Here is a 121,896-nt window from a genome sequence, read left to right as displayed (position 1 = left end):
ATACTACACTTCCTCTGGGTTCTAACTTGTTTTGGGCATAAGGTTTGTCAGGACTGACTCTCCCTTTTGCCTTCCATATTCTTCCACTTAAGGTAATTTATGCCCATCCCCATGCCTAGACCTAGATACGAAAATAATGTGATCCCAAGTATCAAACTTATATTCTTTAAATATTGGCTCAGTGTTCACTGAGAGCGAAGACTGAGTGCTCTGTGGGAAGGGCACAGAAGGAGCATGGAGAATCCCTGATGCCAGCCCTCCTTGTTCCCTCTTCCAGAGCACTGCAGCTCTGGTCCCAAACTTAACTACTCTGCTTCTTGCCGACAAGGCCAGGCAGCCTTCTGGCCTCTCTCCTTGGAAGACCGGCTGGTGACCACCTCAGTCACCCCAGGAGGCCGTTGGGTTTCACTCCTTGCAACCTACTCATGGGAGCTTCACTTAACAACCACACACATTACTTCTTCCTGGAAGGTCACATTTTCCCAGGAGTGTTTGGGGCGTGTCACATGCTGGTGCCTAGGCATCAGCTGACTAGCCTCCTCCCCCCCGTCTCGTTGAGGCGACACGTCCATATTTATTATTTATTAACAATACGACCACACTCCTTGCGTGTTCTAAGGGGCGGGTGTGGCAGGAGAGGAAAAAAAGGGGGAGTCCTTTTGTGCCTCAATCTCTGCTCCACAGGCAAAAGCCTGGAGGTTTCTTTTACCCATCCTTCCATCTTGAGAGTGACGAACCTCCACGGCCCGAATCCTTTTTCAGTTCTTCCAAACAATTTAAAACTATCCACGCTCTTGTTAAAATCTGTGCATATATTACAAGCTTCTATTCTTGGTACTTATGAACTTTAATAAATGAAGTTAAAGGAAAAAAATACACTGAACACACACACAGTTGTTACAGATTTTCTAAAACAAAAGAGGGACCCCCGTCCCCCAACCAAAACCCTGTATCAGCGAGTTCCCTGATAGTGACTTCAAAGAGGAAAGACTTGAACTGGGTTTGTCAGAGAAATCTCTCTAGGTAGAGTATTTTGTTATTTGTCAAACCAGACATCTCGTCTCTGCGAACACCTGGTCAAGCCCGAGGTAACTGTGTAATGTAATAAGAGTGTTTTTATACATTATGCAAATACGCAGCGCTTTCCTGCTGGCCAGAACAATCTGATTCCCGACTTTAATCCTGGCCCACGCTCCCAGCCCCCGCCTGGTGGCGTCTCCTGCCCGCAGCTCCGCGCAGCCCCAGGTGAGTCCTGCGCGTTCTCCGCTCTGGGGCCCGCGGGAGGGGCTGGAGCGCAGGCGGAGGGCGCGCCGGGGTAGGGGAGGACCGAGATCCGGGCCCCGACTGCAGCTTCCTCGCGGTGGAGCCGCATTTCTAGGCACCTCCGCCGCCCTTGCCCGCGCGCGGCGAGCGGTTTTTGGGCGTGCCGCCTGGAGGCGCGGAGACCGCCCGGCGCGCCCGCCCTGCAGATCCGGCCCCGGCGGAGGCGGCCGGACCGCGGAGATGCGGGGCGGGGGCAGGGCGCGGGGTAGGTGACTTTATCCCGCCTGTTTCCCTGCCCCGGGGAGCAATGACATCACGCGGCCTTCTCCAGGCGCCGACACAAAGAGCGGGGCGGAGAGGCCGCTGCGGGGGGAGCCGGCGGCCGCTGCCGCCGCCCAGGGCTCTGGGGCCCCGCCGGCCAGGCCCGCCGTCCGCGGACAGTGTCCTTCCTCCTCCTCCTCCTCCTCTGCCGCCGCCTCCTCAGTCGCCGCCGCCCGCGCCGCCCGCGCCCTCCGCGCGCCTCTGAGCCCGCGCCGGGCCGCGCCGGCCCCTTCCCATGCGGGCGGCGCGGGCCCTGGGAGGGGCGCCCGGAGCCAGCCGCGCAGCATGCACTGGGGGGTTGGCTTTGCTTCGTCCAGGCCGTGCGTGGTGGATCTGAGCTGGAACCAGAGCATCTCCTTCTTCGGCTGGTGGGCCGGGTCCGAGGAGCCCTTCTCCTTTTATGGGGACATCATCGCTTTCCCTTTGCAGGATTACGGTGGGATCATGGCAGGGCTGGGCTCCGATCCCTGGTGGAAGAAAACCCTTTACTTGACCGGGGGAGCTTTGCTGGCCGCAGCTGCGTATCTGCTCCACGAACTCCTGGTCATTAGGTGAGCCGGAGAGAGGGCCCCGCACAGGGGCGCAGAGAGGGGCACCTGGCTAGGGCAGGGCTGGCGCGAGAGGGGCCCGTGCCAGCCCCTCGGTCACGCTGCCCAGATGCCCAAGCGTCCTGCAATTACCTTTCCCTAAAGGCATTTGTGGTCACCTGGCCGTGAGGGGCAGTTTGGAGTTGAAAGGAGAATTAAACCGGTGCTGGGAGGGAAAAACATTTGTCTCCCAAAATGCTCTAGGTCACTTGTCGTTATCTATTAAGAAATGGCCTTAGGAGGATCTAAGTGCAGTGTGTTTGCAACAATAGAATTGGGCCCTGCAGAAATAGGTTACACTTTTATGAAATGCCTTGTTTATAAGTAATAATACTGGAATATTAACTGCTAACCTTATCTTTTACCTAAAGGTTAGTTCTTCACCATCCTTCCCTAAATGTCAACATCAAAAGACTGAAAAATTGCAAAAGCTCCAGAAACCTGCGGGTCCCTGTTAAAGATGCATGACCAAGTGTAGTGGTGGGCAGCTTTGATGCAGCCTTAACCTGGTTCTCTGCTTATCTGGTATTGAACGCCAAGCACCATCTTCAGGCTTAGATGTCATTGTTGTGTGAGCGGTAGGACAGGCTAGCACATGGGTGTGTTGGGCATAACACGGCGTCGCCCAGTGCCGTAAACAGTTGCATCCGCTGCCGCAGAATGTTTACAAGATTGAGTTGGAAATACCAGAAAATGGAGGCCCCTGCTGTTGGTACATCCAGCCGGCACGAGATTTTTGTTTGAGTAGAGTAATACCACAGGGCACTGAGACAGTTGTTTGGCTAATTGATACATCAATTAATGGTTAAAATTTCCATGCATTTGAGCCTTCCGTCACTGGAAGATTACCAGAAGCCCAGTTTTCAATAGCTCAGAATGTCTCTTTGCCAGTATTTTCTAAAGTGAGAGAAATGTGTCCACACTGCCTTATTCCAGTGGAGGAATCCTACACAATAGGTTATAAACAAAGACAGTGATAGGTGACCTTTACTAGCCTGCAGGGATCCCAGGAGATTATTGTGATAGCCTAATGTAGGTATTTGGCCTAACGTACATATTTTGAATAGTTCCCATGTCTGAGAGGGTGGGAAATCATTTAGGTTTGGAGAAATGTATTGGTTTTCATATTATTTAGCCATATTTGAAGAAGTTTATTTTAAGCTTGTTGCACATTTAACTCTCTCACTTAACACATTGCCTTGAATCTAGCTGAACCAAACAAAAAAATTTAAAGAGAATTATCTCTCTAGATTATTTGTTAATTGTGCTAGTTTTAGAACTGTATTTCAAGTTAGATTTCAAGCTACCTAAAGAACTAAAACATTTGGGCAGTAATTTAAATGGTAACCCAGTTGTTTCTCAGTTGTATTCTAGTCTAAAGCCTTTGAGGAGATCCCAAACCATGAGGCTTCTCAGCAGTGGAGGGAGTGAAGGCTTCACAGGACCAAGTTTAAAACAAAGCTTAAATGACCTTGCAGAGACAGTATGGAGCTCAGCTCCCACTCCGGAGTAGGCCATGCCCTGGCAGGTGTGGTCACTGGAGACTGGAGAGCTCTCTGCCCACAGATAGCTACTAACTCATTTAGGGGACTATAAACCTCAGCACTGGATGCTTATTTGGACTAAGGAGTTTAATCCTAGGTTGATTCACTTTTTCTTGTTTTTATTTTTTAATTTTTTTATTTTGAGACTGAGTCTCGCTTTGTCACGCATGCTGGAGTTCAGTGGCTCGATCTCAGCTCATTGCAACCTCCACCTCCCTGGTTCAAGTGATTCTCCTGGCTCAGCCTCCTGAGTAGCTGGGATTACAGGCGTGCACCACCGCGTCTGGATAATTTTTGTATTTTTAGTAGAGATAGGGTTTCACCGTGTTGGCCAGGCTGCTCTTGAACTCCTGGGCCCAAGCGATCCTCTGGCCTCAGTCTGCTGAGTTGCTGGGATTACAGGCATGAACCATTGCACTTGGCTAATTTTTTTTTTAACTTTTTTGTGGAGATGGGGTCTCACTATGTTGCCCAGGCTTGTCTCAAACTCCTGGCCTCAAGAAATCCTCCCTCCTTGGCCTCCTAAATTGTTGGGTTTATAGGTGTGAGCCACCATACTTGGCCAGTTTTGTTTCTGGACAAATGTTGGAGTTGAATTAGAAAGCTCTGAAGTAATGCAAACAATAAAAAAGGGCTATTTCTGAATACTGAGTAGGATGGGCTTTGCATGTGTGACTGCATTTATTCCTCACAACTGTTGTTTGTTCATTTCATAGATAAGGAAATTGCAGCTCAGGGAGGTTAAGCAGCTTGCCCAAGATCACACAGTAAGAATAGTAGGATCTAGATTCAAATCAGAGCCTGCATTTTTTAACCACTGCCTCTTAGAAAGTACCTACTTTGGCCGGGTGCAGCAGCTTACGCCTGTAATCCCAGCACTTTGGGAGGCCGACGTGGGTGGATCACGAGGTCAAGAGATAGAGACCATCCTGGCCAACATTGTGAAACCCCGTCTCTACTAAAAACAAAAAACAAAAAACAAAACCCAAAAATTAGCCTGGCGTGGTGGCACGCGCCTGTAGTCCTACAGCTACTCGGGGAGCTGAGGCAGGAGAATCGCTTGAACCCGGGAGGCGGAGGTTGCAGTGAGCCGAGATCGTGCCACTGCACTCCAGCCTGGCGACAGAGTGAGACTCCGTCTCAAAAAAAGTACCTACTTTGAAATCCGTTTTGTTGGAGGAAGAGGAAGGAAGAGAAATGTGGAGAACTGAAGCATTGCTCAGGGAAGACAGGCCTGTATCAGGTGCCTTTCTTGCAGCGTCTAGGGGAAGAGGAGTGGAGGGGCAAAGGGAAAAAAACAGGCAGGAAGGTCAAAGACCAAGGCTTTAGAGGTTACATGATAGCTACCTCCACTTAAGGTGAAATCTAGGTTTCAATAGGCTTTATAATTTAGGCAGAAAACATAAATTCTGAAATATGTAAGATGGAAAATACACCTTAAAATGACTGCCCTGAGTTTACTGGCTATTGCAAACTCTTCCCCAGCCTACTTGGATTTTCTGCTGCGTAGACATAACCTTAATCTATGACTATGTCTCTAGAGTGGAAGAGTAAAGTTGACAGGTGAGAATTACTTAGGAAGTTTAATTAATGAATATAACCAAAGTAGGTTTTTGGGGTTTTATCCAAAAACCCCATATTTTAAAATAAATATTTAGCACCATATTTTAAAATAAATATCGTTCCAACACACTACTTTGTTTTCCCTGAGTGGAGATAGCTTGGCAGCTATCTTAAATTCAATCAGGCTTTGGAAAGTTTTGTTTGTAAATTGAATGACTACTAACTTCATTACCAGTGCTTATTTGCACTTTTCACACACGGGCTCAGCCTCTTCTAGAACATTTAGTTGGCGAATCAACATCTGATCTCTGCAAACTAACAAATCATCAGCTGTGTACAGAGGCATGTTCATCTGTGGTGTCGTTAGCCCCGGGAATAGTAGTAAACTAGCTAGTTAATGCTCTGTGGCTGTCCTCTTATACAAACCTTATGGTAAGATCACTTTATAAAATATAGCTGTACAGGAAACAACCTACCCAAACCTCTGATCCTAAATTAGAGAGGAGTTTCTGACATGTTGGAGGGAGGGCTCTGGAGCCAGACTGTCTGGGTTCAAATTCAGACTCTGTCTGTAACCAACCACATAACCTTGGATATGACAGTAAGCTCTTGATGACTCAGTTTTCTCATCTGTAAAATGGTAATAATAGTAGTAGCTTTTCTCATAGAGTTGATTAAATGAGTTAACACATGTGACATGCTTAGAACAGAGTTTGTCAAGGTGAAAATTCAATAAAACTTGGCCATCATTAGCTGTGACTTTTATCAGAAAGCTCCAGGCTTCAGTGGTCTAAGTCAAACTGGCAGTTTTAATACGATTAACGGAGGAATTGCCCATTTTGGTGACCTTGAAGTGCTTAAGAGCATGGAAACGAGTTATTTCAGAGTCAATCTTACATTGATGTTCTTTAGGCAAGTTATTTAACATCTTTGAGCTTCAATTTTCTTATCTACTATAAAATAGTATAATATGATATCCCAAATTTAAACTATAACAATACCCATTCTAAAGTGTCATTGTCAGAATTAAATAAGTTAACATATATAATATATATAAAGTCATTAGCATATGCTTGGTAGATAATTAGCATTCATTCTTACTATGACATGGCCCAAATTAACAATTAGAATTAGATCGTTCTGGCTGATGGAGCAGGGATTTTTTGTTTGTCTCCTCTCCTGTCAGTTCGGAAATTTGTGCCTGTTAATTTACATGAAAATACCACTTTGTGATGGGAATTATTTGACTGGACAGAATCAGTTAATTGTCAGATCTATAGTTTGTGCTGTCTTGGAACATCGTCTAAATGAGTTCTTGATTTTAATATCTGACTTCCCAAACATTCCATCTAAATGAAAACATTTCTTTTATAGTGAATATTGCCAGAAAGCAGCAAATATTTTTATTTTTTTGACTTGACAGATATTTTCAAAATGAGTCATTCTGAACTGTGAAGTTGAGTGGGCCCTTGGGTGGTAAACTTTTCAAGAGAGTTTGTTTTACTAAATGGGGATCTGCAGGAAGTGGGCATCCATGTGATGAAGATACAAAGATCTTGTTCTTGCTTGGGTAGAAAGAAGGGGGTGTGGTGTTGTACTGGGAACAATGCGAGGGAACCAGAGGCTCAGGGAAGGCCAAGGAGAAGGAAGAGTGAAGTTTATCTGACTGGAAATCGGCTGGGTCAAATGAAGATGGAAATTGCAAAAGGGTCCTGAGGAGTGGGGTATGAGTGGGGCTGTGTGGAATGATGAGCTTGCAGGGATGAGACCATATCTCTTTGGATGGGGATAGATTTCACTATTACTTAATGCTTGATAGTTCACTAAATAGTTACGGTATTACCTTATGTAATCCTCATGATAAACCATACAGAATTGGTACTGTCCTCACTCTTCAGGTGAAGATGGTGGAGAGATCTAGGCTAATGTGGCCAGTAGGAAGCAGGGCTTGGATTTGACACCAGTTGTCCAGACTTGGAATCCAGCATTCATTCCATTATGTAGTGGTTATTGAAAAACTGTATGCAGGGAAGTCCTTCTCACCCAAAAGAGTAGCCAAAGGAAAAGATGGATGTGTGGCTGAGACAGAAGAAAGGGGAAAAGCAGGGGTACTGAAATACATGCTGTGTGGTAAAAGTGGGGATACTGGGAAGGCAGAAAATAAGGAAGACAGAGCGAGAGAGAGAGCATCCAGAAGGCAGGTTCCACGGCATTACAGGTGAAAGAAGGGTTAGGTGAGGGCATGGGCAGTTGGAAAGAGGGACCAGAATTTCAGTCTCAGATTCCCTACAGACTTGGGTCATAGCAGAGCAAATCTGCACTGTTGTTCCTGGGTCTTACGGATCAATAGACTGTTTCATGGTATAGTCTAATGGCCAAAAAGATGGGCTCTGACTTCTTGGTTCAGTGCCCATTCTGCCATAACTAGCAATGTGACTTTGGGCAAGTTAATCCTCTGTGCCTTAATTTCCTCATCTATAAAACGTGGATAACAGTAGTACCTACTTCATAAGGTTATTATGAAGATTAGAGGAGATAAGACCCGTGAGACCCTCAGAACAATGTGTGACACACAGTAAGCACAGAATATCATTTTTATCCATCCAGCTTGTCCCTGGCAGGTAAACACAGCCGGCTGGAGAATAGGTGGACCAGTACCAGAAAATGTTCTTGTTGCCCAGAGGCCATAGGTCACAGAAGGAGGCTGTTTTGTAGTTACTTTGCTGAGCCACTGGGGTCATGGTAATATCATGGGAGTTTGTAAGGTTCTCTTGTGTTTTGACTAAGCTTCCATGAATGCTGGGTGAGGTAAGCCCCTTCGACAAACTGGGTGCTGGGTGATGTAAGCCCCTGTGACAAACAGATCTGCTTGTTCACTGAGGAGCTACAACCCTGCAGGGTCCTCAAGAAGTAAGGGAACTGAATGTGGATAACATGTGGATTGTTCTTTATTTCTGTTTTGGTTTTGACAGGAAACAGCAAGAGATTGACTCTAAAGATGCTATTATTTTGCATCAGTTTGCAAGACCTAACAATGGTGTTCCCAGTTTATCTCCTTTCTGTTTAAAGATGGAAACTTATTTAAGGATGGCTGACTTACCGTATCAGGTACTTGTGTGCAAATATGTTTTCTTCTTATGACATCAGTATCAGGGAATGAGTATTTAACTAAAGGGGGGAATATTTCATCTCACACAGTGGATGCCAGAGGGGATGGGAGCTGAAACTAGCAGTGCCTAGTCCTTAGTAAGAGGGAAATAATATACTTGATTCCAGGGTTTGTTGATAATGATGGATCAAAAAGGTCTAAACTTTTGAGAGATTCAGCGCCATGATATTTTTCTTTAACAGAGTATTCTTTGGGCTGGGCACGGTGGCTCACGCCTGTAATCCCAGCACTTTGGGAGGCCAAGGCAGGCAGATCACTTGAGGTCAGGAGTCCGAGACCAGCCTGGCCAACATGGTGAAACCCTGTCTCTACTGAAAATACACAAATTAGCTGGGCTAGTGGCGGACGCCTGTAATCCCAGCTACCTGGGAGGCTGAGGCAGCACTTGAACCGGGGAAGCAGAGGTTACAGTGAGCCGAGATTGCACCACTGTACTCCAGTCTGGGTGACAGAGCAAGACTCCATCTCAAAAAAAAAAAAAAAAAAGTATGCTTTGGTTAATAGTTTGGACAGGCCTACTGGGCCTTGACAAAGATGGGTGTGCCACTGCCTGATGTGGTTTTTTACTTTAGGTTTTAGTTTATTGACAGCATCGTATTTTGTCCCTCATGAATCTTGGGAGCAGAAGGCCCAGTAGGCCACGAGGTAGATATTTGTATATGTAGTGAGAGCTTTTCCACAGCACTCAATGTTCTGTTTGTGTGACTTTCAGGGAAACACTTGTTCATTTTAGCAGTAAATAAGGAAGAGGAATGTACTTAAAGGTATATATTTCTCTCTGAGTAACGCTTGAGCTGTGTCTCACAAAGTCAACACGCTGTGTTTTCATAGTCATTCAATTCTATGTATTTTTTTTAAAAGTTCACTTATGTTTTTATTTTTAACCAAGTTCTAGCCATATGGAACTATTTTAAGCTTTGATTTTTGTTATCGTTTTTAATTTTACGGTCAGAGAAGATAGTCTCTGTGATATTGATTCCTTGGAATTTACTGAAGCTTTAGCCTGGTTTGTAGTTACTTTTTCAAAATGTTGAAAATAATTACATATTCTCTGTTTGGATATAGAGCTCTCTATATATCTACTTGCTTAAACATGTTTAGTGTATTATTTAGACCTTCTATATTTCTGCTTATTTTTTTGTCTGAAAGGAGCATGTTAAGATATTCAAGTGTATTTGTTGATTTGTCTCTTTCCTGTCATTATGTCAGTTCTTGCTTTATGTTAGAGTATTTATATATTTTAGGTTACATTGTTAGGTACATATAAAAGTTCACATCTTTTACTCTTGTTTATTTTTCTAGTGTGTGTCATCCATTGATGTCTCTTACTATTTTTTAAAAAACTTGAATTCTGTGTTATCAGATATTGAGATAGATTCTCCAGCCTTCTTTTGGTTCATATTTGCTTAGGATATCTTTCTTCATCCTCTCTCTCTCTTTCTTTCCCTCTCTCTTTTTGTATTTGTTTCTCTCTTATATCTAATCGGAGAGTCTTTTAATTGGCAACTTTAATCCATTTACACTTATTGAAATGATTATTTTATTAGAACTTATTTCTAATATCTTATTTAATATTTTTCTCCTTATTATACTTCATTTTAAATTTTTTCTCATTTCCTGCTTTCTAATAGCTATTTTTTCTCATTTAAAACAAATTATATTTTTGTTGTTATTGTAGTTACTCTTAAGACCCAAATTTGTGTTTATGCTTATTAATTTGTTAAATGTATTAAAGTCTGTATTTATTCTGTTATAATACAAACACATTAGCAGTTTACGTGTACCTTGGGTCTCTCCCTTTCTTCCCAGCCCTCATCCCAATTATGTTGCTGTTGTCTAAGATTTTAATTCTGGAATTTTTTGGCTGGGCACGGTGGCTCACGCTTGTAATCCTAGCACTTCGAGAGGCCGAGGAGGGTGGATCGCTTGAGGCCAGGAGTTCAAGACCAGCCTGGCCAACATGGCGAAACCCCATCTCTACTAAAAATACAAAAATTAGCCAGGTGTGGTGGTGTGCACCTGTAATCTCAGCTACTTGGGAGGCTGAGGCAGGAGAATTGCTTGGACCCGGGAGGCAGAGGTTGCAGTGAGCCAAGATCGCGCCATTGCATTCCAGCCTGGGTGACAGAACCAGACTCTGTTAAAAAAAAAAAAAAAAAAAAAAAAAAGGTTTTAGCAATTCTTTTCCTTTCTTTTTTATCCTTTTTAGGCAACAAACTTTACTATGTTATTTGACTAGCCTTATTTTCCATATATCTTACTATAAAGGATTTGTCTTTTTATTTGAGAACTTCCCTGATGAATATTTTTAGAGTGAGTCTTTACGTGGCAAACCTTCAGTGGCTTTGTATGCCTGAGGATATAGTTACTATACTCTCACATTTGATAAATTTATGTTCAAAGTTCTTTTCCTTCTATATTTTAAAAATGTTAGGCCAGGCTGGTGGCTCATGCCTGTAATCCCAGCACTTTGGGAGGCTGAGGCTGGTGGATCGTCTGAGGTCAGGAGTTCAAGACCAGCCTGGCCAACATGGTGAAACCCCATCTCTATTAAAAATACAAAAATTAGCTGGGTGGTAGTGGCATGTGCCTGTAATCCCAGCTACTCGGGAGGCTGAGGCAGGAGAATCGCTTGAAGTGGGGAGGTGGAGGTTGTTGTGGTGAGCCGAGATCACGCCACTGCACTCTAGTCTGGGAGACAGAGTGAGACCCTGTCTCAAAAAAAAAGAAAATTGATGTTAATCTCATTCTTCTTTCTCTTTCTCTCTAAATTTTCTTAGAATTTGTATTTAATCTTAATATTCTCAAGTTTCAGTATGGCATGTGTTGGTGTGGGTCTTTATATATCCTGTTTGGTCCTTTATGAACTCTTATTATCTGAGGTCTTTCATCTCTTTTGAATTCTGGAGAATTAATTATCAATTTTCTTAAAATATTTCCTTTTCTTTTATGTTTGTTTTTCTTCTCCCTCTTCTTCCTTGTTCCCTATTATCCGGATTTTGGAAACTCTGCTTCTATTTTCTATGTCTCTCTACTCTCTACTTGAATTCTTTTCTGCTTCTTTCTGGAAGCATTCCTCTCTCTGAGCTTCCTTTGCATTGCTCTATGTGTGCTTGTCGTTGTTTGTTTGTTTGTTTTTGTATCCATTATGCTATTTACCCCATCTATTGTGTTCTTTATTCCAACTTTTGTATTTTTCTTCTTAATGTTTTCTTTCAGTTTGTATTAGTAATCTCTTCCTTTATCCATTGGAGGATATTTATTATGTTACTTAAATTTTTTGGTCTGTCCCAATAATTCTGCTTCATGTCATATAATTCAGTGCACTGCCCTTCTCATAGTAGTGGTACTTATCTAGTTATTTTGGTTTGAGAGGTCCTTTTACCAGGGATGCCAACTTCTCTGCCTGGGAATTTGTACTGGACAAGGGCTAAAGCCCAGGCCACAGGTCCTGTACCTCTGAGGGAGTTTAAAAAAAGAAAGGAGGTGAGCCTCAGGTATCCCCAAACTACTCTGGTCCTTTTACTTTGCTGCCACTCCCCCAAATGGCTCCTGCAGCTCCAGGGTTCACCTTTAGACTCTTGTAAAGCACCAACACTGGGAGGAGGTATTCTCCTCAGGTTGTAACAGACCAACTGGAAGGTTGGAGGGGGTGGGCTCCCCACTCAGCCAAGCTTTTGCCTGCCCCAATAATGATATTACCCCTTCAGCTCCTGACTCCCCATAGCCTGTGCTTTTTGAGATAGCTTCTGTAGAGAAGAGGGGAAGGGGGTGGCAGTGATCCTTCTAAGGCAATGCTGGGACAGCATGGTTGACATGCTTCAGTTTCGTTAAGTGCTACAATGGAGGTCCTCTGGGGACATGGTGAAGTGGCACTGAGTCCAGACTTCAGATTGGGGCATCAGGGAGGACATGGGATGTTTGGGAACAGGAAGTGATTAGAAAGGGAATCTTTATAACTGGTAACTGGAATGCACGGGGTGAGTCCAGAGAGAGCAGCAGGGAGATGATTACTTAGGACTTGCTAAGACAGCAATGAAGGAAACAAGGCCTGCAGCATCTAAATGCATTGGCTTATATTTGAAAGATCGTTGTTCAGCTTGGTGTTGGCAGTCAGCACTTGAAGATGTGTGTCACCTGGAGACTCAAATTGAAGGAAGAGATTGCTACCCAACAGCTACCTGTCTCTATTCCATCATCACTCTTGACCAGATTGCCTAACTTAGCCATGACAGCTTTGGGGCAGTGGGAGTCCAAAACCTGAATTTTGTGCAGTGCTATCTCTGACTACTTTCAAGATCTTTTGTGCTCCCCCACCTTTGATAAAATAATCCTGTCGTTTGTGGTGGCTGCAGCAGCTGCCAGGCTTTTCTGCACTTTCCTTTCTGCCCTCCAAGTCATCAAGCCCTGACTGCTGCAGACCTGTCTTTACCTGCAGCATATCTGCCTTTGTTCACATTTTAGAGCAGCTGCCTGTAGTTAGTGTAACTGGAGCAGCAGGACTCATGCCTTGCTGTGAAGCCTGCAGCTATTACAGAGGTCTTCAGGAAGGGGCGTGCTTACCCCTTCCAAAATTATTATTTCTTATTAAATATATTTTTAAAAAAAGAATTGTATAGGGCTGTTTTTCTTCTGTGAGGCCTGTATGGAAAATAAATGGAGTGGGCGATGCTCGGGGGGTGACAGATTTTAGGTAAAAAAAAAATGGTGCTGTGGTTTAGAAAGGGATGCTCTGTTGCAGGGGTTGGGGGTACCTGGATTCCCATTCCCTTAGTGGGGATTTGTATTGATGCAGTGGGTGTCTGGGGAGTGCTGGGGAGTTCATTTCTTGGATTGATCAGTAGAGAAATATTTTGTCATGGACCCAGGGAGGTGTACCCTCTGCCACTTCTTTTGCCTGTGCCATTTTAAAAAGATTAAAATGCCAGTATTCCTCAGATCATGACTTTATATTAGAAGCTCTTGAATTTTTAACCTAAATGGAATGGGAATGAATATTTGATGACCATTAGTTAGGAAATTAAAAGGCTTATTTTTAAAAAAAGCTCAATGTATTGAACACAGTTATTATTATTTTTCTCTATCAAGATATGAATATTGGTAGTTCAATTTTAAAATCTTTTTATTTTGTAATAATGATAGACTTATAGGAAATTGCAAACAATGTACAGGGAGGTCCTGGGGATGTGGTTAATTTTTTAAAAAACACAAAAATAGCTTTACTGCATTTTCTGATTATGTGTAGATGATATATGGTCCTTAGAAAAATTCCAAACAGTACAAAACAGTGTATGTGGAAAGTGAAAATTACCTGATATCCTACGAGCTGGAGATTATTATCATAACTGATATTTTTGACTTTTATTCCTTACATTTCTTTAGACAGGTAAAGACACCTACATCATTTGATATAAGTAGTTGTATAAGAAGCATACATTTCACAAAAGAATTCTTTTTAAGTAAGAGAAAGAAAAAAGAAAATGTTTCCTTTGGAGCTGTCTGCCTCAGCTGTCAGCCCTAACTTTTGATGTTGTATTTATTTGCTGACCTTGTCTCCCCTCCTGCCTCTTTTTTTTTTCCTAAGCTGCAGACAAAAGAATAGTACAGTGCACACCCTCATGCCCTTTACCTAGATCGTGAATGGTTAATGTCTTCTCCTTTGCTTTCCCCCCTCTTTACATCTACATTTGTGAACAGTGTTTTTGGTAAACCATTTTAAAGTAAGTTGCAGAAATCCTGACACATCATCCTGCAATACTTCAACATGCAGCTCTGAAAAATAAAGACATTCTTCTTCAAAACTAAATAGATAGTGGGTGCGTGGATTTTTTCAGTGTGTCATAATCCACACAGACTGCTCAAATTATTTCAAATTTAGCCAGTGGAAGATGACTCAAGATAGCTCCCGGGCAGAGTGAATGTAATAGATAGATATTTACCTGAAACCTATGGGTACTCTGGCCAGTATATCAAATCAGAGTCCCAAGACTCTGGTATCTCTCTTAGAGTCTCAAGTTCTTCATCTCAAAATACTTCTGATGAAGGCACTGCACATCTTCTCATTTAATCCTAGCAACTGTTATTATCCCCACTCTACAGATGAGGAAACTGAGGTCCAGGGAGGGTTAAGGGAGACCCAGGGAGGTCCAGGGTCACTTAGTGAATAAATGATAGAATGAGATTTTGAAATCCAAAGCCTATGGCCTTCACTGCCATGCTAATAATGTAGTATATGTGTGGCTGCATCAGTCTTACCTGGGGCAGACTTGCAGAAGGAAACATCAGCTTGGAAAAAATATAGAGGATTTACCTCTTTATCTTCTCAAAATTACTTTCAGAAACTACCCTCAGTGGATTAGTCAGAGTCTAATTGCTTAAATAAAAATAGTCCAGGAGTTCTTCAATAGATTTAAAGAAGTTAAGAAAAAGTATTATTTTTGGCTGGATGTGGTGGCTCATGCCTGTAATCCCAGCACCTGGGGAGGCTGAGGAAGGAGGATCACAAGGAGTTCAAGATCAGCCTGGGCAACACAGCGAGACCCTGTCTCAATTTTGTAGAAATAAAAATATGTAGGAAAAATTAAAGGGAGAAAAAAAGAAAAAAAATCAACATTTTTAACATACTTTTTTTGGGCCAGGCATGGTGGTTCATGCCTGTAATCCCAGCACTTTGGGAGGCTGAGGCAGGCAGATTGCTTGAGCCCAGGAGTTTGAGACCAGCCTGGGCAACATAGTGAGACACCCATGTCTATAAAATTTTTTTTTATTTTAAAAATTATACGACCACATTTAGAAAAATTGAAATGTATGGGAATAAAAGATCACTGGCATCTCACCTATAGTCTTCCCAATTACTTGTGACATGTTTGTAAGTCTCTTTTTTTTTAATGTTTTTTCATTCATCTCTGTTTACTTAGATGTAATCAGAGTATCTCTAAAATGTTCTCTTGCTTTTTACCTAGCAATCAAAATATAATTGTTGATCATGAAAACATAGTAGAACTTCCGTTTCCATAAGAATTGATTATTAATTTTGTTAGAAATACCAAAATTGTTAGAAATAGATAATCGGTGCTGCGAAGAAAAGTCAGCATGGAGACAAAAGCTCTCTCAGCAAGGCCATCTTTACTTTCTGCAGAAAAGGTGCTCAATCACAGATGGAGCAATGGCGAGAGCACACCTGAACAAAGAAAAAGCAGACATATTTATCCCTTACACATTTGGGTTGTCCTTACTGCTGTGTCCTGCATCCATTGGCTGGAGCAGGGCCTCATAGTCTTAAACTGATACCTGGTTTGCCAATAGCCTAAAACTTTCCTAAATAGGTAAGTGAAAGGAAGAACAAAGAAGTTGCTTACGAAAGGTTCAAGGAAGCAATAACATTTCCAAATAAGGAAGGGGCATAGGCTGTGAGCTGGAACGTGCCTGTGAGCACTTCCAACAGTTACATAGTATAGGGCTTAACAAAGAGTTACTAGCACAAAGCAAGGAGGCTTGAAGAAAGTTAGTCTTTAATAAAAAGAAACTATTATTTCTAACACTTATGATTTATTCTTTAACAAGAAGGGGAACTTTGAAGAGGAAACTTTTTACTTTCTACAATTTTTATTACTACTATTTTAAAAAGTAGTCAAGATAAACACGTAACAAGTTATCAGGGGAAAGGGTGGTCTAGAGGGAAGGCCAGATGTGTAAATAGTTACTCCGTAAGGGTAGAGGACTACACACCGTACAGTGGAAGCACAGAGGAAGGGCAAATAATGGTTATATCCTGGGGAAATAGTTATGTAACAAGGTGAGATTTGAACTGATTTGTTTTAAAAAGCATGGATAGGACTTTACAGAGGGTGGAGAAAAGGATTCCTGTAAAAGGTAAAGAGTGCACAAAGTCAGGGAGGTGGGCAAACACCTTGACCTAGCTGGGTAGGGGTAGTTGGAATTAGGAGACCAGAGGGACTTAGATAGCCAATGAGACCGGGCAGGTGGGCAGTGGCTAGATGGTGGATGTGGGTCCAGATTGCTGTGTGAAAAGGGGTAGTTTGTAGACTAGAGCTATTAAAGCCATTGGATAATTTTGAGCAGCAGTGTTCTTGGGTCTCATTTGCATAGTAAACAGTTCCCTCTGGTGGCAGTGTGGAGGACAGATTGCATCTGAGAATGACAAGAGTCCAGAAAGGGATGTATTAAGAGGATATGGATGGCATCAAGAGAAATCTGAAATAGGGGCTATGGTATGTGGTAAGTTTACATCTGTAGTACACAGATTACAAGAATGTTAGATGTATTAGCAGCTTCTAGAAGTAGGTGACATTTCTCCTGGGGTAACATCAGGGATGATGTCTAGAGAGCCGTGTGTGGTTGTGCAAGTTGCTCACTGTACAACAGTGCCTGGCCAAAGGGTGGGGGTGAAATCTTGACCCAGTTCTATTTGCCAAGCCGCAAACCTTGGAATGGACCATTTCCACCCAGAGGAGGTTCTATATTCTAAATTGCACAAAGGCAATATGACTAACAGCAGCCCCTATAACATCCCCAATAGTTACTACCCTTTTTGAGGTTAGGCCTACTTTTATCCTTTAGAATAAGCAATGAGATAAAATATCAAGACACTAGGAGGCAGAAATCAGTCCAAATCCCTGTTATTCTGTCTACCAATGACAGCTTATCAGAAACACAGATTTCTGGGCACTATCCCAAGGATTCTGATCCAGAAGTCCAGGCTGGGGCACAGGAACCTGCATTTTTAAGAGGCACAGTAGTTGAATATGTTGTACATACTTTGCTACACCTAAGCATTATAATTTTTGGGGACCGTTCATTTACAGTGTAGTGGTATTATTCAGGTGTGACATACTGGTTTTCAAGTGAGGTTTTTGGTTAGTTGTCCAGTCAATACAGGCCTCCTTGTGGTTTATATTCACTTTTTGAGTTTTTGAATTGTTTGTACATTAAAACTAGACTGACTGTTACTAGGGTCATTTCAGCCCTTTCAATCTGCTACCCCTTACCCCCATCATCCCTTGCCCCTGGGGTATTTTTTTTTTCTTTTCCATCATAAGCCAAAGTCCATGATAGAATCTGTGGGAGAATAAAGTGATATCTTTATGTGAGGTTAAACAAATATTTTTCCTAGAGTAACCATGTATTGTCTTAAGGAGTTTATGCCCTGAGTTCATTCACTTGAATAGTACTGTCACTATCAAACATAAGGTTGGAATGTTTGTTTCTATTAATCATGCAGTGGAATTTAAATACAATATTGATTTTCTCTTTTTAAAAATGTACTCTGCTTAGAACTATTTTGGTGGAAAACTCTCTGCTCAAGGGAAAATGCCTTGGATTGAATATAATCATGAAAAAGTTTCTGGCACAGAATTCATAATTGACTTTCTGGAAGAGAAACTTGGAGTGAATTTAAACAAAAACCTTGGCCCTCATGAAAGAGCCATCTCCAGAGCGGTGACCAAGATGGTGGAGGAGCACTTCTACTGGTGAGTCCCGTCTGGGGTGTCCCCGTCCTTTTGAAGTAAGCCCCAAGTTCTGTTTCACTTTTCAGATCCTCTTTCCACCTTTTCAACAGTTTTCTACCTTAACAGTTTCGGATGAAGTGAGTGGCTCAGTCATCAAAGTTATTATGACTGTTAAGTTTCTGGTTACCTAGACCAGGGGTCAGCAAATCATTTCTGTACAGGACCAGCCAGTAAATATTTTAGGCTTTGCTGGCTGTACGTCTCTTTTGCAACTAGTCAACTCGGCTGTTTTATCACAGAAGCAGTGATAGAGAGTATGCCAGCAAATGAGCATGACCATGTTCTGCTAAAACTTCATTATGGGTACTGAAACTTGAATTTCATTTAATGTACCATATCCTTCTTTTGATTTTTTTCAACCATTTAACAATGTAAAAACTTCTTAGCCTATGGACTATAATTTGATGGTCTTTGATCTAGACTAGAACTCACTGAGTTGAGGAAGATAGTTGAATTGATTGGACTCAGGGCTTTTTACCAATACTGTATAAACTGTTGAATTAAAGTAATATTATGTCAGAGACTCAGAGGAGGGAATGGAAGACTAAGTCAAGATAGAATTCCTAGAGTCAATTGTCCATAGATAACAAGAGCTTCTGTATGTTCCAGAAGTAAAGCATACTACTCCTTTCTGGATTTTCTTTGGCTTGATTGCAAACTCCTAGTTTGTATTCCCCAAGTTTGAACCATCACACGAGTTAATGAGTTTTCTGTTCTGTTTTTTGTAGCCTTGAGCTGGCGGTGGTACCATGTGAGTTAAGCAGATATGGTTCTTGCTTTACAAACTCATTAGTCTATGGTTTTTAAAATTTTTCTTTCATCCATTTTCTGGAGTTTCTGCACCTTTCTCTACACCGCAGTAGATAGAGAAAGTTTCTCTTGATTTCTGCAAACTTTATCTTTTTCCAAAGATTGAATTAAGAATTGTTAAGCCCATCATTTTTGGCATTAATTGTTATCTGCAGGCAGATGCTGGCCCAGTAGTTTTTATTAAACCTCTCCCGCTGAGTGATATCTTCAATATTGGGTTGATTGGAGAAGGTTCTTTCTCCTCCTTCTCCCCTATTTCATTTATTCCACTCTCTTTCTAAATGGAGAACTTGCTGTTCCTATCTCTCGGATTTTAAGTGACCCTTTTCTTTTTCTCCTTTTACTTTTGATTCTTGCCCAGTTTATTCCAGGGCTGACCTAAGCTCCACTTCTACCCCCCGCTTGCTAAAGAGGTGATAGAGTGGGCAGCAAGGAGGGGGCTGGGGAGAGGCTGGAGACAGGGGTACAGATTAGTGTGGAAGTAATCAGACTCCATGTTCGTGGAATGAATCGGGTCTTTTCCTTACAATAGTGTTGGGGAACTGCTGGGGCTCCCCTCCCAAGGTGTGCAACAGTCACAGTGGGAACCAGAATGTATGACTGCGTCTGACATGCATAGCTTCCAGGAAAAACTTAGCTTCTGAGAAAAGCCTCGTGAAGAACCCATCACGCTTGCTTACTAGGCTCCAGTCAGTTCTGCTGCTGTGAAGGGAAAGGAAGGACCTGCACAAGGCCACGTGACCCATGTGCCTTCCCTTGACAGAGGCCCTCCAAGGCACTACCTCATTTGATTGATGGGCCCACTGATTGCCAGAGCTGTCGCTTTGTTAGCTGTCTGAAAAGCTGAAAGCCATACATCTTAGTTGTCACTTTGGCTACAACTCTGTGATTTCCATAATGGTTTAGAAAATATATATTCCTCTTAGAAAGTTTTTGACCCAGCAACATTACCACACATCACTATTTTTTGTTCTGTGTCTGCGTACATGTCATTTTATATAACTTTACTCCCTGCTAAAAGTTAATCCCTGCCCTGCCCTTTCCATCTCTTTCTTCACCAGCCCGAAGCTGATACTCCATGCGGGGTGGGGTGTGGGCGGGGTAAGGGATGGAGGTGAGAGTTGGGAAGTGGTACCCCATGGGAAAGGATCTTAATTTTGTGGACTGCAAATTCCCAAAGGCTTGGGGATCTGCTTGGGTCATATGTAGACTCTTCTAAGGACAATTTTATTTCTCTAATTCACTTTTTAATTTGAAAAATGTTGGAGGGGTTAGCTATTATTTCTTGCTTATGTCTTCTCAATGGTTAATTTGAGGAAAAAATAGTGAGGGTGGGAGGAAAGGTCTTGATTGAGATGCACATATCTAATAAACTTTCAAAGCAACACTGCTAATTCCCACAGTTCCATTTAGTCCCTAGTAGCGAAGGAAAAACAAATCTGTTTCTTAAGGTTCTCAAACCTTTAGCCAACTTCTTGCTTTGGGGAAACCCTGAAGAGACTTTTAGGAGAGCTCTAAATCCCAATGGAGAAAAGACCCTACTTTCCCCATGCCCCAGGCAGAGAATCTTCAGATACTCTTCCCTCAGGCACCTCCCCTCCTCCCCTCTTCTGGTTCCAAGGCCACACACAAAATGTCTACCTGTGGAAGCTATGGCCCAGCATATAGGGATCTGACCAAAATTTGTAGGAAAATATTGTAAGTATGAGCTTTCCATGATATCTTAAATTCTAACAGTCAGTGAGCTCCTAGGTTGTGTCTATACTCACATAGCCAGAAGAGGAAATTTAATAAACCTACCTTGTTTGACTCAATTGATTCAATTATTTGGAGTTTTCATATGTTTATTTTGGCCGGAAACCTTAAAAACACCCCAGACATGATTTTATGAAAAGCTAAGGCAATGGAAAGCTAGCATTGTTATGTTACATCACATAATTCTGAAACTGTTTTAGGTCTATTCAAATAAACACACTCAGCTCTAAAGTGGCTTTTCTTCCACTTGAAATCTATACACTGATGTCCCCCTTGCATTATAAAAACTGTTATTGAAGATCAAGAACACAGTTTTTAAAAATCCCCTTTGTTGTACTGAATGCGTAAGTACAGAGAAGCTGGTGTAAAGGGAAGTCAACTTGACACGGGGTCAAATGACTGGAATGAAACTGATTTTGGGTAACACACACTACAGCTTCTTCAGTGTGACATACTGCCCCCTTGTGGATGTCAGTGAGCATCTTCAGAGTCTTTCAACCCCATATGGGTATCATTTTCAGACTATCTAGTTATTATAATATTTTCACCCATAAAAATATAGGCATTAGGGCCAGTCGTGGTGGCTCATGCTTGTAATCTCAGCACTTTGTAAAGCTGAGGTGGGACGATTGCTTGAGCCCAGGAGTTCAAGACCACCCTGGGCAACATGGCAAAATCCTCTCTCTACAAAACAGTTAGGTGTGGTGGCGACTGAGGCGGGAGGATCTTTTGAGCCCAGGAGTTCGAGGCTGCATTGAGCCGTGATCGCGCTACTGCACTATATTCTGGGTGACAGAGTGAGACCGTGTCTCTAAAGAAAATAATAAAAATTGTTCTAATGTGTGTGTGCGTGCACGCATGTGCGTGCACGCACACACACACACAGGCATTAGAACAGTGAATTCAAACTTGCTTCTAGGTTGGCCGTAATTTTAAAATTTTGAGTGTAGTTCAGGAGATGGGGGAAGATGGGATAGTTTCATAAATTGACTTAACCAAGATCTTTTCTAAAAGCCAAGAGATTACTCTTTCTGATTATAACTTTGTTCATATGTTCTCCTTTTCTTTCTTTTCTCCCTACCCCAGTTTTAGATGTAGTGAGGGCCCGTGTTTGGAGGGGTTGATGTAATGCTTGTGAAACTTGGTGAAACTACAGAAACGTATCATATGTTCCTATATTCTTGAGTAGATGTTCAGAGTATAAGCAAAAGACAGCAAGGATGTAGCCCTATGCAGAGAAAGGCATTCTCATGATTTGGAAGTCCAGGTGTTGATACTCAGTCATCAAATTGTAGTTTGTTATGGGTTCCCACTTATAAATATTCATTTCTATCACGGGCCAGGTATTAAGTTATAATGTGTGATATCTTCATTAAAATATCAGGGGTCAGCTTCTCTTTGACTGTTTTCTTGTTCACCTTTAAACATTTTTGAGCAGGTTTTGTTCCTCTGTTCTAAGATAGTCTTTTAAAAAATCTCTTTGACCCCATTTTGCAGAAGAGATTAGATACATTCATTGTGATAAGGAAAATTAGTATTTCAACTTCTTGAAATAGATCCTCAAAATGATAAATTAATTGCTTAGCCTTGTCTGCTTTCCAAATTGACCCTCTCTGTCCTCTCCAGTTAATGATTCATGGTTCCTTTTGCAGTGGGTCTCCTCCCAGTGGAGAGTGAAGAGCCATGGATTCCAAGAGAAAAGTAGCAGCCCCTTCTTCATTTTCCATAGGCACATCTCTTTGTTCTCTTTTCCCATTTTTCTATTTAAGTATGTGTCATCCCTTAGAAACACTACTTAGCAGTAGCTGGCTCAAAAGCAAAACCTTTTTTCATTTAATCAATAATTCATTATTTCTGCAAACTTAATGAATGACTGTTAGTGGCCAGGATGGTATGTATACCTGTTATCAAGTGGCTCAAAGGCTGGAGGCAGACATCAAGCCTTTGTAATGGTTAGTGCTGGGGGAGGGTTTGAAGAACAAAGAAAAGGCAGCCAGCCATTACTAGAGAGAAGGGGGGAAGACTTTGCAGAGGAGGTGTTGTCAAAACGGAATCCAAGGACAGTTGGAGTGGCAGATGAAGGGGCTGGTGGTCGGGAAAGGTTAGGATGTCTAGGCAGAGGGAGCAACATCTGCAGAAGTTTAGAGGCAAGAAGGAGGCATTTGGGGAGTATATTAGGCTGTTTGGGCTGTCATAACAGAATACTTTCGACTGGGTGGCTCATAAAGAACAGAAGTTTATTTCTCATGGTTCCAGAGTCTGGCGAGTCCATGATCAAAGCATCAGTGGATTTGGTGTCTGGTGAGGGCCAGCTTCCTGGTTCGTAGATGGTCATCTTTCTCCCTGTAACCTCATATGGTGGAAGGGCCAAGGCAGCTCTCTGGGGTCTCTTTTATAAGGGCACTAATCCCATTTATGAGGGCTCTGCCCTTATGACCTAATCATAATCCCAAAAGCCCCACCTCCACATACCAACACACTGGGGGTTAGGTTTCAACACATGAATTTTAGAGGGACATGAACGTTCAGTCTATAGCAGGGAGGTGCATGTAATTCTGTATGGCTTGTGCATAGGGTGCATGGGAGTCAGTGCTGGGAGATGGGGCCCAAGAAGGGCCAGGTCATAGAGGGGTTAGACTGTGGGGAGAGGGGCTGGCATGCCATGCAAAGGAGCTGTGGGGTATTAATGAATGACTCTAAGAAGCATTACTGTTATGATTAGGTTTGTGTTTAGGAAGCTCTTTGTATACATTGGAGCAAATGCATTTCTGAAGGGCCTTAAGGGGATGTCAGGGGACCTGGTAGGAGGCCATGTTCCTTGTAGTTAAGAAATAACGAAGGGCTGAACTGCAGTGTTTATGGAGTTGGAGAAAGGGCAAATTCACAGGGTGACTGGCTGTCAGGAGTGAGGGAGAGGGGGCAGTGAAGAATAACTCCTGGGATTCTGGCTTGGGCGAGGAGAATCAGGTTTGAATGGAACAAAGATGATGAGTTCAGTTTTGGAAATGTTGGTTTGCAGTTCCTGAGGGTCATCCACATAAGATCCATGGATCTCAGGAGAGAGGGCTGCATATGGGAGACATAAGTGTGAAGTCATAGGTGTGAGTTAGATGGCTCCACGAGTGTGGAGTAGGAAGATAGGAGGAATGAAGATAGAGATCCTGGGAATATGTAAGGGGTGGAAGGAAAAGCAGTAGAGGTGTAAGTTAATGGGGAAGTTCCAAGAAAGAGGCCAATAGTGTCAGATACTTTAGAGAGTTCAAGAATATAGAAAGATGGTTTATTTAGATGTTGCACTGTTGACTTGAACAAGAGTGATTTTGGTGGAGTAGTTGGGGTAGAGGCTCCAACCATGTGAACAGAGTTTTCAAGAATCTTGATTGTGAAAGGAGGTGGATTCTTGTTTGCAATAACGTGGAAACATATACAATGTGATGTCTTCTATGTGTGGTGGTTGATTTAGGAATCTATGAAGCATCTATTTTCTTTGGTATTTAAAGTTTATACACATTTCACTGGCCTCAACCCTTAAAGACCTGCTTGACCCTCATTTACTTCTCTTCCCTGACACTGGTCGATAATATTGGGCACAGAGAGTGAAAGAGAGGAAGAAAAATCAAGAGCAAGGTAGAAGGAGAAGAGAGGAAGACCAAACAGTTTCTGAGATTACTTCTAGCTGTGAATTCTGAATCAAGCCAGTGTTTCTTCTTCTGTGTCCTGCATTCAGCCTGCTGCAGGTAGAGAATCCCACACCATTGCACTGGCGGAGACTCCTCCCTGCCAAGTTGTGTGGCCCAGAACAGCTGCCTCTCCCTTCGTGCCTGCTACTGCTAAAACTCTCTACACTGCTATGTTTTCACCTTGTGTGTGTGCCCCCATTTCCCATGCTATGGAGGAAGCTGAAGTCATCAGGCAGGAACTCTAAACTTCTCTGTAGCCCCTCACCCCTTACAACACTCTCTCTTTCTGAAGCACAGAGAAAGATGCCCCTACTTCTCTCCAAGCTGCCTCTTTCAACCTGGCCTTCACATCTTCTAACTTGCCCTTGAACTATGGTTTCCTCAACACTCTAGAAACTTCCTAAGGTGACCTCATCTCCTCTCACAGCTTTAAAACCACCAACATGCCCCTGCTCACCAGTTCTCTATCTGGAGTCTAAACCTATCTCCTGAGTTCTCAGCCTTCTAGACATCTTCACTTAGGCGTTCCATGGGACCTTCAAATGCTACAGGTTAACCAATCTTTCATCATCCGAATATATTCTACCTTGTACAATCTAGTATTGGTTAATGGTATTACCATCCACTCAAACTATCATTTTAGGAGAAAATACCTAGTTTCTCCTTACCCATAAATCTTCACATCCATTGTAGTCCGGTAGACTCTTCTTCTATCGCAATGTTTCTCCTATGGATTCCTTCTGCCTTTGCCTCACCCAGTGCATCATCTCTTGCCTGGTTTTGCTGTAGTCTGGTAACTGGCCTTCCTGCTAGCATTTTCTCCACCTTCCAGTTCTTCCTTTACATTGCCACCAATCTGACTATGTTTCTTGTCTGTTTAAAGCCTTCCAGCAGTTAACCTTTGCTTTTGGAATAAAGTTCAGCTCCGTGTCCTCAGGCCTGTCCTGATTGGGCCCTTGCCGGCGCCTCCAGCCTCGCCTCTTACAGGCTTCCTCAAATGCAGCCTGTACCCATGTGCCCCTTATAGAAGTTCTTGCAGTTCATCAGGCAGCTGATGCTCTTCATGCGTACACCTTCACCCTCTGCTCTGCCCGGTGAGCTCGATCAGTTACGCTTATGATCAAATCTGTATAATTTGTCTACAAAGGATTTTTTTCCCCTTCTAACCTGTCAGCTTAGAGCCACACATTCTGCATTTTTACACTTTAGATGCTTTTCGGATGCTATTATTACTTGCTCATGTTCAATTTAGAATAATTTAGTTTTATTCTAAGACCATTGAATTCCAGAATGGTAAAAGTTGTGTAACTTTTTGTTGTGAATTTAGACCTAATACAATTAGAGTCAAAGTGCTGAATTATTCTAAGGGAATGTGAAAATTGTCATCTTAATTACTGCAGGTGTGAAAAAAGGAGCAAGTGGGAAAGCATTTTGTTTCCATGTCTATATAGAATTTACTAGAAAAAATGTGAGATATTCTATATTGAAAGATCAATGGAATGCTCTGACTATACACATTAATTAGTCACTATTGTGATGTACTTCTTCCTGTTTTGCGGAAAAACTATTTCTTGATTCTTCAGTACTTTATTTTGAGAGACTTACCAAAAGAGTCACACAAAGCTTTCTAATCAGATTTATGGGCATTCGTTTAAAAAGATAGCCAAGAACAGCTATAGCTACAGCACAGGGAGTATGTTGAAATTGGCTGTAAGACTTTTTGGTGAAAATCAGGAATCCAGCAATTTTAGAGAAATCTATTTCTTATTTTTATTTGTTTTTAGAACAGAGAACCCTTAAAGAACAGAACTATATAAAATGATCAAAATGCCTTTTTTTCCCCCTTGAGGTGGAAAACAGCATTTCATTGTAGCTGTGATTTACTGTCATTCCTTGAGTTCTCTCTCAAAATATTTTTCACCCCTTTGATTAAAAAAAAAAAAAAAAACCTTAAAATAACGCAGCATTCTGGCTCTGACGCTTTCCAATTCCATGAATTTCTTTTTATTTCTAAGTTTTTATTTATTGATTGATACAGTGGTCCCACTATGTGTTGCCCAAGTTGGCCTCAAACTCCTGGGCCCAAGCGATCCTCCTGCCTTGCCCTCTCGAGTAGCTGGGACTACAGGCATATACCACCACACCTGGCTTCTGAATTTTTTGAAGTGGCCATTACTGCTATGTCAGCCAGCACTAAGAGTAGAGGTGATTGCCAGTACATCTTTTATTACTCATTAGGGAGGAAAAATGAAAATGTCTTATGCCTGTACTCCCACACAGCTACATTCTCTTCAGCCTTTAGTAGAAAACCCTTTGAATTTCTATCTACCAGCACTATTAGCCATAAAAAAAATTCTTGCCATTTGGAGAATAAAATCAGCAAAGACCTGGGTATGGTGGCCAGCAAAATGTTTGAACAGTGAATAGCTGCTGGCCTCGCCATATGGATTATACTGTTTTCAGGAGCACCTGAATGAGCAAGTTTACCACTAGTATCACCTAGACGGGAAAAAGGATTCAGCCAAGTTCCATTGGCAGTTGTGTTCCCTTTAGAGTTCTTGAGAACAAACTGAGGTAAAGAGTTGATTTTCTTGGAGAGCAAATCATTTACATAATATTTTAATTTATAATAAAGATGGACAGGTGCACTTACTCCCTAATGCGCTATCAAAAAAGCAAAAAGGCTGGGTGTGGTGGTGCGTGCCTGTAGTCGCAGCTACTCTGAGGGCTGACGTGGGGGAATCACCTGAGCCCAGGAGTTATAGAGTCCAGCTTGGGCAACATAGCAAGACCCTGTATCTTTTTTTAAAAGGGCAAAAAGGTTTCTTTCAGAAATTTCTTTCTTTCTTTCTTTTTTTTTTTTTTTAACTCTTTTATGTCATGAAATGTAAAGTGCATATGCAGAGTATACAAAACAAATGTGCAGCTTAATTAATGAACACCAAGCATAAACCTGTGGAACCATCATTTTGCTCAGGAAAGAGAATGATGCCAACACCCCAGTCACTACTGCCTCCTGCCCTGTGCCCCCATGGGCGCTCACTGTCCTGACTCAAAGACTTTTCCAGTGGGGTTCTACTTGTTTTCTGTGGGATTGCGTGAGAGAAGGCAGAAACGTGGCACTGGGAGGGGAGGGGAGAGGTCTGAGGGTGGGTACCAGGAAAGGTTTGATGGCATCTTTATCTGGATTTTTTTCCCATTTCTTCCACAATCCCTTAAGTCTAGGCATTGACTAGAGCCTGTTGTGATAGCTGCCATGCAGATTGCTCTTTATTAAAGCTGCTGTTATTCAGTTCCTCCAGAGTGTAGTAAATTCTGAACGACTCATTCTAAAGTGACCCTGTGGAGCTGATATGTACCTGATGCACAGTAGTAACTTGTTTCCACACAATTCCAGGACGTTAGCTTATTGCCAGTGGGTGGACAATCTCAATGAGACCCGGAAGATGCTCTCTCTTAGTGGTGGTGGTCCCTTCAGCAACCTGCTGAGGTGGGTCGTGTGCCACATAACGAAAGGAATTGTGAAACGCGAGATGCACGGCCACGGCATTGGCCGCTTCTCCGAGGAAGAGATTTACATGCTGATGGAGAAGGACATGCGGTCTTTAGCAGGGCTTTTGGGTAATGTACCACACCTTCTATTCTATATTTACTATTCTTTCCTTTTGCATGATTAGTAAAACACTGTTGGTTCACTAATTTATGTTTTAATTTTGGTTGATTTCTTTGCTTCCATGTGTAGATTGCAGTCCCCACATTTAACCAAATCCTCTAATTTTCAAAAGCATGTGTCTTTCTACTTAATCACTGGTACTTGACTGTTTTTAGCATGGTGAGCCCGTGTGAAGAGAGTATGGAACATGCTTCAGCCTCACCACCTGGCTGCAAGTGATGCTGGCATTTCTGAATGTGCTGTAAGAAAACAGGGATTTTGAGCAAGGAAGCCCTTTGGTTTATAAACAGGTCAGGGTCACAGGCTGCTTTAGGAACACGCTGCTCAGAGGTTCAACTGTGTGCCCATTGACGTCAAGAGTTTGAGAGACCTGCTGACAGCACTGATTCTGATCCATCCCCTGTATATGTGGAACATTTGTCATTTTCTCACCCCTCTTATTCCTGATCGTATTCTTAGTCCTCTTATTACTAGCACATTTTGTAGTGTGATTTTGTATTTGTCAGACACAGGATATAATTTTGTTTGGGAAACCACTAAAAGAGAAGCACAGAGAGCAGTGTGTACCCGCGGGCTGGTGAGGATGGCTGGGAATACAATGATGTACTCTTGCTCCCCTGGCCGGCTGAGGGGGCCTGGGCTGACGTGGTTCTTCACTGGGCAGAGCTTGATTCATAGCGTTGACAATTCATAAACAGATATTGAATTCAGGACCTTCTATGTGTGAAATAATGGCTTCTTCTGGGGGATAGCTAATGTACAGGGAACCAAGTCCTCCATGTGACTAGGTCATCTGACCAGGTCCTTTGAGGGCTACTAGTCTTTTCTGCAGAAGGTGGGTTTTCACTGGCTCTCCCTCATCTGCAGTAATTTCCAGATTCACCCTCATCCTCATTCTAGAGCACATTAAGTACCTCACCTCTGCTAGGAAGTAGAGTTTAGAATTTGTTTTGTTGAAGACCACCTCGTGCCTTAGGAACTGGAAGCCATGCTGGGTAGAGGCTATGCTGGATATAACCTGTCCCTTGCAGAGTGACCCACTCTGACTGCATCTTTCTGCTCTACATTTCAGACAGTTGCTAGACCTGAGGTCCTTCCTTGAACCCCAGCCTGCAGAGGGCAGATCCCAGTACCACATCCAGATCTTGGCTAGCTTCGTTACGGGAGTTATGTTCTGGGGGTGGGGGCTTGATACTGGCTGGACTCCTTCAAAAGCTCTGTCTGGCTTGCAGAATTGACATTGTCTAGGCCTTCTGTTGTTTTGCTCCACTGGGACCAGGTAGACCTGCTTGATGTAGATGTGAATGGAATTAACCTCAAGTTTGCCTCATTCCTTTGGAAACTTAATGCTGGACCCTTGGCCTCGGAAACCAGGCTCACAACTGGGCCATTTCCCCTTAACAATGGCTGTGTCTGTTCCCGGCTTCCTCCCCTTCCTCACCGGCTCATGCTGTTGTGAGCCTCCGTAAGCAAGGAATTGAGTCCCTGGAATTATGACAGAAATTATGCTATAAGCACCACACATCTTTAACAGTGTGGCTTTTTTAACCAGAGAGGGGCGACCTTCACCTTTCCGGACATTTCTGGTTGGGAAAATCAGGGAGCAGGGTGATAGCAATAATAATGGTAACTGACAATTGCTTCTCTCGTGTTTAGCAATTTAGACAATGCTTTCTCCCCAGTTTTCAGGAGATGGAAGAAAAAAGGAATCACTGATAGCTAGGCTGGATACATGATAAGTATTCAAAACAGCATTAAAAGTCTGGATTTTCTGGGATGAGAAGCTGAGCGGGCTAGTTGAAAAGTTGGAGTTAGCTGGCGTTATATTCTGTGAGGCCCAGGGAGCAGTGTAGTTGTGAACTCTGTGATAAGAGAAGCACTTTTTCTATATTTCGGGAGGGAGAGGCTCTTTGGCTGAATATCATAATTTGTCTTACTACATGAGGCAAAAAGCCTCATTTCATTTATTGAATAAGTGAAATTCAAACTACCTCCCTGCCATCCCCACGGACGTGGCTCATTTTTAATGCCCAGATGCCTAAGAGACTCAAAATCCAAAATTACTTTTTGTTGAAATAGCTCAAGATTTGGGGAAATAATTGTCCATGGATGTGTATCTGACTCAACAGGATACGTTAGTTATCAGTGTTCCTGGTCAATCAACTTCAGTGATTTGAACATTTCCCAAGTGCCAGGAGCTGAGGAATATGAAGATGGGTTAGAGATTTTCCCCTCTCTCAACTAGCTTATAGTCCAGGGGGTGATGAGGCTGTAAACCAGGAGAGGCAAAGTACTGCTGATCCCTGGTGGCCTGTTTTCATATGGCCTGTGAGCTAATAATGGTTTTTACTTTATTAAAGTGTAGGGAAAAAATGCAACAGAAGTGTGCCCATGAGGCCTGGAGAGCCTGAAATATTCACCATCTGACTCTTCACAGAAGTTTGCGGACCTCTGCTCCAAATGAGGAACTGCACAAGTCAGGCTGGGGCAAGTCCCACGACAGAGACGTGTACTTGGTGTCTGGGATGAAATAGCAGGGAGGACTGGGGAGGGCCGTAGATGAGGCGGCAGTGTGTTGGCCCAAGAAAGAAAAGAGTTGTCCCAGTGAAGAAAATAAGGAAGGACTTTTTGGGAAAATCATGAGAAAAAGAATACCAAGTGAGTGGCATTTGGGAATCATGGTTGAAATGAAGATTAAAAGATAGTTCGGGGCCATCTTATAAAGGACAGTAATTATCATGCTAAAAGATGTACACTTTATATTACAGAAACATGGTGACGTTGCAGATTGCTGAGAATAAGAGAGAAGGAGCTACATGTGTGATCTAGAAAAGCGGCTATGTTGGTGTTGTGGGGGATGAATTAGGCCTGGTGGGAGGTGGTAAAGAGAGACAGGAGACAGGCATAGTGAAAAGCTATGGATATAGTTTTAAAAATTGTAACTTAATTCAAACTAAAATAAATGAAATTCAAACTACATAAAACATTAGTTAAAATTAGCTAATTTTTATTTTCATATATGAAAAATACTCTACAGTCAAATCAGGTAGAGTTAGAATAGAAAGTATGGTTTTATGATATAAAATACATTAATAATATTTATCATGAATAGCTAGGAGGATAGTCCTAATTATCTCAGTACTGGGAAGACATTTGATGATGAAGTTCAGTATTCATTCCGATAAAAACTCTTAGTAAAATAGGACTCAAAGACTAGTTCCTGAACACGATGGAAGGGTATTATATTAAGCCAACAACTGGTATCATACTTAGTGTTGAGTCACTATGAGCATGCCCAGTTAAATAAAATACAAAACAAAGATGCCTGCTCTTGCTATTATTTAATATAGTTTTGGGAGGGTTCTGACAATGTAGTTGTACAACATGAAAAAAATATATCTTTATATTGGAAAGGAGGAGACAAAATTAGTATTTATAGAAATTAGGAGATTATGTAGCTGATATAATGGAGAATCAACTAAAAGTATTACAGTTAATGAGAGAATTCAGTAAGTTTATGAAGGATACAAAGCTAACATGTAAACAAGTTTTCTTGAGTATCTCAAATAACCAGTTGGAAAATATAATTTAAAAATATTAGAAGTATGATTTATACGAAATATTCAGGACCTACAGAAATAAAATGAAGCAATCCTAATAGGAGAAATATTTTTTTAGAAAATGGAGAGGTGTGCCTTCATTCTTCATTGAGTTGAGAATGATAACTCCAGAACTCAAACCCCAGCTCTAAGGCCTTGGGCAAGTCTCTTGACTTTCTGGGTCTGAATTTCCTTGTGTAAAGTAGGAACAGTAATGGTGAGAAGAAAAGTAATGCATGCAAAGTGCTCTGAAAAGTGGTCGGCATGTAGAAGTAATCAAACAGCAGGCAAATGTGGAGGGCAGGCGTGACCAGCGTCTGGAAGGAGAGGTTCGTGGTGCTGTGAGAGCTGACAGTTGGAGGGTTTGCTTTGTTTTGTTTTGTTTTGTTTTGTTTTTTTGAGACGGAGTCTCGCTCTGTCGCCCAGGCTGGAGTGTAGTGACGCAATCTCGGCTCACTGCAAGCTCCGCTTCGTGGGTTCACGCCATTCTCCTGTCTCAGCCTCACGAGTAGCTGGGACTACAGGCGCCCGCCACCATGTCTGGCTAATTTTTTTTGTATTTTTAGTAGAGACGGGGTTTCACCGTGTTAGCCAGGATGGTTTCAATCTCCTGCCCTCGTGATCCACCCGCCTCAGCCTCCCAAAAGTGCTGGGATTACAGGCGTGAGCCACCGCGCCTGGCCGGGTTTGCTTTTTAATTCTCACGTTCTTACGTCCCCCTTGGGGAAGGTGTGTGTGTTCACAGCAGATAACTATGTGTAATGGTTGCCTGACTGCCTCCACATGCCAGAAATACATACACTGTTTATTTCTGAACACTCCCAAAAAAGAATGAGAGTCAATAAAGAGCAAAGAAGACATGAAAATCAAAAACAGAAAGGTGAGGTTTTTGGGAACCAGCGTGGCTAGAGGCAGGAAGCCTAGTGGCTGGCATATGGGTGTGGGAATCCTGGAGTCGGATCCCCGGTTCACATCTGGGGCATCACCGCTTACCAGCTCTTTGATTTCACTCAAATAACTTGAGTTGTTTATTTGCAAAATGAGGGTCAGAACAATACCTACATCACAGTGGGTGGGGACTAAACGAAATGCTTTCTGTAAAGTACTTACTGCAGGGCCTGGCCCATAGGAAGTGCTAAATAAATAGTTATTCTCATAATCACTGTCACTGATTTTGTACGTAACACAACTTCATTGGAAACATTGTTTTCTGGGAAAAATGTCTTTATAACAAAAATCTTTTTTCTGATTTTAGAATTTATTGTAGAAATTTGGGAAGGCTCAGAAAAGCATAAGGAAGGAAAATAAGTCACTGCAATTTTTAAAAAATATATTTTCCCATCCCTCCCTCACTTGTTGTTGCTGTAATCTTCTAACCCATTGCTAACAACTGTTACCATTTTGGTGCGTATGTTTCCAATATTTTTATGCATAATTTTGAATCATCTATATATACATATTTGTACATATATATTTTCCATTTCTTCTATTTGTGTGTGTGTGTGTGTGTGTGTGTGTTTTTTTTTTCTTTTGAGACGGCATCTTGCTCTGTCACCCAGGCTGGAGTACAGTGGCGCCATCTCAGCTCACTGCAAGCTCCGCCTCCCGGGTTCACTCCATTCTCCTGCCTCAGCCTCCCGAGTAGCTGGGACTACAGGCGCCTACCACCATGCCCGGCTAATTTTTTTGTATTTTTAGTAGAGACGGACTTTCACCGTGTTAGCCAGGATGGTCTCGATCTCCTGACCTCGTGATCCGCCCGCCTCGGCCTCCCAAAGTGCTGGGATTACAGGCGTGAGCCACTGTGCCCGGCCCTATTTTTAAATATTCTATACCATGTGATTCTGTGTGCTGGGTATCACCCTTGGTGCCAGGAAAACTGATAGAAGATTTATCAGACAAAACCCTGCTTTGTCTTTTGCCTTTTTAGTATTTCTGTTATCAGGCCTACATAGATTACAGGTATGACCTTGAAGTGGATGCAAAATAAGACAATGAAAATAAGAATTGTATAGTTGTGTCCCATGTTAACACAGAGATCCCCAGCTGTGGCCATGAGATACAAATTATGAATGGAAGATAGACTCTAGTACAAAGTCAAAGGAACACCACCCATTTGACAGATAAGAAAAACAAGGCACAGAAAGGTTGAATGACTTGCCAACAATCACACAACCACTAACAAGTGAAGCCCAGACTCAAATCCAGGCTGTCAGACCTAAGGCCCCTGCTGTTTTCTGACCTGACTACTACCTTGGTTTCTTAAGAATTGTGCTTTAAAGTACAGAAGTTAAATTATGTCAGGATGACTTCTTTAGAACATTTTCTAACATTGCCACGACTTCCACTGGCAAGTTAAAATGTGGTCTTCAAAGTAATTTTTAAGTACGTTTGATTAGGTTGCCCCTGGAAGCAGAGTACAGATTTAAATGTGGAGCATTATCACTGATTTAGAGATCCTGAGCCTTGTGAGTTGAAGCTGTGCCCTTCATCAGGAGACTTGCTGCCCAGCCTCTAGGTTGAAATGCTTAAGGAGAAATGATCTCTTTTTGGGGGCTGCTTCTGAAAGAGCGAAGTGGTAAATGGAATTTGTAAGTGGAAGTGAAAAAAAAATCTGATTTCCAGCAAACTTCACTTGATTAATAAAAAATATAATGTACTTTTCTTCTACTTTTTTTTTTTTTGCCAGGCTACAGCATTTTATTGAGTCAGAAAATGCCTTGAGGAGTCATTATTTTTCAGTCTTTGTTGACATTGGATCAACACATTTTTAAAAACCAAACTTTTTAGTTATTTTAGTAAACGTCAGCGTGACCTTGACTGTGTAATAAAGAGTAGGGAGTTGCAAAGTAGTGCTTCCCTTCAGAGGCAGTAAAAATGCATCATTTGCTGCTTCATGTCACCTTCCTAAGCATGTATAATGACAGTGTGGTTTTGCTTTTCAGAATGATTGTATTTTGCTGTAGAATAAAACAATCAAGCAACTTTGTTTTCCAAGTATATAGATATTTGGGTGATCACTTAGTTCATGGAAGGTGAAAATATTCTCAGAGAACAGCAGGGTTAAGCTTTTGCGATTAGTCATAGAAAATCTGTAGGTTGCTCTTACCCAGAAATGCCTTTGGGGTTCCATCCCTCCAGATTGGGAAGCCTATACCATGAAGCAGTGTCGATGCTCTTCAGGGAGCAGATGACTATAGCAGAGTCAGGGAAACTCAGACAGGCATGTGTTGAGGGAAAGGTAAAGAAAATATGGGTGCAATTATGCCTTGCAGTGTAGGTCAAAAACCTTGGAAAGGCAGGTGCCACATTGCGGCCCTCTTATAGCTTTGGCATGCTGAGAAAGAGAGAACTGGCTTCAGTGAGCTCAGAATCCAAAGACAAGGCTGGACTCTTGTAGGAAAATGACAGGGGGAGGGGGATGAGTAGGTTAACATATGTAGAAGAGCTACGCTCTGGGGAGTGTGCCTTGGGTTGTTGTCAAACCCTTTCTGTGGTTTTATACACCTTATCTTGTGGCTCTCAAGCTTCTCCGAGCACCATCACAAGATTGGATTTTGATGCTTCTGGAAAGCAGCTTTCTTCCCAGAGCTCAGAGCTATTCAGGAATGTTAAGGGGGCAACCCCTTGCGGGTGGGGGGTGAGTGGGTTAAAGCTGGCCCTGAGTTTCTTCTCTTGACCTCTCTACTGACCCCTTAAAGCTCAGGGTGGAGTACAGGGTGCTAGGTGGCTGGATTTGGTGATACTGATCATAATGAGGCAGCACAGACTACTAAAACCTAATGTTTCTTTGCTTTTAATTGGATTTTTATAGATCCTGGGTGGTGATACAGCAGCTATCTCATGGGAAAAGTAGATGAATGATTGGTAAATAGAGTTGGTTTGGGAGATATAGTCATAAAGAGGGAGAAGAAGAAAAATACAGTTTCAGTTGTGAGGCTCAGCTGTGGACCAGTGGTGGTCAATAAATATCTGCTGGATGAGTGAAGAAAAGAATGAATGAATGTCAGAATGCTGTTAGCAGATAGCCAAGCATGGACTCCAGGATCTGTGGATCTTAGGAGTACTTTCTGAACAAAAAATTTAAATTTGTAAATGTATTTAAGAGTAGGTGGGATCAGAAATAGTAATGGGCTGTGCAAGTGGAAACTGCGATGTTATTTTCAGCCACTTTTCTGTTGTTAGACACCTTAGGAGGAGAGTATACTTGTAATAATTAGAATTCAGGCAGAAGGGTAATTCCGTTGACTTAGGATTGTGTGGTTAAACACACATGCCTTAAACAGTGTACCGGGCTTTTTGTGAGGGGCTTAAAGGTTGGTGGTGAACACATTGGGCACAGCCCTGAGCTACCAGAGCTGCCACCTGAGGAAGATATTACAGGTAAACATTTATAAAATCTCAGCACTTGTGAGGGGTGCCACTGTAAAGTGCAAAGTGCGGTGAGGAATTTTTTTTGCAGGGGAAATGAACATGGTGGTGGTAGTGATGAAGAGGTGGTTCTGGAAGCCTTCTTCAAGGAGGTGACATTTACTGGTTTTTTTTTTTTTTTTTAAGATGGAGTGTTGTTCAGGCTGGAGTGTAGTAGTGTGCTCTCAGCTCACTGTAGTCTCCACCTCCCAAGTTCAAGTGATTCTCTTACCTCAGCCTCCCGAGTAGCTGAAATTACAGGTGCATGGCACCACGCCTGGCTAATTTTTGTATTTTTATTAGAGATGGGCTTTCACCATGTTGGCCAGGCTGGTCTTGAACTCCTGACCTCAGGTGATCCACCTGCCTTGGCCTCCCAGGGTGCTGGGATTACAGGTGTGAGGCACTGCGCCTGGCCAAGGAGGTCATATTTAAGTTGCATTCTGAAAGATAAGCCCAAGTAAGGCAGGCATGTGTGTAGGTGTGGGCAACAAGGGTGGGACAGTGAGTAGAATAGCGTGGACTAGAGAAGGAACATCATATGTAAACAGCCTGAGATGAACAGCAGCTGGGAGCTTTCAAGGAATGAAAAGGTGGCTAGTGTGTCTGGAAATTGTGTGAGAGCAGGAGTGGCATGAGGCAGTGGTGGCAGGAGCTGAGCTCATACAGTCTTATGTATAACATAAATAAATCTGGACTTTTTCCCAAGAGCAGTGGAAACCAGCAGAGGTTGAAAGTTGGGACATGGTGTGATCCTATATCCGTTTCATGTGCTGGAGGGGCCAAGAGTAGATTTGGTGGCCCAGGGAAGAAGCTGTTGCCTAGGCTGTAGTGCAGTGACACAATCATAGCTCACTGAAGCCTTGATCTCCTGGGCTCAAGTGATCCTTCTGCCTCATTGTCCTGAGTAGCTGGGACCACAGGCATGTGCTACCACGCCCAGCTAAGTTTTGTATTTTTTGTAGAGACGGGTTTTGTATTTTGTATTTTTTGTAGAGATGGGGTCCAGGAAAGATAAGATGGTGCTTGGATTACAGGCATGGTGGTAGAGTTGGGCAGAAAGTTATGAATGAGAACTATGTTTTAGAGACAGAACTGAGAAAATTTAGTGATTTGATGTGTATGTGTAGAGGGGGAGGGTCGTGGTGATGGAGAGGGGCGGGGTCGGGCATAATCAGGTTCTGGACATTAAAACTTAGTGGATGGCTGGGTGTGGTGGCACGTGTCTATAGTTCTGGGTACTCAGGAGGCTGAGGCAATGGGAATTGCTTGAGGCCAGGAGTTGAAGGCTGCAGAGAACTGTGATTACAACTGTGAATAGCCGCTGCTCCCCAGCCTGAGCAACACAGCAAAACTTCATTTCTGAAAAGAACCAAAAAACAAAGGACAAATAAACATTATTGATGAGGTAGCCATTCACAGAGTTGGAGGACACTGGAGAAGAGGGGAAGATCATGAATTTCAGTTGTGGGTATGCTGAGTTTGAGGTCCCTATGAGGCAGACACATGAGTAGAGATGCAGTATATGATAAAGGCATCTGTGATCAGTGGAGGAAAGACAATTTCATTCAATAAATGGTGCTAGGACAGGTGGCTAACCATTTGGAACAAAATAAGTTCAATTCTGACTTCATGTCAGAATAAATTCCAAATGAATCAAGCATTTAAATGTGAAACATAAAACCATAAACATAAAACCATAAAGGTGCCAGAATAAAATATGGGAAACTTGTAGAATGTTGAGCTTTGGAAAGTTTTTCTAAACATGGTGCCATAGGGTGAAACTATAAAAGAAAAGTTGAATTGCTTGATGACATGAGAAAAAAGAAAACCAACCTCCTGTATATAAAAAAATTGCCATATTTAAAGTTGAAAGGGTAAGCTGGAAAAATGTTTGCAACATGTGACAAAAGAATACTAACATTTGAAGAGCTTTTATAAATAAATAAGAAAAGTGAATACTTAAGGGGGAAGATTGGTCAGAAGACATATAAAGAGGTAATTTACAAAAACAATACAAATGATGAATAAATACATTAAAAATGTTCAACCTCTTTATTTATTTACTTATTTTTGTTGAGACAGGGTCTCACTCTGTTGCCCAGGCTGTAGTGCAGTGGCACAATCATAGCTCACTGAAGCCTTGATCTCCTGGGCTCAAGCGATCCTTCTGCCTCATCGTCCCGAGGAGCTGGGACCACAGGCGTGTGCCACCACACCCAGCTAATTTTTGTATTTTTTGTAGAGACGGGGTTTTGCCATGTTGCCCAGGCTGGTCTTGAATTCCTGTGCTCAAGTGGTCCGCCTGCCTTGGCCCCACAAAGTGCTGGGATTGTAGACGTGAGCCACTGTACCTGGCCTCAACCTCTTTAATATCAGAGAAATGCAAGCTAAAAAATGAGGCACTTCTCTGTCAATCAAATTGGCATATTTTGTTTTTGTTTTGTTTTTTAAATAATACGAAGGAGTATCAGCAGGGGTATGGGAGAGGCATTGACATATTCTTGTGGTAGGAGTAAAAATTAGTATGTAGTTTAGTAGTTTCAAAAGATAAAATGTCATATTTCTAACATTTACTTATTAAGTAATTCAACCTTCAGGATTTTTTTCCTAGGAAAATATTAGAAAGATTTAACTAGAAGGAGAATTCAATACTAAAATATTGCAACCTTACAGTTATTAATAGTATGGCTTTTTGGTCTGGAGTCTCTGATTTTTGTTTGAGATAGTAGCTGGAAACTTAAGCTGCTGTAGGCACTTGCTCTCACTTTCCCTACCCTCTTCTCCCTTATGTTGTCAACTTTCCCTTTCTTCAGCTGGGAGTCTGAGGGTTTAATGGGTACACAACATGTATAAGTTGGTGTATCTTCAGACACCCACTGGTAGATCATTTGTGAATAATCTGCATGTCTCTCTATGAATGAGTGATACCCTTTCATTAGTCCTCTAATGAGGACTACCTAAAGAAATGATGACTACTGCAGAGAATGCTCTGAAGAGCTGAGCAGTGTGCATTGGTGTCACCAGGTTGGAGTTCAGTGGACCGAGGCTGGACCTGTCTACCAGAGTGTTCCCAGCAAACCTGTTCCATGTTCCCAGGCAGCTGGTGCTTTCTTTTTCAGAGCTCACCTTGCACCCTCTTCTAATGGTTTGGTTTGAGTGTTTCCTCAGCTGGACTCTGTGCCAGGCCTGGCAGATTCCTCCTTTGTCTTGAGAGCCCAGCTGAGTGCCTGGAACACATGAGGCATCCAGCAGATGTTTATTGAACAAGAGGGTAAGGAGCAGTTTTGGGATTGTGCTTTTAAAAGAAAAATGGCCAAACTAGTGTGTTTCCAGAGGAGGCTGGTCAGGAGTAGTTAGTGGGGAAAAAATTTCGTGTGAGGAATTTGAGGATACTGGGCATGGATAGTATGAGAAGTAAAGCTATCAGGTAATATACTAACTTTTTTCAAATATTTAAAAGTGGCTAATGACTTAGGTGTCACTGTAGATGACAGGCATAAGAGGGAGGGGAGAAGACACAGAGAGGAAGGTGAGATGTATATTTGGGGAAATAATAGCTTTCAACTCAGGGTAAGGCAGAACTTTAAGACAGAGCTGTCCACAATTGGGAGGACTTGTCTTGTGGTGTGGCCTGAGCTGCTGTTCTCCAGATGAGGTTGGATGACCACTGTCATGATAGCTGAGGAGGGGTCTTTTTTACAGATGGTGAGATGTTTAGAAATGGGAGGTCTTTCCAGTTCTAATGGTTTCATGATTTTATTTATGTATTTATTTATTTTTGAGACAGAGTCTTGCTCTGTCGCCCAGGCTGGAGTGCAGTGGCACAATCTTGGCTCACTGCAACCTCCACCTCCCAGGTTCAAGCAATTCTCCTGCCTCAGCCTCCCGAGTAGCTGGGATTACAGGTGCCCACCACCGTGCCTGGCTAATTTTTGTATTTTTAGTAGAGACAGGGTTTTACCATCTTGGCCAGGCTGGTCTCGAACTCCTGACCTCGTGATCCACCCACCTTGGCTTCCCAAAGTGTTGGGATTACAGGTGTGAACCACCGTGATTGACTAAATGATTTTATGTTCACTCTCTGGGGAGGAGAGTAGAATCATTTTGTAAGTCATGAAACAAGGCAGAGGCCAAAGTAGAGATTGGTTGTCTTGAATTCTGTTTGCTCTGTTGGGTTGTGATTTATGTTTAGGCTGCTACTCATGCCTGCTGAAGTCTCAGTGCTTTAAAGGATCCGTGTTTACAGCACTACTCTACATCCATTGTTACTAAATCTATGCCTTGAACAATGAATCTTCCACTTCTTTTAAAGTTTTTTTCTCTTTTTACTTGGACAGTAGCAAAATTGTTTTTGTTTTTAAGAAAGCTTGGGGATAGGCTGTTTTAATACCTGCTCTTCCTACTCTGTTTAATTAGATCATGCAACAGCACCTCATAGAGATGCCCACCTCATCTCCACATTAGGCCTTCAAGTCTTGGCCAGAAGCTGCTTGCTTACAACACAGCAGCTACACACTCATACCTCCTATGAAAGTGAAGGGGAAAAGCCTTCAGAACCAGGCAGTGGGAAAGGATGAACGTCTACGCACACATGTTAGCACATTTAGCATATGCTGAGTAACTGGGAACAGGGATCAGAGAAGAAAAGTGAAGACATGGAAGTAATTATGCCTGTCAATCTAGCTAGAAAGATAAAACACACAGATAAAAGAAAAAAACCATAGACATTAAAAGTAATGAGCTGGAACCTCAAAGCAGTGTTTCCTATTGCAGGTTCTAAGCATTCTCTAAACTACAGGGGCTTGTCTTGAGCAGTGGCTTTCAGCCCTGACTGCTCATTTAGAATCACCTAGGGAGGTGTGGAGGGGGAGGGTGGTGCTTTTAAAACACAGCTATGCAGGTACCACACCAGAACAGGTAATTCAGCTTCTGGGAAAGGGGTCTGGGGGAGGGTAGTTTAAAACTCACCAGGCAATTCAAATGTGTCTGTAACCCAATATAGGACAGGGATGGAGGAGGGAAGGGCCACGTGAGGGCACTGTGCCTTGGTTTGGGCAGGCACCAAATGGGAGAACATTGTAGTCTTTTATAGAGGAGGTGATAAAATCTAGAACAAATCAGGCCTACTTCAGGTTTGCCAGAAAGGTTACCTTTGCTCGGTCTGTCTGCATAGTACATAGCCCAGCCCTTCCTTCCATGTCAAAAACCAGTTGCCTAGACAGTAGACTTTTTTGGTGTGAGTAAATTTTAGATGCTATTTTTAGTAGCACCTTGAAGATAACTCTGGTCTTCCAACAGCTCCCAGAGTGAGTTATCGTACAGATGAGAGGGCCAGATGGGGTTCAGAAGGGCTGGGGAATGGGTCTAAGGCCACTCAGCAAATGACAGTGCTTTTCTTCTGTTCCAGTAGAACTTCTGTGTGTTTACCTTGGTGGTTTGTTAAAGTCACATGCCAGAAGAATAATAATTTAACCTGAAAACCATAAATTCTAACTTTACCTGTATTGATTGCATTCTGGTGAATACCTCACCCTCTTACAAGTTCATACCGGAGTCCTGTGCTCATCCATTGAAGTGGAAGTGATTTACTCTGACAGGTCTTTACTTATTATTCAATAACTCTAAGTTGTTCACTGCTCTCTAATGGAGAGGACCATTAGATCATACACTCAGAAAGCATTAACTCTTCTTTTCACTCAGCCTCTCCATTCCAGACTTCCAGAGGGCCGAGGGCCTGGTATCTTTCAATAGCCGGGGATTGTGGGACCAGGCCCCATCCATGCTGGCAATTCTTATGGGGACCAGGCAGTGGAGGTCCTGAATTGTGGTTTATTTGTTTTCCATTTTCCTTGTTGCTATCTGAATTGGTAAAACTATGTTGATTATTCATGAAAATGAAAAAATTAGTTTTAGCAGAATAAAATTAAATGCTAATAAATACCGAGTTCTTGGAAATCCTCGTGGCTTATTTAGCAATACAAATGGATTGGTAGAATTCTGACAGGCTCTATCTGGTTTTTATTCTGGGTCTTTATCCTGGGTGTATTTTAGCTTTTTCTTCCTCTGAGAAAAGCGACTTTGACTTTGTGCTTCAATTTCAGGGTTCCAATTACGGAATGATTACAATAAAAGAAAAAAAAACCCTTACAAGATAGCATCATGTAGACAATAGTCTTTAAAAAATCTTTATGAGTACACATCCCTTAGGTGTGTTTATGTGTTAGAGATGAATATGGAGTGGGAAGGCTCAGCGCTTCCCTTTCATCCCCACCCGTAAGTTGCCAGCTGTGGAAGCTCTCCCAGTGTGTGTTCTGCTGGGCTGATTTGCCTGGATATAATTCAGGAGGAATTATAGATAAGTGATGACCTGGTATATTGTAATACATTGTTGGTTGTTTGGTGCTTGGTCAACCTAACAAATTACTTCTATTTATTTAAATGATTTAACTTATATAATAAACCAAAATTTTAAAAAATTGGAAAAAAAGTAGATATCTTTCATTATTCTGTCACCTAACTCAGTAACTATTTCCTATTTCCGTATACTTTCCACATACATATTTTTAGGGACTTTAATTTTTGATGTACACATCTCTTTGTATCCTGTTTATTTTTTAAAAGCAAACACTAAACATTTTTCTCTGTATTGACATATTTTAAAAGTTTATCTCTTTTAATAGCTGCATAATGTTTAATTGTGTTGGAAAGTACCTGTATTGATTCCTTTAAAGTTAGTCCAATTTTTTTTTTTTTTTTTTTGGATTATAGATGACTCTTCCATGTCTGGATGCATTACTTCTGAGGAATAACTTCCCTGAGATAAGTTCATAGGAGTGAAATTACTGGGTGAAGGATTATGCACATTGTTAGGTCTGTTCCTAGGCATCACCATGGTGCTCTCCAAAAGATGCACAAATTTACAAAGTGACCAGTAAAAGACTGAGGCTTCAGTGTCACTGGTCTTACCACTACTCAAGCCGCCCTCTACCACTACCTTACCGCACCCTTACCACTTACTTACGCCCTTACCACTACCATTAAGCCGCAGCTCCAGACTTAACTGGTTCCTGGGGCCCTCTGACCCCTGACCTTGCCCTCACAGCCTGCAAGTGCACTCCTGCTTAGCCCGCAACACCCCACCCTTGATCTCTGCCTGCCTCCAGACCTCCCCACTGCCACCACAGTGGATTAGCCCCTTCCCATATTGACTTCCCTTCCACTCAGTCAAGCCTGAGCTCAGTCATGGAAGCCACTCTCTCCGTAGTATCCCCCATCGGTGCCCCAGCCTCTCACTCACCTCATCCATCTGGGAGTCAGCCCCATTGGCTGATTGTTCTCTCCATTCAGGCCTTTGAGTACAAATTATCTTTCCTGTCTTTAACTCTTATCTCTTTAAGTCTCCTATCTTTAAAGACACCACCCAGTTCTGTCCTGTCTCCTGCTTTCCCTTCACACAAAAGCGGATTTAAAATGTAGCAGATGCTCTTCCCTTATCTCCCATTTACTCTAAGAGCCACTGCATCCTGACTCCCAGACCTGCTATTCAAAAGCATTCCTATTCTGTTTTGGCTTTTTGGAAGTAGGAAGCTTCTACTGGAGAGAGAGGAAGCAAGGAGCCTTTCTTCTCTTCTGTAATGCTAATGGAAATGAGATTTCTTGGGTGTATTAAACTACAAAGGACAGGCTTTCTCCTCTGGAGGCTTTATCCCACCTTTTCAGCTCCAGAGATTCCCAGCTCCCTCTTGATGAGACATTAGTCTCTTGTGGTTTCAGGTGATCCCCGGTTGTTGGGTGTAGCAACTACTAACACATGCAGGCACTTACTCCATGTCAGCACTATTCTGAGAGCTTTTCAGGTATTAACTTATTTCATGCTCACAACGATCCTATCCATGAGGAAATTTAGTCACAAACAAGTAACTTGCCGAGGGACACCAAACTTGTAAATGGTAGAGCTTAAATTTCAACCTAGTCTAGGAGAAGCCAGAAGTCATTGCTGAACACCTTTTAGCCTTTATCTTATGTATTGGATTTTCTCTGATCCTTCGTCCCTGCTTTTTCTTAAATGTATCAGTTGTTAACAGGATTCCAGTCCCCACCCTGTTCATCTCACATTGCATACTCCCACATATTTATCTCTGCACACTCCCACATATAATCACTCTCCTTAATCCTAGCTGTTTTCTAGATCTTCACTTAGATGTCCCAGAGCCTGCAGAAATTCAGCACATCCTACAACAGAACTCTTCATCCTCCCATCAACCCAGCATTCCCTGTGACTTCTCTCCATGAATGGCAGCACCGTCCATCCAGTTGCTCCAGCTGGATGCCAGAAGTCATTCTCGAGGGCTCCTTCTGCATCATTTCCACTGGGATTTCAAAGCCCTGTACTGCCTGACCTCTCCAGTCTCATTTTGTAGCCCCCGGCCCTTGCCTGCTGTATCTTAACCACACTGTTCTCTCTGCCTCACAGACACTCCAAGCTTATTCTGACTTTCAGGCCTGTGCCTTAACTCTTTCCCTGCCTGGAATTCTCTTCCTCCAGATCTTTGCCTGCTCGATCCTGCTTGACATTCATGTCTCTGTGTAAATAGCGCTTCCACAGAGAGGCCTTCCCTGACCACCCACTCTAATGTAGCTGCCAGCCACCCTCTATCACATCACCTTGCTTTAATTCTCTGCATAGCACTGATCATTGGCTGCTTTTTTAAATTGATTGATTTGCTTATTGTCTCTTCATGTGATGTAAACTCTGCGAGAGCAGTGACCTTGTCTGTTCCATTTGTCACTGTATCCCACTCACCCAGAGCCGTGTCTTGCAAATAGTCAAAATAATATTGATTAATATTGATAAGAACTGACATTTATGGAGCATTTACAGTGTGCTTAGGCAAATAGTAATGCAATATATGATATATACCCTTATGTATAATATACCTACCCTCAAAACTATATATAATGTATATATATGTTATAATATGTATTACACATATATGTATAATATATAATATAAAATACCTACTATATATTTTTTTTCCTAGGCGATATAACAATACCTATATTATTCTCATGGGTTTAGTGAGAGTTAAATGAGGTAGAAATTGTTCTCATTAATTTTCACTAAAGGCATATGAGGGTAGGTACTATTATTATCATTAGTATTATTATGCCTGGTTTGTAAATGAGGAAACTGAGGTACATTGTAGTGAATTAGCTTACCTGAGATCATGACTAATAAGGGGTGGGGGTCAAGCCTGGCCCTGGGAGTCTGGCTGTAGAGCCAGATGCTCAGTAAGTGCTTGCTTACCGAACAGATGGCTGTAATTCATCACTGGGGTGCTCACCAGGTACTTGAATCTCCTACCTCCTTTCTGCCCCACAACCATAGTAGAAACACCTGATGTCTCTTGCCTGGATTTTAACCACAGTTTCTTAGCTGATGTCCCAACCTCCAGTTTTGGTTTTTAACACTAAGAGTGGTTACTTTGAAATGCAGACTAGAACTGTAGGCTCTCAGTTCCTCTTAGGCTAAAATTCAAACTCCTTTTCTCCACAAGCTGAATTCTCACATCTCCAACCTCATCTTCTTTTTCCCCGTATGTGCCTTGATTCCTGCCACACCAAATTACGCTTGTTCCCTGAAGTTCACTGTGCTGTTCTGCAACTTCGTGCCTTTGCACAGTCTATTTCCCTTGCTTTGCTTCACTTCACAGTTTCTCAAAACTTAGGTCCACTTACTTAGAAACTTTCTTAAGGTTCTTCCTAACCTCCCCCAGCCTCCCTGGGCTATGTTGGAGGTGCTTCTCTTCTGTGCTGTTTCACTGAGCTTGTACTTCCATAGAGGGAGTGCTGTGTTATACTTGTCTGGGTTCTTCCTGACCTTCTACCCTCCCCCACTTTCTGATAACCTTGCCTGTGGACATTGTCGTCCTGAAGAAATTGACTGGTTTCCCTCTAATCCTGGTCTCTAACAGAAGGCCTAGTAAACAGTAGGCACTCAATAACTATTTGCTGAACTGATACTAACTTCCCAAGGTCAGTTGAGGCAATCCACAATGTTATAATACACATAAGACAGGGCAATATAATATATTACAAAACATTAATAGAAAAGTTTCAGAAGCCTGTTAGAAAAAATTTCATGCTTTTGGAATGAGCTAATTCCTGAGATTAGGTGCAATTTAACTTCGAGCTTTTGGCAACCAAGGTAAAAAGGGAAACGTGGGGTTTGTGTTTATTTTCTAAGAAAAGGAAACACTCAGGTTCTTCAATGTGGACAATTTTTTTGTTGGTCCTGAATTCTAGGAGAAGATTCTTCCATGGATGTTATTTAAGGGAGAGTGGGTTTCCTTGTGGACAGTGTTTTTTTTAAAAATTATGTTATTTATTTTTTATTTTTTAAGACAAAATTTCTCTCTTTTTGCCCAGGCCGGAGTGCAATGGTGCGATCTCGTCTCACTGCAACCTCCACCTCCTGGGTTCAAGTGATTCTCCTGCCTCAGCCTCCCAACTAGCTGGGATTACAGGTGTGCTCTCCCACGCCTGGCTAATTTTTTTGTATTTTTAGTAGAGATGAGGTTTCACCATGTTGGCCAGGCTGGTCTCAAACTCCTGACTTCAGGTGGTGATCCACCCGCCTCAGCTCCCAAAGTGTTGGGATGACAGGCATGAGCCACCACACCCGGCTGACCGTGTTTTTTGAATATAAACATTTGTAAAAACCTTTCTTAATAAAAGCTCAGGATTGAATGTTGAAGCTCCAAAAGCATTTCTTTGAAGATCTACTTTAACATAGCTCCTATATATTTTTTTTCTGATCAAATTTATTATAGAGGTAGAGCTTAAAGAGCCTAGAGGTTTTGATAACTTGCCTTACAACCATAGCACAGGCACCTCTTAGACTCACTTTCTAATACAAGTTATTTTTTGTGGGAGAGAGGGCAAGCCGTGACAAATCTTGAATGAAACTGTTTTACATTTAATATTTTGGTGACCTCCAGAGGTATAGCTCTCCCATGTTGTTGGTAAAAGAGAAGTCTTGTTGCATTAGACACTAGGTGTTCTAACCTTGGGCATTCTCTTAAGAGAACATAAGGGCCTGACTTGTCATGCTGCCTGGTTAGAAGGTCATCTTGCCCTCCTGGGGCAGTGCATTAGAGTAGTATGGGACAGGCCAGAATACTTCTTCATGAACTTTTAGCTCAAGCACCTATACACGTCCTTGGTTGAACCCCAGAGTTCTAGACCCTGGAGTTCCATGTCATCAAGTATTGAAAGAGATAATTTCGTTCTAAAATATTTAAGGGCAAGGTATTATAAATAGTTGCCATTTACTAAAAGTTAAGTATATTTACTGAACACCTACAGTATACTGGGCACTGGGCCTGGGTACTAGGATGTAGTCCTAGTGTTCAAGTAGAGTTCATTGTCTGATGTGACTTCTGTCCTTACTGAATATGCAATCTCGACAAAATCACAAGAAAAACATTTTGATGAGACCATCAGGGCATATAGGTACCAAATAGGTCCCAAAGGACTTAGTTCACTTGTCGGAGAGGTTATTTAGCATTGCCCATTTGAACATTGGAGGATGTCTCCCAAATATTATAATTTAAAATTTAGCATAGTTAATATACTTTTTTTTCCCATTGACACCACTGTAAGTGAACAAGATCAAACAATTTTGATTTTTTATGATCAAATTTTTCAAACAGAGAACTCAAAGAGCAGTACAATGAACAACTTTATAATCACCACCTAGATTTAATAGTTAACATGTTGTTATATTTGCTTTACCTATTTTTTTTTGTGCAGAAGTATTTTAAAGTAAATTACAGATATCATGACATTTAACTTCTAATCACTTTTGAATGTAGCTCTGGTAAATAAGGATGTTTTTTTCTTGTAGTAGGCAGCCCTCAAAATGGATCGCAGCGACCCCTGCCTCCTGCTGTATGGCCTCTTGTGTATTCCTGTCCCTGTGAGTGTAGGCTGGACCTAGTGATTTGCTTTTCTTTTTATATTTTTATTTTTTTGAGATGGAGTATTGCTCTGTCAACCAGGCTGTAGTGCAGTGGTGTGATCTTGGCTCACTGCAACTTCTGCCTCCTGGGTTCAAGTGATTCTCCTTCCTCAGCCTCCTGAGTATCTGGGACCACAGGCATGCACCACCACACCCAGCTAATTTTTGTATTTTTAGTAGAGACAGGGTTTCACCATGTTGGCCAGGCTGGTCTTGAGCCCCTGACCTCAAGTGATCCGCCCATCTCGGCCTCCCAAAGTGCTGGGATTACAGGTGTGAGCCACTGCGCTTGGCCGTGATTTGCTTTTAACAAGTAGAATGTGGCAGAAGCATTAGGATGACCCAACATTCAATAACAAAATGAATGTGGCTTCTATCTTAGGCATCTTTCTTTCTTCCTCTTGCCCTCTCACTTGTTTGCTCTGACAGAAGCCAGCTCTGAGGTGAACTGATCTATGGAGAGGTCCATGTGGCAAGGAATGAATATCTTTGGCCATGAGCCAGTGAGGACCTGAGATGTACTAACAACCATGTGAGTGAGTTTGGAAGGAGATCCTCCCCAAGTCAACCTTTGAGATAACTGCAAAGGGCTGGCATCTTCATTGCAGCCTATGAGACACCTTGAGCAGAGGCACCCAGCTAAGGCTATCTGGTTTCTTAACCCACAGAAACTGCAAGATAACACGTCTGTTGTTCTAAGCTGCAAAATTTGGGGGTAACTTATTATGCAGACAGCAATAACTAATATACCTACATAGCCCCAGTCCTATTAATCCCAGTAGGCACTTCTTTCAGCTGCTGCTGGGCTATGCAGAGTAAAGACAGGTTGTCAGAAGAGGTTGTCATAGCTTATCCTGCTATGGTGGGTGGCAAGTACCCGATCTCAGTTGCCTCAAGTTATTTATTTAGATAAAAGGTTTTACATCTTGTAGAAGTAGAATCTTATCTTTCAGTCTCTCCAGGGACTATTATTATTAGCCATTCTGATTTTAGCAGGAGTATTCTCATCTTGGCTGTGAAGAAACCAGGATCTATTCCAAGATTACAGAGCTTGGCACACAAGAGGTTTCTGTTTCTGGCTTCAGTGATCTTTGAGAAGGAAGTATGCACTGGAGAAAGTTCTGTGGCCATCCTGGTTTTTATTTACTTTCTTTTCTTCTTAAAATTTTTTGATTTTTAATTTTTATGGGTACATAGTAGGCATATATATTTATGAGGTACATGAGATGTTTTGATACAAGCATGCAGTGCCTGTGGCCATTCTTAACCATTGAATTGTCAGGGCACAGAGACAAGCACATTCGGTAGAGGAGTAACATGGTCTCCCACAGAGTAGAAGATAGAGATTCACTCCTGCACTTGAAGAGAAGCATCACACAGAGTTTTGACATGATGTCCAGCATACTGATGAGTGTATGGTTTGAGAAGGTTTAGGATTTCTGTGTTTAAATATAAGGTCGAATGCAATTTGGTTTCCTCCTAAGGGATCTGTGCCTAGAGAGTTAATCTGAGCAAGGCTCACCACTCTGGGCAGGTCCTAAACGGTGCTGGTGGTTAAAGATTTTTACCAGTTTTTGGTGATTATGTACATGTTTGAAAGTGGTTGAGGATCCTGGATTCCAGCTAAGGTTAAGCCTAAAATCCATAAAATGAAGAAAAGTCCTTCAGGAATGTGGAATCTGCCTGCAGAGTTGAGCTTTTCTGGCCCCAGTGGCCAAACACAAAACCTCCCACTAGAATCTGCTACTATTCAGCTTTCTCAAAAGATGGGCGAGTTCCTTATAAAAGGATTTGAACTTAAATTTCAACATGACATTGTGTTCTTTCTGATGTGGTGTTTCATTAACCAGAATTTGGGGGCTACCAGACAGTCTTTATTGAATAAAGAGATAGAACAGCTGGTTCCTTTGATTGCTCAGCACAGGGCAGATGAGACAGAAATGAAATTGAGGGGAAAGCCTGTCCTGGAATGCAGTTTGAATTGAGTGATATATTTTCTTTATCCTCAGAAGATGTATTTGGGAAAGTGATACTGGGGAGAGAGACTCATATAATTTTTATAGCCCTCAAATCTCACCATTTCAGCTGACTGTGCAGTCACTCAGAAACAACAATATTGTAGCAGCTTCAAGAAGGGAGAGAACCAGGAAGGCTGATCATCAGTGAGTCGGTAAAACTGATATCTTTGTTGGAGACGTTAGCTGTAGATCTTTAAGACTTCCGGGAGCTGCTTAGTGATGCTAAATTATAAGTGAACCTGAGTAGGCATTTGCCTCATCCTGAGGAATACCTTCCTAATTTAGATGTGTAAAGTCTTTCCACACTGGTGCAAATCCTTCATCCAAGTTTCCTAAAATTATAAAGTATGCCCATGGATTCTCTGAGTGTCTGGAGTTCAGAAGGTGTTCAGACACATTAATAGAGCACCAAAGTACAGAGGAGTATACACAACCCATTGCTTAGAGTTGGGGATTCATGTACTTCCTGCTTTTATCCATAAGGAATTATAAGAGCTGGGACATCAGCAAAGAGACAGAGTGATGGTGGTATTGGTGGCCAGTGAGGAAGGTGTCAAGATAGTTCATATGAGCTGAAAAGAGATAAATTCTTGTGTGTTCTTTCAGAAAATCTTACTAAAAATTACAGGAGTATCTAGTTGCTTTCTAGAATGAAATCTGAAGAGGGATTAAATTAAGGAGCTTCTTCTGGTATTTTCTCCACCCACCTTTATTTTTTCCCAGAATGTGAGCTAATTGGCGATCGTGAGCTAATCACAATCTATACAGTGATTTTAGAGTGTGCTTGTAGTATGAAAACAGGGGCTTTTTGAAGGAAGTGGCTTGTCTTGTATATTATTTCTGACAAAGTGGGGTCTGATCAGGAGTGTAAGAGAATAGGAAGTAGATTTTATTTTTCCTGTAGCTTTGCCCTCTGGGAGATTCACTTGCAGAAAAAAAGTTTTAAGTGTGTGCATTTAAGTGTGTGCTCTTTGATGCTTGGATGGTAAGATTACCGTGACCTCCTATTTCATTGGGAAAAGCACTCAAAATCTTTGTTTCTTAATTTTTCTTCAATTTCCAGTTAATGAAAGGTGAGAGAGGGATAATTAGAAGTATGAATAATGTCCACATTGATTTTACTATAATTGCCTGCTTATAAATCACGTGAGTGCTAAGGTATAGGGAGCCCTATGTAAAACACACAATTGTACTTTATGTCTTAGACTCAGAGAAATGAGTCTTGGAAAATCTTTTGATTATTCTCTTTAGTTTCTCACTTGAACTTATATTTTGTAGCACAGCCAGTCTTGTCTCTTTTGTCACTTATAGAATTTGGAAATTTAGCTAAATTGTGGAAGTGGAGCTGACAGTGACCAGTGGGAACTGGGAAAAGAATTAGGGAGGAAGGAGATGAGATTCAGAAGTTCATTTCTGTAGTGTTTCCAGTGGTCTGAAATAAACTTTCTGTCCACCATCTCATAATGATATATACGAAAACAGGTGGTCAGTTTTTCCTTAGAAGTATGTTAGTGGAGACTAGGAATGGGTGCTGTGGTAGAATAAATATGGCCATAAGTTTTTTTGTGAATTCCAGAGGAAAGAACTGAGATGCATGGTGGAAGTTCTAAGGAGACTATTTTGTTTCAGTATAAGGAACCATCTAACCACAGAATAGTCTGCCCTACCCAGTAAATTATGGGAGAGAAGTTTCAGCAGCGTTGGGGTTGGGGATGGGGAGTATCTGGTAGGAAAGTGTGAGAAGGGATTCCTACACTTGGATAGAGGTTGGACTGGTTCTGTCCACATTACTTGTTTTGATTGTTGGAAATGAGTATAAAATAATTCCTTATGTTAGAATAGCACCTCCTAGTTTGCAAAATGCTTTCACATTATTATACTTTTTAATCACTATTATAGCTCTCCATTTTGAGAAAGGACAGAGATTAAACATAATTAAGGCTATCATAAACTTAATTGATGTTTCCTATGTGATAGATACCAGATGGACAGAAAAGTAAATAGAAGTTTACTTGCCCTCAAGGTGCTTAAAAATTATTTGAGGAGATAGGACCTACACGTAGGTAAGACTGCAAGATGGCTGTGTGATTTACCTAATGTGTGAGCTAGACCAGTGGTTCTCAAAGTGTGGTCCCTGGAGCAGCAATATGAGCATTACTTGGGCTCTTGTTAGAAATGCAGTTCTTGGATCTCACTCTGTACCTACTGAATCAGAAAATCCTGGGATCAGGGACTTGAGTTAGTGTTTTTAAAAAGCCTTCAAGGCCAGGTTTGGTGGTGTATACCTGGAATCCCAGCACTTTGGAGGACAAGGCGGGAGGATCACTTGAGCCCAGGAGTTCAAAACCATCCTGGGGAACATAACGAGGTCTCGTCTCTACTAAAAAAGAAAAAAAAAAAAGCCTTCCAGGTGATTATACTACATGCTCAAGTTTAAGACCAATGATATACTCTAGTTTAGCCCAGTACTTCTTAAGCTTCAGTGTGCATAAGAATCACCTGGAACAGTGCTATTCACAGTCTGGTCCAAGAACTACAGACTATCTTGGTGATTTTAATGCCGCTAAAGTTTGAGAAACCCTGACCCGAAAGCTTGTTAAACACAGGTTATCTAGTCCCATTCCCAAGTATTCTGATTCAGTGATGGGATCTAAGAATTTCTAACTAACACTCAGGTGCTGCTGGTGCTGCTAGATTACTCTCTCAGTAGCCTCGCTCTAAGCAATATGCCCCTCTGGGATTTAGCAGAGGCGTGGACAATGAGAGGTTCCAGTAGACTGGGACAGTGTGGGAAGCCTTCATGCAGTGGAGGAGGTAGGCCTTCATGCAGTGGAGGAGGTAGGACTTGGTCTGAGTCCTAACGGAAAGGTCAGGCTTAGATAGCTGGAGTTATTTGGGGCAGGGAGGATAGGATGAGCACCTGCATGTTTGACTGAAGTAGACCATTCATAGGAGGTAGAGCTCGGTTTGTCCTGCCCAGGTCTGGAGAGCGTCACACACTGTCAGCTCTCATACGTCCTCCCCAAGGGGGCGGCTCAGAGCCAGGCAGCGAGCAAACAGCTCAGGATTGTGAGCACTTCCTCAGTTATGCTGCGTATGGCACCCCCTCCCCCAGTGGAACTTTCAGGGGCATGTGGCTCTCTGCTTGTCCCCTCCTATTCTCTTGGTTCTCTTGCTCATCAAGTTCAGCTCGCTTCAGCTTTGCAGCTTGCTTGTTCCCTCAATTTGGCCTAAGTCTTCAGGCCTGGATTCTGGCCATTCTTCTCAGACTCAATATTGCTTCCATTCTCCCTGGACAACTGTGCGTCTTTGTCCTCTATTGTTCTCCCTGCCCTGCTCATCCAGCCATCCGCTCAGTTAGTACTCAGTGGGGGTGAAGGACCTAGTCTACATGCTCAGTCCTCCTCCACATACTCTTGTCTTTGCTGTGTCCCTTATCTCCTGGTCAACCCTCTGTGGCTGCCCATGACAGAAGTGGAAGACAATGTGGGAAGGGCTGGTCAGGCTTGGCAGTCAGGATAAACAGCCTTGGGTTAATCAAGGTCACTAAAGTCTTACAACCAACGATCCATGACAAAGTCCAATCACAGTGAACTCAAGTCTGGGTAAGAGAGCTGATATCCATCAGGACCCCTTAACATTCTTGTTATTCATGGTTTAGTACTTCCACTCAGTTTTTGGTCATCCTTGGGTGCCCCAGTGATTCCTTCATCTACAATATGGCCTTCCTCACAGAGAGGAGCTGCCTAAACCACCCAGGAGAGGTCATATGAAATTCTACAGATATCCAGGGCCAACTGTCATTCTCCAGCCCCACAGCAGAACCAGCCCCTGCTACTCCCCCATGGGCTCTCCTTCTCCAGATCCACATGGCCCCTCCCTCTGGCTGCATGGTCACTGTCCTTGTATTTTATCCCTGGTCTATGCTCTCTGATTGCCACTTGAAGACCAAGCCATGAGGTCTGTCGGGTCACTGCGGGCACCTGAAGTCTACTATCAGGATGTGGACTCACCCTCATCGTCAGGAGAGCTCTGCACCCTTGGGGAGATGTTCTGGGTGCTTAGAAGCTGACCTCAGGTGGAGCATACTTTAGAAGGTCTGATGTACCCTAGGTCCCTTCACACCCCGGGCTTTGATGTTTTCAACCTTCATTTTCCCTCACTGATGGTTCACAGTTCACATTCCCAGCTTGGAGGCTGGCAGGGGAGTTACAGGTGCCCACATATCCCTCAGCTGCTTCTGTCCATCCTATGGAAGGCTCAGTGCCAAAATGGTTCACCTACCAAAAATGAAGCTCACAGTGCCTCACCACCCGAGTCTCCTCCCTCAGTGCCCTTCACAAGTGTCCTGAGTTTTCTACTTTTGCCAAAACCCCCTGGTCGTGAGATCTGGGGCCACTTTGCGAACCCCAAGAGTGCTGCAGTCTGAAGCCTTTAACTTGGCCTCTTTGTCTCTAAGCAGAGTCGAATCTAATTCGATTTCCTTTTAAAAATGTTTTTTTTGCCAAGCTCCCAAAGGCCAAAGCTGGAACAATTTGAGCAACAAAATAATGAGAGTATTGGATTATAACCTATAGAATAAAATAAATATCCATTAGTGCATACTTACATAAATAAATAATTGAATACATTAGGAAATGGGAAAGAAAGGACAGTAGAATTCTAATCAATACAAAGAATGAGAGAAATCGAAACTCACAATGAAGCAAACACTACAGTAATATTTGCTTCAGATAACATCCACCAATGGACACTAAAATTAACAGGCCAAAGTTTGAGGAGACACAGGATATTTATAAAGTCTCAAAGTGTCTCTGTCAAGATTATTAGTTACAAAGGAATAAATCTTAACTTTATAGTGAAAAATCTAGCAGATACCACCTTTACCACATGGTTACGGTTAATATCACAGTCATAAGATATAGGACATTATATGCTCCCTGATATGATGCCCTGCGAAGGTGTATTAGTCAGGATTCTTCAGAGAAACCGAACCATTAGGATTTATTATACGGAATTGGCTCAAACAATTATGGAAGCTGACAAGTCCCAAGATCTGCAGGATGAGCTAGCAAGCTGGAGACCTAGGAGGGACCAGTGTCCCAGTTTGAAGGCAGTTAGGCAGAAGGAAATCTGTTGTCCTTACTCAGGTGAGGGGTCAGCCTTTTTGTTCTATTCAGGCCTTCAACTGATTGGATGAGGCCCACCCACCTTAGGGAGGACAATCTGCTTTACTCGGTCCGCTAATTCACATGCTAATCTCATCTAGAAACACACACACAGACACACTGTGCTATTTTTGCAACATTTCTGTAAATCTAAAATTATTTTAAAATAAAAATTTAAAAAGGCTTTCTGCCATCAGGTATTATGAGGACTTTTGAATGATGGGATATTTTTATATTCTTTACATTCATAACTGTCCTGTATGTGTGTACACATATATAATTTTAGATCTGCCACTCAGCATTTTCCACAGATACTAAATTCCACCTATATTTTTGCAGGCACCTTTGAAAACACCTGATTTCTGTTCTCTTTTCCCTTTTGCATTCTGTATTCCTTCCTGACAAAAGCATCCTTTTGTAAACTTTCACAGCTCAGCCCTCCTGCTCTTCCATACGGTCTTTATCTCTGAGATGAAGATCCATGTGGCACATTGTGGAGACCGAGAGCATCGGCCAGAAGTTGGGAGACCTGGTAGCATTCTCAGCCTTGTTCATTAGTCACTAACTCAGTGTCCTTCCAGTTTTAACATTTTGAAGCCAGGTGGCAAATTTTGGCCAGACATTATAGGCACTATTTGATGTGGGGGTTCAAATGATTTTTTAAATCATTTTTTCTTTTTATCAAAGTCCTGTGTGTTCTATTTCTAGGTTTTCCAAATTTTTATTCATATTTATGTTTTACATTTTGCCTTCAAAGTCTTTGGATTCTACAACAGACTTCAAAATTTATGGACTTGACTCTGGCATTTCCCTTAGAGTCCTTTTGAGTAATTCAAGGACAGCAACATTTTCTTTCTCCCCCTCCCTGCCTTTTTTTGAGCACGAAGCCATTGTTGCTCTTAAAAAAACACACACACACAACAAAAATCCTGTTTTCTTCTCTCTGAGGCTGTGAGTAGCCCTTCTCACAATGGTCCTGAAGCCCTCTCATGGCTTCCAGTGTGTGGGTAGACCTGTGTTTGGACTTTGAATGGGTTGAGCCTGATACAATTCCATAGGGAGGACTGTTTGGCCACCTGGCCAACACCCCCTCCTGCCCTAGCAGGATGGCAGGAGAGCTCCTGTGCAGTTTCCCCCTGCCTGCCTGCGTTCACTTAATGCCAGCAGGGGCGCAGTGGAGGCATGGTGCCAATGGGATGCACCCTCAGGAGTAACACCTTAGGAGTTACTTCTTATGGTATCTGATTTTTCGTTATTATTTCTGTCCAGTTGGTACTTTCTCTGGATTTCCCCCCAGCATTTGGATAATGGTGTAAGACTCAAATGATGGAGAAGTTGGTTGACAATGGGAAATAGCTAAGAGCTCTAACGTGAATGACTTGATTGTCCTCACCAGAAAAGGCAATTTGGTTAGGTTCAGCATATTGCCCTACTGTAGGGTATTCCTTGGTCCCTATGGCATATATAGGAGAAATGATTTTTAAAAATCACTTTCTGCTTCATTTGTGCTGTAACAGTTGTTACCTTGTGTTCCCACCTCCAGCCATTTCCTCCTCCTGTCTTTCCTGTGCATTGTCATCAGATAATCAGTCTCCTCAGCTTGTCACTCAAGAATGGTGAAAAGGGTAGATACTCCTAGAGTACAGTATGTAGAACCAGGCCAGGCATGTAGTAAATGTGGTATAAGGGTTTGCTAAATAAAAGCAAGAATTGACCCTTACTTTCAAAGAGCTAACAATTTAGCTGGAAAGATAAAGTGCACACACACACACACACACACACACACACACACATACACTGTGTATAGAGCATTATAGGAAAAATGTCACTCAAGAAACCTGAGAGACAAGAGGCAGGATATATCTGCTGTGTGCTCTGCTCAAGTCACCTCAGTTATTCTTCTTATTTTATAGTTCAGAAGGTTAATAGGCATTAAATGTCTTAAAGTCCTATAAGGTTGTATGTGCAAAAGGGAGATGTAAACACAGGACTGTATGAACTGAAAGCTCCTGTTGCCACCAGAAAGCTTTGAAAGCAGGCTGGAGCTGGACCTTGAAGGATGGACAGAATTGATTCGAGAGAAGTGGTGAGCACATATAAGTTGTGGGGGCAGAGAAAGGGTACACAGCATGAGCAAAGGTGTAGCAGTTGGAGGCATAAATTGTGCTGGGGAATGGGGGTGGTCCTCGGGTTTGCTAGGGTAAGGGAGGAATGAAGGATATAGCTGGAACATGGGTTGGAGGTAATGTATAATGCACTTTAAGTTCTAAGTTGAGTTTGGACTTCATTTCATAACTCATTTCAAAAGCCGTGGAAGGTGTTTGAAAGGGAGTGACATGATTAAAAGAGTGTCTTAGGGCCAGGCGCAGTGGCTCATGCCTGTAATCCCAGCACTTTGGGAGGCCGAGGTGGGCAGATCACTTGAGGTCAGGAGTTCAAGATCAGCCTGGCCAACATGGTGAAACCCTGTCTCTACTAAAAATACAAAAATTAGCCGGGCGTGGTGGCGGCTGCCTGTGATCCCAGCTACTTGGGAGACTGAGGCAGGAGACTCACTTGAACCTGGGAGGCGGAGCTTGCAGTGAGCCGAGATCGTGCCACTGCACTCCAGCCTGGGCAATAGAGTGAGACTGTCTCAAAAAAAAAAAAAAAAAAAAGTCTTAGGAAGTTGATAGTGTCAGGTGGGATGTGGAAAGGACTGGAGAAAAGGAGGGGCTGTCATGAGTGCTAATGTACATTATGTCATTTCATCCTCACAATAGCCCAAAGAAATAGAAACTCTTAGTTTCATCCCCGTTTCCAGATGGGAAAACTGAAGCTGTAGAGGTTACGTGATGACCAGATTCCCACAGTGAACAACGGTGATGCCAGGATGTGAGCTAGGCAGATCCATCTCCCCTAGTGCTCCCTCCATATGCAGCAGTGTCTAGCAGTAGCCTGGGAGACGACTTGGGTCAGTTTTAATAGGTTGAGTGTGATAGTCCAGTGACAAGGCCTGGATGAAGTCAGTAGTGTGAAATGGAGAGATGGGAGCAGTAGTGTGAAACATCCTTTCATGGGATCCTGATGCCAGGGCCAAGCCTGTGACCTCATAGCTACTCTTTATTTATTGTTTTCCATGGAAGCTGGTCCTCAGAGGTGAGAACTTTGCCAGGACCATGTAGCATCATGGGAAACCTCACCTCCAAACCTCTTGAGCTTAGGCTTCTTGTTTTTCCTGGGGAAATATATTTAAATTAATAATGTAAGTGCTGATGTTAGCTGTGCTTGCTTTGGGTTACTTTTGAGATGATTTAAGGAAACTTCCAGGTGTTCTTAAGCATCACAGGCTTTACTTGAGTTTGAGACAAGAAGGTTCCCCAGAGGTCTGGTGGTGATCAGTTCTCCCTTTTTTCCATGAATGGCCTCCCTCATCTGCTTATTTTGGTATGTTCCCTGTGTTGCTGTTCTATGGGTTGATGTATCACATGATTGCTTAATTCATTTTACTTTTGTTCTATTTTTTTTTTAAGCAAAAGGGTGTGCATGCATTTTGACTCTGCAAAGCTTTTTGGTATTCAGTAAAAGAATATGTAATAGAATGTTCTAAGTGCCATTGTGATGATGTGGGGCAGTGTGGGCCAGTGACTTCTCTGCTTTATTTACTGCAGGTGATAAGAAGTACATCATGGGGCCCAAGCTTTCCACTCTTGACGCCACTGTCTTTGGACACTTGGCACAGGCAATGTGGACCTTACCAGGGACAAGACCCGAACGGCTGATCAAAGGCAAGCCCTACACACCTCTTCAGGTTTTGGGGCTTACTGGGGCTGGGTGGGCAGTGGGGTAGCACAGTGGAGAATTCTAGACCAATGCTTTGGTCTTGGGTGTGCTTTATGGAGACACCAGGCATGGTGTATAGGGCTAGGGTTGGTTCTCTGTACTCAGGATACTTTAGGGTGGAAGAGAGACTGGGCTTCTCACCTGCTGTCTTGCCCAGACTATGTTCTTAGCAGTGCTGACATAGATCCTGCCATGTTTTTATGCTAGCACTTTTCTTCCATCTGCTTACATAGTGGGACTTAAGATTTGTTGCTGAAATAGGGCTTGAATTCCACCTAGTGCCCTTGGTTTGCTGGTCTTCCTTAATTTCCTTTGGGCAATGGGGGCTCCCCACTTTCTGGTATATCCAGCTACAGCAACCACAGTGGGGTGACGCTGATGAGCTCACTGGCTGTTTCAGATGCTCTGAGTCTAAAATGTTTTTAGATGTTGCACATGTAACTATAAGTACATAGGATTCTGTACCATTTGCGTTCAAGCCACTCTCTCCTCCTGTTCTAACAGAGTGGCTGTAGATCATACACTAAGAGTAGTAGAGTGGCTGGACGCAGTGGCTCACGCCTGTAATCCCAGCACTTTGGGAGGCCAAGGCGGGTGGATCACAAAGTCAGGAGTTCGAGACCAGCCTGGCCAACATGGCAAAACCCCATCTCTACTAAAAATACAAAAATTACCTGGGCATGGTGGCATGCACCTGTAATCCTGGCTACTCGGGAGGCTGAAGCAGGAAAATCTCTTGAACACAGGAGGCGGAGGTTACAGTGAGCCAAGATCGTGCCACTGCACTCCAGCTTGGGCGACAGAGCAAGACTCTGTCTTAAATTAAAACAACAACAACAACAACAAAAAAATAGAGCTAAAAAGTTCAAGACTGTGGGAAAATGAAAATGTCAACAAATACTTTGTAAGTCTAGTGCTTTCTGAAGTATTATTATTATTATTATTATTATTTATTTTTGAGACAGGGTCTTGCTCTGTCACCCAGGCTGGAGTGCAGTGGTGCAATCTTGGCTCACTGCAACCTCCGCCTCCCAGGTTCAAGATATTCTCCTGCCTCAGCCTCCTGAGTAGCTGGGATTACAGGTGTGTACCACCATGCCTGGCTAATTTTTGTATTTTTAGTAGAGACGGAGTTTTGCCACGTGGGTCAGACTGGTCTTGAATGCCTGACCTCAAGTGATCTGCCCAGCCCGGCCTCCCAAAGAGCTAGGATTACAGGCATGAGCCACCACGCCCGGCCACCCAAAGTATTATTTATGTTAATTTTGACCAAAGAAACACAATCTTAGTACTTTTTTTGTGTGATGTGTACCTTGGATGTGAGGCCTGTCAGAATTGCAAGAGATATGAGAGGGGAAGCTAAGGAGCAAGGATAAGTAGAACCAGTGCTAGGGGATGAACATATATATGTGTGGGGTGGGTGTGGGGTTGTAGCCAGAAGTAAAATTCATGGTGGAAATGGCATATGGAAACATAGCTCACCTTGGATTGATGTGCAAGGGACCAGATCTTGGAGGGGGTGTGTGTGTGTGTCTGTGTGGTGGGGTAGGGTGGTGGGATATACAGATGGTTCCTGACTTATCATTGTTTGACTTATGATTGTTCAACTTTAGGATTGTGAAAAACAATACTTGTTCAGTAGAAACTATACTTTGAATTTTGATCTCTTCCTGGGCTGTCCATATGTGTGGTGCAGTACTCTCTTCTGATGCTGAGTGGTGGCATTGAGCCACAGTTCCCAATCAGCCATATAACCATGAGGGTAAACAACTGATACTGTACAGTGTGCTGTGTTGCCAGATGATTTTGCCTTACTGTAGGTTAATGTAAGTGTTCTGAGCACGTTTAAGGTAAGCTAAACTAATGTATGATGTTTGGCAGGTTAGAGGTGTTAAATGCATTTTGGACTATATATATATATATATATATATACACACACACACACACATATATACATATGTACATTTACATATACATATATATTTTAATGGGGTCTTGCTCTGTTACCTAGGCTAGAGTGAAGTGGCATGATTATGGCTTACTGTAATCTCAAACTCCTGGGTTCAAATAATCCTCCTGTCTCAACCTACTGAGTAGCTGGGACTTCATGAGTGAGACACCATGTCCAGATAATTAAAAATTTTTTTTTAAATAAATGAGGTCTTCCTGTGTTGCCCAGGCTGGTCTTGACATCCTGGCCTGAAGTGATCCTCCTACCTCAGTCTCCCAAGTAGCTGAGATAACAGGTATGAACCACTGTGCCCAGCTGACTTATGATATTTTTAGCTTTTAATGGATTTATAGGGATGTATCCCCCATGTAAGTCGAGGAGCATCTGTATGTGGCAGCCAGGGCCTCTGAGAGAGGTTCCCCTGCATAGTTGCATGGGAACTGTTTGAGGCAGTACCTAAGCAAGTGCCTGGGGCCAGGGATGTGGGGATCAAAGTTCAATATTTAGGTTTGGGGAAGAGGATTGACAAGAATTAATCAAAATGTTTATGCCCAACTGAGCAGGCTGGGTATGTAGATGAGAGACCAGTAGAATAGCACATAGAATGCTCTTAATAAATGTTGGGTGGATAGCTGGATGGGTGAATGGATGGATAGATAAATGGATGGACAGATGGATGGGTGAATGGATGGATGGATGGATAGATGGATGGATGGAACCAAGCAAGGCAGAAGCATACAAGAAACTGAGGCAGGCAAGCAGTCATGTGTGGTGGTCATGTAGATGGGTGGGGAAGTGGTGGAGTCTGCAGCTCTGTGTGTGTGTGTGTGTGTGTGTGTGTGTGTGTGTGTCGATTCATGTGCATGCCCAGGAGGTTAGACCAGGCTGACACCAGCAGCACTCACTCTCCAGATCCTCTTATTGGTGGGGACAGAGCTCCAGATACATTATCAGACTTCGTTGGAATGGGTCAGGCATTGATCGAAGGTCTTCTGGAAGTTCAGCCGAGTGGGACTAGGGATAGTATGGACTGTCATTTAGTTTCCTAAATGGTCATTATGAGGATGTTCCTTGTTTTGCAATACATTGGAACTTCTCTAAACTAAATATGTTATCACACTGGTGAGGTTCGTGGCATTTAAAATATTAGTTTCCCTTTAATTTAATCACATTTTTCCATAGTGGTCTAAAAGGTGTTGATTCCTTTTAGTTCATTTAGGGCTGTGTTTTATATCCATTCTCTGTTTGTATTATTTCCTACTCTATTCCCTCCATTCTCCTACCGTACCACCCTTACACACATGTGTACATACTCACCCACATCTACTCACATGCTCTATACACATCCCCCCACACACTCACTTGTACAGATACACCTACACTTCTACCCAAACACATCCCTACATACACACATATGTGTGTACATACACATACAAATATGCACACACACACTGTTGTGGTCATCTGTTACTTAGTCTGAAGTATTTAGGGACCCCATTATCAGTAGAACTCAGACTCTATATAATTTTTTCTTTCAGAAATGATGCATTTTTTGTTATGATTTGGCCCTTTTCTCTATTACTTCCTGAAAGGACTTGAGGCATTTAGTGTTCTTTTAAAAGAAATGATCAGCCTTTTGGAGGATTGATTTTGGGCCTCATGCACATCTGGGGAATCTGACACCATCGTCTGCACGGAGCTTTTGGCACATCGTTGCATGTACTTTGATTCTTAAAGTAGCTTCCAGTTTTCCCTGGGTACTGGCGTAGCATGAATTATTAACAGGGATCCCTTGTGAATTATCCACAGGGATCTCTAAATCCCATTTGAGGCATTAGTTCCATAACCCTTCTAAATCTTTGGAGGGGAGCTGATAACATGCAGCCAAACTACTACTGCTGTAATTTGCTCTCAACCTCTTTCCCTGCCTTTGCTGTCTCTGTGGTAGAGACTTTCTCAAGAAGTAACACGAGAAGGGTTAAGTAGAAACAAGAAGTAGCCTGGAGATTTTAGAACTGGGTGAAACCCAGGCATGTAAATGGCTCGGATTCAGGCAGTTTTCTGCTTTTAGCTTTGGAATGGCAGAAGCACCACTGGCCTTGCCTCATTGTGAGTGTGTTTGGATGAATATTAGTTTTTTGGTCCAACATACTATTTACAAAGCCACACAAGCTACTTCTGGAACCATGTAGAATAGTATGAAATTTTCCTTCGGTTAGATGAGCAGGAGGACAGGCTTTGAATATACATATGTATGCATATATCTATCTAGATAGACATACAAATATGAATAATAATTTGCTTACTGAAGAAAATTTAGAAAAGATAGAAAAGTTTTAAAAGAATAAAAAATAACTTGTGACACCATCTTTCACAGAGAACAATTGCTGATATTGTGGTATGTATCTAATCTTTTATCAAATGTAAGTATGTATATATATATATATTTTAAGCTGGGACCATAATGTTGATACAATTATAACCTAAAGTTTTAAAATTAACTGTATTTTGGCCATTTCCCTTGTCATGAAATATTCTTCAAAATGGTATTTTTAATAGTTGCATAATATCCTGTCCTATGGCTACATGGTAATTTATGTGATTAATCTATTTCTGGACTTGTGGGTTGTTTTAAATAACTTTTACTAATATTCTATAGTGAATATTGTTATAAATATATACTCTTGCTCATCTCTGGTTATTTCCTTAGGCTAAATTTCTTGTTCGGTAATTACTGTCTCAAAGGGCATAAGCTCTTGGTCTACATGGCTAAATTGCTTTCTAGAAAGATTATACAATTTATATTCTCATGAGCAAAGTCTGAAAGTACTTCCAATTTTTGCTCCTTGATTAGGGTTGAATATAATTTATTTTGAAATTTTTGCCATTTTATACTAAAAAAATCTCAGTTTTATTATTAGCAACATTCCTAATGTGGAGTCAGATTTGATATTTTAATCAGGGTTCTTATCGGAGAATTGCATGTGGATTGGGGGACTCCTTAAAGCAGATGTGGAGAGCTTAAGAAAGCTGAGAAAAGTGAAATTGAAGCCATGATGGGTCAAGAGCTCTGCAGTGTGTCTGCCTGTCCTCCAGAGTCCTATCAAAACCACAGACCTTAATGCTATTTTCTGAATTAGGAGGAGCCCAACCTTCTGTGCTCTAGGAAAAACCTCATTCAGCAACTTTCACCAGCAATTATTTATATTACTTGAATGTCTTTTTTACTTAATACTTGATAGATTAAAAAGTGGAAAAAATGCTGCATCTCCTTGACCAGCATGTAAATATCTCCTCACTCCTGCACTCTTACTATTCTCCATCTGGAGAGAAGTGTTCAGGAAGAGGTTGTTGTGAGGAGATTTGGGTTTCAGGAAAGGGCTGGAACGAATTACCTTGTCCTGTTTTTGTATTTGGAGATCTGTGAATTAATATTTTTTAGCTTCGAGGAGACAAGGCAAAGGGGGTGTTTTCATTACAGTATTCAAGTATTTTAGGAACTTTTCTGAAGAGGATATATGCTCAGTGTCCTCCATGCCTGCATGACAGATGCCAAAAGGAGCAACCAAGGATGTAGTCAGTGCCTAGCATGGATCTGGAACAGGAAGCTGCTGAGTAAATACCTGTAGAGCAAATGAGTGTGTTTGAATGTTGGCCTGTGTTTTCCAAGTTATTTGCTGGTTCGTGACCAAGGGCTGGCAGGTGCTGCTGCAAGACATTAGCATGCTTCTCTCTCACCCGCATTCCTGCCTTGCATGATTGGCAGCTGGAGAACCTTAGTTCTGGATTCTGGGTTTGGTTGACAACGTTTTCAGCATCAAATTGTACAGAATGTTTTGATTATTAGAGAAATTAGAGGAATACAGGAATATAAAATGCATCACTTTATTCAAAGAGCAGGGAGGGCATTTCCATTTGAGAAACTTTAACAGAAAGGTTCTTTATTCTATCTGGGATTATCTTCTGGGTAGGGGGGCATTTGGCTTTCTAATAAATATCCTCTCAAGTTGTCTGAGAATATCACTTTGTTTCTTACCAATTGATTTTATTGGATTTTTAAATTTGAAAAGTAATACATGATGGTTACAGTAAGTTGAATTACAAAGGTATAGTTTAAAAAATTTATGGCCTTCTCCTCATCCATATCCAATATTATTTCCACAGAATATTCCATATTAAGGATTTAATGTAAATCCTTTTGTGCCTTTTTCATGTACAGATTTGCATAGCATATATAGGTGTTTCAGTTTGTTTGTTTTCATTGTTTTTAAACTAAATGGAATTATACTATACACATTATCTATAACTCGTTTTTTTCACTTAACAGAATATCATATCATTTTAACAGCTTCACAATATTCTATAGCATAGATGCATCTTAATTTATTTAATCAATACCTATTGATGGAGATTCAGGCTGTTTTCATCATTTACTTCTTTTTTTTTGCTTAAAAAAGCTTCATTTGATGTCCATGTACATATATCTTTACATACCACTGCTTTTATTGTAGTTGAATAGAGTACTAAAAGTGAAATCCTGGGCCAAGAGATATGCACATTTAAATTTTTGATAGATAACATCAGATTGCTTTCCAAAACAGGTTATAGCAATGTATACCTCTGCCAGCCATGTAGTACAATGCCTGACCTTCCACATCCTCATCAGCATTGGATGTTATCAGACTTTTTTTTTTTTACCAGTCAAGTGGATAAAACCGTTATCTGATTGTTGAGTACACTTTGAAGAAATGCAGTTTTTCTATTATTTTGCAAACTTTATGTCTTCTGCGTAGGCTTTTTTTTTTTTTTTTTTTTTTTTTTGAGATAGAGTCTCACTCTATCTCCCAGGCTGGAGTGCAGTGGCAGGATCTCGGCTCACTGCAGCCTCCGCCTCCCTGGTTCAAGTGATTCTCCTGCCTCAGCCTCCCAAGTAGCTGGGACTACACGCGCCTGCTACCATGACCGGCTACTTTTTGCATTTTTTAGTAGAGATGGGGTTTCGCCATGTTGGCCAGGCTGGTATCAAACTCCTGGCCTCAGGTGATCCGCCCACTTCGGCCTTCCAGAGTGCTGAGATTACAGGCATGAGCCAGTGTGCCCGGCCTGTATAGGATTTATATTAACACAGGCTTATCATACACACACACACACACACACACACAGACACTCCACACAACCTGTTTCTGCTGCCACCTTTTTCTGTTCTTTTGTCCAGTAGCATGTTAAGTGGTTCAGCTGATGGTGAATCTAGCCACAGAAAGGGATAGGCAAAGCCAGAAAAAGATAAAACCCAACTATAGATGTCCACTCTCTGTTTCACTCTTTATCATGGGCAGGAATTGAGGAGTGTGTGGGCTCCCAGCTCTTGCTCATCAAAGCAAACCCTTTCTCAACTACATGTTGGAATGATCACTTCTTTTATGATAGCTCATTGCCATTAAGGGATGTCACCTGTCTCCTCATAAGTCTTGAGACCTCAAGAATAATTACAGAAAAATATTCCATGACAGGTAGTGTAATACTATTAATTCCCAGGCCATGCTGTCAGCTCATCAGTAGAGAGTTGAGTGGAAGTGAAGGGCATGAGGACTAACGAGGTTAATATGAATTCAACAGGTGAGTGAAGCACTTTACATGCCTGGCACACAGTCAGGACTATATAACTGTTTGCTATTATGATTATTAATTTTTATTATTGCATACTGAAGTGGTATTAATGTCACATGATCACAGAGCAGGCACCTCTTCTGGAGAAAGGTGAAGAAACAAGCCTGTAGAAAGAAAAGCGATGAATGAAGTGATATTCATAGATCCTGTGGATCTTGTGAATAGATTCTGATTTTCTGTAGGAAAAGCTAGTAAGGAATGGATTTGATTGAGTCAAACAGGGCTGTCCCCAGGTCCTACTGTGAAGTGACTGTATTTCATCTTTGATGTCTCTTTACCTCCCCAATTAGATTTTTTTTTTTCTCTTGCTGCTGCCCTCACATCTTTATTCAATTCTTGGTTCCCTGGGATTGGCAGCAATACCTGGTGAGGCGTTTCATGACTGTCCCCACCAGGGAGAAAGTAAGTGAAGGTTTTCCATGCTGCAGCTCCTCAAAAGGAGCAATGGTGTTGACTTCTCGGTTTCTGGCTCCTGAGCATGTGCACAAATATCTTCTAGAAGAGAATAGATTTTTACATAGTGGGGGCTGAGCTGCTATAATTTGAGAAGACTGGAAATGGTGACCTGGAGCCAGTACATGTCCGTGGGATCCATGAAGCAGGGGGATTTGCTTTGTTATGTTTTGCAGGGGATGTAAGTAAAACAGCAATCAAGTTTTTAAAAATTTTAACAACATGAGAAAATGTTTACAATAATGTTACAGGAGATAATATGTAATAATAATGGCAATAGGTAAATAGAAAAAATACTGAAAGAAGTTACACCAAAATGTTAATTGTGATTATCTTGGATCGATGAAATCATGGGTACTTTTTGTTTTCTTCTTTATGTGTTTGTACAGTTTCTCTATACAGACTAATTCTAATTTTCCAAAACGAGAATATGTTATTTTCCTTAACAGAAAAATAAAATAGAGTACTGACAGACTATAATCAACAGAACCATTAATATGGAAACAACCTAAACGACCTGTGATAGGCGATTCATAAAGACAAACTGAAGCTATGGTACAGCCATATAACATAGTGTGCACTTATCACTGTGGTCAGAGTGTGACATTCAAAGATTTTTATTATACGTTGTTAAGTGGAAAAACGTAGGATAGGAAAAAGAATATATAGTAAATCCTATATAGCACATGTAAATATATGTAAATGTTATGTAAATATGTACCTTTCTGGAAGAACATAAATGAAAATGTTATGAGGAATGGGATTATTGGTAATGCTTTTATTTTTTGCTTATCTGTTTTTTCTAATTTTCTGCACTAAAACATGGATTATTTACACAATAAGTGAATGTTTATATAACTTAAATTCAAAGATATTCTTAGAGTAATAATGTCCTATAAGAGATAGTAGCAAATCATATATTTATAAGCAATGTTGCCATCTGCTGGATCAAAGGGAGAAACTCACCCTCTTTCTTTCTTTTTCATTTGGAATTAGGAAATGAAGGCCAGGTAGAGTGTCATGTTTCAGACAAATGCCTAGACAGTAATAGTGACTTAACACAAGTGTTCTTTTGATTTACATAAAAAAGAAGTAGTCTAGTGACTGAGTGGGACCCGGATCCTGAGTACCGCTGTTCAATTTCATGTAAAAATTTAAAAATATCTTATACTAAGTGTGTTTGCAGGCACACTTATCCATAAAGACAATTCTGAGTTATCCATTATATGGATTTTTTTGGGAGAAAAGTTTATGTCCTAACATAACTTTTTTCAGCTACTTGGCATGGTACTCAGCCCACAGCAACACTACAAAAATTTGTGGAGTAAATGATTACTTCTGGCTGACTTAATGCAACCAACAGTTTGATGTATTTTTATGGAATATAAATTAATTTATATATGAACCAATCAAAGCATTAGCTCTCTTGATATGTAAATATAAAATAATAAAATGCTTCCTAAAGCCAAATGATGGTAGTTTATCTGCCATTTTGGATAAACTACCTTGCCCCTTCTCATCATCATCGGACTCACTTCTTCATTTCATTCAGCCCACTCACTGAATTTAAATTTCTCACTCACCGTTTTTATTATGTGCATAAAAACCTAAATATTTTCACAGTATCTCTGTGGAAAAATACTGTTAATGTTTACCTTCCCCATTATTCCAGTTTCCCAGAAAGCCTAGTGGCTGGATGTCATAGTTTGGGCCGCTGTTGCAAAATGCCGTAAACTTGGTTTCTGGTAAACAACAGGAATGTATTTCTCACAGTTGTGGAGTCTGGGAAAGTCTGGGAAATGCAGGATCATGACTCTGGCCCATTTAGGATCTGGCGAGGGCCTGCCTGGGGGAGGGCCCACTTCCTGCTTCCTGGACACAGTGCTGTCTCGCTGTGTCCTCACATGGTAGAAGGGGGGAAGGCAGCTCTCTCAGGCTTCTGTTATGAGGTACTAGTACCACGAATGAGGGCTTGGCCCTCACGAACGAACCACCTCTTAAAGGCCCCACCTCCTTAGACCATCACATTGGGAGTTAGGATTTCAACATTGGAGTTTTGGGGGAACACAGACCATAGAAGTGGTAGACTGCTGCCTTTGAGAACTAATCCTTGCTTTCCTTACCACACTACAGGTGAGCTGATCAACCTTGCCATGTACTGTGAGAGGATAAGGAGGAAATTTTGGCCAGAGTGGCACCACGATGATGACAATACCATCTATGAGTCTGAGGAGAGCAGCGAAGGCAGCAAAACCCACACTCCGCTGCTGGATTTTAGCTTTTACTCAAGGACAGAGACCTTTGAAGATGAGGGAGCAGAAAACAGTTTTTCCAGAACCCCAGACACAGATTTTACTGGACACTCACTCTTTGATTCGGATGTGGACATGGATGACTATACAGACCACGAACAGTGCAAGTGATGTCCAGCCTCACTGACCCTCTTCCTTGGGACCTGCCACTCCCTGGGTCGGTCCATTTTCCCAGGTAGCAATCCATCCGAGCTGGGAGGAGATCTTCGTGCTTGGCACAGTTTTCACATGCTAACTGGACTATAGCAGCCTTATTTCTTTTTTGTACAAACAAAACACAGAACCATTCAGATGACTCCATTGAAAACAAACAGGCAAAAAATAATAATGTCAGCATGGTTCCTGAAATCCATTTTTGTTTTCATTAGAAAACTATTAATAATATTGTGTGGTAGAGCAGGTGTAAGAGCAGGTTGTCAGCTGATAGTCTTTATGATGATCCTATTCAACATTGAGGTCTTAATTGTGAGATGGATTCTTGAACCTCCTTTCTCCACCAGGATCTGAAGTAATGAGAGATATCATCAGAAAAATGTTTTATGGTGGCTGCTTGTACTTTATGTGTGTATATTGTATGTTGAGACATAAGTCAAATAAAATCCACAGATATTAAACGAACACCTACTATGTGCAAAGCACTGTGCTAGGTGCTAATCAGTATACATTTTATTCTAAGCCCTGCCAGTGACTAGCTGTGTGATTTTGAGCAAATCTCTTATTAACTATTGTGTGCCTCATTTCTCCCACCTGTAAAGTGGGGATGACAATACTCTCCACCTACCTACCTCACAGGGGTGTTGTGGGGATTCATGTGGTAACATTCGTACGGCGCTTTAAACCTCTTGGAAGTGGTGCAACATAAACACAGCATTTTATTCTTTATTGCACTTCATGCATGTGAAGATTTGAGGGTAAACGAATTCCATATCCAGGCAACCACCACCACAGTCACCTGTAAAAGCTGAGCAGATGAAATACACACAAAGATACACTTAGGACTTTGTCATCATTCCTTTCTGTAATCTTGGCTGAATCAAAATCTTTTGTTCAAAGAACATTGGAAATGTTTTTACAAATTATCAACAGCTACAAACAGTCTTCAATTCTACCATGTATTTGCAGAAAAGTGGTTCTTTCATTGCCTGCACTCACCCTGGCATGTTCTGTGTTGACTCCAGAGTGTTATGTTGCCTATGTTTGGTTTATTTGAGGAGAATAAATCTCAGGAATACGGCAGGTTTCATAGAGTTGAAGGGAAAGTATTTCATTGATTTTTATAAGCAGAAGCCTGCCAACTTGTAATGTCTTTTTGAAAACAAACCTTGCAAAGATGTATTGAAAAGATGAAGTAGCAAGAGGATACTTGTATCAAAGCACTCTGTGCAGTGTTAGACTATATGCAGTTTTATTAATGCAACTTTTCTGGTGTTTTCAGCCACTGCCCAGTGAGAGGAGAGCAATGCTGAGAACAAGTCTTAATGTTTTTGCTGTCTCATCCCCATTCTCTCTCTCTTTCCCTATAGTATTCTATGAACGGTTGGCTTACTCATATTTCTGAAGGCACCCTATTTCTAAAGATGAAGTTGTTGTTGTTGTTGTTGTTGTTGTTTTGACTTAGGACATTTTCCAGGGAAATATGGGGCAGAGATCCTGGGTGATGGCTGTGAGATTTGGGCTAGGAGAGCCAAGATTTACAATTGCAAACAAAACTGCTTTGCTTCTGACCAACATAAGGATTGCTCATTATGGGGTTAAAGAGGCACTTCTTAAAATACAGCAACTTCTGAGAAATCCATGCACTTTACTTGAAAAAAAAAACAAAAAACCTCTTTTTGAATATAGCATTTGCAAAACAATCTTAAAAGACTGCTGTAGATTCACAAAGCGGTAAAGGGAGGAGAGTTTTTCAGGCTGCTTACCACTTAAGCAATTGTGTAGGGCATATGTAACTGGGAATACGTGCTGAGATACTCTAAGTTAGAAATTCTTATTCCATGGGAAACTTAGTTGTTAATATATTACTAAAACCATTCTTATTTAAAGGGACTGTTTGATGCCTAATAAGAATGTGGTGGAGAAGATATGAATGGATAAGTCTGTTTGAGGCTCCAGCGTCATTTGGGAGGACTGTTTGCCTCCCCTCTCTCTAGCAAGTGTGTTTTAAGGCCAACTGGTGGCATTTCTGTGTGACTAGGGAGACTCCTGGACTGAAAATATGAATATAATGAACAGGTGGACTGCAGACCCGTCTCCACAAAGCATGGGTTGTCCTTTTCCCACCATATTTTAGCAGAAAAGAAATGTATTTGAATTTTTTTCTATAAACAGTCTATCTTACTGTACAGTACCAAGTGTGATGTATTTTCTCTCAAAGGATGATTAAGTTATGAGAATGTAGATTCATATATGTTTTTAATTTTATATTACTTGGAATACAAGTATGTGGAGAACCAACTTTGAAAATGAAGTTGTAAAATAAGTCATTCCATCCAGGTACCTCTTACAGGGGCATGAATGGACATTGCTACCTGGAGTCTTGGGCACTTACCTGACAGAATATAACTGGGCATCAACATTTCGTAGGTGTTAATTTGATTTAGAGCCCTAGAATACGCCCCTGCTTTACTTTCCCAAGGTGGGTTATGCAAACAAAATAACCAAGACAAAGTCACCATAGTGTGAGTCTTTATCTGGAAGGATTTAATTTTATGTGCTTCATTCTTAAGCTACCCAGATTTGAAATGTTCTCCAATTACATGAACAGGTGCTAATTATAAGAAAAAACAATAAGAAGTTAAGGGACATTTTGGTCATCTGGCTTCTTGTTCAAGTTCTGTGTTTCCTTTTTGCTGGAAGGTAACTTGAAGTATGTGATCTTTAATGTTAACAGATGCTTTTGGTTGGACAAAAGACCCATAGGCTATTCGTTCTTTTTTTACCTCTCGTTGTAAAAGTAAATCAAGCTCTTGCATCCACCTCTCTTTGCCCACCTGTACCCCCACTCAGCAAGATTAATGAGCAGAATCATTGAGCTTTACTCTCCATCAGAACAGATACAAGGACAATCTATATTTATGCAAAGATGAACTATATTGTCAGCATTTACCAATTTGTTGTTATTACATAATGAATTGTAGAAAGTGACATTACCAAGGCTGTGGGCTACCCAGGAGACTAATCACAGACTTGGAACAACTTGGACTTGAATCAAACTGCAGTCTACTCCTCAAGTGAGCCATGCCCATGTATACTGTGGTACTAGGGTATATTTTTGTGAAATAGCTAAGGTTCAAGGAACAGACATACTAAGGATTTTGCCCTTGTGGGTCTTGCTTAGATTTGTTTGCAAGATAATGTAGAGTCATAGAAATGTATAGCTGTGCTAAAAATTAGCTATAGAAAGCACCTTATTGGCTCGGTGTCACATACATACTTATTTGAGGGGCAGGACCAAAAACTGAGGTCAATATGGTTCTTTCCATTACACCACGTTGCCCTTGATGGTTTCTTTCTATTATACCACCTTGCCCTTGATGGTTCTTTCCATTATACCACTGTGGCTTCGTTGTCTTATAAAATGCATGTTACCTGAGTAGTCACCCTGTGTTCAGAGAACCAGCATATCTCCAGACATTCCCTGGTTGGAATCCTACTTCACTTTTGTTCATGTCCTGTCAGCCTGGTCAAGACCAATACAAGGGACCTCTCATCAGTGCAGGGCATTGCTAGACTCTGTGAAGAATAGCAAGATGGATTCCCAAATCACCAAGACTCCTCATAATTTCTTATGTATCTTTTAAAGAACCCATGTCCGTTCCCTCACTTGCTGAATATTTACAGAGCACCTGGGATCTACACTGTGCCTGGCCCTGGGATCTACACTGGTTGTAGAGTGGCAAATAGAACAGCACAGAACTCTGATTTCAGGGCATCCCCTTTTGCCTAGACTTCTCTAGCCACTTTTACGTACTTGGCCACTTCCCTGTTCCATTCCATCCACTACAAATGGATTAATCTTTCTAAAAAGCTCTTTGGCCCTGATGGGGTGCGGCATTGCCTCAGGGTGAGGCGCTACTCCTTAGGATATGGTGTTTTCACCTTTGTTCACCTTGTCTCCATAGCTCCTCCATGGAAGCCATCCAGTGCAGCCAGGTTGATCCATTTGCCATTGCCTAAAAAAGCCTCATGTGGCCCACCTCTGTGCCTCTGCTCATGCCAGTCCTTCTCCTGAAATGTTCTGTTCTCTGCTCCACTGGCCCAAGTCATGCCCATCTTTCAAGGTCTGACTTCGTCAGCTTCACATGAAGGCTTCCCAGCTGATTATAATCTCTTCCTTTGAAAATGAAGCACTCATCACTTCCTTCCCTGAAGGTTGCATGGGAAAGATGCTCAGAGAGTGAGTCACATACCATTAAATAGTGAATTTTCACTTTTTGTTTGTCAGGAACTCCACTGATAATCTAATGAAAGTTCTATACCCTATTCCCAGAAAAACACATATGTGCAAATGCATAAAATGTTCATATAAATTCAGGAAATTTAGAGACCTCCTGAAATTATCCATGGTCTCCTTAGGGGGTTAATGGACCCCAGTTAAAGAGTCTTGTTCCCAAGAGTCTTTAAATGTTATCATTGTATTTGTTCTTGTTTTTAACACAGCCAGAGAGAAGAAAAATTGGTACAGGCTATGCAAGCAAAAGTAATCTCTATTATCCATGTTCAGTATGTCTTGAGTGACAGAAAAGAAGAAAGAAGTGCTCTTAGGTTATTTGAGAAAATTTTGTTTTGGAGGTTTGGAATTTTGAAAGTGATAGGATTTTGTTGTTGTCCTTGTCATTTATCTTTTAACCACCCCCAAAATTAATTTATCAAAATGAGTTCAGGGCCAAGTGCGCTTCATTTCAGCCCTGAAACCCACCGCTTCTCCATGGATAGGGCAACCAGCCTGGGCTGAAGGTGGGAGAGAAGAGGCTGCATTTTTCCTTACAGAAGAAAGGTCTGCACAATCAGGTTTTCCTGTATTCATTCATTCATTCATTCATTCATAGAACAATTGTTGAGTGTATTTTCAATAAAAGGTTGGTGCCTTTTGTTGATAGGGGACAACTCAGGTTATTCTTCTTTCTTTCTTGTATTTTTTTTGTTTGTTTATTTTACAGAGTACAGTTATTTTATTGTTCTTGACTATGACCCAGGTTCCTTTGTTCTCCTTTATATGCAGTGCTATTTAAGTCAAACTAGAACTGATAAAAGTACATTCAATGATGAATACTTCCCAGGCTAAATGCTGGGCTCTGGGAACCCATCTTTAACAGGTCCAGGGATAAATTGTATGTGATTGTGAAGTACTTGACCTTTATTCAGTTGCTTCCAGTGGTCTGGATATAACTTGGGAAGTTCAAAAGGATCCCCTTGGTGGGTGAGGAGGGAGGTGCCTCTTACCTGTAAGACTCTTGCTAGTGTCAGGCGTGGATGCGAACATCTGTGGCATGTTTTCCTCATCTGAGTTCCTTACCAGAAACTCAGATTTTTGGTCCCTGACTTTCAAGAATATCTTAAGGATATTTAAGTTTCCTTAATCTTTGAGATTAGACTGCTGGAACCAGCAACATTAGCCTTGCCTGTTAGAGATGATTACACAGGGCACTGAAGCATAGATTTAAAAAAAGGGGCTCAGCTATTTTGGAGCTGACAGGGTGACCTCCTCAACCATTCTGCTTTTGCCGAAGCAAGGAACTTGTCCCCAGACCTAGACCCTCTAAAACTCCTGCTACTGGCTGGACCATACAAACTAGGATGCTCAAATTTCATGAGGATGATTGCCTTAAGTTGTCAAATTGGTAGACAAATAAAGGGGAACACTGCAATAATAAAATGAATAACCTACAGATATGGTCTAGCAGCATCAAACTGACCATTTCAGTAGGAAAACAAGTCATCTGGAGTAAAAGATGGATACGGTACTTTGGTGTTCTGTACACAATAATTTTAGCAATGAACTTAATGGCCATCATGCATTTTTGAAACAATCTACTAACCATAAAGCAATATATGTGTATCATAATCAACTAACTTTATAAATAGTTGTGCTACTAAATGTGACTAATTCACCTCCCACCCCCCATTGGCATGCATTTATTTTTATTTATTTGTTTTTATTTGTGGCTCAGGAATAGAGTAACTTTCACTTGTTAGTAATGCTTAAGCTTTTTTCCTTATTTAATACCTTTTCTGTTTTTAGTTACCCCATGGCTTCTAAAAAAATAAGATCCAACTTCTGAATTGCCATGTTAGTTAATGGTGGCTAAACAGATAGCAGAGGGAATATAATATAATTGTTCATTGAGGACTAAAAAAGGGGAATGCTCTGAATATTTGCTATCTTCCTCCTCTTTAAAAAATAATCCATGACTTTCCTCTTTCATTGTTCAGAATCAGAAATGTTGTTTCATATTTGCTTCTCTTCTACAAGAGATTATATTTGGCTTATTAAAATATAAACCATGTCCAAATGATTGTATTTTTATCTTTAACAAATTATGCCTGGGATTTGTTTTTTACAGAAATAAGGCTAAAGGCTTCTGCTTCAGTAGGGGTGACATGTTTGTGTTACTCCTGTCAAAATGATTTTATTGCAAGTAATAAGTCTCGTGGGATCAGAACATGCTTATTGTAAACACATGTTTTTTTCCCAGTGATCTACATCATGCCAAATGTCTGACAACTCACATGTTGATGAGAGCGATGGTTTTTCCATGGTGATGGTTGGAAAAATGAGGGTGTGAGTCCCTCATTTGGTGGTATTAGAATTTAACTGAGTAGGAGGAGAGAAGAAAACAGTAACAAACGTCAAAGTTTCAAGCAACCATGTGGTATGGCTGTGGTAGAGATGTATCAGGCAATTGAAAGTTTTCCAGGTGGTGCCATCTTGCTAAAATAATAAAAAGTACAGGTTTATAAATCAAAAACAAGTGCAATCTGTAGGGAAGGATTGTCTATTGATATACAAGTGGCCAGTGCAGGAAGTGAAGTAACATTTATCTTTATCTTAATTTCTATGCTCATGTCCCCCATTCCCCTTCTGAAGCCAGGCCTGGGACCTTAGATAGCAGCTTAGAGGGTCTGGCCCTGATACGTTTACTCCTTTAATTTTGGAATTTCCTTCTAGTCTCTCAAGAGTGTTTGTGGCATATATTTTTCATTTTATAAATATAAAATGTAGAAAGTAATGTACATTTTGTTTTAGAGAAGTCTTTTAAATGTTTGGAGACAGCCCAGATCATCCATCCCTATTTAGGCAGTGGTCTCCAAACCTTTGTGCTTATTCACCCTGTTAGTAAAACTTTCTGAGTATGCCCCTCCATGTATTTATTTATGATATATATGTATATACGTATACACTGCTGTATATGTATATACTGTTTTAGTGATGTAAACATTAAAAACCATAGCAAACACAGACATTTTGAAAGTATATTTTCTGGTCCTCAATGGAGTTTAGAGAATGGGACAAGGGGTCTTTAGGCGTAGCACCCAGATGCCTGTAATTGATTAGAGAATGTGTATATATCATTTGTGGCAAAGCAGATATAAAACAGGCATGGACGCATGATTTTAGGTCAAGGTATTTAATTATTTTTACTTAAAATGGCATTTTTGGTTGGGAAAGAGAAGGATGAACAATTTGATGTCACCTTTAAGACTGCTGTTTTTAATTCTGCTTTTGGGACCACTTGATCTAGAATGCCTTGAAAATTCCAGAAAGATTTAACAACACACTGAGTTAAGCAAAACAAGAAAAGGAAGTAGGGGTGAGGTGATACCCAGATAATGCAAATGCAGGATGTATTGTCTGTGAATTTCAGCATCAATCTGAAAAACGTGTTTTGATAATGCCTGATAATTCATGATCTCACTGATTACATGTCTTTTTTCTATTTGTTTATAATCTTGTGTCTTCAAATGTGTGGAAGATGTGCAGACTTATTTTTAGGTATCTGAGATAGGAAGGGCCAATGTTGGCATAATTTGAACCCACATTTCAGCTACTTGGGAGCTAATGGACGGACACCACCTGGAAACACTTACCTGCACCATCTGTTTTGCAAACACAATGATTAGCATCTTGCTGAATGATGACCCCAGTGTGAAGGTGGCATTTCAGTGTTTATTTCTGGATCTATGAGTTACTTTAGCAGAGTTATTAGTAGTTTATAAAGCCATATTTAAACTTGTACACTTGATTGTAAGATAGATTTGAACTGTGCACTATGTTGACTACTGTATATAAATGTGGAAATTCTGTATATTTGGTCTTAATGCTATATGTATTTGATGTGTAAATGATAACTAATGGATATGAAATAGTTTTCGGTGAATGTCTTTATTCCAATTTACTTCTCTTTTGCAAATTTGAATGTTTAAACTTCAGGCTCATGGGGAAAATCTGAAATGTTTGCATCTAATATACTGTTAAGTGGTGGTCTCTTAGATGACTGGGAGAGTATTTTAGTTGTAAGGCTCTTGTATAATTAAAACAGAGGTAATGAATTTTTTAGGCATATAACGTTGATAGAATTTCAAATGAGTGGCTTTTAAGAAGGAAAACAGATCTCTGGAATATGCTGTCCCATCCTCTCCTGCTTTTATTTCATGCCCAGTGTGCCTCAGCGTGTTACAAAGTGTGAGAACCACTGGTAGAGAGAAGACGAGGAGGAGAGGGAGAGCTGGGAGCACATGTTGAGACCTTTACTATGGCTAGGCCTTATAATAGACCAATTTCCCCTTGTATAAATATTGTCTCAATTAGGCAGGGTGCAGTGGCTCACGCCTGTAATCCCAGCACTTTGGGAGGCCAAGGTGGGTGGATCACCTGAGGTTGGGAGTTTGAGACCAGCCTGACCAACATGGAGAAACCCTTTCTCTACTAAAAATACAAAATTAGCCGGGCATAGTGGTGCATGCCTGTAATCCCAGCTACTTGGGAGGCTGAGGCAGGAGAATCGCTTGAACCCAGGGGGCGGAGGCTGCAGTGAGCTGACTTTGTGCCATTGACTCCAGCCTGGGCAACAAGAACAAAACTCCATCTCAAACACACACACACACACACACACACACACACACACACACACATATATATATATAGTCTCAATTAGTTTTCATACCTCTTCAATAAAGTATTGTTCCCAACTTACAGATGAAGAAAGACATTTGGGGTGATAAACTGGCATATGGTAATATGGCCATGATATGCTCAAATCTTTGGGGTCAGAGATTCACAGCAAGATTTTGGAAATTCAAATCTTACTATGAAGTGATTCACACATGTGTATGGTAATGAACCTTAAAGGATAGCTGGGCCTATAGGCATGTCAAGATCTATAGAGACATGCAGGATGTTTCAAATTCTATCTTAAAATTTGACCAAATCTTTGGTCAAACAATAATACTGTTACTCAAATATTAGCTTTTTATCATTTAGAGCAAATTACAATCGGGTAACATTCAAAATTCTAACCCTCCCTTCCCAACATGGGAATATCTATTAAGTAGCAAATGAGAGAACCCCCTAATTTCCCATTTCAGTGATAATACTGATTGAGTATCTCTTATCTGAAGTGCTTGGGACCAGAAGTGTTTTGGATTTGGGTTTTTCTCAGATTTTGAAATATTTGCATTATACCAGTTGAGTATCCCAAAATCAAAACTGGAAATCTGAAATGATCCAATGTCCGTTTCCTTTGAGTGTCATGTTAGTGCTCAAAAAGTTTTGGATTTTGGAGCATTTCAGATTTTGGATTTTTGGATTTGGGATGCTCAACCTGTAGTTTGGTTTTTATCTTTTTAGACTCCATTTCTCTTGACCTATAAATCCTAACTATCAGCCCTGTTTATTAACATAGACCCTAGTCAGAAATGCTTTGAAATAGATCTACATCTACTTCAATGTCAGTTGGTTCCACACCCTTCTAGAACTTGTGTGGGGTCCTGGACTTCGCGTCTGTCCTGTTAGGGAAGCTTTACTGTCCTAGCTTTCAGGACTTATCAGAGGGAAGAGGGTCGTTTACCTTTCCAATGTGCGGTGCTCTCAGAGGCGTTAAAATACATGTTTTGCTGCCATTTGTACTATTTCTTGACTTAATTTTTCATATTTCTGTTCTTTCCTTTTAGAGGAGAGGCGGAACAGCTGGTCTCCCTGCTCTCTCAGAAGCTACTTGATTTGTTTCTAGATGACGCCACTGGCAGGCACTCATTAGATCTTTCACAGCTGGGCTTGTTCCCATTAGCAACAGAATTTTCTTTTAAAAACTGTCAAGGTCAGAGCAGCTTATCCTTTGGATAAAAGTTGATTTTGGAGGAAAAAAAAAGAGGAAAAAGAAGCAGTTTCCTTCCTTACGGAATTAGTGTGTTGCTGCCCCGTATGCCTAAGAGGTCTATTTTAGTGCCAGTGTTCTTGTTATGAAGACTTAGGGGGTCGTCCCCAGTGGAGGGACTGTTCAGATTGGAGGGTTATGTTCACCTACCGCAGGGTATGTTGGGCCTGGGCAAACACACTGGGTAACCTGTGCTCAACATTATATACAGGTAAATCTGGATGAAAACAAACACGAAAGGCAGCTCCGGAAGGGCGGAGGGTTGAGGGAGGGGATGAGTGTGGGAGGGGGCAGGCCCAGGCCCCTTCCCCACTCTACCTGTTTACAGGCATTGTTTGTGTGGGGGCCTGGCTACCTCCTTCTCCACCGTCACAGGCCTCCTCCCAACTTTTAGCTGGGGATTTCAAAGGAAGATGGTGGAAATCCTGTGTGACTGTCAAACAGTCAAAAGTCAAATATTCCTGATTCACTGGTGGCACAGCTTGGGAAGGGGGTAAGTGAGGAGGAAGTATGCAGGGCCAGATTCTACGGAAGTCATCCCTTTGGGAGTGAGGAGGGTGTTTGAGCAGGGGACTAACACAGGGGGAGAATATTTAAATAAGAATCATCTGAGGACATCTTGGATATAGTCAGAGAAGAGGCCATGGCAGAACAATGAGACCTGCTGATTCCCGGGGCTCAGAGTGAAGCTAAAGGCGTGCAAGGGAGAGGGGATGGTGGAGATGGGGAGAGGGAGAGAACAGCCACGTGCACAAGGAAACACTGAGGCTCCTGGGATGTGAGGAGCAGCAGTGTGAGAGAGATGATGAAAATGAAGGCAATGCTTAGGCTCCTACCCCAGGAGACTGGGGATGTAGTGATGCTGCTGTCAGACATGGGAAATGTGGAGGAAGGGGAATGGGTTTGCAGGGAAAATGGAGTTTGGTTTTAGCCACACTGAATTTCAGGATCCAGTAACAAATCACAGGCCTGGAACTTGTGATGGGGTAAAGTGAAGCCACAGCCTATGAAGGGATAGTTAAAGCAAATAAGCTGGAGAGCTAGAGACAGAATAAAAATGACTAGCACCTTATATTTGTATTATGTTTAATTGTCTTTAAGATATTGTAACTCCTGGAGCATGTCACTGTCATTTTCTTATATAAAATGAGGGGGCCTGTAGGTTGATCTTCAAGATACCTTCTAGCTCAAACCTCCTTCCATCCTCCCCTGAAATTGAGTACCACTTCTCTATAAACACTAATTCTACCCCTGCTTTGCTGATTCTCATATCAATGAAGAGTTTATTGACCAAATCAACTAATAATAGCTAACATTTACATATCACTTACCATGTGCTAAACACTGTGTTCTTTGCAAGCTACATATATCAACTCATTGAATTCTCACAACAATAAAATAAGTGCTATCATCGTTACCATTGCCATTGTCACCATCATCATTATCACCATTATCACCATCATGTGGCTCCATCATCATCACCACCATCACCATTGTCACCATCACCACCACCACGACCACCACCACCATCCTCACCATCACCATTACCATCACCATCATCATCATCTCAACAGATTAAAAACTGAGGCAAAGTGAGGTTACATAACTCGCTGGAGATCTCATGCCAAGTGAACAACAGGGCTGGGGTTTGAAAGCAAAGGGTCTAGGTTCAGGAATGTAGCTTTTACACTCTACACAATACTAGCTCTACACCACTGTATCTCTTCTGCTATCAGACCACACAGAAGGTAGAAGGCTGTGAAGATTGGGAGGTGCTTGTGTTGAACCAGGAGTGATTTTACTTCATCAACTTTTGTTAAATCACCCTCACCTTGTAATGCAGGGTTGGCGTTCTTACAGAACCCATGCAGATCTGTATCATTGAGAGGTGAAGCCAGCTGGGCTTCTGAGTCGGGTGGGGACTTGGGGAAATTTCTGTCTAGCTAAAGGATTGTAAATGCACCAATCAGCACTCTGTGTCTAGCTAAAGGTTTGTAAACGCACCAATCAGCACTCTGTAATAACGCACCAGTCAGTGCTCTGTGTCTAGCTAAAGTTTTGTAAATGCACCAATCAGTACTCTGTAAAAATGGACCAATCAGCACTCTGTAAAACGGACCAATCAGTGCTCTGTAAAATGGACCAATCAGAGGACGTGGTCAGGGCCAATTAAGGGAAAAAAAACTGGCCACCTGAGCCAGCAGTGGCAACCCACTGGGGTCCCCTTCCACGCTGTGGAAGCTTTGTTCTTTTGCTCGTCACAATAAATCTTGCTGCTTCTCACTCTTTGGGTCCACACCACCTTTAAGAGCTGTGACACTCACTGCGAAGGTCTGTTGCTTCACTCCTGAAATCAGCGAGACCATGAACCCACCGAGAGGAATGAACAACTCTGGATGCGCCACCTTTAAGAACCGTAACATTCACTACGAAGGTCTGTGGCTTCACTCCTGAAGTCAGTGAGACCACGAACGCACTGGAAGGAATGAACAGCTCCGGACGTGCCACCTTTAAGAGCTGTAACACTCACTGTGAAGGTCTGTGGCTTCACTCCTGAACTCAGCAAGACCACGAACCCACCAGAAGGAAGAAACTCTGGACACATCTGAACATCTGAAGGAAAAAACTCTGGACATACCATCTTTAAGAACTGTAACACTCACCACGAGTGTCCGCGGCTTCATTCTTGAAGTCAGTGAGACCAAGAACCCACTGGAAGGAACCAACTCCGGACACATTTTGGTGACCCAGATGGGACTATTGCCTATTGCCAAGCAGTGAGTACCATCAGACCCCTTTCGCTTGCTATTTTGTCCTATTTTTCCTTAGAATTTGGGGACTAAATACCAGGCACCTGTTGGCCAGTTAAAAGCAACTAGCACGGCCACCAGACTAAAGACATGGGTGTCAGGCTTTCTGGGAAAGGGCTCTCTAACAACCCCTGACTCTTTGGAATTGGGAGCGTTGGTTTGCCTGGAACCAGCTTCCACTTTTCCTGTACTTCTGGGCTGAGCCAAGGGTTGGCAGAGAGAAAAGCCATTCAGCTCCAGGGTCCCGACAACAAGTTGGTTGACCCTGTGGCCATGAGCGGAACTCTCAAAGTCATGTCGCCCAAGCGAGACTCACCCATCTATCCTATCTATCCTGACCCTTGCCTCCTGGGTCCTAATGCCTGTCAGACAAACTTCCTCCCGCCTTTCTTCTCCGAGGCTAGTCTTGCTTCTAAAAACCACTCCCTGTTTCTGGTGCTTTTCTAGTTTCTCCTGTAAGAATGATTTCTAGTATAAACTTCAGGACTCTGTTACCTTCTTTAGGCACCTGGGCTCACCAACCAGAAAGACATAATTTTTGCCCAAAGCCCTATCGTAGGGGGTACTATCTGGAATTCTAGGATCCCTTCTCAGAAAAGCAGGCCTAACAAAAGCTATTCCTGAAGCTAGGATTTGGGGAGCCTCAGAAATTCTATGCTTCCTATTCATATAAGTGAGGACAAAAGGCATCACTCTTCCAACTCTGGAGATCCCTTCCCTCCCTCAGGGTGTGGCCCTCCACTTCATTTTTGGGGCATAACATCTTTATAGGACATGGGTAAGGTCCCAATACTAACAGGAGAATGCTTAGGACTCTAACAGATTTTCAAGAATGCATCAGTAAGGGCCACTAAATCCGACCTTCCTCAATCCTCCTTGTGGTCTAGGAGGAAAACTAGTGTTTCTGCTGCTGCATCAGTGAGCGCAACTATTCTGATCAACAGGGTCCAGGGACTGTTGTGGGTTCTTGGGCAAGAGGTGTTTCTGCTGCTACGTCAGTAAGGGCGACTATTCCGATCAGCAGGGTCCAGGGACCGTTGCGGGTTCTTGGGCAGGGGGAGAAACAAACAAACCAAAACTGCTGGTGGTTTTGTCTTTCAGATGGGAAACACTCAAGCATCAACAGGCTCACTCTTGAAATGCATCCTGAGCCATTGGGACCAATTTGACCCACAAACCCTGAAAAAGACGTGGCTCATTTTTTTCTGCACTACAGCTTGGCCCCAATATTGTCTCTCTGATGGGGAAAAATGGCCACCTGAGGGAAGTATAAATTACGATACTATCCTGCAGCTTGACCTTTTCTGTAAGAGGGAAGGCCAGTGGAGTGAAATACCTATGTCCAAGCTTTCTTTTCATTGAAGGAGAATACACAACTATGCAAAGCTTGCAATTTACATCTTACAGGAGGACCTCACAGCTTATCCCCATATCCTAGCCTCCATATAGCTCCCCTTCCTATTAATGATAAGCCTCCTCTAATCTCCTCCACCCAGAAGGAAATAAGCAAAGAAATCTCCAAAGGACCACAAACTCCCCAGGCTATCAGTTATGTCCCCTTCAAGCTGCAGGGGGAGGGGAATTTGGTCCAACCTGGTTACATGTCCCCTTCTCCCTCTCTGATTTAGAGCAGATCAAGGCAGATCTGGGGAAGTTTTCAGATGATTCTGATAGGTACATAGATGTCATACAGGGTCTAGGGCAAACCTTCGATCTCACTTGGAGAGATGTCATGCTATTATTAGATCAAACCCTGGCCTTTAATGAAAAGAATGCGACTTTAGCTGTAGCCCGAGAGTTTGGAGATACCTGGTATCTCAGTCAAGTAAATGATAGAATGACAGCCAAAGAAAGGGAAAAATTCCCTACCAGTCAGCAAGCTGTCCCCACTATGGATCCCCACTGAGACCTCGACTCAGATCATGGGGACTGGAGTCATAAACATCTGTTGACCTGGGGGGGAGGAGCCAAGACGGCCGAATAGGAACAGCTCCAGTCTACAGCTCCCAGCACGAGCGATGCAGAAGATGGGTGATTTCTGCATTTCCATCTGAGGTACCGTGTTCATCTCACTAGGGAGTGCCAGACAGTGGGCGCAGGTCAGTGGGTGAGTGCACCATGCCCCAGCCGAAGCAGGGGCGAGGCATTGCCTCACTCGGGAAGCGCAAGGGGTCAGGGAGTTCCCTTTCCAGGGGTGACAGACGGCACCTGGAAAATCGGGCCACTCCCACACGAATACTGTGCTTTTCCGATGGGCTTAGGAAACGGTGCCCCAGGAGAGTATAGCCTGCACCTGGCTCAGAGGACCCTACACCCACGGAGTCTCGCTGATTGCTAGCACAGCAGTCTGAGATCAAACAGCAAGTCGGCAGCGAGGCTGGGGGAGGGGCGCCCGCCATTGCCCAGGCTCACTTAGGTAAACAAAGCATCCGGGAAGCTTGAACTGGGTGGAGCCCACCACAGTTCAAGGAGGCCTGCCTGCCTCTGTAGGCTCCACCTCTGGGGGCAGGGCACAGACAAACAAAAAGACAGCAGTAACCTCTGCAGACTTAAATGTCCCTGTCTGACAGCTTTGAGGAGAGCAGTGGTTCTCCCAGCATGCAGCTGGAGATCTGAGAACGGGCTGACTGCCTCCTCAAGTGGGTCCCTGACCCCTGACCCCCAAGCAGCCTAACTGGGAGGCACCCCCCAGCAGGGGCAAAATGACACCTCACACGGCCGGCCAGGTACTCCAACAGACCTGCAGCTGAGGGTCCTGTCTGTTAGAAGGAAAACTAATAGAAAGGACATCCACACCAAAAACCCATCTGTACATCACCATCATCAAAGACCAAAAGTAGATAAAACCACAAAGATGGGGAAAAAACAGAGCAGAAAAACTGGAAACTCTAAAAAGCAGAGTACCTCTCCTCCTCCAAAGGAACGCAGTTCCTCACCAGCAACGGAACAAAGCTGGATGGAGAATGACTTTGACGAGCTGAGAGAAGAAGGCTTCAGATGATCAAATTACTCCGAGCTACAGGAGGATATTCAAACCAAAGACAAAGAAGTTGAAAACTTTGAAAAAAATTTAGAAGAATGTATAACTAGAATAACCAATACAGAGAAGTGCTTAAAGGAGCTGATGGAGCTGAAAACCAAGGCTCGAGAACTACGTGAAGAATGCAGAAGCCTCAGGAGCCGATGCGATCAAATGGAAGAAAGGGTATCAGCCCTGGAAGATGAAATGAATGAAATGAAGTGAGAAGGGAAGTTTAGAGAAAAAAGAATAAAAAGAAACGAGCAAAGCCTCCAAGAAATGTGGGACTATGTGAAAAGACCAAATCTACGTCTGATTGGTGTACCTGAAAGTGACGGGGAGAATGGAAACAAGTTGTAAAACACTCTGCAGGATATTATCCAGGAGAACTTCCCCAATCTAGCAAGGCAGGCCAACATTCAGATTCAGGAAATACAGAGAACGCCACAAAGATACTCCTCGAGAAGAGCAACTCCAAGACACATAATTGTCAGATTCACCAAAGTTGAAACGAAGGAAAAAATGTTAAGGGCAGCCAGAGAGAAAGGTCAGGTTACCATCAAAGGGAAGCCCATCAGACTAACAGCGGATCTCTCGGCAGAAACCCTACAAGCCAGAAGAGAGTGGGGGCCAATATTCAACATTCTTAAAGAAAACAATTTTCAACCCAGAATTTCATATCCTGCCAAACTAAGCTTCATAACTGAAGGAGAAATAAAATACTTTACAGACAAGCAAATGCTGAGAGATTTTGTCACCACCAGGCCTGCCCTAAAAGAGCTCCTGAAGGAAGCGCTAAACATGGAAAGGCACAACCGGTACCAGCCACTGCAAAATCATACCAAAATGTAAAGACCATCGAGACTAGGAAGAGACTGCATCAACTAACGAGCAAAATAACCAGCTAACATCATAATGACAGGATCAGATTCACACATAACAATATTAACTTTAAATGTAAATGGACTAAATGCTCCAATTAAAAGACACAGACTGGCAAATTGGATAAAGACTCAAGACCCATCAGTGTGCTGTATTCAGGAAACCCATCTCACGTGCAGAGACACACATAGGCTCAAAATAAAAGGATGGAGGAAGATCTACCAAGCAAATGGAAAACAAAAAAAGGCAGGGGTTGCAATCCTAGTCTCTGATAAAACAGACTTTAAACCAACAAAGATCAAAAGAGACAAAGAAGGCCATTACATAATGGTAAAGGGATTAATTCAACAAGAAGAGCTAACTATCCTAAATATATATGCACCCAATACAGGAGCACCCAGATTCATAAAGCAAGTCCTGAGTGACCTACAAAGAGACTTAGACTCCCACACATTAATAATGGGAGACTTTAACACCCCACTGTCAACATTAGACAGATCAACGAAACAGAAAATCAACAAGGATACCCAGGAATTGAACTCAGCTCTGCACCAAGCGGACCTAATAGACATCTACAGAACTCTCCACCCCAAATCAACAGAATATACATTTTTTTCAGCACCACACCACACCTATTCCAAAATTGACCATATACTTGGAAGTAAAGCTCTCCTCAATAAATGTAAAAGAACAGAAATTATAACAATCTCTCAGATCACAGTGCAATCAAGCTAGAACTCAGGATTAAGAATCTCACTCAAAACCGCTCAACTACTTGGAAACTGAACAACCTGCTCCTGAATGACTACTGGGTACATAACGAAATGAAGGCAGAAATAAAGATGTTCTTTGAAACCAATGAGAACGAAGACACAACATACCAGAATCTCTGGGATGCATTCAAAGCAGTGTGTAGAGGGAAATTTATAGCACTAAATGCCCACAAGAGAAAGCAGGAAAGATCCAAAATTGACACCCTAACATCACAATTAAAAGAACTAGAAAAGCAAGAGCAAACACATTCAAAAGCTAGCAGAAGGCAAGAAATAACTAAAATCAGAGCAGAACTGAAGGAAATAGAGACACAAAAAACCCTTCAAAAAATAAATGAATCCAGGAGCTGGTTTTTTGAAAGGATCAACAAAATTGATGGACTGCTAGCAAGATTAATAAAGAAAAAAAGAGAGAAGAATCAAATAGATGCAATAAAAAATGATAAAGGGGATATCACCACCGATTCCACAGAAATACAAACTACCATCAGAGAATATTACAAACACCTCTATGCAAATAAACTAGAAAATCTAGAAGAAATGGATAAATTCCTCAACACATACACCCTCCCAAGACTAAACCAGGAAGAAGTTGAATCTCTGAATAGACCAATAACAGGAGCTGCAATTGTGGCAATAATCAATAGCTTACCAACCAAAAAAAGTCCAGGACCAGATGGGTTCACAGCCAAATTCTACCAGAGGTACAAGGAGGAGCTGGTACCATTCCTTCTGAAACTATTCCAATCAACAGAAAAAGAGGGAATCCTCCCTAACCCATTTTATGAGGCCAGCATCATCCTGATACCAAAGCCTGGCAGAGACACAACAAAAAAAGAGAATTTTAGACCAATATCCTTGATGAACATTGATGCAAAAATCCTCAATAAAATACTGGCAAACAGAATCCAGCAGCACATCAAAAAGCTTATCCACCATGATCAAGTGGGCTTCATCCCTGGGATGCAAGGCTGGTTCAATATACGCAAATCAATAAATGTAATCCAGCATATAAACAGAACCAACGACAAAAACCACATGATTATCTCAATAGATGCAGAAAAGACCTTTGACAAAATTCAACAACCCTTCATGCTAAAAACTCTCAATAAATTAGGTATTGATGGGTCATATCTCAAAATAATAAGAGCTATTTATGACAAACCCACAGCCAATATCATACTGAATGGGCAAAAACTGGAAGCATTACCTTTGAAAACTGGCACAAGACAGGGATGCCCTCTCTCACCACTTCTAATCAACATAGTGTTGGAAGTTCTGGCCAGGGCAATTAGGCAAGAGAAGGAAATAAAGGGTATTCAATTAGGAAAAGAGGAAGTCAAATTGTCCCTGTTTGCAGATGACATGATAGTATATCTAGAAAACCCCATTGTCTCAGCCCAAAATCCCCTTAAGCTGATAAGCAACTTCAGCAAAGTCTCAGGATACAAAATCAATGTACAAAAATCACAAGCATCCTTATACATCAATAACAGACAAACAGAGAGCCAAATCATGAGTGAACTCCCATTCACAATTGCTTCAAAGAGAATAAAATACCTAGGAATCCAACTTACAAGGGATGTGAAGGACCTCTTCAAGGAGAACTACAAACCACTGCTCAAGGAAATAAAAGAGGATAGAAACAAATGGAAGAACATTCCATGCTCATGGGTAGGAAGAATCAATATCATGAAAATGGCCATCCTTCCCAAGGTAATTTACAGATTCAATGCCATCCCCATCAAGTTACCAATGACTTTCTTCACAGAATTGGAAAAAACTACTTTAAAGTTCATATGGAACCAAAAAAGAGCCCGCATCGCCAAGGCAATCCTAAGCCAAAAGAACAAAGCTGGAGGCATCACACTACCTGACTTCAAACTATACTACAAGGCTATAGTAACCAAAACAGCATGGTACTGGTACCAAAACAGAGATATAGACCAATGGAACAGAACAGAGCCGTCAGAAATAATGCCACATATCTACAACTATCTGATCTTTGACAAACCTGAGAAAAACAAGAAATGGGGAAAGGATTCCCTATTTAATAAATGGTGCTGTGAAAACTGGCTAGCCATATGTAGAAAGCTGAAACTGGATCCCTTCCTTACACCTTATACAAAAATCAATTCAAGATGGATTAAAGACTTAAATGTTAGACCTAAAACCATAAATACCCTAGAAGAAAACCTAGGCAATACCATTCAGGACATAGGCATGGGCAAGGACTTCATGTCTAAAACACCAAAAGCAATGGCAACAAAAGCCAAAATTGACAAATGGGGTCTAATTAAACTAAAGAGCTTCTGCACAGCAAAGGAAACTACCATCAGAGTGAACAGGCAACCTACAAAATGGGAGAAAATTTTCGCAACCTACTCATCTGACAAAGGGCTAATATCCAGAATCTACAATGAACTCCAACAAATTTACAAGAAAAAAACAAACAACCCCATCAAAAAGTGGGCGAAGGACATGAACAGACACTTCTCAAAAGAAGACATTTATGCAGCCAAAAAACACATGAAAAAATGCTCACCATCACTGGCCATCAGAGAAATGCAAATCAAAACCACAGTGAGATACCATCTCACACCAGTTAGAATGGCAATCATTAAAAAGTCAGGAAACAACAGGTGCTGGAGAGGATGTGGAGAAATAGGAACACTTTTACACTGTTGGTGGGACTGTAAACTAGTTCAACCCTTGTGGAAGTCAGTGTGGCAATTCCTCAGGGATCTAGAACTAGAAATTCCATTTGACCCAGCCATCCCATTACTGGGTATATACCCAAAGGACTATAAATCATGCTACTATAAAGACACATGCACACGTATGTTTATTGTGGCATTATTCACAATAGCAAAGACTTGGAACCAACCCAAATGTCCAACAATGATAGACTAGATTAAGAAAATGTGGCACATATACACCATGGAATACTATGCAGCCATAAAAAATGATAAGTTCATGTCCTTTGTAGGGACATGGATGAAATTGGAAATCATCATTCTCAGTAAACTATCGCAAGAACAAAAAACCAAACACCGCATATTCTCACTCATAGGTGGGAATTGAACAATGAGAACACATGGACACAGGAAGGGGAACATCACACTTCGGGGACTGTTGTGGGGTGGAGGGAGGGGGGAGGGATAGCATTGGGAGATATACCTAATGCTAGATGACGAGTTGGTGGGTGCAGCGCACCAGCATGGCACATGTATACATATGTAACTTACCTGCATGTTGCACACATGTACCATAGAGCCTAAAGTATAATAATAATAATAATAATAATAATAATAATAATAATAATAAAAAACCACAAACATCTGTTGACCTATGTTGTAGAAGAACTAAGGAGAATTAGGAAAGAGCCCATGAATTGTTCAATGATGTCTACCATAACTCAGGGAAAGGAAGAAAATCCTTCTGCCTTCCTTGAGCAGCTATGGGAGGCCTTAAGAAAATATACTCCCCTGACACCCAACTCACTCGAGGGTCAATTGATTCTAAAAGATAAGTTTATTACCCAATCAGCTGCAGATATCAGGAGAAAGCTCCAAAAGTGAGCCCTGGGCCCTGAACAAAATCTGGAGGCATTATTAAACCTGGGAACCTTGGTGTTCTATAATAGGGACCAAGAGGAACAGGCCCAAAAGGAAAAGCGAGATCAGAGAAAGGCCGCAGCCTTAGTCATGGCCTTCAGACAAACAAACCTTGGTGGTTCAGAGAGGACAGAAAATGGAGCAGGCCAATCACCCGGTAGGGCTTGTTATCAGTGTGGTTTACAAGGACACTTTAAAAAAGATTGTCCAACGAGAAACAAGCCTCCCCCTCGTCCATGTCCACTATGCTGAGGCAATCACTGGAAAGCACACTGCCCCAGAGTGCAATGGTTCTCTGGGCCAGAAGCCCCCAACCAGATGATCTGACAACAGGACTGAGGGTGCCCAGGGCAAGTGCCAGCTCATGTCATCACCCTCACTGAGCCCCGGGTACGTTTAACCATTGAAGGCCAGGAAATTGACTTCCTCCTGGATACCAGCACAGCCTTTTCAGTGTTAATCCCCTGTCCTGGACAACTGTCCTCAAGGTCTATTACCATCTGAGTAATCCTGGGACAGCCTGTAACTAGGTATTTCTCCCACCTTCTCAGTTGTAACTGGGAGACTTTGCTCTTTTCACATGCCTTTCTTGTTATGCCTGAAAGTCCCATCCTTATTAAGGAGGGATATATTAGCCAAGGCTGGAGCTATTATCTACATGAATATGGGAAAAAAGTTACCAATTTATTGTCCCTTACTTGGGAGGGAATCAACCCTGAAGCCTGGGCATTGGAAGGACAATTTGGAAGGGCAAAAAATGCCCGCACAGTCCAAATCAGGCTAAAAGATCCCACCACATTTCCTTATCAAAGGCAATATCCCTTAAGGCCTGAAGATCATAAAGGATTACAGGATATTGTTAAACATTTAAAAGCTCAAGGCTTAGTAAGGAAATGCAGCAGTCCCTGCAACACCCCAATTCTAGGAGTACAAAAACAGAATGGTCAGTGGAGACTAGTGCAAGATCTTGGACTCATCAATGAGGCAGTAATTCCTCTATATCCAGTTGTACCCAACCCCTATAAACTGCTCTCTCAAATACCAGAGGAAGCAGAATGGTTCAGTGTTCTGGACCTCAAGGATGCCTTCTTCTGTATTCCCCTGCACTCTGACTCCCAGTTTCTCTTTGCCTTTGAGGATCCCACAGACCACATGTCCCAACTTACGTGGACCGTCTTGCCCCATGGGTTTAGGGATAGCCCTCATCTGTTTGGTCAAGCACTGGCCCAAGATCTAGGCCACTTCTCAAGTCCAGGCACTCTGGTCCTTCAGTATGTGGATGATTTACTTTTGGCTACCAGTTCAGAAGCCTCATGCCAGCAGGCTACTCTAGATCTTTTGAACTTTCTAGCTAATCAAGGGTACAAGGCATCTAGGTTGAAGGCCCAGCTTTGCCTACAGCAGGTCAAATATCTAGGCCTAATCTTAGCCAGAGGAACCAGGGCCCTCAGCAAGGAATAAATACAGCCTATACTGGCTTATCCTCACCCTAAGACATTAAAACAGTTTCAGGGGTTCCTTGGAATCACCAGCTTTTGCCAACTATGTATCCCCACATACAGCGAGATAGCCAGACCCTTCTATACTCTAATCAAGGAGACCAAGAGGGCAAATACTCATCTAGTAGAATGGGAACCAGGGGCAGAAACAGCCTTCAAAACCTTAAAGCAGACCCTAGTAAAAGCTCCAGCTTTAAGCCTTCCAGAAAGCAGGGATAGCTCTTGGAGTCCTTACCCAGACTCGTGGGACAACCCCACAACCAACGGCATAACTAAGTAAGGAAATTGATGTAGTAGCAAAAGACTGGCCTCACTCTTTATGGATAGTTGCAGTGGTGGCCGTCTTAGTTTCAGAGGCTATCAAAATAATACAAGGAAAGGACCTCACTGTCTGGACTACGCATGATGTAAATGGCATACTAGGTGCCAAAGGAAGTTTATGGCTATCAGGCAACTGCCTGCTTAGAGACAAGGCGCTACTACTTGAGGGACCGGTGCTTCAAGTGCATACGTGTGCAGCCATCAGCCCTGCTGTTTTTCTCCCAGAGGATGGGGACCCGGTCGAGCATGGCTGCCAACAGGTTGTAGTCCAGACTTATGCATCCCGAGATGATCTCTTAGAAGTCCCCTTAGCTAATCCTGACCTTAACCTATATACCGATGGAAGTTCATTTGTTGAAAATGGGATATGAAGGGCAGGTTATGCCATAGTTGGTGATGTAACCATACTTGAAAGTAAGCCTCCTCCCCCAGGGACCAGTGCCCAGTTAGCAGAACTAGCGGCACTTACCCGAGACTTAGAACTGGGAAAGGGAAAAAGAATAAATGTGTACACAGATAGGAAGTATGCTTATCTAATTCTACATGCCCATGCTGCAATATGGAAAGAAAGGGAGTTCCTAACCTCTGGGTGAACCCCCATTAAATACCACAAGGAAATTATGGGGTTATTGCATGCAGTGCAAAAACCCAAGGAGGTGGCCATCTTACACTGTAGAAGGCATCAAAAAGGGGAAGGAGAAGGGAGAACACCAGCATAAGTGGCTAGCAGAGGCAGGGAAACACCAGCAGAAAGAAAGAGACAGAAAGTCAGAGAGAGAGAGAGAGGTAGAGACAGAGACAAAGAGAGAGTCAGAGAGAGAGAGACAGAGAGAGAGAGACAGAAAGTCAAAGACAGAGAGGAACAGACAGACAAAGAGGGAGTTAGAAAGAGAGAGACAAAGAAGTCAGAGAGAAAGAAAGAGAGATGGAAGTAGTAAAGAAAAAGCAGTGTACCCTATTCCTTTAAAAGCCAGGGTAAATTTAAAACCTATAATTGATAATTGAAGGTCTTCTCCGTAACCCTATGACACTCCAATACCACCTTGTTGTCAGTGCAAACAAGGGCATAGCATGAAAGCACTGAGGCCACTGACAACCCATAGCCTTTCTGTCAAAAATCCTTAAACTAGCACGTTTCCTAACAGGGATCTAAATCTTAATTAATTACCATACAAAGGTCCAACCAGATCTAGGAGGAAATCCCTTCAGGACAGGACATAGATGGTTCCTCCCAGGCAATTAAGGAAAAAAAAAAGACACAATGGGTATTCAGTAAGTGATAAGGAACTCTTGTAGAAGCAGTTAGGAAAATTGCCTAATAATTGGTCTGCTCAAACATGCCTGCGAGTTGTTTGCACTCAGTCAAATCTTAAAGTACTTACAGAATCAGGAAGGAGCCATCTATACCATTTCTAAGTTAATATGGACTGAACGAGGTTTTATTAATAGCAAAGAAAAATTAAAATCCCAAACTTAGAAGGTTTTCAACTAAAGTAAAGTTTGCTAAAAGTTAATAGTGTAACATGCGTTATCCTACTACCACACACTCTCAAAGGATTTCTCAGACAGTTTGCAAGAAATAACAAAATCTATCCAGTAAGGATAGTAACTACAATCCCAAATAGACTCTTTGGCAGCAGTGACTCTCCAAAACCACCAAGGCCTAGACCTCCTCACTGCTGAGAAAGAAGGACTCTGCACCTTCTTAGGGGAGGAGTGTTGTTTCTACATTAACCAGTCAGGGATAGTACGAGATGCTGCCTGGCATTTACAGGAAAAGGCTTCTGAAATCAGACAACGCCTTTCAAACACCACTACCAACCTCTGGAGTTGGGCAACATGGCTTCTCCCCTTTCTAGGTCCCGTGGCAGCCATCTTGCTATTACTCACCTTTGGGCCCTATATTTTTAACCTCCTTGTCAAATGTGTTTCCTCTAGGATTGAGGCCATCAATCTACAGATGGTCTTACAAATGGAACCCCAAATGAGCTCAACTAACAACTTCTATCGAGGACTCCTGGACTCACCCGCTGGCCCTTTCACTGGCCTAAAGAGTTCCCCTCTGGAGGACACTACCACCGCAGGGCCCCTTCTTTGCCCCTATCCAGCAAGAAGTAGCTAGAGTGGTCATTGGGTAATTCCCAACAGCAGTTGGGGTGTCCTGTTTAGAGGGGGGATGGAGAGGTGAAGCCAGCTGGGCTTCTGGGTCAGGTGGGGACTTTGGGAACTTTTCTGTCTAGCTAAAGGATTGTAAACACACCAATCAGCACTCTGTGTCTAGCTAAAGGTTTGTAAATGCACCAACCAGCACTCTAAAAATGCACAAATCAGCACGCTGTGTCTAGCTAAAGGTTTGTAAATACACCAATCAGCACTCTGTAAACACGGACCAATCAGCGCTCTGTAAAATGGATCAATCAGCAGGACGTGGGCAGGGCCAAATAAGGGAATAAAAGCTTGCCACCTCAGCCAGCAGCGGCAACCTGCTTGGGTTCCCTTCCACGCTGTGGAAGCTTTGTTCTTTCGCTCTTCGCCATAAATCTTGCTGCTGCTCACTCTTTGGGTCTGCACAACCTTTAAGAACTGTAACACTCACTGTGAAGGTCTGTGGCTTCACTCCTGAAGTCAGAAAGACCACGAACCCACCAGAAGGAAGAAACTCTGGACACATCTGAACATCTGAAGGAACAAACTCTGGACACACCATCTTTTTTTTTTTTAATTTATTTTTATTTTTTATTTTATTTTATTATTATTATACTTTAAGTTTTAGGGTACATGTGCACAATGTGCAGGTTTGTTACATATGTATACATGTGCCATGTTGGTGTGCTGCACCCATTAACTCGTCATTTAGCATTAGGTATATCTCCTAATGCTATCCCTCCCCCCTCCCCCAACCCCACAACAGTCCCCGGAGTGTGATGTTCCCCTTCCTGTGTCCGTGTGTTCTCATTGTTCAATTCCCACCTATGACTGAGAACATGCGGTGTTTGGTTTTTTGTCCTTGCGATAGTTTGCTGAGAATGATGGTTTCCATTTTCATCCATGTCCCTACAAAGGACATGAACTCATCATTTTTTATGGCTGCATAGTATTCCATGGTGTATATGTGCCACATTTTCTTAATACAGTCTATTGTTGTTGGACATTTGGCTTGGTTCCAAGTCTTTGCTATTGTGAATAGTGCCACAATAAACATAACGTGTGCATGTGTCTTTATAGCAGCATGATTTATAATCCTTTGGGTATATACCCAGTCAGACACACCATCTTTAAGAACTGTAACACTCACCACGAGGGTTTGCAGCTTCATTCTTGAAGTCAGTGAGTCCAAGAACCCACTGGAAGGAACCAACTCCGGACACATCATCATGCCCTTGATCTATGTTCAGACACTCCTTGATTCTCTGTTAGAAGGCCTGTCTGATTTGTGAATTATATGTGGTCAGTTCACTTTAATTTTTATTATTATTATTATTTTGAGATGGAGTCTCACTCTGTCACCCAGGCCAGAGTTCAGTGGCCCTATCTTGGCTCACCGCAACCTCCACCTCCCTGGTTCAAGTGATTCTCCTGCCTCAGCCTCCCAAGTAGCTGGAATTACAGTCGTGTGCCACCATGCCCAGCTACTTTTTATATTTTTATTAGACACAGGGTTTCACCATGTTGGCCAGGCTGGTTTCAAACTACCCCAGGTGATCTGCCTGCCTTGGCCTCCCAAAGTGCTGCAATTACATGTGTGAGCCACCGCGCCCAGCCAGTTCACCTTAATTCTGGTGGTTATAACCACTGGTTCCATACAATTCACTCACCCTGACTTCTTAGACGGGTCCTGGGGATATTACGGAAAAAATAAAGGAGAAAACACCCTTAAATGGCATGATTCTTAGCGCTTCAACTGCCACTGCCTTGAGAAGCTCACCTTACATATTGCTTTCCACCATCTACAAGCAGGTGATACACACTTCTACATCTCTAACCCCAGACCTTGTTCCCCATCTCCAGACCCATATATAAACACACCTATGGACACTGCCTCTGATGTCCCAACATATTCAGAAGTGAACTTATAATCACTTTCCCCTAGTCTGTTGTTTCCTGATGTTTCTAATCCACCCAATGTCGAAGCAAAACCCCTGGAGTCATCTAAAAGGCTCTTACCTTCCCTTTGAAAATTTTGAGTTACCTAATCCTGTGGATTCTACTTTTTGAAAATAGTTTTTTTAAAAAATTTTATTTTAGAATTGGGGTACATATGCCGGTTTGTTATATAGGTAAATTGCATGTCGCAGGGGTTTTGTGTACAGATTGTGTCATCACCCAGATAATAAGTGTGGTACCTGATAGGTTGTTTTTCGATCCTCACCCTCTAAACCTCCACCCTCAAGTAGGCCCTGGTGTCTGTTGTTCCCTTCTTTGTGTCCATATGTACTCAATGCTTCGCATCCACTTATAAGTGAGAACATGCGGTATTTTGTTTTCTGTTTCTGTGTTAGTTCACTTTGGCTATCTTCCATCCATGTTGCTGCAAAGGACATGATCTTGTTCTTTTTTGAAGACGGTTTTAATTCCTCTCCTCCTCAGATCAACCTGAATTTCTGGAGCTGCTGTTTCTTCTTCTTCTTCTTTTTTTTTTGTTTTTGAGACAGAGTGTTGATCTGCCACCCAGGCTGAAGTGCAGTGGCATGAGCTCATTGCAACTTCTGTCTCCTGGATTCAAGCAATTCTCATGCCTCAGCCTCCCAAATAGCTGGGATTACAGGCATGTGCCACCACACTCTGCTAATTTTTTGTATTTTTGGTAGAGATGGGTTTCACCATGTTAACCAGGCTGGTCTTCAACTCCTGATCTCAAGTGATCCACCTGCCTTGGCCTCCCAAAGTGCTGGGATTACAGGCGTGAGCCAATGCACCTGGCCAGGAGCTTTTTCTTATCTGGGTTCTCTCTCATTCTCTACCTTGCTGCCAAGCTATTCAAAAAGCAAAAACCTGTTCATGCTGCTTCTGTGGATTTCAAGATAAAGTTCAGGCATACAAGAATCTTCATGCCCTGGAACCTGCCTGCCTTACTGGTCAAATTTCCCACTACTGCCCTTTCCATACTCACACACCAAATTCCGGAGCTACCAAACTATGTATTGTTTTTGGTCACATTGTTTCACATGGCAATCCACCACCAAGGGATGGATGCTGTTTAAAAAAAAATTTTACGTTGCTATGGTTTGACTGTATGTGTCCCTCCAAAATTCATATGTTGAAAACTAATCTCCAATGTGATAGTATTGAGGTGGGGCCTTTAGGGGGGCAGGATGCCTATGAATGGGATGCGTGTCCTTATGAAAGAGGGTCTAGTGAGATCCAGAACACTTTTTGTGCCCATTTACCATGTGAGGATGCCATTTTGATAGTAGAGAGTGAGCCTTCACCAGACACTGTTTCTTACAGTTCTGGAGGCTGGGAAGTCCAAGCCCAAGGTATCAGCAATTTCTACTATATTATAAATTATCCAGTCTGTGGTATTTTGTAACAGCAGCCTGAACAGACTGCGACAGACATCTTTGTCTGTTTCCTTTACATACATAAATAAGAGTTGGTTGTGGTTAATTTTTTCTGTGTTCTCTGCTGAGCACCTTTATTTCACTATAGTTTCACCAAGGAGAGAGGATCACTAGAAGGTTCTCTTTCATTTCTTTGATATAGTGGATTAATGACAGTTAATTTTATTAACCATCACTTTAATTTTATAATGGTTAATTTTATTTTTATTTATTGTTGTTTAAATTTTTTTAATGTTTTGAAATTGCAAAACAGTTTTGATGAACACATAATAATTGTACATATTTATGGAATAGTGATATTGTGATATGTACATATAGTGATCAGCTTAGGGTAATTAGCATATTCATTATCTCAAACATTTATTATTTTTTTCCTTCTAGCTATTTGAAACAATATATTATTGCTAATTATAGTTATGATGGTTAATTTTGTGTGTGAACTTGAGTGGGCCATAGGGTGCTGGGATTAAACATTGTTTCTGGTGCACCTGTGAGGTTATTTCTACAAGAGACTGACTTTTGAATTGGTAAACTCAGTAAAGTAGGTTGCCCTCCCTAATGTAGTTGGGCATCATCGGATCTTTTGATCACTGCATAGAATGAAAAGTGGAGAAAGGAGGAATTCATTCTGTTTTGTCCTGCCTCACTGCTTGAGCTGGGACATATCATCTCATCTTCTCCTGTCCTTGGGGTAGGATTTACATCATTAGCTCCCCTGGTTCTCCTGTGTCTCTAGCCTGCAGACAGCGAGGGACTTAGTCCCCAAAGTTGTATGAGCCAATTCTTCAGAATAAATCTCTCTCTCTTATTAGTTCTGTTTCTCTAGAGAACCCTGACTAATAGAGTTGTGGATATAAAGATAAACCAGGCATTGATCCTGCCTTCAATGGAAGGTAAGGCATGAGCACACAAAACTCTGAAAAAGGTAGATGCTGGTTGGGCCTGGTGGCTCATGCCTATAATCCCAGCACTATGGGAGGCTGAGGCAGGAGAATCGCTTGAGTCCAAGAGTTTGACACCAGCCTGGGCAACAGAGGGAGACCTCGTGTCTACAAAAATTTTGCCAGGTATGGCGGCTCATGCTTATAGTCCCAGCTACTCAGGAGACTGAGGTGGGAGGACCATGTAAGCCTGGGAGATGGAGGCTGCAGTGAGCTGTGATCACACCGCTGCACTCCAGCCTAGTAATAGAGCAAGACTGTCTCCAAGAAAACTTCCCAAAATAGATGCTCATAATAAGATAATTTGGAATCTATAGTAAAGAGAGTCTTCCCACTGCAGGCCTTCCAGAAACACAGAGAGGTCTCTTGGAAGTGACCTTCCAGGCTCTGTGCCTCTCTCTGTTGTTCTCCTTGCCCTTGTAGTACTGAAGGTTAACTTATTTTATTTATTTATTTATTTATTTATTTATTTTCGAGATGGAGTCTCGCTCTGTCACCAGGCTGGAGTGCAGTGGCAGGATCTCAGCTCACTGCAATCTCCGACTCCCTTGTTCTGGCGATTCTCCTGCCTCAGCCTCCCGAGTAGCTGGGATTACAGGCTTGTGCCACCACACCCAGCTAATTTTTGTATTTTTAGTATAGACGGGGTGTCATCATTTTGGCCAGGATGGTCTTGATCTCTTGACCTTTTGATCCACCTGCCTCTGCCTCCCAAAGTGCTGGGATTACAGGCGTGAGCCACCGTACCCAGCCTGAAAGTTAACTTATTTTTCTAAATCATAACACCTTCAGATGTGCCCTCTTGTTAGCATAGAAAGGAAGAAACATGTCTTTTATTGGTTAAAAAGACTTTCAGAAAGCTGGAAGTCTAAGAAATAGTTGTGCACAGACCACATGACCTGAATTCTAAGTTTAAGATTCTGTTTATCTTCATCCTCCTGAGATGACTCATACTGTCAAGGACTCTCTATCCACCATCAACGTCTTATACAGGTAAATAACATTAACATGGAAGGGATAAAGGAGGCAAAGAGGTGTCTTGAAAAGGTCAGAGAGAACATGGAATGCATCTGTGAAAGGGAGGGACAGGGTTTTGCTCAGTAGCATCATGTTAGCTACTTGGAGGCAGGTGGTGTGGGCTGACTGGGTGTACGCAGTTTATGTCTTAGTATCAGCTAAGTCACCCTTTTTTTTCCTTAACAGTAGCTTCCCAAAGTCACTGTGCAGCAGCTTTTCCCTATGGGTGGAATCCTGGGAAACTGCTTAGATAGACGTTTAAGGATACAGCACTCTGAGAACCCCCACTCCAAAACGTTTGTGGTTGTGTCCTCATTGAACATTTGTTTAATTTTTTTGTTGATGGGTATTTACTCTGCAGGCAGGACTCTCTAGCTGACTATAGAATGTCTGTTTTCTGGTGTCAACAGCTTTATGGGCCTAAAGCCTGAAGTAGCTGGAGGTTCAAAGGTAACTGCACAATCCACTTCCCCTCACAGCTTTGTACATGTAGTAAATGCTCAATAAAGATTTGTTACAGAAATGGACAGATTCTCAGGTAAAAGACAAATCAAATTCCAAAGAAATATCCTGTTTCAGGTTTGACACAACATACTGTGCAAAGGCGGCCAATAAATTACTCGTAGAACAAATCACAGGTGACTGAATTATGGGGTAGTAATTTCTGAAGGCTCAAGTGGTTTATGCAGTCCTCAGCATCCCTCGATGGAATTATAGCACCATAATTCAAATAGCTCCTGTTTCCTTGACAGACATACCATGGATTTGAATCCCAAATCTTGCCCATGGTTGACACTCTGTTTTTATCCACCCCTGCACTCTTTTGCTGCCCAATAAATTCTTTTGTTGAAGCCTCTAGTGTTAGGTACATTTCTCTATTTCTTTGTGTTATGTTGTTTCCATGTATTACTGGGTATTTAACTTATTAACGAGACTACATACACGAACATTTTGTGAATGGCTTTCTTTTGGGGTTTTGGACGTTTATTTCTTTTAGCCGTCAGTTTTTGCATCCTGTATGAAGCAGAGTGAGGCTAGTGCATGGTGCATTCTTTGCTTAAGTGCTAGCATGTATGCATTTAGTCTGATCTTTGTACACAAAAATAGAGAGGCAGCGAAATGAGAAAGATTCCTTTGTCCCCCTCGCAGGGCATGCGATGGGGGTGTGGCTCGCTTCTTCAGTGCCCTGCTGCTCAGACCTCTAAGGGAGCATACAGATGGACAGGCTGTGGGACTCCCACCCCACAGCAATGTCTAGGGGTGAACGTTTACAGCTCCTGAAGCCCCAGTGGGCGTGTGTTACCGGGTGCTCTTTCAGTTTGCCTTTCTCTTTCTATAGGCGGCTTGTGTTAGTCAGCTCAGTTAGACCCTCTACCCTGTCACAAGGATAGAGGGTTTTCTGTATCCTGGAGTTTCTTGCTTTGGTGTACAGGAAGAATCGGATCACATGTGGGCTTGAAGAATGAATGCAAGGTTTTATGAATGGAAATAGCTCTCAGCAGATGGGGGAGGCAGAAGGGAGATGGTTTTCCAGTGGAGTCGGGCCACCTGGCAGCCAGGCTTTCCTCCAACTGCCCCAGCCAAACTCCATGTGGTTCTGCCGGTCAGTGGCCTGTTGGCATGCTGGTGCTGGTGCTTTCCTCTCCACGTCCAGCCGCCTGTGTGTTCCTCCACTGATGTGCTCCTCTCGACGTCCAGCTGCTTCTGTCTCTGCCCCGCCAGAGTCTCAGGTTTTTAGAGGCACAGGATGGGGACATGGCAGGCCAGGGAAGTCTTGGGAAATGCAACATTTGGGCATGAAGGCAGGAGTGCCTGACCTCACCTAGGTCCCTGAGGGTGGAGCCCTAGTCAGGGACCACGCCTTTCCTCTCACCAGCACTTCCCTTCCCCACTTCCGTATCATTTAAAGGGACCGCTCTTCCTTTCCCAGCACTTCCGTATCATTTTCCCCCTCTGAAGAAGTACATCTAACTGCCTTTAGAATATGGACGATGACAGGTCTTAGCTGCATCTTGCTGACAGGGGTCATTGTTTTGGAGGAAGACAGCAGTCAGACTCCTCCCAAAGGTCTATCTAAGGGTTCCTAGCAAAGGTAAGCCATCATCTGAGGCTCTGGTTGCCTGACCATTTGGAGTTTAATGGTTTCTAGGTGTGAGAGAAAAAAACAAGTTTTATAAGGTTAAGTATGCATGGGTTAAACATGTGTATTATACACAGAAAGGATTTAGTGCCAAAGATTACAGAGACAAGAAGAGAAGTATACTAATAACAACATTGTACCCTGAGCTGTTTCACCCTGGTGAAAGAAATTAAACCTTGTATGGGAGCAGATAAAGTTTTAGAAGAGAGACAGCAGTTCTTGCCATATCTTCAGCAGTTAACAGGTGCACCCTGGGAATACCTGTATCTTCTCTCTCTTTCCGGGGCCTCCCTGTCTCTATTACAAAAGACCGAGGTAGCCACTTTCAGGAGGTCCTCTAACGTACTTTCTGGTCCCAGGGCTCGTTTCTGCAACTTCCTCCTGATGTCAGGAGCTGCCTGAGTAATACATTTGTCTTTTAGGATTAGCTGTCCCTTGACTGAATCAGGAGATAGAGACTTACCAAGTCCTCCCTTAGCCTTTCCAGGAAGGCAGTGGAATTTTTATCAAATCCCTGGTGGATCATGGACAACTTAGTATAATTGAGAGGCTTGGTCCCATAAGCCTTCCATTATGCACACCTGAGACTTCCACCTCATCAGTGGGATCCCATTTAGTGTCATTCATTGGTACTGCTTCTCTTCCAGCTGGATAATGTTTGCCCCATTCCCTGACACTGTATGTGATACAAAGCTCATCCCCAAATCTCTCTGCTACTTGCAGAGCAGCCTGCTTCTCATTGTCTGTTAGGGTCTGATTCAAAAGTAACATAACATCTCTCCAGGAGAGTTCAAATATTTGAGTGAAATCCTGGAAAGCCTCTATATATCTATCAGGGTCATCTGAAAACTTGCCAAGGTCTCCCTTAATTTGCCCTAAGTTCTGTAGGGAGAAGGGAATTTGAACCCTACTGGGCCCAAATTCACTGGGCATCTGTTGAGGTGGGGGCAAGAGAGAGACTGGGCTTGTTTAGGGCAAGGATTTTTAGGAGGGGGTAAGTAAGAGGCTGAAACACTATAGGGAGGTAGGGGTGAACCTGGAGGGGCAGGGCTGGAGAGAGCTGGCTCCTCTGCTGGGGGTGCCTCTGAGACTCCTATCTTTACTTCCCTGGGCTTGCCCCTTGCAGCCTACCCTGAGATAGCAAACAGGAGGGCTGGATCAATCCTACACTGTCGGCAAAGGTCTGGATTGCCTTGCAAGTTATAGAAAGCCTGCACATATGGGGTCTCAGACCATCTGTCCTCAGGTTTACAGAAAAGTTCCTCTTTTTCCACTGTGGTTATGTACCCATGAAGCAGTGAAACTCAGGAGAATAGGAATTAACCACCCTCACCTACGCCTCCATTTCTTCCTGCTGTTGGCAAACTTTGAGTTCTCTGGGCCTGTTTATGCCATGAAGCATGGCCTCCTTCTTTGGGGTGGAGGGTTCAGTTGGCAGGAATTGGTCGTGCCCATTTACATTGTGCCTGTTGCCTGGCTTTGGACCCACTAAGACCTGGTTTTTCTTTCTAGGGCCTCTGCCTGAAGCTTCGAATAGAGTTAGGGATTGAAAAGGCATTTTAGAGGCTGTTTGTATCTGTTTGGGGTGTCTCAAATGTGTCCCGTCAAAGTTCTCAGCCAGCAGGCGTCATTCCTCTGTTAACTTCCCTATCAGAAACAGAGTTGGGTGTTGTGGGGTGGGGGCCCCTTTCACTTAGAAAAGGAAAAAAGAGAAAAACAGTTTAAGGGGAAAGAGGGGAAGATTCTGGGGGAAGAAAACCTTGCTTAGTGCAAGTGGGCGCCCCTAATCTCTATATCTCTTCCCCAAACCGGGTTGAATTCCATGGCCAGGAGAGAAAACTTTCCATCGGCTTGGCAGGCTAGAAGCGCTCTGTAGGGTCGTGGCTACCATCTCCGCTTTCTCCCGCCCCGCTTATAGCTGTTGGGCTCGGCCTTTGCCTGCTGTAGGCACGGCTAGGCACCTGTGGGAAAGGATAAGGAGAGGTGTCCTAAGCCATGCGTTCCTGCAGCTGTCAAGGTGGTGGCATACATGGCACTTCTAGGAACAGTTGGTCTGATTTGCACCTTTGGCAGCTGAGCCAAGTGCTCACTTTACTTAGTAACATTGCTGTACCCTGTAGCAAAACATTGTAAAGAAAGAGATAAGAGCCATTTAAAACCATGTGAAAGAAAAGAGCCAAAGTCTGGGGGTTTTGGCTTGACAGTTAGGGCAGAATTTTTATTTTATTTTATTTATTTTTTTGAGATGGAGTCTCGTGCTGTCACCCAGGCTGGAGTGCAGTGGTGCCATCTCCGCTCACTGCAAGCTCCGCCTCCCGGGTTCATGCCATTCTCCCGCCTTAGCCTCCCGAGTAACTGGGACTACAGGCGCCCGCCACCACGCCCGCCTAATTTTTTGTATTTTTAGTAGAGACGGGGTTTCACCGTGTTAGCCAGGATGGTCTCGATTTCCTGACCTCGTGATCCGCCCACCTCGGCCTCCCAAAGTGCTGGGATTACAGGCGTGAGCCACCGTGCCCGGACCAGTTAGGGCAGAGTTTTGAAGTGAAACAGAGCCTGTTACCCACAGGAAAGAGAGAGAAGTGGCAGGGTTTCGGAAGGGAGGTGGACCCAACAGTTTCACATTCATTCACACTCACCTTCCAGGATCCCGGAGCGAGGCCCCAGTTGAAACAGGAAAGGTTCCCTCGTCCACTCTCGCACGCCCTGCGAGGGGACAAGGGAGACTTTCCCGTTTCAGTAGGTAGGAGAAAAGCTGTCTTCTTTTACTTTTTCCTTCTTCTGCTGCAACTGTTCCCCGCTATTAAGAATTTGAACTCATAGTAATATGCTATTGTTTTTAGCCCTCTTTCCTGTGCTGTTATATGCTTAAAACAGACACTTGTCAGGAACAATTATAATGCAACTTATATTTTTAAATAACTGCCCCTGTAAAGTCACTCAATGGGGATCATTTTTTCTCCTGATATTAGATGAAATTTCAGGCAAGCCTCATTGTTTATCTGCTCGCTCTTACACAATGAAAAGCAGGGGATCTCTTTAGTCCCTTAAAACAGTTGCAGTTCTATTGTTAATACCTCCAGTCAAATGTAATCATCAAAACTCTGAATTGCATTCAACACTGAAGTTACTCCCTTGCTTTGCTTGGATTTCCATCAGAAGAAGGGCATGGTACACTTATTTTCTTTCCTCAATCAAGTCTTCTACCTCCTACCTCCATCCCACCCCATCCATGCATTAGTTAGCCTCAACTTCTGACCCTTCTAGAGTTAGAGCAGAGGAAGAGAGGGCATCTTTAACTCTGCTGCCACCAAAATGGTTGTAGATATTTGCAGATGCTTAAAGATGGATTTCTTGTGGGTGCATTCACGGGCCCTTTAGAGACTTTCTAGTACTGGGGATCTATGACCTGGCAGCTGCAATGACACAGGCAAATGCATCTTCTCTGGCTGACCCTTTATGACTCCACTGTTGCCCTTTGGTTAGAATTCTACCACTCTTCTAAAAGCCCTCTTAGGCAAAGTCTCTAAGATGGTACCATTCTCTGCCTTTCTTTATGTTAAAATGTAGACTTCTCCACTCAAATGGTGAACTCTCTACCAGGCCTCATTTACTGAGCTTGAGGTGACTCCCCCATCCCTCACCCACCTCTGCTAGACATGCTTATGTGATCTAAGACTCCACTGAGGAAAGTGATATTAGTTGGTGCCTATTGTCTTGGGCTCTCAGTTGAAGGTGAGGGCATAGTTCCAATTTAATATCCTGTAAAGTGTAGCATATACATGTGAAAGAAAACCAAGTAATTTTCTAGGTGGGCTTGATATCCATGAGGCTGTTAAGAGCCACTGATGAGCAGGACTCTGGTGTCCGTTCTCCTCAGGCTTGATGTGGGAGGCACTCATCACAAGGGCTCTGCTCCAAGTATTCCCACCTGTTCAGTTCTTTCTCATATGCTCCTATCTCTTTCTTCATCACTGCAAAATAAGATAATAAAAATTCTTCTTTGGCCCAAATAACTGGTTAAGCTAGCCCTGTATTTTGTCTCTGAAGTGAGATTCTGAGGTACTCTGGTGATATCCCCTTAGTATGTAGGAATATTTCCATATGTTCTTTTAATAACTTGAAATGAAACTAATACACATATATAAAAATCAATCATATAATCAAAAGATATTTATTGCTCACCTCATGTTCTGTTCTTTGTTAGGGACTTGAAGGGACTCAAGATTATTCTTTAATATGAGAATACTAAAATATGTGTATGTGAAAAGATACCTAGCAAATGGGCAAGGGACTGTCAAGGAGCCTGGCTTTACTAGTAGGAGCCTTGGCTTTATGAAAAGTAAGTGGAATTTGTTGAGAAAAATTGTTATTAAAGTTTCACTTCTAAAGCCAAAACTGAAAGGTATATTGTTCATAGACGTTTATTCCCAAATTATGATTCAGGGAAGTTATAATAATTTGTGTTTTTCTAGGTGCCATTGCTCACGCCTGTTATCCCAGCACTTTGAGAGGCCAAGGCGGGCGGATCACTTGAGGTCAGGAGTTTGAGACCAGCCTGGCCAACATGGTGAAACCCTGTCTCTACTAAAAATACAAAAATTAGCCAGGCGTGGTGGCACACACTTGTAATCCCAGCTACATGGGAGGCTGAGGTGGGAGGATCACTTGAACCTGGGAGGTGGAGGTTGCAGTGAGCTGAGATCGTGCCACTGCACTACAGCCTGGGTGACAGAGTGGGACTCCATCTCAAAAAGAAAATTGTATTTTAATTATACTTGTTTATAACATTAGGGCTAACCTAAAACTTATAAAAATAGAAATTTTTTGCTTTTAAAGTCTGGGTGCTGTTGTACCCCTGGCACACTATTGCATCCTGATGACAGCATGTGCAAATTGCAGGGAATGTGAACAAAAACCAATCTTAGGTGTTGAATCTGTTTTTAAAAGGTGATAATTTTTTGATATGTTAAAATCAGAAATGATTAATAAAATACAATTATAAATTATTATAAATATAAAATTATAAAATAAATGGAAAAGATTATAGGTACAGATGATTTCAGAGTAAATGAGGGCAGTGTAGGTAAGGGTGATCATCAGTGGCCCTGGGGAAGATGTGGACATGCTTCTAGATGAATGAATAGTGTTCAGGCAAAAAGCAGTAGAAGAGGGATTCCATTAGATTTGGGTCTTCAAGAATAGTCTCTATTTTATCATTCTTTCATTTTCACATGTTGCACAGGGCAGGGCACAGTGGGTGACCTTGTTAATAATAAACTATATGTATGCTGGATATAGTCAACTGATTGGTTGAATGCAGTGGAAGGGTCATGCTGTAAGTGGCAACTGAATTTATAAATAGATCTGTACAAGATGGCAAAGCATAGTGGATACTAAGAAGAGGAGTTTGGACTTTGTATGGTATGCAATGAAGTCTTTTGAGTGGAAGATTAGTAAGTTGATAAAGGAGGATTAATCCAGCAGCAGTGTGCATTAGAAGGGAAGAGCAGACTGTCCTATAAATTTCTTCCTTTCCGCATTGTTGCTCTCAACTTGGGTCCTTACTGCTCCTTGGCAGAACCTCCTGCTCAGACATTTTTGATGGCTCCTCACCATTACAGAATAGTCTCAATTCTTTAGCCTGCTTATCAAAGACTTCTAATCTCCTGTTCCTAAAGATCTCATTCTCCTGCTCTTCTATGTGAAGTTTCCTCACTTGAACTCCATTCTCCATCCAGACAACTGATTTACTCAAATTGGGTCATACTCTTGGTTGCCTTCGTGTCTTGGCTTGCGGGGTTTCCATCTTGTCTGCTTATCTGTGCTCATCCCATGCAGTGTGGCACATCAAGTTTATCCTTCTTCAGGAAGTCTTCCTGCCCTGAGAAATAGTCCCTTCTTCTTAAGGTTTGAAGCAATTATTGTTTATCTCTTCCCTTAGCAACTAGCATGTGCCTATGTCATTTTCTATTCAACTCTTGTTTTATATCACATCCACTTTTGAGATTATACATTTTCAGAAAATATACTTTTCTTGCATTTAAAAATATTTTATTGGAGGATTCAATAAATATATGGTGTTCAAGGTGAGGATGGTGAAAATAGAAGGGAAAAGGCAATTAGATGAGTGATTTTGAAGGAAGAATTCGCAGAACTTTGTAATTACTGACCCACCTAAATCCTTCTTGGGCTTATTTTTATTTTTATGCTGTACAAACTCTTGAGATAATAGGTTCCATATACATCCATACTCCTGTGCAAGGAAGTTCTTCCTTTTATTTGTCCTAAATTGCCCTTTATACTGATGATCCTATTTAAAGCATAAGGTCTATATGCCTTTTAAAGGTTAGGGCACTGTTTAGCCCAAATATTTATATACTGAGACCTACGTGAGTGTTTTCTGATTAATACCTGTCTTCTTGGGAAAGCTGTGAATAATGTCAACATGAACTACATTATTCCTGCTAAAAATTCATCCATTTAGTTTAACTTGCATGTAACGACACCTGAAAGTCAGGAGCTGTTTGCTGAGCACTGTTGCAATACTGTTGCAGCTCATTCATAACGAATGACAATGAAGTACCTTCAGCATACCAAATGGGAACATCAGCATAAATGGGAAATTTAGGGGCTTCTGGAAACCTTTAATATGTGATGAATATAAAGGGAAAATGCAATGAGTCTCAGAGAAATTCTTGTTTGGAAAAAAAGACACCTTTAGTAATAAAATTGAATTGGGAGTTAAAACTATGGTATTATCCATATGCTTTACATTAATGCCAGTTGAAATTTATCAAAATAGCTGAACAATAAAGAAGGTAGGGATGGAGCTATTAAATAGATACAGCAAGGGCTGGGGAAAGGCAGAACACCATTCCCTTTTGACCTTTCAGTTTCTTCTTTTTGATTCCTTTTTTTTCTCTCTTGCTACATGACTCTGTTTATGCTTTTTCTTCCCTCCTGAAAACTGCTATTTAGCCTGGTCTTTGATCAGCCTCTCCTTTTTTTGTCAAATTGCAGATTCCTTTCCCCACTCCCTCCTCTTTCTTGCTCTCTGAGTCTACTCTTTCTCCACCTCAGATGTTCTGTTCCCTCTCTGTTGTAAGTTACAGATTTCTGCAATGCGAGAGACTTAGAATCATCTAATTAGCCTTCTCTTATAGGTGAGGCTGAAAAGCCCAAAAGAAATTAAGTTACTTGTTCAAGTCACCTGGACCATGAGAAAAAAAGCAGTATGTGTCAGTACTGAAAGAGACAGTATGTTATCTAACACAGAAACACTTTCCAATCATCCTTAAATAGTTAGAGTGTTGGAGGATACTTCCAGGGAGGGCAACCCACTTCTTGGCTAGGTGCATTATTACATTATTGGAGAACTGTGAAAGCAAGCTATTCTTTAGGTTATGTTCTACCTCCCTATGGAGAAAAGGGCATGCGTATACGCCACTGATGGGAATGTAGATTAGTTCAGTCACTATGGAAAGCAGTTCAGCAATTTCTCAATGAACTTAAGACAGAACTACCATTTCACCAAGCAATCCCATTGATTACTGTGTATATGTTCAAAAGAAATAGATTGTTCTACCAAAAAGACACATGCATGTGTATATTCATTGCAGCACTATTCACAATAACAAAGACATGGAATCAAACTAGGTGCCCATCAGTGGTGGAGTGGATAAATAAAATGTGGTGCATACACACTATGGAATACTACACAGCCATAAAAAGGAAAAAAATCATATCTTTTGTAACAACATGAATGCAGCTGGAGGCCATAATCCTAAGATAATTAATACAGGAGCAGAAAACCAAATACTGTGTGTTATCACTTGTAAGTGGGAGCTAAGCAGTGGATACGCATGGACATGAAGATGGGAACAATAGACACTGGGGACTGCTAGAGTGAAGGAAAAAGGGAGGGAGCAAGGACTGAAAAACTACTGGGTACTATGCTTAGTACCTGGGTGATGGGATTAATTGTAACCCAAACCTCAGCATCATGCAATATACCCAGGTAACAAACCTGCACATTCCCCCATGAATCTAAAATAAAAGTTGAAATTATTAAAAACAATTCTGCTTCCCTGTAATTTTCTTCCAGGATCCTGCTTCTGTCCTCCAGAGTTACAGTGAACACGTTCTTTTATGTGCTTGTTCTTTAAATATATGAAGAAGTAATTAGACTCCGAAGCCTTTCCTTCTCTAGGCCAAACACCTCCAAGTTCTGTTAATGGTACCTCATGTCACACGGTTTACAGATTTCTCATCACTTTAGAGGCCTCGCTGGATGATCCCTAGCCAGTGTCATCTTTGTAGGATGACGACAAATCAGGCACAATACTTCAAGTAATATTTAATCTACACAGACTGTAGAGTCATTACCTATCATGATCTGGGAGTTCTATCATTTTAATAATGCTCATCGTGTTGTGCTCATATAGTGTTGACTTATCCTGAGATTAGGCCCAGTTAAAATCTTCAGGTCTCATGCATTTGAACTGCCAAGAAGGCAGATTTTTCCAGTTCTTCTTCTTCTTCTTTTTTTTTTTGGGACAGTGTTTCGCTCTTGTTGCCCAGGCTGGAGTGCAATGGCATGATCTTGGCTCACTGCAACCTCCGCCTCCTGGGTTCAAGTGATTCTCCTGCCTTAGCTTCCCGAGGTAGCTGGGATTACAGGTGCCCACTACCACGCCTGGCTAATTTTTGTATTTTTAGTAGAGACGGGGTTTCACCATGTTGGCCAGGCTGGTCTCAAACTCCTGACCTCAGGTGATTGACCTGCCTTGGGCTCCAAAGTGCTGCGATTACTGGCATGAGCCACTGCGCCTGACCTTTTTCCAGCTCTTCTTATTTGATTATGTAGATGATTATAACATTAATTTGGGTTTTAATAGGTATTCCTATAAAATTTGGTCATTTTGGTTTTGTGGAAATGTCCTCCAGCAACCTGGGCTCTTTCTAGGCTGCTGATTTCACTTGGGTTCCTGTACTTTACAGTGTATTGACATCATCCTACTGGTGAACAGCCACCTTTGATCAATGTGTAAATTTATGTTTGCTACAATTAAGTATCCATGCTGTTACTGATATCTTCTAGACAAAATATTCAGTGACAGAGTCATGTGCTGCAGAGTCGAATGGAGTACACCCCGTCTTGTGTCAATTAAGATTCACTTGATTATAAGCCATAGTAGTCAATTGGGAGAACTCTTATTTCACAAAGCTAAAGGAAGAATGGGATAATCAAACCTTGAAATGGGCAATTTGGTGCTAAGTGTTTGTGACATTTTCTAGAGATTGGTGACTCCCAGCTCCTAGGTCTTTCCATTCTACCTTTCAAAATTCTTGGTGAAAGAATCTGATTGATCCAACTTGGGTGTCATTGAGGTCCCTGGAGCTGCCTTGGAGGTCCCTGGAGCTCTCCACTTTTGGAAGTCCCACTTTGCTGTGGCTCATGTAGTCAGAAGTTCAAGGTTTTGTTATGCATACACAGAACCCCTGGGACCCAGCTCCTGCATTCTAGACTTCCCAGTGAAGGGTACATGTTATAAGCTACTCACCCTTAATGATTCCTAATAAAGACATGGCATAGTATAAAGAGAATGCCAAAGGAAGAGAAGGTGTTTACTGGAATGTATGAGAATATAGTTTTATTAGTACAGACAAGAGCAAGGTCAGGGCAGTAAGGAGATTTTCTTCAATAGCTACCCAGTGCTGAAGAGCAACCAAGGGAATAGCTAGAGGTTTAATTACATTGCAAAACTTGGTTATACTGTAGGAGTGGTTCTGCCACTATGTTGCTGACCTCATTTGTTCATTCCTTCATCAAATATTTTTTTATGTGCTTACTATGTAGCAGTCATTGTTCTAGGTGCTAGGGAAAACTTGGTGAATAAGATAGGCATAGTTCTGCCCTGCTGGAGCTTTTTGTAGTGTGTCTATGGCATGATAGACAAGAAAACAAACAGGAAAGATAATTTCAGATAATGGTAAGTGTTACAAAGAATACAAAACAAGGTAGTGTGAAGAAGACTGACTGGGGCTGGTGCACAGTCAGGAAAGCCCTTCTGAGAAGATGACATTTGAGCTGAGCCCTCAACATGTCAGGAGACATCCAGATCAATAGATGCGGAAAGCTAAGGATATTTGACTTGCGTAGCATTCAAGTTTTTTAGTACCTTTAAATGCCCCCAGTAATTCTAGTATTTGCAAGTTAATCATAAAGACAGCAAGTCTGAGAGCCCAGCCCTAGGTAGATTGCTATTGAGTGGTAAATCTTGATTTGGCTATAAGAATATAGTGGCTCTGGTGGCTTGACTGAGGCAACAGCTCTTGAAGTTTTCTAGTTTGGTATGAGTTGGGGGAGAATAAGTAGACATTTAGATTTAGTTTCCTGAAGCTTCATTACAAAGAGAGGGGTGTTCTGATTCTCCAATTTCACCTGTGTTGCCCATCATTCTTCCATTGGCTCCCTGCTTAGACATAGGTCCTAGAAGAACTCGGAAATTGCCAGACCTAAATCCCCACGTGATAAATGAGAAATCTGAGAGGGTTAGTGACTTGCTTCAGATTACACAGCTAGTTAGATCAGAGCCAGGATTTGACCCCAGGCTTCCCACTCCCCAGTTCAATTTTCCTTTTCTCAGTTCACTATGACCCTGAAGATACAGGAGGTGTTTTCTGAGAGCTCTATTTCAAACACGGGGGAAATCAAAGCCTACATTTATTTTTAAAAGTAATAGTTCCCCAAATTCCTAAATAATATTAATAAAAGATAAAATATTTTGTACAAAATATATTAGTAAAATATATTGTTAAGGACAGTTAACAAGTAATATGTATTTTATTAAAAAAAACCTGTGAAATTACTCACAAGAGACCAATTAACCTTATAGTTGTGTGGTGAGAGAAAGTGAGCTATGGAAAGCTGCAGGGAGGAGGTGGTATTTAAGGAACCTGGGTCTTACAGGATGAGTAAGCAGATCCCAGGTAGTAGGGTAGGACGTAGAGGGGAGACATCCCGAGGAGATCAGTGGCAGCGATGGGATTGGGAGCCATGTAGTGGGGATATTTGGAGGAAGAGGCCAGAGACGAGAGTAAGGTATTGGGGACCAGGCTGTAAAGGGCTTTGTTTGTTTTGCTGAGGATTTTCATCAGTATCCTATATTTAAGAACAATTTATGTAACCTTGGAAATGTTCAACAGTTGCACAAATACAGTAGCCACATGTGGCTACTGAACAATAAAGGGTCTAGTGACTGGTGTAATGAGGAAACTTTAATTTTAGTGCATTAAAATATAAATTTAGACAAACATGGCTAGTGGCTACAATATCAGACAGTGCCACTCTGGAATATGGAGGCCATGGGAGTTTCCAAGTAGATGAGTGATGCAGTCAGGTATGTGTTTAACGAATCTTCATTTGAGGAATCATTAATATGAAGCTGTATCTATGCAATGCTAGGTCAATCAAGTAAGGAAAAAATAAATTCATTGCTTGATTTCTGCATGGACCAGCCTTAGAATGAAAACTACTATCTTAGGATAGAGGATGCTCATAAAACAGGCTTTTCTATTGTGAATGCTCATGGGATCAGAATGAATGCTACTTTAAAACCACTACTCCAGCAATAGTATTAGTAGACTTTGTATTATCATATATCAATACAAAGGTAATAGTAAATAAAATACTGTTTTATTAAGGCTTCCCTCTTTTCTTACATTATTAGAATATTTGGTTACATTTCTGTAATATTGCTGAAATTTCATGTATATATTAAGAATGTAATAATTTAAAAAATCCATTTAGGTTCGTTTTTCTGTCACTAGTTAAGTTGCAAATGATGTGGCAGCTAACCGGGAAATCTTAAATCTTTCATTAGCACAGGGTGATCTCTAGAGGGACTGTGACTTCAATATACATTTTGGATCTATTCCAAGCTAGGGAGAGTATCTTTCAACATTCCTAAAGACAAAAGCAATTCGCTTAGCTCCTGATGGGCTCAAGTCTAGCTTGGCCAACTGTGGACAGAACTTGAGCTGCAATTTGGGGCACAGCACCTGCTCCCAGCTCAGGCCACCTTCGCTGTGAATCAGCCTCACCTCCTGCTCCGTGAAGTCTGGTTTGGTTTCACAGTTGATCTGGTTCAAGATTTCATAATTGGCCTGAGCCCCTGACCTCCTCTTCTCTAGAGGAGATGTAACCCTAAGGATTGGTCTTGGAATACCTCATCTTACTAGCTCTCTCCTACCTCCCACCACCCCTGGATGGTGCAGGGTTAAGCCAGGAGCCCAAATTCAGATTTGTACCACAAGAGAATTATAAGCACTATGACAAGTTTTGCGTTTTGTTGCTTCTCCTTCACGATTTCTTCCAAGGCTAAGGAGATAACCCAGACTTCTCTTGGCAAGCAGCAAGACGGGATACCAAGGCACCCACAAGAGGGCAGCAAATGATTTCCATTCTAGTTTTGCTTCTTTTTAAAAGTCATTTTGCTTCTCTGCCACAGAGCTTCTATTTAGTCAAGAAATAAAAATTTGATGCTGATGTGAGGAATGGGACCTGGTTTCATTTCCCTGAGAATCCTTGTTAGTACAGCTTACCGCAGGAGCATGGCAAGTCCTGGCTGGTGGTCTGGCCCAGGCATGCAGGATAGAAAGGCCTATGGGAATGGTGCCTTTCTGTCCACTCAGCTTTTAAGGTCTGGGTTTATTCCCAAGGAAAATTGAGCCCTGCATTTAGTCGAGTATTTATATACTTTTTTGTTTCAACGTCCCTTGTTTGTAAAAACCCCTCAGATTGTGCCTCTGACTGAATTATGAAATGCTGGTCAATTGTCAGTTTACCTACCCAGGAGCCTGAACATGGAGAGGACGTCTTGAGGGTAGAGGTCCATGGAGCTGAATGCTGCCCTGTTGATGAAGGATGTGTTCCTACCAAGTGTGGTCTAGACTGAATTGGGATTGGCCTTTACCTGCGATCCTTTAGTGATCTCTTCTGTATGTCCTTCTCTCTCATGAAAGAGTCTTCCTCTAGTGTCCCAATTCAAATCAACAAATATTTATTAAGTACCTCCACTGGCAAGTCACTAGGTAGGTGCCAAAAAGGCCACAAAATGGCACTAATAACTTACTTATTAAATGTATATTCTTAGCTCATTTGTTGACATTTTATGAATCCCCAAAACAACCCTATGAGGTTGGTTTTATTCTCGATTTGAAGATGAAGAAATTGAGACTGTGAGAAGTTAAGCAATTTGTCACTTAGCTAGTTGAGGGGAGGAGCAGGGATTTGAACCCAGGTCTGGCTAACTCCAGGACCCTACTGTGCCATTATATTGGTTTTCTTCCTGGGAAAGCCTTTCGTCTCAAAGACCTTATAATTTACTGCAGTGACTTTCCAATTTGGGTACATATCAGAAGCACCTAGGGAGCTTTTAAAAATCCCAGTGCCAGGGCCTTGTCCCAGGCCAATTAAATCAGAATGTGTGTATGTGTGTTTGGGTGAGGGAGGTGTCCCAGCCACTGGCACTTCAAAAACTCCTCAGGTGATTCCTCTGTGCAACCAGAGTTGGGAAGCCGTGATTTTGTGGATGGAAAGGGATGGGTTATGAGAAGTCCAGGCACCAAAATAAAGAGAGGTGTACATTTGTTTTAGGTGGGATTGCCTATCAGCATTGCTCAGCCCTCTCAAGCAGGCAGCTGACTGTTCCTGTTAAGGTGAGTACATGTGTGCAAGGGAGCTTTCATTTGATAACAGTGATAACAGCTAATTTTTTTGAGTGCTTGCCTCTTGTGACACACAGTTTCAGGTTTGTCCATCTATTTCAACTCTGTTAATCATCACAACAACCGAATACAGTAGATCCTACCTTTTCATCAAGTGTAAGATGCTGTGGGTTCTAAGATGCATCACCTTAGAGCATCTTATGTACAATAAGAAATAAAGAAGAAAACACTACCCACTAATTTTAAGTCACTATAAATTATAATTTGTTTCTTCCCTAGAGATGTTAAGATGTGAGAAAATATGCATGTTAAAGTTAATTAAATATGGTGGTGTTATCTTCACTTATAGATGAGGAAACGGAGGCACAGACAGCTGAAGTTATGTGTCCAAGATTACTTAGCTAGAAAACATTATATTATAAGCATTTACCATTCATCAATATTCTTCCTTAGCATAATTTTTAATGGCAACATTAAGTTTCACATAAATATACCCTAAGTACTTTAATTACTCCCCTAATTTTGGCTGATTATATCTCGATATAAGTTTTCATATGTATCTTTTCCAGGGCATTGCCAACCACAGATTTGGTGCTGACTATTTTGCAGCCCATGATTCAGGTAAATTATCTCCACATGCTGTCACGTGAGAAAGATGCTGGGACACCATGGGCCTCTTGTTGACCTTTCTTTTTTGCAGGGCTTTATGTTGAACTCCGAATGGTGGGATGCTGATTGGCTGCACGTTGCTGACTTCATTATCCAGCATCTCTAGTTCATCAGCCTCAGGTTGGTCCACCCTGCACTCACCTAACTGCCCTTTGAGACCTAATGAACAATGATTGTATAGTTGATCAGGTCGTGGGTGTGTTGCTTTTCCTTTAGCATTGAGAGGTGGGTGGAGGAATATGACCTGATGGGTGGACACACTTAAAAGCTAGGGCTTTTTGATTCTGGGAGGTCCAACACTTCACTGAAAACTCCTGATCCCTCATCAGACATTGGCATGTCTACAAGTAGCCTACGCAGGTTCTCACAGAGTCTTTCCTTCTCTTGAGTGGAGTGACACAGTTGAGGTTCAACATTGATGAAGGTGACATAGTTCACAGGGCAGATTACCTCAGCTGGCTGAGAGTTGGCTGGTCACACCTGAAAGCAGTAGTCATGTTCACTCTGAAGCAAGTGTAGCTGGACCCTGACTTCCCTGTCCTTTATCAGTCATCCTCTTTTAGTAAGTGTTAGATTGTTTATTCCACATGCACTGGGACTGCGGCAGGCACAGCAACAGACTGAAGGCTGACCATCTGGAAGTGTTGGTTGTTTTCTTTCACATAAGACAGATTTCTGATAGGTAGGCTGATCTTCTGGGGATCCCAAGGCCATTTCTGACTTACCAGAAGTATACTACTTCAACACATTATTTATTGATGTGTAATGAAGCTCCCAAAGCTTAGGGGATTAAAAGAAGAACCATTCTATCATTTCTCATTGGTTTTGTAGGTTGACTGGGCTCAGCAGTGTGGTTCTGCTTAGTTGCTTGGAATCTCTCACGTGGCTGCAACCAGATGGTGAGTGGAATTGGAGTTGTCTGAAGGCTGGACTGGGATGCTAGGAGGGCTGCACCCTCTCCTTCTCCAAGTAGCTACTGGCCTTTCTTCTCAATGGGGTCTCTCCACCAAGGGCATCAGATTACCCAAATGGCAGCTCAGGGCTCTCAAAAGAGCAAAGGGGAAGTTGCCAGACATTCTTAAGACGTAGGCCTGGAACTAGCACACTGTCACTTTTATTCTTTAGGGAGTCACAGCAACAGCCTAGATTCACAGAGAGAGTTAATAAATTACAGTTTTATGGGGAGAGTGACAGAATTTGTGGCCAGCTCTACTCCACCATGCACTGTATGTTCACACATTGATTGGTCATATTGGTGAAAGCAGGCTAAGAGATAGATCTCACCCCAAGGGTTCTAGGGAATGCAACCACTTTCTTACTGTTCCTTTGGTAAAAGTGCTGAATGGGTCTTGCATGCATTGGTCAAAGTTTTCTTAGGAGGAAACCAGAAAGCATAGTGGACTGAAGAGGGTGCATGGTGGTCTTTCTGCTTTGAGCATTGGCTATCTAATCCAAGTATAGAAAGTAGAGTGAAGCATTTTTCCAAACAAAAAATGAGTTTTTACCTAAATAACTCTAATTTGTTTGTTGTCACATCTTGGTCTTGCCTAGTTTTGGTTGGTGAAGGTCTTCTCTCAGTTGTTGGTGCCCTTGGAGTGCTCACAGTAGAGCGTGCTGTTGGGATGAATGGCAAGAGAGAGTCTAGACTGCATTTCCTGGAGGACATGTCCTTGTCCTACATCTTAGCTGCTTTGTAACCATTGCACCTGCCACAGTGCCTGGCACAGAATAGACAAGGAATTCATGTGGTTTGAGCTGAACTTCAAGCGTAAATGAAGAAGACAGGGCAAACCTTGGTAAGCACAGATAATGAAAAGCACAAGAGAAAATAAAAGTAACATCTTCCTACACACAGCTTCATATACTGTGGGAGATGGGACAGAATAGCAATGGGGGAAGACTTGTGACTGAAATCATGGAAACTTTAGGATGTTAATAAAAGAAAAGGGAGGGCTCAGGGGGCCAGGTGGAAAGGGGCTCAGGAAGAAGAAGAATGTAATGATGTGGCAGCTTCCCAAACTTCTATGTGAAAGAAAATACCATAGGGATCCTGATAAAATGTAGATTCCTTTTTTTTTTTTTTTTGAGCTGGAGTCTTGGCTGCATCGCACAGGCTGGAGTGCAATGGTGCGATCTTGACTCACTGCAACCTCTGCCTCCCAGGTTCAAGCGATTCTCCTGCCTCAGCCTCCTAAGTAGCTGGGACTACAGGCGCCCACCATCACGGCCAGCTAATTTTTGTATTTTTAGTCGAGATGGGGTTTCACCATATAGGCCAGGCTGGTCTCGAACTCCTGACCTCATGATCTGCCCGCCTTGGCCTCTCAAAGAGCTGGGATTACAGGTGTGAGCCACCGTGCCTGGCCAAAATGCAGATTCTTATTTGGTAGTTCAGGGTGGGTTCTGAGAGTCTGCATTTCTAACACACTTCCAGGTATTGTAGGTGCTCCCTATCTGAGAAGGATCTAGTAGAAAGGAGAAAAACCAGACAAGTTTTTTGGGTGGAGAAAAGTAAGTGAAGCTTGGAGATGGTGTTCCAGGGCACTGCTAATGGAATCAGGTTTCTCTGGACAGCTCTTACTTTAGGAACATCTCTCCTGTAGGGATATGGTAGAGTATGAGGCAATACCCTTCCAGAAGGCAGGAATGTGGGAGTGAATGAGAGACAAGTGTCCCATATTTTTATCTATTCATTTTGTACAATTTCAGCAAGTTAAATTCAGATGTTCTCTTAAATATTCCCCACTTAACACTCTGCTTCTCCTAGTGCATTGGGATTCTATTTCTCCAGGATCTGCCTTAAAATGGTGTCAGAGATTCATTTCTGAGGGAAATAGGGAATCTACCAATTTTTGAAACCACTATGAGATTATGAACAAATGTTACAATAGTTCGAAATTAATTTGAAGACCAAAATGATGTTTGAATGCCTTCAATAGTCAACAAAGATGAGAAATACTTGAAAAATATATTTAAAATTGATTTCCCATTTACGGCTATTATTTATTTCCATTTTTCTTACAAGCACAACTTTCATTTTTCCAGTTTAATATGGCAAACATTCTAAGTTGTGTGGGTTACTTCCACATCTAAGAATGTTCTTCTAGTCTAGTCCTCCCAATAAAATCCTATTCATCCTAGGGGCCTGTGATACTCAGTCGTGGAGGGGGAGATTATGCCCAAGAAAGCACTGACCTCTACTGTAGCTAAATGGAGTTCCATGTCTCCATTCCATCTGAGACAGATAGGCCCCATGACCACCATTACTTCCATGGTGAGAGGTGTGTACAGACTGTAATGGGAGGTTAACACCCCAGCAGATTTATGACCCCAGCCAGCCCCAGTCACGGTTCAGATAGGCAGTATCTCCTCTTATCACATCCCTTTCATCATAATCTGAAAGATAGCAGTTAGGGTCCAAATAAATGATACAATTTGAGTTCAATTGGTGATTTTTTTTTGTTTGTTTCATAGTAGTTATTTCAAGTGTATACCCCCAAGCTCTATGAAATGTGGTGTCGTGTCTTTTCTGTATAGGTACTGTTGATTTGTAACACTCATTTTCCAGATAATTGTCTTCCTTGGTCTTGTATTGCTGCAAACCACTCCCTGGAAATCTAATACTGTATCTTCTTCTTTTTCTTCTTTTAAAGTGGACTAGTTTAGATAAGAAAACTTGATTTCAGATTGTTATCCAAAGCCTATGCAAACCACTTTGGTTTAGAAAATTGGTCTGTAAATCTTACAGGGTCCAGGATTTTCTTGGGCACTTACTTGGTTTTAGGTGGATCAGAAATAATGATATGGTCTGGCCTTAGAATTACAACATTGCTCTCTGAAGCCAGCCTGTAATTGCAACTACTAGAATGTATTATGAAATTGAAAGGAGAGCTACTGGATGTTTTGAACTCTCCAAAGAACTTGTTTCATTTCAGTTGAGGTTAAAGGTCAATTCTCTTTGATGGTGAAGCTTAGTTTATCCTCTGAGGCTCACACAGCCTTGTTAAGAGAGAGTTTACCTGTTCCCTGGGGGACACAGCTGAAGGCACCCAGATGCGGGTATTGCTGCATCTGTTTTGCGTAATGAAGTTGAGCTGTGTGTGAGATGTGTGGTAGCTAGTTATAGAGAAAGCAACAATAATATACAGAGTGCTGATTTGCATGACTTGTCCGGGGAGAGCAATTGTAACTGCTCCTGTTTATTTTATGACTACTGTTTGCAGGGCATTGTGCACTCATCATACCATTTAATTCCCTCAGCAGCCCTGCAATATAGGTGTTATCATTCTGATTTCCCAGTGGAGGAAACCTAGGCTCAAAGAAGAGAGGTCTTTAACTTTCTGCCAGGATGACAATGGGAGAAGCTGTCAATACAGCTAGCATTAACAGTGCCCCGAAATTAATTGGATAGGTCTCCATCCTCAACCTCATCCATCTCTTTAGCTTATTGTTCTGTCCCCCAATCCTACCTTTCCTCTTTGAGAATCCAGGAAGGGAGAGAGGGGTGGAAGAAGGAGAGGCAGAAAAAGAGGATGATGTTAATAGTTCGAGCTAGGAAAAGGACTGAACAGACTCAGAAGGAGGCAGCAAATGGAGTAAAGTTGCCCCATCTTAGTCATCCAGGCTCTGACACACATGAGCAGTTTTTCATGGGGAGGAGACATGAGTGGCCTGGCCAAATTTGTCTTTGGCTGTTTGAGTAGCACTGAGGGCAGGGCGGCAAAGTGGGTCCCTGGGCTAAGCTCTTCTTGGCATCATTACCAGTATCAGTGGTGCTGTGGTGGGGAGGATACAGGAATCTTCCATTAGTGTAGGGGGTGCTCTTCTATTCTTTAAAGGTTCATTAACATTCAGAGCTAAGATGGTTTCCTTCCCTCCTTTTTTAGTACTGGAGCCAAACTTTTGGGGAAGCATTTCTTTTACTTTGTTAGACCTACAGTCTGCCTCAGGGGTGAGGATGCTGCTGTAAGCAGCTTCACAAAGCTGTGGGATGAGGCACCACAAAGCCTGGTTCTGGAAAGCCCGAGCCTTCCTTATGGAATCCTCCATAGTGACTCTGGTTTGCAAGGCAGCTTGTCTTCCTTCTTTGAAACTGGGTTTATTTGCTAAGCAAAGGCAGCACCATCACATCTTGCTGATGCTCCGAGCAAACATCAGTAGCAAATGATCCTCTTAAACAAGTGCAAGTGGCTGGAGGCAATGCTGGGGGCTAAAAATACA

General features: G+C 42.2%; 1 protein-coding gene across 4 annotated transcripts; it reads left to right on the top strand.

The window, feature by feature from the left end:
* Positions 1-1,156: 1,156 nt before the first annotated feature.
* On the top strand, positions 1,157-71,664 carry FAXC (failed axon connections homolog, metaxin like GST domain containing). Of its 4 annotated transcripts, none has more exons than XM_024249107.3 (7): positions 1,204-1,245; positions 2,014-2,135; positions 8,251-8,386; positions 17,742-17,938; positions 27,620-27,843; positions 58,766-58,882; positions 69,142-71,664. In XM_024249107.3, exons 2-7 carry the CDS (start codon positions 2,029-2,031, stop codon positions 69,429-69,431), a joined length of 1,071 nt encoding a protein of 356 aa, XP_024104875.1. In that variant the 5' UTR covers positions 1,204-1,245; positions 2,014-2,028; the 3' UTR covers positions 69,432-71,664. The 4 variants fall into 4 exon arrangements, with proteins under 4 accessions (XP_024104877.1, XP_024104875.1, XP_024104874.1 ...); XM_024249106.3 differs by lacking the exon at positions 1,204-1,245 and adding an exon at positions 1,270-1,528; XM_024249109.3 differs by lacking the exon at positions 2,014-2,135 and having other exon boundaries at positions 1,157-1,245.
* The last annotated feature ends 50,232 nt before the right edge of the window (positions 71,665-121,896 follow it).

This window comes from Pongo abelii, chromosome 5 (genome assembly GCF_028885655.2).
Source record: "Pongo abelii isolate AG06213 chromosome 5, NHGRI_mPonAbe1-v2.0_pri, whole genome shotgun sequence".
Taxonomy (NCBI): domain Eukaryota; kingdom Metazoa; phylum Chordata; class Mammalia; order Primates; family Hominidae; genus Pongo; species Pongo abelii.
The sequence above is the reverse complement of the archived record's forward strand: the minus strand, read 5'-3'. Positions and strand labels throughout refer to the sequence as shown.

Bases quoted from the DNA above. Each gene is read 5' to 3' on its own strand.
- FAXC (XM_024249105.3), top strand. From the start codon at position 1,870: ATGCACTGGGGGGTTGGCTTTGCTTCGTCCAGGCCGTGCGTGGTGGAT. The intron at 2,136-8,250 runs GTGAGCCGGAGA...TGGTTTTGACAG, and splicing joins CACGAACTCCTGGTCATTAG to GAAACAGCAAGAGATTGACT. The intron at 58,883-69,141 runs GCAAGCCCTACA...ACCACACTACAG, and splicing joins ACCCGAACGGCTGATCAAAG to GTGAGCTGATCAACCTTGCC.